Source organism: Callospermophilus lateralis, unplaced genomic scaffold, assembly GCF_048772815.1.
Source record: "Callospermophilus lateralis isolate mCalLat2 unplaced genomic scaffold, mCalLat2.hap1 Scaffold_262, whole genome shotgun sequence".
NCBI classification, from domain to species: Eukaryota; Metazoa; Chordata; class Mammalia; order Rodentia; family Sciuridae; genus Callospermophilus; species Callospermophilus lateralis.
In genome coordinates, this window is record NW_027513394.1 from 303,097 (window position 1) to 447,275 (window position 144,179).

Below are 144,179 nucleotides of genomic sequence, written 5' to 3' on the forward strand. Positions count from 1 at the left end.
ATCACATGATTTTATTTTGAAAGACATGGCAGCCATAGTTGACAGTCAAAACACACATGAACCTCACATTGTAGACTGCAATAGGCCTGGCTTCATGTGACCTATTGGCCACTTTTTGGGAAGCCTTGCCTGTGAGAGTTCTTCAGAGTTTTCATTGAAGTGAGCTTCCCCACCATTTAATGGTTCCTGAATGAATTGTAACCCACAGTGCCTTCAAAATCCTCCTTGAAAAACGGATAGATGAATTCCATGAAATTTTTGAAATTCCCACGACCAGGTGGCACTGAAGAACCTTTGGATGTCCTGTTGCTGATCATGAGTGTACAAGACAGTGCCTTGATTTACTGGGTTTCATGAAAATGGTGTAGAACATATTTGCCAGTAAGTTGGAGCCTGCTGATTAGTGGGCCTAGAGCAGTGGTGTGCAGGTGTGTGATAATACATCTCTGGTGGGGCCATGTGGTTCTGCCATTAGCTTCCAAATGGCTTGTGACTGACATGGTGTAGCCAACAGATACTTATTTGTAAATGCATCTTGTTATATGGAGAGATTTCAGGGCAATGTTCAGAATCATGTTGCTATGTATAAGGGGGCAAGCTCTGTGGGATATTAGCCTGGTTGATGCATTCCCCTGCAGACCCTGACCCAACACACGTGACAGAACCCCCTCCAGCACTGTGTCCCAGTTGAACTCCTTGTATTTTGTGAAGCAAATATGAAATTCCCAGTGCAGCAGTAAGAAAATCCACGAAAAGTGGAGGATTAAAAAATGGCTTCACTGTCCACACGGGGAGACACTTAGCCCACAGTGGCCACATTTTACCAACAAAGAGCGAATTCAGCACTGCTGCCTCATGTTCATTGGAAAAGAGGAAACCATGTCCTCCAGGTCACACAGATGCAGACGCAGCTCTGATGGTCTCATTAGAAAAGAATCTAAAGCTCCTGACAACAATATATATTTCAAGTGCCAAAACTCAGAGGCAGTTCTTCAAGAAGTATTTAGGCCGAAAAGCTCCATGTTTGTGGAATGTTTACCCTGTCCCTTACTTTTGGAAGCTATTCTACCACATCCAATGTTGTGAAACCCTGAGCATTTTCCATTCCAGATATATATTAACAGAGTTTTTTTACTCTTCTCCTCTATTTGTGTGTTATTTGGGGTAAAAGTAATGTCAAGGAATTATTCTGGATGAGAGTGGGAAGATTGTTGTGTAGCACATATTTGCATACACATTGGATTCATTTTCCTATTTTCCATTCAAAATACTGCATCCCTGACACTAATCCATACCCTACTAGACTCTGACTACTAATCCTAATATGATAAGGAAAACAACAAAACAGAATAGAAATTCAAAATTTCAGAAGAGGCATGGTGTATAGTTGGACTTGCCTTTTGCAGGATAAAGGGCAGCTGTAAAAAATCTAGTAAATTTTTAATTGAAATAGTTCTCCATTTTTTGTAAAGTTAACAAATATGTGAATTTCTGTCTCCCTTTCTCTGTAGCCTCTTCAGCACATGTATTTTTATATGCACATATAGAATCCTACCTGGTATAACACGTACATTTTTGTGAGGTGGCTGACTTGGCAAATACAAATTGTGAGAAGAGATCACTCCCCAGAAACACTGTTGGAAGTGAAAATTCACCCTATGTGTAAGCTTCCTAAGAGATCAAGATTATACATAAATTCATGTTCAGTAAAATAAATATTTTTTCATCTGTGGATGATATATATTTCATGATGAATTTCGATTGGAATATGTATTGCTAATTGTTAATGTCTCTGTGGTTTTTTTTGTATATATATTCACACTCTCCATACTATTCAAAATATGAAATATATGATCTACATATACATTTTATCACAGAAATATTCTGGGCAAAAAATGCAAAAGTCACAATATGATGGTACCAAAGCCTAAATGGAAAGTGAACATGGATTACTAAAAACATCCATGTCCAGGTTGCCTAATGCTCTCAAATATCAATCATATTGGTGACTACATATTTGTTGTTTCCTAAGATTATATATTCAAACTCAACCCTGTTGAAAATGTCTAGTCCTATGATTCACTTTATACTTTGCCTGATTTCCTAATCTCTCTAATGATATCTGCTTTCCTACATATTTTTCCAAGTTCACCATTGTTACTGACACTTCACATGTGCTGACATTGACATTCACTCTCTAAACAAAACCCTATTGTTAAAGAACTTTTATTCCAAATCCTATACACACTCTTCTTACTAAAACTTCCAACTATCTTGCTATTCCTACCTACTATCCCTTTTTGACTAGATGTTCTCTTCGACATTCAATCATCCAAGGTACAAGGTCCTATGCCATTGTATATCGATTTATCTGAGATATCTTAGTAGAATGTAATTCAAAGTAAAGTATCCCAATCAAGGGCCCAATGCCCTTCTGGGCTTCAAATCTTACTTAGATTTCTGTTTTCATACATATATTTCACCTCTATATTCTTATAAATCTTAAAGGTTATCTATATTATAATTCATCCAGCAGAATGACTCTTAACCCAAATCAAAAATGTTATTAACCCTTACCATACACAGTTCCCTCAATCTAACTTTACAGAAGAGCAGGGACAGAGTTGGTCTTAAAATACAGGAATGAAGGTGGTCTTCCTCCAGCTGAGAACCTCAAAGGTCCATGAAGAAATGATCCCCGAAGAAGATGTAGGCAGATATGAAGGACCTGAGTGAGCAAAAGTCATCTTTCATGGCAAAAACCTGGTCAGAATAAAGGGTAGTGTCTGAATAAGCCCCTCTTTTCTTAATGTAGAGAAGATGGACAAAACCAGGCCTGTGTGGAGAGCTGTTCCCGGGTGCCTACGGTTGATATTGCATTCTAACTTGTGAAAGTGTCACAGGAAGTAGGGGCAGCCTCCATCTCATGGGACCATTGGAAGCAGCTATTAGGACAAAGTGGTTTCCAAGGTAGTGGCCTCATTCAGTTTCTGAAGGAAGTGACCTCACCACACTTCCTTGGTGATGGAACTCTCTGAACTTGGGATCCAGGAAGCCAGGCACCCAGAACCAGTCCCAGTCCTAGTCCCAGTCCCAGTGGTCACACTTGTTTGTATTTACCATGGACATATTCACTCTTTCTTGGTACCTACTGATGTGAGGATGGCCAAATGTGAGGAAAGCTCTGAAGAGGGGTCGTTCCTGAGAAAGCAGGTAGTGGCTCATCGCTGACTCTTGACAACTTCACAGAGTTGGACAAGGAGATCAGTTCTGAGACAGAACAGGTCATTTCAGGGGAACATAGTGTGGCCCACAAGTCAGAGGACACTCCAGATTGTCATAGACCTAGTTGCAGGAAGTAGGTGACTTTGAGGGTGTGGGTGTGAGTTTGCGGTTTTGTCTCATGTTCTGAGAATAGGTAGGAATGGTGGTTTGTTGGGTTTGGAGTGAATAACTTCTGTTCATGTATGTGGATTTATAATCAACTTTTAACAAGATTATACTCAGAAATATTCATTCACCTGAAATACATATTTGTTTCCTAGTACTGAAAACTAACTTCAGTGAATGGTGCATATAACTCCTAATATTTCTACAGTAACTGACCCAGTTTAACATCAATGCAAGTAGATTCTTATGAGACATGATATGTGTTTTGGAGTTCGTTTTAATTCAACACTGGTACATTACTATTTCTTAAGTTTATGCACATTACAGTATATATATTTCATCCACAATTTCACAAATTTATAGGCATTTATTTCACTTTCAATCACTTGCTGCTTCAGAAAACATGTATTCCTCCATGTTTCTTGACTGGTCGTTTCATGAGACTTCTTTCCAAACACATTATTTTTGATTTTCATAATCATATTGAAGCAAAACTCACACATTATTCATGAAAAGCCATAACACTAATATTACAATTAGACGTATAACTAGTTGTTATGAATGATTCTATATCAAAATATGATTTCTTATATATTTTCAGTTATCAATTGAATCCATTATTTAAAGTGGAAGCAGTTATATTATTTATTAACTGTATGGTCTATTAATGCATTATATCTCTATTCATAGACAAGGGGTACACCTATTTTACCCTAGATACTAATTTATACATCTTCAAAATATTCCCAAAAGAAATGGTGGAAGAAATACTCATGTCACCAGATCTACATATACATTTTATCACAGTAATATTCTAGACAAAAAAAAGTCACCCTTAAGATTGTACCAAAGCCTAAATGAAAAGTGAGCATGGATTACTAAATACTTCCATGTCCAGGTTGCCTAATGCTCTAAAATATCAATCCTATTGGTGACTACATATTTGTTTCTTCATAAGATTATATATTCAACCTCATGCCTGTTGAAAATGTCTAATCCTATCACTCATTTTATACTTTACCTGATTTAGTAATGTCTCTATTTATATCTGCTTTCCTACATATTTCCCCTGTTCATCATTGTGACTGACACTTCATGTGTGCTGACATTTACATTCACTCTCTAACCGAAACCTTATTGCTTAAGAAGTTTTGGTCTAAATCCTATACTCACTTTTCTTTCTAAACCTACTGACCATCTTTCTAATTCTACCTACTATCCCATTTTGAGTGGATGTTCTCTTCGACATTCAATCATCAAAGGTACAAGGTCCTATGCCATTGTATATCGATTTATCTGAGACATTTGTGCAGAACATAATTCAAAGCTAAGCATACCAATTAAGGGTGCAATTCCCTTCTGGGCTTTATATCTTCCCTGGATTTCTGTTTTTATACTTATATTTCACCTATATATTGTTGTAAATATTATAGTTTCCCAATACCATTATTCGTCGTGCAGAAAGATTCCTAACCCAAATCGAACATGTTATTAACCCTAACCATACACTGTTCCCTCAATCTAACTTTACAGAAGAGCACGGACAGAGTTGGTCTTACAATACATGAATGTACGAGATCTTCCACCTGTTGAGAACGTCAAAGGTCCATGCAGAAAAGATCCCTTGAGAAGATGTAGGCAGGTATGAAAACTTGAGAAAGAAAAGTCATCTTCTATGGCAAACAACCTGGTCAGCATGAAGGGATGTGTATGAATCAGCCTCTCTCTTCTTAATGTAGAGAAGATGGTCCAAACCAGTCCTGGGTGGAGAACTGTTCCCGGGTGCCCATGGTTTATATACCATTCTAACTTGTGAATATGTCACAGGAAGTAGGGGCAGCCTCCATATAATGGGACTCTTGAAAGCAACTGTTAGGACAAAGTGGTTGCCAAGGCAGTGACCTCATTCAGTTCCTGAAGCATTGACCTACCTCACTTCCTTGGTGATGGAACTCTCTGAACTTGGGATCCAGGAAGCCAGGCACCCGGAGCCAGTCAAGTCTCAGTCCCAGGGGTTTAACTTGTTTGGATTTACAAAGGAGAGTGTTAGTCTTTCTTGGTACCTTAAGATATGAGGATGGCCAAATACCAGGAGAGCTCTGAATAGGGGCCTTTCCTGAGAAAGCAGGTAGTGGTTGACCACTGGCTCCTGAATACTTCACAGAGTTGGGAAAGAAGAGCAGATCTGAGACAAGACAGGCCATTTCGGGGGAACATACTGTGGCCCACCAGTCAGAGAACACTCTGGATAGTCACAGAGTTTAATGGGGGAAGGATGTGCCTTCGTGGGTGTGGGTGTGATTTTGTGGTTTTGTCTCATGATCTGAGAATAGGTAGGAAAGGCGTTTTTTTTTTTTTTTTTTTTTTTTTTTTTTTTTATTTGTAGTGGACTGCTTCTAGTAAGATGTTTGACAAGGCGAGTGTTTCTATGTCTGTGTATGCTACTGTGTCCGTGGTTGTAGACATTAGAAAAGAGAATGCAACAATTGATGTGTCCTGTATAGTAGAAAGCTTCCCAGCATTCATCCTGCCCAATTTATGAATGGACTGCCGCTTGCCTTATAAATGGGCAAACCTGCTATCTTCCAAAGTTCCTGTTTTCTTCCTGAATTCTCGCCACTCTCCAGAATAGACTCATGGTTTTTGTCCAAAATATGTACCACCTCCAAGTTCTGTGACATGTCCATGTACTGGATAGCTGAAGGGAATAGCAAACATCTTTGAAAACTCAGATATCAGTGTGACCAGGAAAGTTTCAGTGGAGAAACCCTGCTTTGGACCTTTTTCTTACGTATTGTTCTGTTGCCCTGAATGTCAGGAAGGTCTTTACCTCAGGCCACACCTTTGTGAACCCTGAAGAAAACAGTTTTCAAATGGAAATGAATGGGCATCACCTGTGGCTCTTTGCTTAATTGCTTTCGAAAAGGATGTGTCTGAATCAGCCTCTTGGCCCTGTGTGAGGTTGTGGCTTAAATTCTCAGCACCTGATTAATCCAAAGACAGATCCCATGTGTGCATCCAAAACCAAAATTGCCAAAAGAGCAGTTATTGTGAATGAAGTCTCTTGACTTCATTTCTAAGGTTTCTGACGCCCATCAAGTGAGAATAGGCATCCTTTGGGTAAAATGAGTTCTTCAAAGCCCTGCGGAGGCTAGCCCAGAGGTTTTTGGTTTGTCTCATGACTCCCAATCATATAAAGAATCTATACCTGACATTCAGTAGGCCTCAAATTGGAGATGCAGAGCAGTTTTAACAGCAGGCCTATTTGATCACTCCTGGTTCACAAGAAGGGTTTCCAGGCCACCCGGACTTTAGGCAAATGAGGGGCAAGGGAGCTTATTTTTCACACCGTCTTGGGCTGCACCCCTCATGGAAAACTCCAGCCAGAAGTTATGATGAGTGTCTATATGTAAGAAGATGAGGGCCATGTGGGTGTGTTTTGGTTTTCATTGTGGTCATTTTTGTGGCGGTTGGAAGAGATGACTGGGCCGACCTGGGCTTGAACTCTGGTGTGATTCCTCTTAGAGACTGAGTTCTGGAACTGATCTCAGAGAAGTACTGCCATGAAATGTGTTGGGATTTTAGAAGGCCACGCATCAGAATCGCCCTTGGAAACTGAGATCGAGGTCCAGGGTGGCTTTCCACAGGGCACTGGGAATCTCAGCCAGGATATCACATGATTTTATTCTTAAAGACTTGGCAGCCAAAGTTGAGAGTCTAAACACACATGGACCTCACATTGTAGACCTCAGTGATCCTGGCTTCATGTGAACTTTTGGCCACTATTTGGGAAGCTTGCCTGTGAGTGTTCTCCAGAGATTTCATTGAAATGAGCTTCCTCACCATATAATGTTTCCTGCATGAATTGAAACCCACAGTAACTTCAACTTCATCCTTCAAAAATGGCTAAATAAATACCATCAAATTTCTGAAATTCCCAGACCAGGTGGCACTGGAGAACCTTTGGATATCCTGTTGCTGATCATGAGTGAAAGAATTCCCCACACAAAGACACTTCGCTAGGAGAATTCCAATTTTATTGCAAAAAGCTGTGTGCTTATATAGAACTAAAGGGGTGATGGTAGGGCTTAGATAAATGGCAGGCCACCCGTTTATTGGCAAGTTCTTTCAGATATCAGCTCTGGAGCCAAGGGATTAGTTCTCATTGGCGCTAAGGTTCCCCGCCAGAGAGATTTGAAATTGGCGCCGATGGGAGAGTTCACACGGGCGGGAACTTTTTGCATCACTGCAGAAAAGAGGAAGGTAGGAAGAAGAAGTCTTTAGGCACCATGTTGGGGTTTTTACTCTGGGGAATGGCTGCCGTTTATACTTTTCCAAACATTCCTCCCTTTTTGTTTTCTTAGGAAGTGTGGCATCGTTGGTCAGATCCGGCTGCTTCTTGCTGTTTGGGGGCGTTGTCGGGCCTAGAATGGGAAGTGGAGAAATTCTCGGGGGGCAGGTCTGGGGATATCATGGCAGCCAGAAAGAAAACCCAGTGGCTACAGACAGCTACTTCCATAGGGGTGAAGTCTATGAAAGTTCCCTGAAGCCACAAGTTGTCGATGGCATGGAACCAGTCCTGGATGGAGGAGTTTGTTGGTATCAGTCACTGGTCCTGTTACAGAGACTCTGGGAAATACTGGAAGCGTTGCCTGGACATGGCGTCACCAGCACCTGAAGAAGATCAGAGTGAATAAAAACAGAATTAAGATAAAAATTAAAGCAAAGGTCAATTTTCGGCAGAAGTACCATGTTGGGGGACTGACAGAGAAGAGGCCAAGGGCCATGAGGAGACTTAGAAGGACATAAAGACTCATTAATCCAGGATGGCAGATTAAGCGATTCTCCAAGCTCGTTGTCTCTCGCCGCCTGATGTCTGTTGCATTCCGTCATGCCGGGTAGTGAGCTTCAGCACTGAGTGAACTGTTTTCTTGGAGACGTTGGGGGTTCATCGGTCATCAGAGGATGGTAGTGCCTAAGCAAAAGCTGGTTGAATGTTTGATTAGAAATTTTTTTGCAGTTGGGTTTGAAGGCACTTCATTATGCAGGGCAAGAGAGCACCAAAAAGGAGCATCCCAATAAGGGGCCCCAAGATTGGTAGTAAGTACATGGCAAGAAAGGATTGGAAGAACCCCGTTATCGGATTGGAGGAGGTAGGTTTGAGCAATTGGGTCGATAATTCCTGCAATTTAACAACATTTTTTTTTCTATTAGTCCAGATTCATTAACATAATTGCAACATTCCTCTCTGAGGAACAGGCATGTTCTCCCTTTTTCTGCAATGAGAAGATCAATTGCCCTTCGTTTCTGTTAAGCCAGTTGTGCCAATGAAGTAACCGCCACTGCAAGGAGCCCAGAAACTGAGGAGTGGTATCAAGTGCTTCCTGCAGTTTTTGTTGCAGGTCATTGGATGCCCATAGAGCATGACCTATAGCTTCACCAGAGAGTCCGAGACTCGCCACTGAGGTTGTTAATGTGAGGCCTACCAGAACCGGCAGAAAGACTGCCCTAAGGGTGCAGGAAGGTAGGGCCACCTGTCGGAATTCGGTGGGAGTATACAAAGACAGCTGAGGAACTACAGTAACCAAGAAACAGGTGCCAGAGACATTGATTGTTGAGGTACTTAAAGGCCCGTTACACCAGAGAAAATGTCCAGGTTTCATAAATCAGAGCTCGATGGGGTGCTAAAGCTCAAGGAACAAATGGGTAAAGAATTTATTATTTTCAGGTGGAAACAGATGAAAGGAAATAAAGTATTGGTGGAATAACTTTCCCATAGTGGGATACGTGTCACATGTAGGGGTTTTCCTTTCTTAGAGAAATTGTAGGTTTTTGCTGAAATATTTCCTGCCACTAATGGGACCGCTGCTAGAAGAGGATGACTAAGTGAAGCACAGAGAAAGAACTGAGAAGGAGGCACAGAAAGAGGGGTGGAGTTTAATAATCAAAGAGTTTGGTGTAGCAAATTGAGCCATGTGGGAGGGGGACCTGAGAGGTTTGAAGGCTCTGAATCCTCTTTGAATGAGCTATGGATAAGATCTCGAAGTTTTGATTCTGACTCCTTAATGTGTTCGACTACCTGGATGGTTGCCTTAGGTGGCGTAATCAGGGTGCGGCCAACAGTCATCCACATTGTGGGTCTGGCTGAGGTTGTCCGAGCATAGACAGCAAACTCAACATAGTCCCAACGTTTGGCCTTGGGGTCAGGTATGTCTAAAGTATACCATCCATTGTTATCGGATGAAGAGCCTTTATGCCACTTTAGGTAAATAGAAGTCCACCCTTCATGGTAACCAAGTGAGTGGTAAGAATAGCTACCATGTTCATCATGGAACCTGCATGACTTATAGGGGCACCCATTATATATCTCAGGCCACCAATGACAATAGTCTTTGGTTTGATTAAAAAGGAAGCAAATGAAAGGCCAGTTCCAGCTACCAGGGATGAAGGTTCTTAAGGTGACAATTTTAGGGACATAGATGTGCAGTTGTGGATGAAGCAAGCAGTTGCATCCACTGCGTAGACATTCTGCATGCCATGTTCTGAGTATCATTCCTGAAGAGTGAAAAAATACATGGTAGCAGAGGAGGGTAAATACCAGTCCTGACAGAACACAGAAAATAAGCATAGAACAAAAAACAAGCAGTTAGAGAAGACTAGGGTGTTAGGAGAGCTCATTGTGCCTTCTTTAAGAGGAATTGTTCTGCGGGGAACACCGTGTTAGCCGCAACTTAAATGGGTGAGATGGGTGTGGAGAGCAGGAGTAAAGGGGAGGTTCAGGAGGTGATTCTTGGAGTTCCTCTGGGGTGGTCCTGTCGTCAGCAGGTGGGGCCTCTTGGTGATATGGCTTCAACCTAGATATGTGAATCCAAGGGGTGAGACAGTTGTCTGATAAGGAGAGTTTGGTGGAGTTGGGGGTACAGAGAATGACAGGATAGGGGCCTTCCCATTTTGGGGCAAGAGGCCTGTTCTCCTCTGGGGTATTATAATAGACTAGACTTCCAGCTGTTAAGGGAGGAGTGTTTAGAGCGGAGACTGGGTCCAGAAGAAGCCAGTCCTGATATTTCCAGAGTTCTGAGCGAAGATAAAACAAGAGAGGCAAAGACAAATCTCGGGTGAGAGGTCCTTAGGAAATGACCAACCCAGGGGGGATAAGAGGTCTTGAATACCTTATCTCAAAGGGAGACAGTAAAGATGGTTTCTTAGGTTGAGCTCTGATTCGAAACAAATCCAAGGGAAGGAGTTTGACCCAGTCTAAGTTTAATTCCATTGTCAATTTGGTAAGGACTTCCTTTAGAGTACGATTTACTCTTTCCACTTTCCCTGAAGCCTGAAGGTGATATGGACAGTGAAAATGCCACTTGAAGGAGAGGGCTTGAGAGACCTTTTGTGTGATCCTAGAAATAAACTCAGGGCCATTGTCAGATTGTAGGAAAGTGGGCATTCCAAACCTGGGGATGATGTCTGTCAGAAAGATTGAAGCTACAGTGGAAGCCTTTTTATTGGAAATGGGAAATGCCTGAACTCAACCAGAGAAAGTGTCCACAAAGACAAGGAGGTATTTAGTGTGCCATACTTTGGGCATGTTGGTGAAGTCTACCTGCCAGTCAGCAGTGGGAATGTGTCCCCGGGCTTGGTGGGAAGGGAAAGGTTTGGGCCTTAAAAAAGTATGAGGTTTGGCCCGCTGACAGACCTGACAATTAGAGGCTGTATTCTGTAGCATGGCTTTGTCAGAGGGGGTGAGGGAGAAGAAGCTCTGTAAAAAGAGGGTCAAAGACTGAGAATTGGAATGGAATAGAGTATGAAGGAACTTGAAAAGATCCTTGTTCTTACTGGAATAAGTAGTGACTTCAGATGAGATGTCTAAAGTGGCCATTATATGTTTCCCAGGGGGGGCTATAATTGGAAGTGGTGGCAGCCATTCGTGCCGCCTGGTCGGCTTTGGCATTGCTCTCAGTGATAAGAGAGCCGTCCTTCTGATGGGACCTACAATGGACAACTCCCAACTGGGTGGGTAAGTGGGAGGCCTCTATCAGATTGGTTATAAGAGCCAAATTAGTGATTGCATTACCTTTGGTGGTAAGTAGTCCTCGCTCCTTTCATATTTCAGCATGGGAAAATAAGATATGGAAGACATATTTTGAGTCAGTATAAAGGGTGAGGGATTTGCCTTGTGCTAGAAGGCAGGAACGAGTGGCTGCTATAAGTTCAGTCTGCTGGTTGGTAGTTCCTGAAGGTAGAGCTTTGGCCTCTATAATCTCAGTGGCTGAAACTACAGTGTATCCAGAGTAATGAGTGCCATTCTGACTAAAGAAACTGCTGTCAGTGAACCAGATAAGGTCAGGCTTGGTGAGTGGTCCCTCAGAAATGGAAGAATGACAGGGGAGGAAATCATCTAAGGTTTCCAAGCAATTATGAATTGTTGTGTTAGACGTGGGAGTCATTGGGAGCAGTGAGGCAGGGTTCAGTGCAGAGCAGGGGAGGAAAGTAATATTAGGGTTTTCCAGAAATGAAGTGAGGAGCGACAGAACTCTGGATGGAGGAAGGGTTTGAAGGCCCTTATAAGCTAAAAGATCCTTCAAGTGATGTGGGGAGTGAATAGTTCAAGGGGCTCCAAAAGTCAGCTTAGAGATTTCTTTGTGTAAAATTTGTACAGCAGCCAGAGCTCTTAAGCACGGGGATCACCCACAGATGGTAGGGTCTACTTTATTGAACATATATGCCAGAGGTGCAAATGTAGGCCCATAGTTTTGACCTAAGACCCCAAATGCTTGCTCCCCTTTTTCATGGACATATAGATGAAATGGTCTTGAAAGATCAGGAAGGTGAAAGGCAGGTGCCTTTAAGAGGAGTTGCTGAAGCCTGCAGAAGTGGTAGTTAGGGGAGGAGGCAAGAAATTCACTAGTGGTTCCCTTTGCTAGGTCATACAGGTTTTTGGCTAGAAGAGAATAATTTGGGATCCAGGCCCTAAAATAAATGCTAGTCCTAGGAATGATAGAATTTCGGCTTTCGTATGGGGCACTGGAAGATCAGAGAGGAGTTGCCTCCTATCCAGTGTTATTTCCTTTTTCCTAGGTGTAAGGCAAAAAACAAGATAGATGAGAGAAAACTGGAAAACATGGGCCTTGTGGGGAGACACCCTATATCCCTTGTATGCTAGGAAATTACGAAGCTGGGCAGTGTGGGATTAAGAGTGTTCCCGAGAGGGACTACATAGAAGAAGGTCATCGATATATTGAAGGAGAGTAGAGTCAGGACAGGTCAGGTGAAAGGATGTGAGGTCCTGGGCAAGAACTTGGCCAAAGAGATGGGGCCTATCCCTGAATCCCTGTGGGAGGACAGTCCAGGTAAGCTGACGAGAATGGCGGGTGTGAGGGTCAGTCCACGTAAAAGCAAATATATCCTGATATTCTGATGACAAGGGAATAGAAAAGAATGCATCTTTTAAATCTAGGACCGAGAAGTGGGTAATAGTGGCATGGATCTGAGAGAGGCAGGTGTAAGGGTTGGGCACTAGTGGGTGGATAAGGACCACAGAGGAGTTGACAAGGTGAAGGTCTTGAACCAGCCTGTAGGACCCGTTAGGTTTCTTAACTGCCAGAATGGGGGTGTTGAAAGGAGATTGTGTAGGCCTAAGATACCCCTTTCGTAATAAATCCTGGATGATGGGTTCTAATCCGAGGAGGGCTGTGGTTGTGAGTAGATATTGTGGATGACTAATACATCTTGAAGGGTCATGTAAGACAATATGAATAGGACTGCATTTAGCCATAGAGGGTGTAGTTGTGTCTCAAACCTCAGGGTTAACTGGTTTAGATAGTCGTGGGAGACTGCATGAAGGAGGTGTATCTGCCCCTAGGAACATCATGAGGAAATGAGAGGTAGGAGAATGTGGGGTGATATGTGAATGGTGACTTTTAATAGTGAGAGTATGTCATTAAGACATGACGGCCATCTGGGGTTTCTGGGTCGAGTTTTGTGTACTGTTGAAGGGCCTTGGTTAGTCTATCCAGGAAATCTGAAGGTGTTTCCTCCTTCCTTTGAATGACCTCCTGCACCTTTTGAAAGTTAACAGCGTTGCGGGTGGCCTTTTTCAGCCCCGCCAAGAGACAGGATGTAAAAAGGTCATGAAACTGTAAGCCTTCATGGGTGTTGTAATCCCATAGGCGATCCTGCTCTGGGACAGCATGAGGGCCTGTGGGGTGGGTAGGATTGGTCCTATGATTTTCATCAGCATGGGCTTGGGCTAGCTCCCAGACCCATTGCCTTTCCTTGGGGAGAAGTGTATTGGCCAAGAGCATTTAGATGTCATGATGAGTGAGGCTACATACTTGCAGGACCCATTGAAACTCCCGAATGTAAGTGGTGGGGTCAGTGGTGAAAGAGCCTAACTTCCTCTCTAGCTGAGTAATGTCCGACATGGAAAAGGGAATGTGGACTCTGATGACACCCTCGGGACCAGCTACCTCACGAAGGGGTGCGATTGTCTTGGGGGTGGGAAGGAGTCCCTTAGACCTGGTAACAGGAGGACTGAAAGAGGCAGACGGCGGACAGGAAGGAGAGGAAGAGGAAGGGAGTGTCTCTGTGGAGGAGGAGGAGGTGGAGCAGGCAGAAGAGGGAGGAGAGGAGGGGGATGAAACGGAAGGCAGAGGATCCATGGAATTAGGCAGAGGAAGAGGAAGGTATAGCGGGAGAGAAGGGGCAGATGGGGCTGGGGGATAAGATGGGGGTTCATCTGCTTGGTCGAATGAGGAAGAATCTGTGAAGTCAGGAATAGAAGTAGGGGAAGAGAGGGGATTTCAAGCAAAGAGGACCTGAGAGGGAGGGCAAAAGGAGCAGAGAGCAGGGTGCTGTGTGTGGAGGCTAAAACCCTCAATGCAGGGAATCTCCCACCACTTTTTCAGATGCTGGCAGTAGTTAAAAAGTTCCAGAAGAGGTTTGGATCTAAGGAGCCTTCTGGTGGCCAATGATTGCCATTATCCAGTGGATATGTAGGCCAATCATGGGTACAGAATTTGATTAAAAGTTTGGGCTTGATGTCTGGTGTGAGGGAGAGTGTGGCCAGATTTTTTTATTAAACATTTGAGAGGTGAGTCTTCAGGTGCAGATGAAGAGGTGCCCATAGTCACAGGGAGAGATGGAAGAGAGAGAGACAGAGAGAGAGAGAGAGAGAGAGAGAGAGAGAGAGAGAGAGAGAGAGAGAGAGAATAGGAGTAAGCGAGAAACACAAAGAGAAAACCCGGGCTGGAACGGCTTCCAGGAAGCTCAGGGCAAACGGGGGTCAGGTGGGCGTCTCCAAAATGACCAGCCATCACGAGGAAATACAGAGGGCACTACCTGGTCATCAACAATGAAGTGCGATCTGTGAAACCAAAAGGAATTGGAGCCAAGGGCAACCTGACGTCAGGAAAGTTTTCGACTGCAGCAGAAGAAGTCAGTAATGAAAACAAAACTCTGGCTCTGGCAGAATGCAGTTCCAGGCCGGGAGTTCAGTTTTCCCAGAGCAGAGAGGCAGCTTCAGCCAGACACAGCAGCCCCACAAGATACAGCAACTCTAGCTGGTGGCAGTAGCGGCAGTGGAGCAGGAAAATCCATAGAGCCTCTCGTGTAAACTCAGAAGCCTCATGCCCCAAAAAGAAACGGAACACCAGAGGGTCCACTGCAACTAGTAAAGGTCTTAGTGGGAGGAATTCCCTCTCCCCTACCAGGCGTCTGGAGTGTGCCTGACGATCACGATCACAAAACCAGTGGCAGCCTGAAGGAAGTTGGCGAGCCGGAGTCAGGGAGGGATTACCTACATCAGATCAGTGGTGAGTGCAGAAAGCTGGTGTCTGAAAAGAGCGAACTGGGGCAGAGTGTCTCGGTGGAGCGGGGGACGGGGCTCTTGTTGGAAAGAGCTCACCCGTATCCTCTCATGGGGCACCAGAATGAAAGAACTCCCCAAGCAAAGACACTTCACCAGAAAATTCCAATTTTATTGCAAAAAGCTGTGTGCTTATATATAACTAAGGGGGAGATGGAAGGGCTTAGATAAATGGCAGGCAACCCATTTATTGGCAAGTTTTTTCAGATATCACCTCCGGAGCCCAGGAATTTGTTCTCATTGGGGCTAAGGTTCTCCGCCAGCGAGATTTGAAATTGGAGGAGGCGGGAGAGTTCACACGGGTGGGAACTTTTGCGCCACTGTAGAAAAGAAGAAGGTAGGAAGAAAAAGTCCTTAGGCGCCATGTTGGGAATTTTCTCTGGGTTATGGCTGTTTATACTTTTCCCAACAATGAGTATACCAGACAGTGCCTTGATTGACTGGTTTTCATAAAAATGGTGTTTAACAGAGATGCCAGAAAGTTGCATCCTGCTGAGTAGTGGGCCTAGAGCAATGGTGGGCAGGTGTGTGATAAAACATCTGTGGGGTGGCCATGTGAATCTGCCATTGGCTTCCAAATGGCTTGTGACTGACATGGTGAAGCCAGCAGACCCTTAAATGTAAAGGCATCTTGATATATGGAGAAGTTTCAGGACATTGTTCAGAATCAGGTTGCTATAGTCAAGGAGGCAAACTATGTGGGATAGAAGTCTTGTTCTTTTATTCTCCTGCAGACCCTTACCCACCACACGTGACAGAACTCCCTCCCACACTGTGTCCCAGTTGAAAACCTTGCATATCGTGAAGCAAATACAAAACTCCCAGGGCAACAGCAAGAAACACCACGAAAATGGAGGATGACCAAATGGTTTCACAGTCCACATGGGGAGACATTTAGCCCCCAGTGGCCACACTTTACCTAAAAAGAGAGAATTCAGCACTGCTGACTCATGTTCATTGAAAAAGAAGAAACCATGTCCTCCAGGTCTCATAGATTCAGACACAGCTTTGATGGTCTCACTAGAAAGGAAGCTAAAGCTCCTGACAACAACATATGTTTCAAGTGCCCAAGCTCACAGGCAGATTCTCAAGAAGTCTCTAGGCCAGTAGACCTCCATGTTTGTGGAGTGTTTACCCTGTCCTTTACTTTTGGAAACTCCTCTACCACTTCCAAGTTTTTGAACTCCTGAACATATTCCATTCCAGATATGTATTCACAGATTTTCGAACTCTTCTCTTCTAATTGTGTCTTACTTAGGGCAAAGGTATTCTCAAGGCATTGTTCTGGACGAGAGTGGGAAGATTTTTGTGTAGCACATATTTACATACACATTGGATTCATTTTCAAATTTTCCATTTGAAATACTGAATCCCTGATACTAACCCATACCATACTAGACTCTGTCTACAAATCCTAATATGATGGAGAAAAATAACCCAAATAGAATAGAAATACAAGCAGTTCAGAGGAGGCACGGTGTATATTCGGTCTTGCCTTTTGTATGATATAGGGTAGGAGTTATAAATCTTGTCAATTTTTTGTTGAAATAGTTCTCCATGTGATTGGAAAGTTAACAAATATGTGAATTTCTGTTTCCCTTTCTCTGTAGGCTATTTAGCACATGTATTTTCAAATGCACATATAGAATCTTACCTGGTATCACACGCACATTCCTGTGAGGTGGCTAACTTGGCAGATACAAAGTGTGAGAAGAGAACACTCCTCCTAAACGCTTTTGGAACTGAAAATTCGAACTGTGAGTGAGCTTCCTAGTTGAACAACATTATACATAAATCCATGTTCATTAAGATTAATATTTTTGGATCTGTAGATGATATATATTGCACGATGAATTTTGATTGGCATATATATTGCTACTTTTTAATGTCTTTGTCATATATATATATATATATATATATATATATATATATATATATATACACTCTCCAGATTTTTCAAAATATGAAATATATGCATCTTATTATTCACTCCCTCATTCATTCATGTTCATGTATGTGGATTTATAGTAAACTTTTCACAAGATTATTCTCAGAAATATTCATTCACCTGAAATACATATTTTTTTTCCTAGTTCTGAAAACTAACTTCAGTGAATGTTGCATACGAATCCTAATATTTCTCCAGTAACTGACCCAGTTTAACATTAATGCAAGTAGATTCCTATGGGACATGATGTATATTTTGATGTTAGTTTTTATTCAACACTGGTTCATTACTATTTCTTCAATTTATGCACATCATAGTATATATATTTCACCCAGAAGTTAGTAAATTTATACGCATTTGTTTCGCTTTCAATCACTTCCTGCTTCAGAGCACATGTATTCCTCCATGTTTCTTGACTGGTCTTTTCATGAGACTTCTTCCCAAACACATTAGTTTTGATTTCCATAATCACTTTTGAAGCAAAACTCACACACTCTTCATGATAAACCATAACCCTAATATTAGTATTAGATGTATAACTCGTTGGAATGAATGTATGTATATCAATATAAGATTTCCTGTATTTTTTCAGATATCAATTCGATCCATTATTTAAAGTTGGAACTAGTTATATTATTTATTCACAGTATGGTCTACTCATGCATTATCTCTATATTCATAGACACAGAGTACACCTATTTGTACACCCAATACTAATTTTATGTCTTCAAAACATTGCTGCAAGAAATGGTGGAAGAAATACTCATGTCTCCTGATCTATATATTCATTTTATCAAAGTAATATTTTGGACACAAAAAGCAAAGGTCACACTTATGATTGTATCAATGTAAAAGTCGTTCTAGCTTTGGAGGAAGAGACAACCAAGAGACTGTCTCATGCAACAGCAAAGGGTTTATTGGGGGTCCAGCATGCTGGGGCTCAGAGCTCATTTGAATAGAGCCTAGAGCCCTTAGAACATCTTAAGCAGAGCTTACATACTTAACTTGGAGAGGGAAGGGAGGGAAGTTTATTGGTGGTTCAGGGCGAATGGACGGTTTGTGTGCAACTGAGTGAGGGATTACATTCTGCAGTTTGGCATTTGGGGACAGCACATTCTGGGAACAAGATTACCAAACAGTTCTCAAGATTTCAATAGTGTTTTGTTAAGAATACAGAAAAACAGGAAGTGACAAATACCTATTTTATTAATCTTTCATTCCCCACTTCTTCTTCTAGTTACGTTTAATCATAAAAGTGATCATTGAGGGGTGTCACATAATATGTCTGCTAGTGGGGTATATTGTTGTCTGATTACCAAAATTTAACTTGTCCATTTTGAGCTTGACGAAATGAAACTACACGGTGGAGCAAACAGGGTCTACAGTTAGCAATAATATGATGATTATTAATGGACCTGCCAGAGCTGATAAAATCATAGTTTACCAGGGGGACTGTGTGAACGAAGACTGTAACCACCCTTTTTGGGCCTCTCTCTTTCGTTGATGCGCTTTAAGGAGTCTTCTCAATTTACTCATAGATAATTTTACAACCAGTATGATCGGAATAAAAACAACATTCTTCCCTCAATACAGCACAATGGCCCCCTTTTCTCATGAAGAGGAGGTCCAACCCTCACCTTTTCTGTAAAACAACTTCAGAGAGAGATGTTAAAGATTCCTTTAAGGCTGTGATGAAGGTTGAATATCTTTAAGCTTTGGTCTACTGCTGCTTCTAATTGGGTCATTTGTTGTGTTCCATGGACTACGGCAGTGGTTCCTGTGCCCAGCCCTGCAGCAACTTCTATTCCTAATAGGATGGCTAAAGTGAGGAATACAGATTCCCGGCAGAACCGGGTTGTATGCCCCCCGCTATTTGATCTTAATGAACCTGCATCATGATAGAGCACTCTGGGAAACATCTGCACCATTACATAATTAATTGCACCAGTTGACAATTTTATGAAAACATAAACAATGTTTAAGTATATAGAATTATACTCTTGTAGGTATGGACAGGGCGAGGCACCTAAGATAGCACCGAAAACAGAGAAACAGTCCTATTTGGTTGCAACCGGATATAGAGGGCATTGCTTCTGTTGTAATCAATTAATCCCTTTTACCCCAAGTTTAGGAAGTTTTAGAATTTTGTACCCAACATGTAATGGAAGGGGCTCAGAAGTTCACAGTCTGCAGAAGTCCACAAAAAGCAGTTTTTGTTTCTGTTTTTTTTCCTCTGTTCTGGGCAAGTTAACTTTTTAAGGACCCCTAGGAGAGGGAGAGCTTTTTTCTCCTCTTTTTTTGTTTTCTCCCTGCCAGCTGTTACCATGGGGTCCAGTTGGTAACTTCTTTATCTTACAAATGTAGCCATCCCTGTGAAGCCCCAGCTCAAGGCCAGAGGCCTTGCTCACATATTTTGTGAAAAATTAGTAAGGGGGTGTCTAGCTTAGGAGTGCTGATTTTTCCAAGTAGAACAGGCAACACGAAAGAGGAAGTTTGTCTACACTGAACTCTTTTATAGGGACTCTTTTGCTGAAAGTCCTAAAGTCAGCCTTGGTGAAGAATTTTGGAGAAGGTCAGTTAAGACTTTTTTGTGGGCCATTTACAGAGGGGAAAGACGGGGAAGGTGGGGGGTGAGAGCAGCTACGTGGATCTGTGTATGAGAAAGGAGAGATGTAAAAGAATAATTAGAAAGGGGTTTGGGATATTCCTAGCAACAAAATCGTGAGCAGTAGAACAGGTAGAGCAGAGGGGAAGACGGGAGTGAGTATCCCATAAAGTCTCTGAGGGACATTAAATTCTTAGTAACCTGTTTTCAGTGATGACAAAGCAACTTTAAAAGCCATTTTTATTACATCTTGGATAGGGGTCTGAGGGCTCTCCTCAGCTGGTTTGAGCTTTGGTATAGCTGGTAAGAGGACCTGGTGGGACCCGGTGTGGGCACTGACAGAAGAAGAGAGGAGTGAGTTGGTGGAGGGGTGCCTCACTACCTGCTACCTCAGCAAGGGGGCAATTGTCTGAGAACCGAGGTTTGGGTTTTGATCTAGTAATTGGAGGGGAGAAATCAGGTTGCTGGTGTGGGAGTGACAGCAGAGATTCTGTAGCAGAAGGCAGAGGGTGAGGATCCATTGGAGAAGCATAGTTCAGGATGTGAGAGAAGGAGGGAATTGGCCTCCACATAGGGGAATCTCCTTTCACCCTTTTGAGCACTTGCAGAAGTTAAAAAGGTCACACAGAATTTGAGGATCTAGAGACCCATCTGGGGGCCATCAGTTTTGATTGTCTAATTGGTAATATGGCCAATGCTGTGTACTGAATTTGATGAGGAGTTTGGATTCCACCAGGCAGCCCCTGTATGCTCACATCCCCATGACTTACAGAAGAAGTCAGCTTTTGCCCCACACAGCCATGGCTGTTTGTGGTTTTGATAGTCCGCCGGGAAAACATAGTAATCTAGGCTAGCCAACCTGCATCTGGCTCGTGTGTCCCTACATCCATAATGTTTGTTTCCATTATCTATGGTACAGAAGGCATTTAATGGAATTTTAGTGGGATCCTCTTCTTCAGGGATATCCCAATAGGAACGACCTATAGCCAGCTGACAAATGTCTGGGTGGAGAGATGGCCACCAGGTCCCTAAGGGGGCTGTATGCGAGATAGACCATACTTCTTGTCTACTAGGATTTGTGATTAGCCATCGCTGCTGTACGGGCTGATGAGCATTAGGACTACTCGTGGCCAAGGGGAGAATCTATAGCCTTATCTACCTGGTGAATACACCATTTTAAAGGGTTACCACTCTTTTCCAGTATCCAGCCAGAGTCTAGACAGGGTGCAGGCTTGAGATGAGAGTCTTAGATCCAGGAAGTGATTCCATCTACATATACCACTGTAGGTGTTATAAGTAGCACCTGGTATGGTCCTTTTCAGCCGGGTTCCAGGGATGACACCTGATGTCGTCTTATGTAGACGAAGTCTCTTACTTGATATCCATGTGGAGTCCCCTCGTCCCCAGGGTGGTAGGCAGTGGCCAGCTGTTTCCACAGGTATCGCTGAGATTTTTCAAGAGCTTTTAGTCTGTCAAGCAAGTATTTCTTGCATGAAACAGTGCATAAGGCAGGAACATACTCTAATCTTTTATGCCAGTCTCTAAGCTTAATTTTGTTTAGGTCTCTTTAATGGTTCTATTTATTTTTTTTCCTGTCCTGAACTCTGGGGTCTATATTCACAATGTAACTTCCAATTAATCCCCAGGGTCCTGGCTAAGCTCTGACTTACCTGGGCCATGAACATTGTTCAATTAACAGACCCTATTATCTTAGGCAGGCCATGTCTTGGAAAAATATCTTTCAGGATCTACTTGACCACCGTTGCAGCCATTGTTTTTTTTTTTTTTCTTTTTTTTGTGTGAGAAAGGATTCAATCCATCCTGAAATTGTATCTACAAAGACTAAGAGATATTTAAGTCCATACCTTGCTGGCTTAATTTCAGTGAAGTCCACTTTCCAGAATTGTCCTGGTCTGGTTCCTCGTAGATGCTTTCCTGCAGGAAGCTTGGAAGCGTAAGCATTAATCAATTGACAGAACCGACAGGCTTTTGTTACCCGTTCAGTTATTTCCTTTCACTGTGAGTTAGTCGAAATCTCTGTTCCTGATCCTTCAGGAATGCCTGCAGTTTCTTGGAACCAAGGTGAGTAAGTTGATGTACATTTTTAACGTAGTGTAGAGCTTTCTGAAATTGCAGGCTGGGCTCAGTGAAGTTGAGGAGTTCAGTGACAGTGTTTTAAATGTTATAAAAAACTTGCTGGTGCTCAAGGGTCCATTGGAATTGGGCATCCTCATTTAACAGAGATTATAAAGGAGCAGCAAAGAACACAAACCCAGGTATCCATAACCTGCAAAAGTCAGCAGTCCCAAGAAACTCTCTGTGTTGTCCCCTCTTAGATGGGGGTGGTATCTGCACAACAGATTGTCTTCTGGGCTCAGTGAGCCATCATTTACCGCCTCTAAGGGAATACCCCAGGAAGATTACTTCTTGCTGGAAAATTTGGGCCTTTTTGGCCGAATCTCTATACCCGAGTTCAGCAATTTCAGATAATTGTGCTTGGGTCCCAGACTCACAGTTTTACTTGGTGTTGGCAGCCAGTAGCAAGACATCCACATATTGAAGCAGAGTGACTTCGGGGTGCGTAGTTCTGAAGTTGTTGAGATTTCTGTGGAGGGCTCCATCGAAGAGAGTGGGGGAATTTTTGATCCCCTGTGGGTGTCTAGTCCAAGTTAGTTGACCAGACGTTCCAGTTTCTGGGTCTACCCAGTCCAAAACAAACGGAAACTGACTATCTTTATGCAGAGTCAAGCAAAAGAAGGCATCTTTTAATTCCAGAAGAGTATACCATTTTCACTCAGCTACAGCAAACGGTTTATTGGGGGTCCAGCATGCTGGGGCTAAGAGCTCACATGAATAGAGTAGAGAGCCCTGAGAACAGCTTAAAGAGAGCTTATATACTTTCCTTGGAGAGGGCATGGAAGGAAATTTTTGATGGGTCAGGGCGAGTGGGCGGTTTGCATGCAACCAGGTGAGGGAGTACATTCTGCAGTTTGGCAGTTGGGGAACGCACATTCTGGGAACAAAATTAGCAAACAGCTCTCAAGATTTCAATAGTGTTTTGTTAAGCATACAGAAAAACAGGTAGTGACAAGGACCTATTGTATTAACCTTTCACCAAAGCAAAATGCAAAGGGAGCATGGACTACGAAAATCAACCATGTCTAGATTGCCTAATGCTCTGAAATGTAAATCCTATTGGTGTCTACATATTTGTTTCTTCCTAAGATTATACATTCAACTTCAACCATGTTGAAAATGTCTAATCCTATCACTCACCTTATACTTTGCCTGATTTCCTAATGTCTCTATTGATATCTGCTTTCCTACATATTTTCTCCAGTTCATCATTGTGAATGACTTTTCACATGTACTAATATTTACGTTCACTCACTAAACAAAAAAATATTGCTAATGAACTTTTGGTCCAAATCCTATACTCACTCTTTTTAATAAACCTACCGACTATCTTTCTAATCCTACAGACTATTCATTTTTGACTGGATGTTCTCTTCTACATTCAATCATCCAAGGTACAAGGTCCTATGCCATTGCATATCAATTTATCTGAGACATCTGTGCAGAACATAATTCAAAGCTAAGTATCCCACTAAAGGGCCCAATGCCCTTCAGGGCTTCAAATCGTACCTAGATTTTCTGGTTTCATACTAATATTTCACTGATATATTCTTGTGAATATCGCAGGTTCCCAATACCATTATTCATTCCACAGAATGATGCCTAACCCAAATAGAATATGTTATTAACCCTAACCATACACTGTTCTCTCAATATAAATTTACAGAAGAGCATAGACAGAGTTGGTCTTACAATACAGGCATGTAGGTGATCTTTCAATTGCTGAGAACCTCAAAGGTTGATGCAGAAATGATCCCAGGAGAAGATGTAGGCAGATATAAAGGACCTGAGAGAGCAAAAGTCATCTTCCATGGCAAACAACCTGGTCAGGATGAAATGATGTGTCTGAATCAGCCTCTCTCCTCTTAATATAAAGAAGATGGACCAAACCAGCCCTGTGTGGAGAGCTTCTCCTCGGTCCCTATGGTGGATATACCATTCTAACTTGTGAAAGTGTCACAGGAAGTCGGGGCAGCCTCCATCTCAAGGAACCCTTGGAAGCCACTGTTAGGACAAAGTGGTTGCCAAGGCAGTGACCTCATTCCGTTCCTGAAGGAATTGACCTAAGTCACATCTTTGGTGATGGAACACTCTGAACTTGTTATCCAGGAAGCCAGGCACACAGAGCCAGTCCCAGTCCCAGTCCCAGTTTGCTCACTTGTTTGGATTTACCAAGGACAGAGTCTGTCTTTCTTGATACCTAATGATTTGAGGATGGCCAAATGCAAGTAGAGCTCTGAAGACGGGCCTTTCCGGAGAAAGCAGGTAGTGGTCCGCCCAGGCTCCTGACAACTTCACAGAGTTGGACAAGGAGACCAGATCTGAGACAGGACAGGCCATTTTGGGGGAACATAGTATGGTCCACCAGTCAGAGGACACTCTGGAAAGTCACAGACTTACTTGGGGGAAGGAGGGGCCTTTGTGAATGTGGGTGTGAGTTTGTGGATTTGTCTCATGTTCTCAGAATAGGTAGGAAAGTCAGTATGTTTGGATTGGAGTGGACTGTTTCTAGAAAGTCGTTTGACAAGGTGAGTGTTTCTATGTCTGTGTATCTCACTGTGTCCGTGGTTGAAAACATTAGAAATAAGAATGCATCAATGGATGTGTCTTGTCTAGTTGAAAGCTTCCCAGCATTCATCCTGCCCATTTTAGGAATGGATTGCAGGTTTCATTATTGATGGGAAACACCTACTATCTTCCCAAGTTCCTGTTTTCTTCCTGAATTCTGGCCACTCTCCAGAATAGGCTCATGGTTTTGTGTCCACGATATGTACGACCTCCAAGCTCTGTGACATGGCCATGTACTGGATAGCTGAAGGGAATGCAAGCATCTCAGAAAACTCAGATATCAGTGTGACCAGGAAAGTTTCAGTGGAGAAACCCTGCTTTGGGCCTTTTGCTAACCTATTTGCCTGTTGCCATCAATGTCAGGAAGGTCTTTGCCTCAGGACAGCCCTTTGTGAATCCTGAAGAAAACTGTTTTCAAATGGTAATGAATGGGCATCACCTGTGGCTCTTTGCTTAAATGCTTTGGAAAGGGATGTGTCTGAATCTGCCTCTTTTCCCTGTGTGAGGTAGTGGCTAAGATTCTCAGCACCAGTTGGATCTAAAGAAAAATCCAATGTGTGCATCCAAAACCAAAATGCAAAAAAGATCAGTCATGGTGTATGAAGTCTCTCACCTTCCTCTTTTAGGTTCCTGACCTCCATCAAGTGAGAATAGGGATCCTTTGGGACAAATGAGTTCTTTCAAGCCCTGCAGAGATGATTGGGTTTTCTCATGACTCCAAATCACATGAAGAAACTATACCTGAAAGTCAGTAGGCCTCAAATTGGAGAAGCAGAGAAGTATTAACGGCAGACCTATGTGATCAATCCTGGTTCACAGAAAGGGTGTCCAGGCTACCCTGAGGTTAGGCAAATGAAGGGAAAGAGACCTTATTTTGGAAACTCTCTTAGGCTGTGCCATTCATGGAAACATCCAGTCAGAGGTTATGATGAATGTATATATGTAAGAAGATGAGGGCCTTGGGGGAGTGTTTTGGTTTTAATTGTGGTCATTTGTCTGGAGTTTGGAAGAGATGACTGGGTCCACCTGGGCTTGAACTCTGGTGTGATTCCCCTCAGAGACTGAGTTCTGTAACTGACCTCAGAGAAGTAATTGCTTTGGAAAGGGATGTGTCTTAATCAGCCTCTTGGCCCTGTGTGAGGCTGTGGCTTTGATTACCAGCACTGTATGGATCTAAAAAAAGATCCCATGTCTGCTTCCAAAACCAAAATGGCCAAAATTCCAGTCATTGTTGATGAAGTCTCTCGCCTTCCTTTGTAAGGTTCTGAAAGAATAAAAGAAATTGAAATTGAAACGTAAAGAACCAGGTTCTGTAAAGTTTCCAGGCTGCACTCAGAACCTGAAATTCCTGTGGCAGTTAAGACAATTCCTGGAACTGCCCATTAGATGTGTGTTGAAATCTTCCCTGACCACCTAGTTACTTAACAACCTCTTCCCAAAAATCGTGCAGCTCAGCACATATACATCTCAGGGCTTCAACCAATCAGTTTAAATGTATACCCCTTCTCAGGGCTGACCAATCACCCCCTGCCTGAACTGTTCCCACCAATGATTGTGCAAATCATGTTTTAGAGTTGTTATTTGATTTTCCCACGGTATACGGTGATTTGCTAAAGAAAGCAATGATGTATGTTAAGTCCCTGCCCTCTCTAAAGAATGTATATAAAATCTGCTCATGTTGTTCTCGGGGCTCTTTGTTCTTTGCTCCTCTGAAGTGAGCTCTGAGCCCCAGCATGCTGGACCCCCAATAAACCCTTTGCTGTTTCATGAGAAATTCTCTTGGTGGTCTTTTCCTCCAACGTTCGGCCCACCTTTTCATCTGGAGGCCCTAGCAGAGAAATCCAGCAGTGACGAACAAAAGACCCCAACGGACTCCTTTCAGAGTAAGTAAGGTGCCTCTTTCTGGTTTTGGGTTTCAGGTTAGGGCTTGGCAAAATGGCTGTCGGTGAAGAACATTAGCTCTCTGCGTCGGTGGCTGAAAGATGTGTCACAGAGCCACAGGCCACGTCCCTGGGGGACACTCCAGAGGACTCAGGAAATTGAGGATTAGTAGTTTCCTCAACTCGGTTATTCTTTGCTTCAGGATTCGGTTTTCCAGCCCATCAGGTTTTGCTGGCTACTCAGTTTTGTTCATTGTCAGGAACTCATGTTTAGTTTACTGCCTGTCTTTATTGTCTAACCCATCAGGTTTTGCCAGTTACTTAGTTCTAATCTTTGTCTTGGACTCATGTTAAACGTTTACTGTTTGTCTTTGTCTGTGTCACGTTTGTGTATTCACTGTCCCTGTTTGAGTAACTCCCATTATGGGACATTATGGGACAAAGCACTTCCATGCCTCTGTCCCTTAACCTTGATCATTGAACTGATGTCTGCTCAAGTACCAAGAATCTTTCTTTTTCAGTAAAATGCCGGACCTGGCAGACTCTCTGTGCTTCAGAATGGCCTATCCTAGGAGTCCGATGGCCCCCAGAAGAATCCTTCCACTTCCCTCTAATCCGAAAAGTCAGAGATATTGTCTTTCACCGGGGCCACGTGGCCACCCAGATCAACAGCCATATACCCCTTCCCCCACGATCCTATCATTCCAACATTCTGCTCCTGCCCCTCTTCCCTCCATTCTGAGTCACAAGACTGGACACTCTCCTCTCTCCTTATCCTCTACCCACGCTCCCCAACCCACAACATGTTCCAGATGATCCTCCCGCCGCTGACTCAGCCTCTCCGCTGCTAGAGGCAATTGGTCCAGACCCAAGCCCTCCAGGGGACTTCCCCGCAGCAGCAGCAGCCCCTGCTCCCCTGAAGGAAGCTGGGCCACCTAAAGGAACCCGCAGGAGATGGATAATAGAAAACTCGGAAGCCCCTGTGATGCTCCCTCTTCGTCCCTACGGGCACATGAACCGACCCAACTGGGACCCCAACACCTTTGAATGTAGGTAGCATCTGTCCACTTATCGCCATTCTCTAATAGTGGGTCTCTGAGCGGCCGCCAGAGGGACGACTAATTTGGCCAAGGTAAGAAAGATTATCCAAGGGCCTAATGAGTCTCCTTCTATGTTTCTGGAGAGAATTATGGAAGCCTAGAGAAAATATACTCCTTTTGATCCTCAGGCAGAAGACCAAAAGGCATCTGTTGCAATGGCCTTTATCGAGCAGACTGCCCTAGATATTAAGAGAAAGTTACAACGTCTAGATGGATTATAAGATATGACCTTAAGAGATTTAGTCAGAGAAGCTGAGAAAGGATATTATAAGAGAGAAACTGAGGAGGAAAGGGAATAGAGGAGAGAGAATGAAAGGGAACAAAAGACGGAGGAAAGAAGCAAATGGCAGAGTAAAGCATTGCCTAAGGTTCTGGTCACAGCAGCAAATAGGCCAGAAGTTAAAAAGCAGGGATACATAAAGGGATACCTGGGCCCACGCCAAAGGCTGCCCCTGGCCTCAAATCAATGTGCCCACTGTAATAAAAAAGAACACTGGGCCAAAGAGTGCCCCCAAAAGAAGCAGCCACGCCAGCCCACCGTGCTGACTCTAGAAGAGGACTAGGAAATTCGGGGCTCAGATCCCCTCCCCCAGCTCAGAGTAACATTTGAAGTTGAGGGGAACACAGTGAACTTTGAAGTGATTACAGGAGCAGTATACTCAGTCCTTAAGACTTCACTGGCCCCCCTATCAATTAAATGGTCCCTAGTTCAAGGGGCTAATGGCAGTAGATATGAGGCTTGGACAACTAATATGAATATGGACCTCGGAAAGGGAAAAGTCCACCACTCTTTTCTAATAATCCCAGAATGCCCGGCCCCATTGATGGGCAGGAATCTGCTTACCAAACTCCGGACTAGAATAACCTTTAACCCTAATGGTCCCCAAGTGGAGGTTCTAAAGACTTCAGTATAAACTCCCATAGTCACATCTTTGACTATGTCCGTAGAAGATGAACATCAACTCTTCGCGTCCCGTAGGACTGATCAAACAGGCAAACTACCCCATAAATGGATAAAAGATTATCCTAATGCCTGGACAGAAACTGCTGGGTTAGGTCTAGCCATCAACAACCTCCAATAGTAGTAGAATTAAAAGCCTCTGCGTCTCCAATTAGTGTTAAACAATATCCTCTAAGCAAAGAAGCTAAGGATGGGATAAGGCCCCATATTCATAAATACCTGGCTCTTGGGGTCCTAAGGCCCTGTCAATCAGCCTGGAACACCCCCTGGTACCAGTAAGAAAGCCAGGAACTGGGGACTACCATCCTGTTCAAGACCTAAGAGAGATCAACAACAGAGTGCAGGACATTCACCCCACAGTACCCAATCCATATAATTTGCTTAGCACTCTGAATCCGGAGCGGAAATGGTACACTGTGCTGGACTTAAAAGATGCTTACTTCTGCTCGCCTCTACATAAGGACTGTCAGTTGCTGTTAGCTTTATAGTGGATAGACCCAGAACCTGGAACATCTGGCCAACTAACCTAGACTAGACTCCCACAGGGGTTCAAAAAATCCCCCACTCTCTTTGATGAAGCCATCCACAGAGACATCAATGACTTCAAAACTGCACACCCTGAAGTCACCCTACTCCAAGAGTGGATGATCTTCTACTGGAAGCCGACACCAAGGAGACCTATGAGTCTGGGACCCAAGCACTATTAGTCGAGCTTGCTCGGCTTGTATATAGGGCTTCTGCCAAAAGGCCCAAATTTGTCAACAAGAAGTAATCTTCCTGGGTTATTCTCTTACGGGTGGCAAATGATGGCTCACTGAGAACAAAAAAAAAAAAAAAAAACCATTGTGCAGATACTGCCCCCATCTAATAAGAGAAAACTCAGAGAGTTTCTTGGGACTGCCAGCTTTTGCAGGTTTTGGATTCCTGGGTTCGCATCTCTGGCTGCCCCTTTATACCCGCTGATAAAGGGGGATGCCCACTTCCAATGGACCCCTGAGCACCAACAAGCTTTTGATAATGTCAAAAAAAGATGCTGCTATCTGCTCCGGCCTTAGCACTCCCAGATGTAGAAAACCCTTCACTCTCTACATCGAGGAAAAGAAAGGAATAGCACGGGGAGTGCTCACTCAGTCTTTGGGACCTTGGAAAAAGCTGGTAGCGTATTTATCCAAAAAACTGGACCCGGTGGCTAGCGGGTGGCCCCATTGCTTAAGTGCTATAGTAGCGGCAGCCCTTCTAATAAAAGATGCTCATTAATTAACGTTGGGACAGAAAGTAACCATTATAGCCCCCCATGCCCTGGAGAGCATCATCTGTTAGCCTCCAGAGAGGTGGCTATCAAACTCCAGAATAAACCACTACCAGAGCCTCTTGCTTGACAAAGACAGAATAACGCTGGGACCCCCTGCTCCACTCAACCCAGCTACACTGCTGGCAGAAGAATCATCAGGACCCGTAACTCATGAGTGTCAACACATACTGGCAAGGAAACCAGTATACCACAAGACTTGAAGGATCAGCCACTGCCTCACCCTGAAGTCGTATGGTTTACAGATGGCAGCAGCTTCTTCCAAGATGGTAAGCGGCGGGCTGGAGCAGCAGCAGTTAGCAAAACTAATTTCATCTGATACTCTGGTCTCCCAGAAGGGACATCAGTCCAAAAAGCAGAACTTATTGCCCTTATGAAAGCATTGGAACTAGCAACAGGCAAAAGGGCCACCATATAAACTGATAGCCACTATGCATTTGCCACTGTTCATATGCACGGGACTATTTACCAACAATGGGGGCTATTAACCTCTGCTGGGAAAGAAATAAAGAATAAAGATGAGATCCTCCACCTTCGCTCAGCAGTGCAGGGCCATTAGGAACTAGCTATAGTGCACTGTCCAGGGCACCAGAAGAGAAACAACCCCGTGGCAGTTGGAAACAGAAGGGCAGATGAGGAAGCTTAATTGACAGCCCTAAACGGAGTGACTCTGTTAACTTTTTCCACACCGAGGGGAACAAAAATCAGGAGACTTGGCCATCCCGGAACATTCAGGCAACTTATCATCTGAGGAGACAGATACAGAACTCTGGGACCCTACAGAGCCAAGTTTACAATTTCAAAAAGCCCACCTTTATGTCAAAGATGTACACCAGCTCAACCACTTAGGCTCAAAGAAGTTATAGGCACTCTTAAAGGACAGAAGAAAGGACTTATTATTGACTGACAGAGGAAAAAAATAGCTGAGCAGGTGACTAGAGCTTTTCAAGTCTTCCAATTAGTTAATACTTTCCCATCCAAGATTCCTGCAGGGAAGCGCATACTAGGAACCAGACTAAGACAATTCTGGGAATTTCCTAGTCTTTGTAGATACTTTTTCAGGATGGGTCGAAGCCTTCCTCATGAAGAAAGAAACAGCTCAGATGGTGGTCAAAAAGATCCTAGAAGACAGTTTTCCAAGGTTCGGCCTGCCTAAGGTAATAGGGTCTGATAGCTGACCGGCATCCGTGGCCCAGGTAAGTCAAGGGTTTTCCAGGACCCTGGGGATTAATTGGAAGTTATATTGTGCTTATAGACCCCAGAGCTCAGGACAGGTAGAAACGATGAATAGAACCATCAAAGAGACTTAAAGAAATTAATCTTGGAGACCGGCATAAAAAATTGGACTATGCTCCTACCTCATGCACTTTTTTGTGCAAGAAATACCCCCTCCGCCTCTTTGTGTAACCTCACCCCTTATGAAATTCTCTATGGTGCCCCTCCTCCATTAATCTCCAACTCTGAGATTAATGATTCCTTTCACACCGCATTGCTAGACAGACTTAAAGCCCTTGAACAAACCCAGCACCCAGCAATACCTGTGAAAACAGTTGGCCACTGCTTATCATCCTGGAGACGAGGGAACTCCACATCGATATCAAGTGGGAGACTTCGTCTACATGAGACAGCGTCAGGTGTCATCCCTGGAACCCTGCTGGAAAGGACCATACCAGGTACTGCTTATAACACCTACAGTGGTGAAAGTGGAAGGGATCACTTCCTGGATCCATGCCTCCCATCTCAATCCTGCACCCTGTCCAGACTCTGGCTGGAAACTGGAACAGACTGGTAACCCTCTCAAGTTGCATGTCCGTGGTGTGGGTAGGGCTATGGATTCATCCCCTGACCACCAGCAGTCCTAATCCCCATCAGCCTGTTCAGCAACAATGGCAAGTTATAAATCCTACTGGGCATGTAGTGTGGTCTATTTCACATACAGCCCCCTTATGGACTTGGTGGCCATCTCTCCACCCGGACATTTGTCAGCTTGCCATAGGCCTCTCTCACTGGGATCTCCCTGACATAGTGGACCCCACACAGATCCCACTCAAACCCAAACCAGGGCAACATAGACCAACTTACCCCATGAATTATTGATGTCATCTCCCCCAGCTCAGGTGTAAACTAGCCAGTCTTGTTTATTAAGTGTGCCCAGCTGATTTCTGAAGTCACAAACAGGCCCAAACCTGTGGAGGACCCAGTGACTTTTATTGTAGATCTTGGGGTTGTGAACACACGGGAGCTACATTGTAAAACCCAAACTCCCCAGACAGTATGATTCGGGTAGGATGAAATGACATCTTGATTGATCCCAATAAATGTGCCGCTGTCCAAGTGGTGTCAAAAACTTGCTGTGGAAAATATAGTCTATGTTACCCCCTCAATATAACTTTCACTTCAAAAGGAAGGGGCTACCTCAGAACAACATGGCCTATGGGAAATACTTGGGGAATGCGATTCTATATTAATGGCCCTGGTTATGACTTTGGTCTCTAGTTCACCATCCCGCTTAAAAAGGAAGAAAATCCCACAAAAATAGGGCCCAATCCCCTCAAGTCAGGAATTAAGCCTCCTAAACCTCCCATGCCTAGATCTACCAAAACCCCTCTACCATCTCATACTTCGCAGTTTCCGTCTTTGCCTACTTCCCCAGTCCAGAGTACACATGACTCCTTCCCCTGGGAACTAATTAAAGGAACCTTTATGGTACTGAACTCCACACAGTCAGAACTCCTTGCATTTCAGCCCAGGTATTTGACAGCTCTGTAAATTATTGTGTAATGGTGCAGATACTCCCCAGGGTGCTCTATCATGATGCAGAATCCTTTGAAGGTCTACTAGGGGCAGAAAAAACCCGATTTTGCCGGGAGCCAGTGTCCCTTACTCTAGCCATCCTATTGGGGCTAGGAGCTGCTGCAGGAGTGGGTACAGGAACAGCTGATATGATCCATGGGTCACAACAAATGGCCTGATTAGAAACAGCAATAAATCAAGACCTGAAGACGTTAGAGACCTCCATCACAGTTTTTCAGGAATCCTTAACCTCTCTCTCTAAAGTTGTTTTACAGAACAGGCGAGGATTAGACCTCCATTTCATGAGGGAGGGGGGCCTCTGTGCTGTACTGAGAGAAAAATGCTGTTTTTATGCTGACCATACTGGAGTTGTAAAATAATCCATGAGTAAATTGAGAAAATGCCTTGAAGAGCACCAGAGAGAAAGGGAGATTCAACAAGTGTGGTTTGAGTCATGGTTTACCCAGTCCCCCTGGTTGACTACACTCCTATCAGCCTTAGCTGGACCCCTGATCATGCTTATGGTGTTGATAACTGTGGGACCTTGTTTGCTTAACCGCATAGTTTCCTTTCTCCAGGCTCAGATTGGTCAGGTAAAACTCATGGTAATCAGACAGAAATACACTTCACTGGCAGAAATAGAATGTGAGACCCCACAATAATTATGATTCGTTACTTTTAAGATTAAAAGTAGGCAGAAAAAGGAGTGAGAAATGAAAGAGTTAAAGAAATTGAAATTGAAACGTAAAGAAACAGGTTTTGTTAAGTTTACTAGCTGTGCTCAGAACCTGAAATTCCTGTGTCAGTGAAGACAATTTTCGGAACTGCCCATTAGATGTGTTGAAATCTTCCCTGACCACCTAGTTACTTAACAACCCCTTTCCAGAAACCGTGCATCTCAGCACGTATACAGCTCAGGGCTTCAACCAATCAGTTTAAATGTATACCCCTTCTCAGGGCTGACCAATCACCCCCTGGCCGAACTGATCCCGCCAATGAATGTGCTAATCATGTTTTAGAGTTGTTATTTGATTTTCCCACAGTATATGATGATTTGCTAAAGGAGGCTATGATGTATATAAAGTCCCTGCACTCTCTAAAGTTTGTATATAATCTCTTCTCAAGTTGTTCTCGGGGCTCTTTGTTCTTTGCTCCTCTGAAGTGAGCTTTGAGCCCCATCATGCTGAACCCCCAATAAACCATTTGCTGTGGCATGAGAGATTAGGTGCTTGGGTTTTCTTATGTCTCCAAATCACATAAATAATCTATACCTGACAGTCAGTAAGCCTCAAATTGGAGAAGCAGTGCAGTATTAGCGGCAGGGATATTTGATCACTCCTGAATCAAAGGAAGGGTGTTCAGGCCACCCAATGCCCTTCTGGACTTCAAATATTACCTAGATTTCTGTTTTCATACTTATATTTCACCAGTATATTCTTGTAAATATCGCAGGTTCCCAATACCATTATTCATCCCGCAGAATGATTCCTAAACCAAATCGAACCTGTTATTACCCTTAACCATGCAATATTTCCTCAATCTAACTTAACAGAAGAACAAGGATATTGTTGGTCCTACAATACGGGAATGTAGGGGATCTTCCACCTGCTGAGAAAGTTCCATGCAGAAATGATCCCTGAAGAAGATGTAGACACCTATGAAAAACCTGAGAGAGCAAAAGTCAACTTCCATGTAAAACAACCTGGTCAAAATGAAGGGATGTGTCTGAAAGCCTCTCTCTTCTTAATGTAGATTAAATCGACCAAACCAGGCCTTTGTGGAGAGCTGTTCCCGGGTGCTTATGGTTGATATACCATTCTATCTTGTGAAAGAGTCACAGGAAGTATGGGCAGCCTCCATCTCATGGGACCCTTGGAAGCAACTGTTAGGACAAAGTGGTTGCCAATGCAGTGACCTCATTCAGTTCGTGAAGGAAGTGACCTATCACACTTCCTTGGTGATGGAACTCTCTGAACTCGGGATCCAGGAAGCCAGGCACCCAGAGCCAGTCCCAGTCCCAGTCCCAGTGGTCTCACTTGTTTGGATTTACCAAGGACAGAGTCAGTCTTTCTTAGTACCTACTGAAGTGAGAATGGCCAAATGCCAGGAGAGCTCTGAAGAGGGGCCTTTTCTGAGAAAGCAGGTAGTGGCTCAACCATGGCTCCTGACAACTTCACAGAGTTGGCAAAGAAGACCAGGTCTGAGATAGGACAGGCCATTTTGGTGGAACATAGTATGGCCCACCAGTCAGAGGACACTCAGAATACTCACAGACATACTTGGGGGAAGGAGGTTCCGTTGTGGGTGTCGGTGTGAGTTTGAGGTTTTGTCTCATGTTCTGAGAATAGGTAGGAAAGGCGTTTTGTTTGTTTGGACTGGAATGTTTCTAGAAAGTCGTTTGACAACGCGAGTGTTTCTATGTCTGTGTATCCCACTGAATCCGTTTTTGAAGACATTTGAAAAGCGAATTCATCAATGGTTGTGTCCTGTCTAATAGAAAGCTTCCCAGCATTCATCTTGCCAAATTAAAGAATAAAGAGCTGCTTGCCTTATGGATGGGCAACACCTATTATCTTCCTAAGTTCCTCTTTTCTTCCTGAATACTGGCCACTCTCCAGAATAGCCTCATGGTATTATTTCCAAGATATGTACCACCTCCAAGCTCTGTGACATGATCATGTACTGGATAGCTGAAGGGAATGAGAGCATCTAAGAAAACTCAGATATCAGTGCAACCAGTAAAGTCTCAGTGGAGAAACACTACTTTGGACTTTTGCTTACCTATTGTTCTGTTGTCCTGAATGTCAGGAACGTGTTTGCCTCAGGCCACCCCTGTGTGAAACCTGAAGAAATCAGTTTTCAAATGGAAAAGGATGGGCATCACCTGTGGCTCTTTGCTTAATTGCTTTGGAAATGGATGTGGCTGAATCAGCCTCTTTGCCCTGTGTGAGGCAGTGGCTTAGATTCTCAGCACCTGATGGATCTAAAGAAAGTTTCCAAGTGTGCATCCAAAACCAAAATGGCCAAAAGAGCAGTCATTGTGGATGAAGTCTCTTGCCTTCCTCTGTAAGCTTCCTGACCTCCATCAAGTGAGAATAGGGATCCGTTGGGTCAAATAAGTTCTTCAAAGCTCTGCAGAGGCTAGCCAATAGGTGCTTGGGTTTTCTCAGGACACCAATTTACATAAAGAATCTATACCAGACAGTCAGTTGGCCTCCAACTGGAGAAGCAGAGCAATATTAAAGAAGGGCTATTTGATCACTATTGGTTCATAGGAAGGGTGTCCAGGCCACCCTGACTTTAGGCAAATGAGGGGCAAGGGAGCTTATTTTGGACACTGTCTTGGGCTGTGCCTGTCATGGAAACCTCTAGGTAGAGGTTATTCAGAGTGTCTATGTTGAAGAAGATGAGGGCCATGTGGGAGGGTTTTGGTTTTAATTGTGGTAATTTGTTGGTGGTTGGAAGAGAATCCTGGGCCCACCTGGGCTGGAATTCTGGTGTGATTCCCCTTAAAGACTGAGTTCTGCAACTGAACTCAGAGAAGTATTGCCATTAATTGTGTTGGGATTTTAGGCGGCCATGCATGAGAGTCGCCATTGGAAACTGAGATCTAAGCCTGGGGTGGCTATTCACCAAGCACTGTCAATCTCAGCCAGGACATCACATGATTTTATTCTGAAAGACTTGGCAGCCATTGTTGACAGTCAAAACACAAATGGACCTCACATTGTAGACCTCAATGGGCCTGGCTTCATGTGGCCTTTTGGCCACACTTTGGGAAGCCTTGCCTTTCAGAATTCTCCAGAGGTTTCCTTGAAAGGTGCTTCCTAAAAATTTAATGGTTCCTGAATGAATTGAAACCCACAGTTTCTCCAACTTCATCCTTGAAGAATGTCTAGATAAATACCGTGGAATTTTTGAAATTTCCATGACCAGGTGGCACTGGAGAACCTTTGGATGTCCTGTTGCTGATCAAGAGTGTACCAGACAGTGCCTTCCTTGACTGGGTTTCATGAAAATGGTGTAGAACAGAGCTGCCAGTATGGTGGAGCCTGCTGAGTAGTGGGCCCAGAGCTGTGGTGTGCAGTTGTGTGATAAAACATCTGTGGTGGGGTCATGTGGATCTTACTTTGGCTTCTAAATGCTTGTGACTGACATGGTGCAGCCAGCAGACCTTTGTATATTAAGCCATCTTGTTAGATGGAGAGTTTTCAGGGCAATGTTCAGAATCAAATTGCTACAGTCAAGGGGGCAAGCAATGTGGCGTAGAAGCCTGGTTGGTGCATTCTCCTGCAGACCCTTACCCACCACACGTGACAGAACTTCCTCAAGCACTGTGTCCCAGTTGAACTCCTTGTATTTTGTGAAGCAAATACCAAACTCCCAGTGCAGCAACAAGAAACACAACAAAATTGGAGAATGACCAAATGGCTTTACAGTCTACACAGAAAGATTCTTAGACCTCAGTGGCCACAGTTTACCCACAAAAAGAGAATTCAGCACTGCTGCCTCATATTCACTGGAAAATAAGAAACCATGTCCTCCATGTAACATAGATGCATACACAGCTTTGATGGTCTCACTACAAAGGAAGCTAAAGCTCCTGAAATCAACATATATTTCAAGTGTACAACCTCAAAGACAGTTTCCCAGATGTCTTGAAGCCTGCACACTTTCATGTTTGTGGAGTGTTTACAGTCTCCTTTACTTTTGGAAACTCCTCTACCACCTCCAGTGTTGTGAACTCCAGAGCTTTTTCCATTCCAGATATGTATTCATAGATTTTCTAACTCTTCTCCTCTAATTGTATCTTACTTGGGGAGAAGGTAATGTCAAGGCATTGTTCTGGATGAGAGTGGGAAGATTTTTTTGTACCACATATTTGCATACACATTGGATTCATTTTCCAATTATTCATTCAAAATACTGAATCCCTCATAGTAACCCACTCCCTACTAGACTCTGACTACAAATCCTAATATGATGGATAAAAATAGACCAAACCAAATTGAAATACAAGCAGTTCAGAGGATGCAAGGTGTACATTTGGACGTTCCTTTTGCATTATATATGGTATGAGTTTTAAATCTAGTCAATTTTTTGTTGAACCACTTCTCCATGTGTTTTTAAAGTTAACAAATATGTGAATTCATGTCTCCATTTCTCTGTAGCCTATTCAGCACATATATTTTTATATGCACATATAGAATCCTACCTGGTACCACACGTACATTCTTGTGAGGTGACTGACTTGGCAGATACAAATTGTAAGAAGAGATCACATCTGTTAAACACTGTTGGAACTGAAAATTCAACCTATGAGTGAGTATCCTAGCTGAACAACATTATACATAAATTCATGTTCAGTAAAATGAATATTTTTAGATCTGTGGATGATATATATTTCATGATGAATTTCATTTGGCTTGTATATTAATACTTTTTAATTTCTGTGTGTGTATTTTAATATATATATATATATATATATATATATATATATATATATATATATATATATATATTCTCCAGAGTTTTCAAAATATGAAATAAATGTATCTTATTATGTACTCCCTAAATTCATTAATATTTAAGTGCATATATATAATGAACTTTTCATAAGATTATTCTAAGACATATTCATCCTCCTGAAATACGTATTTGTTTCCTAGTACTAAAAACTAAGTTCAGTGAATTGTGCATACATATCCTAATATTTTTACACTAATTGACCCAGGTTAATATAAATGCAAGTAGATTCCTATGAGACATGATGCGTATTTTGACGTTCATTTTTTTCAACACTTGTACATTACTATTTCCTCAGTTTATGCACATCATAAGATATATATTTCATCCACAAGTTCACAAATTTAAAGGCTTTTGTTTCACTTTCAATCACTTCCTGCTTCAGAACACATGTATTCCTCCAGGTTACATGACTGGTCTTTTCATGAGACTTCTTTCCAAACACATTATTTTCGATTTCCACAATTATTTTTGAAGCAAAACTCACACATTCTTCATGATAAACCATAACCCTAATATTACCATTAGATGTATAACTGGTTTGAATGAATGGATATATATCAATATAAGGTTTCCTGTATATTTTCAGATATCAATTCAAACCATTATTTAAGTTGGAACCAGTTATATTATTTATTCACAGTATGGTCTATTCATGCATTATTTCAATATTCATAGACACAGTGTACACCTATTTGTATTCAAAATACTAATTTACACGTCTTCAAAATACTGTTCCTAGAAATGGTGAAAGAAATACTGTTGTCACCTGATCTACATATACATTTTATCACAGTAATATTCTGAAAACAAAAAGCAAATGTCACACTTATGATTGTACTAAAGCCTAAATGGAAATTGAACATGGATTACTAAAATCATCCATGTCCAGGTTGCCTATTGCTCTCAAATGTCAATCCTATTGGTGACTACATATTTGTTTCTTCCTAAGATTATATATTCAACCTCAAACCTGTTGAAAATGTCTAATCCTATTACTCACCTTCTACTTTGCCTGATTTCCTAATGTCTCTATTGATATATATTTTCCCCAATTCATCATTGTGACTGCCTCTTAACATGTGCAGACATTTACATTCACTCTCTACATGAAACCCTATTGCTAAAGACCATTTTGTCCAAATGGTCTTTATACTCACTCATCTTTCTAAAACTACCGACTATCTTTCTAATCCTACCGACTATCCCTTTTTGACTGCATGTTCTCTTCGACATTCAATCATCCAAGGTACAATGTCCTATACCATTGTATATTGATTTATCTGAGACATCTGTGCAGAAATTAATTCAAAGCTAAGTATCCCAATCAAGGGCCCAATGCCCTTCTGGGCATCAAATCTTACCTCGATTTCTGTTTTCATACTTATATTTCAACTGTATATTTTGTAAATATCGCATGTTCTCATAACCATTATTCATCCTGCAGAATTATTCCTAACCCAATCGAACATGTTGTTAACCCTAACCATACACTGTTCCCTCAATCTAACTTTACAGAAGAGCAGGGAGAGAGTTGGTCTTCCAATACTGGATTGTAGGGTATCTTCCACCTGATGAGAACCTCAAAGGTCCATGCAGAAATGATACGTGGAGAAGAAGAAGGCAGCTATAAAGGACCTGAGAGAGCAAAAGTCATTTTCAATGTTAAACAACCGGGTCAGGATGAAGAGATGTATCTGAATCAGCCTTTCTCTTCTTAATGTAGAGAAGATGGACCAAACCAGGCCTGTGAGAAGAGCTGTTCCCGGGTGCCTATTGTTGATATACCATTCTAACTTGTGAAACTGTCACAGGAAGTAGGGGCAGTCTCCATCTAATGGGACCCTTAGAAGCAAATATCAGTACACACTTCCTTGGTAATGGAAAACTCTGAACTTGGGATCCAGGAAACCAGGCACCCAGATTCAGTCCCAGTCCCAGTCCCAGTGGTCTCAATTGTTTGGATTTACCAAGGACAGAGTCAGTCTTTGTTGGTACCTACTGAAGTGAGAATGACCAAATGCCAGGAGACCTCTGAAGAGGAGCCTTTTCTGAGAAAGCAGGTAGTGGCTCAACCATGGCTTCTGCAACTTCACAGAGTTGGTGAAGGAGACCAGATCTGAGAGAGAACAGGCCATTTTGGGGGAACATAGTATGGACCACCAGTCAGAGGACACTCAAGATATTCACCAACATACTTGGGGGAAGGAGGTGCCGTTGTGGGTGTTGGTGTGAGTTTGTGGTTTTGTCTCTTTTCTGAGAATAGGTAGGAAAGACGGTTTGTTTGTTTGAACTGGAATGTTTCTAGGAAGTCGTTTGACAATGCGAGTGTATCTATGTCTGTGCATTCCACTGTATCTGTGGTTGTAGACATTTGAAAAGCAAATGCATCAATGGTTGTGTCTTGTCTAGTAGAAAGCTTCCCAGCATTCATCCTGCACAATTTAAGAATGGAGAGAGGCTTGCCTTATGGATGGGCAACACCTACTATCTTCCTAAGTTCTTGTTTTCTTCCTGAATACTGGCCACTCTCCAGAATAGCCTCATGGTTTGGTTTCCAAGATATGTACCACCTCCAAGCTCTGTGACATGGCCATGTACTGGATAGCTGAAGAGAATAGAAGCATCTCAGAAAACTCACATATCAGTGTGACCATTAAAGTCTCAGTGGAAAAACACTGCATTGGGCCTTTTGCTTACCTATTGTTCTGTTGTCCTGAATGTCAGGAAGATCTTTGCCTCAGGCCACCCCTTTGTGAAGCAAGAAGAAAAGAGTTTTCAAATGGAAATGAATGGGCATCACCTGTGGCTCTTTGCTTAATTGCTTTGGAAATGGATGTGGCTGAATCAGCCTCTTTGCCCTGTGTGAGGCAGTGGCTTAGATTCTCAGCACCTGATGGATCTAAAGAAAGTTTCCAAGTGTGCATGCAAAACGAAAATGGACAAAAGAGCAGTCATTGTGGATGAAGTCTCTCGCCTTCCTCTGTAAGCTTCCTGACCTCCATCAAGTGAGAATAGGGATCCTTTGTGTCAAATCAGTTCTTCAAAGCCCTACAGAGGCTAGTACATAAGGGCTTGGGTTTTCTCATGACACCAATTCACATAAAGAATCTATACCAGACAGTCAGTAGGCCTCAAATTAGAGAAGCAGAGCAGTATTAAGAGCAGGACTATTTGATCACTATTGGTTCACAGGAAGGGAGTCCAGGCCACCCTGACTTTAGGCAAATGAGGGGCAAGTGAATTTATTTGGAAAACTGTCTTGGGCTGTGCCCCTCATGGAAACCTCCAGACAGAGGTTATGAGGAATGTCTATGTGGAAGAAGATGAGGGCCATTTTGAGTGTTTTGGTTTTAATTGTGGTCATTTGTGTGGTGGTTGGAAGAGATGCCTAGGTCCACCTGGGCTTGAACTCTAGTGTGATTCCCCTTACAGACTGAGTTCAGGAACTGACCTCAGAGAAGTATTGCCATGAATTGTGTTGGGATTTTAGGAGATCATGCATGAGAGTTGCCTTTGGAAACTGAGATCAATGCCCAGGGTGGCTTTCCACAGAGCATTGTCAATCTCTGCCAGGGCATCACATGATTTTATTCTGAAAGACTTGGCAGCCATTGTTGACAGTCAAAACACACATGGGCCTCATATTGTAGACCTCAATGGGACTGGCTTCATGTGCCTTTTGGCCACTCTTTGGGAAGCCTTGCCTCTGAGAGTTCTCCAGAGTTTCCTTGAAATGTGCTTTCTCAAACATTAATGGTTCCTGAATGAATTGAAACCCACAATTACTCCAACTTCATCTTTGAAAAATGTCTAGATAAATACCATGAAATTTTTGAAATTTTCATGACCAGGTGGCACTGGAGAACCTTTCAATGTCCTCTTGCTGATGAAGTGTGAACCAAACAGTGCCTTGATTGACTGGGTTTCATGAAAATGATGTAGAACAGAGATGCCAGTATGTTGGAGCCTGCAGAGTAGTGGGCCCAGAGCTGTGGTGTGCAGGTGTGTGATAAAACATCTGTGGTCGGGCCATGTGTATCTGCCATTGACTTCCAAATGGCTTGTGGCTGACATTGTGCAGCCAGGAATCACTTATATGTCTGATAACTCTCCATATAAGGCATGTTGATATATGGAGATGTTTCAGGACAATGTTCAGAATCAGGTGATATGGTCAAGGGGACAAGCTATGTGGGATAGAAGCCTGGTTGATGCATTCTCCTGCAGACTCTGACCTATCTCATGTGACAGAACTCCCTCCAGCACTGTGTCCCAGCTGAATTCCTTGTATTTTGTGAAGCAAATAACAAACTCCCAGTGCAGCAGCAAGAAACACCATGAAAAGTGGAGGATGACCAAATGGCTTCACAGTCCACATGGGGAGTCACTTAGCCTTCAGTGGCCACAGTTTACCTACAAAGAGTGAATTCAGCACTGCTGCCTCATGTCCTTTGGAAAATAAGAAACCATGTCCTCCAGGTCACATAGATGCAGATCCAGCTTTAATGGTCTCATTAGAAAGAAAGCTAAAGCTCCTGAAAACAACATATATGTCAAGTGCCCATCCTCAGAGGCAGTTTATAAGGAAGTCTTTAGGCCGGCAGAGCTCCATGTTTGATAGCGTTTACCGATTAGACCAGGATGCAACAAAAGACCACTGACTCCAATTAAAATCAAGTTAAAGCAAGCTTATAATTTCCACTGCCCAGGTGGCCTCTCCCTCCCAAAACAGTGGGAACAAGACAGCCACCCAAATTTCCTACAGCCCAGGTTTATAACCCAGAATTTTACACTAGAGGGGGGTTACAGATATCAGAACTCTGACAAGCATCACACTAATCATAGTATATATATATTTTTTTTTTTTTTTTTTGCTGGCCCCAACATCAGAATTAACGAGGACCATTAGAGCCTCAGAGAGGGTCATTTTCTGGCCAGGGAAGGCCAATATTTATGAGGTGTCAATAAAGTTTCATAGAGGGCTGTTCCTGGTCAAAGAGCCAGGCATGGGTGAGTTCAAGGCCACGGGCAGGCATTCCAAGCAGGTTCAGAATTTGGTGTAATTTATAGTTAAGCCAAAATTTTCTTTTCATGGCTTTGTGGCAAGATAGATCAAAATTTTAATAAAAGATCAGGTTGGGTCTATCATTTCCCCCTTTTCTAATGTGTCCCTTTCAAATCTTTGATAGGGTAGGGGAAGAGCACTGAGGGAATTTTTTAATACCTCAGGTAACAGTCTCCATATTTTTTGAACTCACACAAAACCAGTCTCCCTGATTTTACCTGACTTAATTAATTATTTAAAATAAAAGACTATTTATTTTTGGCTCCATTGTTGTAAGAAGAGAGGCATCACTCATTTTGGCTTCTTCTGAGCTGAGAGAGGGTGACATGAGGGGGCACAGCATGAGGGACATGAGTTGCCTTTTAGAAGTCAGTTCGGTTTGAAGTCTGGTTGTGATAGAACAGTTTGTAAAGTCATCTGGGGATGGGTTCTTCTATGAGAGAAACAAAAAACATGAGTAGTGAATAAATGTTGCAGCAGCTGAAACATGTCACTGTATAGATGTCCCCTCATCTGTGTTCAATATCCCCAGTTATCAGGACTTTCAACTTAATATTTAACTTTTAGTGTCACAGTTGTCCCGCCCCATAGATACAGTTTAATAATTTAATGTCATCTGATCTTCCAAATTGTTTTTACTAGTATGACCTCTGTGTGTAATAGAGAAACCTTTAATTCTGTTAGTCAGGGCTGGATAATCGTACTAGCAAACACCAATACTACCTGTGTAGCTTAGGAATATCTGTAGGCCTTAAACAAAAAACTTCTGCCTCTGGTAGCTCCTCTTGATAGTCTCTTTTTGTACTCATCAGGCATTCCTGTCTGGGAATCCTTCTTTGTAGCCTCCAGTCTTACTTATTTTGGGAGGCTACCATAAAGTGTATACGTTAAAATATTATTATAACTATTATTATTTAAAATGCCCAGGAATGGCTGTATTTTGGGTTTATCTGTCTTTGCTAAGAGTTTAAGATGAAGCAGTAAAACTGACTTTTGTTTCTATCTATTGTTAACAGTCAGCTGAGATTTTTTGGGAGTCATTCCTGGGGAAACTTGAGAGCAGCTTCTCAGTTCTTCTAGTGCCATTTGCGCTAGGTGAGTCCAGGTCTTGCTTGACCATGCGGCTTCTCTCGGAAGCATCAGGAATATCTCCCTTCTCTGATGACTCTCTTCTTCGTAGAAAATGCACTGATTGGCTTTCTGTTCTCCAGTGGTCTCATTAATCTTCCTGATCAGGAGGTTTTGTGGCTCAGAGTTGCAAAGATCTTTAGAGAAGTCTCCTGTTCCCTGGATACAGACTGACTCAGAGGGCAAGAGCCAAATATTTGTTTTATTGTCCATTTTCATTTAAATTAAATTTTAAATCCTAATCTTAAACATCCAGCAAATAAATTTTAATAGCCTTATATTAAGAGTACTGTGCATTAATGTGTATAATTTAAAATTTTTTATCTTTTTATTATTTGAGATCTGTATTTTTCTGTCTGTCTTGTAGGTGATGACTTATTATCTTAAATTAACCAATGTTGTGTTCTAAAAGCAACTCTTTTGTAAAACACTAACAGGGAATCTTTAGTTAACTTTTAAGGAAATTACAAAATAAAATTAACAAGAGTAAAAATACTTAGTTCGTGTAATAGCTACCCTGAATTTTTGGCTGAGTTATACATTATATCCCCTTTTTGAGATCCTAGTAATCTTGACAGAAAAAAAAAAAACTTCTGAACATAACTTTAAATTAAATAACATCTGACCTACTGCTTTCGTAGTTATTCTCACATGTTGTAAGATGAGACACAGAGCCTTATCTCAGGTAAGGCAGGGCTCTATATAAATCTTAAGTGTTTTAGTTCTAAAGCTGATCTTTGTTTTTTAAATATCATTTTACACAGTTTACATAAATTGTTTTAGGTCACATGAATATTAGCTAACACCATATGATATCACATTTAAAACATGAATTAAAGAAAGGCTGAAAGTTTTTAACCTTTACACAGATTTGGCGCTCATTAACCTAAAAATATGTTTAAATTTTCCCCCAATGTAAAAAGTAACATAAAACTTTACATATCTTTTTGATAACAAGTAAATGAATCCCCAATATATATATATATATTTACCATACAACTTCAGAACACCAGCTTGATGTAATGCTCTTTTAAAGTTTCTATCTTACATACTTGTATACCTGGAAGATATGAGCACATTAATAGCATCACAATGACATTGATGTTTTTACATTAACCAAGTTTAGCTTTTAAAGAAATGGCAGTACAGTGCTCTAAAATAACAGTTCTTATTTAATCAGTTGTTTAATTTTTATGGTTGCTTCCTCTAGAAAAATAAAACTTAATAAACACAATGTTATGGGTAAACTTTTGTTTTAAGAAATTTGTGTCGCTTTATCACATGACTGATTTTTACAATCTTATACAGACTTTAGAACAAACTTATACAGACCTTACTAAATCAATCAGATATCTAACAAAAGTCCTCATGAATGAGTAATCCCATATCAAATTTACTTCACTTATTTATCAAAATATTAGAGAAATGTATTGAACAGTGTAAACCATTTTTTTTTGTTAAAGGAAAAGTCCTAGAACCAAGGCATATTAGACATTTTATGGACATTAATATTTTATTAGATTTTTGAGCAGCTACAAAAACTTGTAAGCTTAAATTTAAAGACATTTATTGTTATTTGTTTATCCAAATTTGAAGTGAACCATTTAAATCACGTGAAATAAAGATCTTTGAATCCACTTTTTAAAATTTGTTTTTATGAGTGCTTTTTTTTTTAATGATCGCTCCTTATATATGTTAATTTGTATATCATATATATGATATACGAACATATGGATATATAGACATACAACACATAACAAAAGTGTGCACAAATAATAATAGTAAGGCCTTGTAGCTTTTCGCAGGTGAAATCTCCATTGCAATGTTTCAAAACTCCACTGTTGGTCAAAGATAGAACTTATCAGAAAAATATTAACCTAGTTTTGTAGGATCAAAATAATGAGCTCAAAAAAAATACAGAAACTAAGGAAAAAAATGAGAGTCCTAGAAAAAATGACTGGCCAGTAATTAGTAAATACCGTACGATTTACCTTTTTTTTTTCCCCACTTAGACATCAGATCAGTCTTCTACTGAGCTTGCAGGCTTCTTTCATTTACATTTCAACATAAGTCCTGCCTGAGTTCTGGAAGGAGGTGGACAAAACTGCTATTCTGAGCAGACACCTCAGGCCTAAGGCACTTTAACCATAATTTTCAGGTTCGGATGTTGAAAATTATGATACAATTTTAAGATACAATTCACAAAATTTTATACCTTAACATCTTGTTTTGTCAACAGATACCATACTATGATTTACTATCCTTGTCCAAATTAATGCACTGATACACACTGTGACATTTTCCCAGGCTACCCAATTAAAAATTGGTAAAAAAAAGACTGAATGATTGGGAAGTTACTTGCCAACTTGGAAGTAGAATTCTTTAGTTTTCCATTTTAAGTATTTAAGTTCTCTGGCATGAATTATCTGAAATCATAAACTAAAAAATTACCTAAACCCGACTTTTAACTGCAAGATTGTGCAATGCTTCACAAACCCATTCAGATACCATATTGTTACAATAAAACATCATCATTTAGACACACATTCAGCTAATATCATTCCCAAGAAACAATTTATAATATCAATACATTATTGCACATGTCTGAAATGGCCAGAAACAAAGACAAAAGACAGACAGAAAGGAGCTCCAGACTATGGCTGACAGGACAGAAGCCTTTAAAACAGCAGATAAGAGAAAAATCTCCTACACCAGTGGCACGATAGATGTCCCCACAAGGGCATCAGATGTTTTCACAGAGGGGCAACCTGAAATGTAATATCAAAGGTCTCCATGGTGACTTTACTGCATTTAGTTTCTCCTTTTTCTTTTTCTCTTTTTTAAGAAGACAGAGGTGGCATAATACTTACAGTGCAGGGAAGGAAGGAGGGAATTCACTGAAGCAACAGGACTTCGGCAGCTGCTGGGAGTCCCTCAGTCCCGTCTTTTACTTACAGGATTAGCTCCTCTGGTTCGGTTCCACCCCAAGCTCGCTGAATCTGCTAACATTTTAGTAGTCAGCTCTCAAAAATTCCGGGGTCAGGGGGGGTATCAAAATTCGTAACTTAAATTTTGGTTCTGGACCTTGAAGCCAATTAATACCAATTTAATATAAGGACAGGGTTTGAGAAAAAGTAAAAGGGAGGTTTACTGCTTTGCTAAGAAAGGAGAAAAACAGGGGACTCTGTCCAAAGTTGTGACTCTCTTGATCTGGAGGGACAAGGGGTTTTAAAGGAGTTTCACTTGTTAACCTGGGAGATACTCAGTTATTAGGTCCCCAGCAGGCATTGCCCTCTGCAGTGGGTGTGCTCCAGACAGCCAGCTAGGGGCTTCTCTCATCCTGCTTAACAAAGGGGGGTATAGTGCATCACATTTCTTTAAAACACAGTCCAAAGGGGTGTCAGGCTTACATGCTTTTTTACCCATTTTTACGTCCAATATCCTTAAGTTTTTACCACAGAAATCACACAACAAAACGCACAAAAACAAACAAATAAAAAACATTTAGAACACAGAACAAAACACACACACACACAAAAAAAAAACAGAAACTCGGCGAATAAACAGAAAACCAGAGGAGCAATGCAGCGTCTTGCTAAAGCTTCGGGGTAGGAGCTCCTGCGTGCCAGTTGGCACCTCTCTACACGTTCAGAGGTATTCCCTACAGAACAGAACAGAGGAAAGAAGGATTCCTATTACTGTCCAGGACAGGAGTATATGTGAGCCTTCCCACGCCACCTCTCTGTCATCAGAAGAGTACTCCCTTAACCGAATATCAGATGTTACAAAGGCTCCTCTTACCTATTAAGGCCTCCTCCACCAGGTGCTTGATAATAGTTTTAGTGCGATGGTTCACTGCAGTGATCCACGGACTGAAGGCTCATTTCAAGGCTTGGAACTTGGCTCTCCAGCCTGGAGTCCTGGAGGATAGGCCAGCTTCAGAATTTCCAGCAGTCTGGCTTTGTGATCTGGTCGGGTCATGTTGCTGGGGAACTCCAAAATATTAGTCTTGGACACAAGAAAGGACCACTGATTCCAATTAAAATCAAATTAAGGCAAGCTTAATATTTCAACCAGCCAGGCTGCCTCTCCCTCTCAAAATGGCGGGAACAAGACAGCAACCCCACCTTTCCTACAGCCCAGCATTATAGCCCAGAAAGTTACACAAAAGGGGGGTTACAGAAAACAGAATTTTGATAAGCATCACACTAATTGTAGTTTACATTTTTTTTCTGGCCCCAGGATCAGAAATTATGAGGACCATTAAAGCCTCAGAGAGGGTCGTTCTCTCGCCAGGGAAGGCGAATATTTATGAGGTGTCATTAAAGTTTCAGAGAGGGCTGTTATCTGGTCAGAGAGCCAGGCATGGGTGAGTTCAAAACATGGTCAGGCATTCTAAGCAGGTTCAGAATTTGCAGTAATTTATAGTAAAGCAAAAATTATTTTTTCATGGCTTTGTGGCAAGATGGCTCACAATTTTAATGAAAGATCATGTTGGGTGATCAACCCTGTCCCTTACTTTTGGAAAATCCTCTACCACCTCCAAGGTTGTGAACTCCTGAGCATTTTCCATTCCAGATATGTATTCACAGAATTTCTAACTCTTCTTCTCTAATTGTGTCTTAATTGGGGCGAAGGTAATTTCAAGCCATTGTTCTGGATGAGAGTGGGAAGAATATTGTGCAGCACATAATTGCATACACATTGGATTCACTTTCCAATTTTCCAATTTAAATACTGAATTCCTGACAATAACCCATACCTTTCTAGACGCTAACTACAAATACTAATATGATGGAGAAAAATAACCCAAACGGAATTGAAATACAAGCAGTTCAGAGGAGGCATGGTGTATATTGGACTTGCCTTTTGCAAGATAAACGGTAGGTGTTATAAATCTAGTCATTTTTTAATTGAAATAGTTTTATATGTGTATTAAAGTTAACAAATATGTGAATTCCTATCTCCCTTTCGCTGTAACCTATTCAGCACATTAATTTTTATATGCACATATAGAATCCTACCTGATATCACACGTACATTTTTGTGAGGTGCCTGACATTGCAGATACAAATTGTGAGAAGAGATCACTCCACCTAAACGCTGTTGGAACTGAAAATTCAAGCTAATGGTGAGCTTCCTAGTTGAATAACATTATACATAAATCCATGTTCAGTAAAATGAATATTTTTGGATCTGTGGATGATGTATATTTCATCGTGAAATTCGATTGGCATATATAATTCTACTTTTGAATGTCTTTGTTTGTGTGTGTGTTTGTGTGTGTGTGTGTGTGTGTGTGTATATATATATATATATATATATATATATATATATATGAAATAAATCTCCAGATTTTTCAAAATATGAAATATATGTGTCTTATATACACTCCCTAAATTCATTCATGTTCATGTATGTGGATTAATAGTCAACTTTTCACAAGATTATTCTCACAAATATTCATCCACCTGAAATATATATATTTGTTTCCTAGTACTGAAAACTAACTTCAGTGAAAGGTGCAAACAAATCCTAGTATTTCTACATTAACTGACCTAGTTTAACATCAATGCAAGTAGATTCCTGTGGGACATGATGTGTATTTTCACATTAATTATTATTCAACACTGGTACATTAGTATTTCTTCAGTTTATGCACATCATAGGATATATATTTCATCCACTACTTAGCAAATTTATAGGCATTTGTTTCACTTTCAATCACTTCTTGCTCCAGAACACATGTATTTTCCTATGTTTCTTGACTGGTCTTTTCATGAGACTTTTTTTCAAATATATTATTTTCGATTTCCATGATCAATTTTTAAGCAAAACTCACACACCCTTTATGACAAAACATAACCCTAAGATGACCATTAGATATATAACTGGTTGGAATGATTGATTGTGTATCATTATAAAATTTCTCATATATTTTCAGATATCCATTCAATCCATTATTTAAAGTGGATCCAGTTATATTATTTATTCCCAGTATGGTCTATTCATGTGTTATTGCTATATTCATAGACAGAGGGTATACCTATTTGTACCCCAATACAAATTTATATGTCTTCAAAATATTGCTCCTGGAAATGGTGGAAGAAATACTCATGTCACATGATATACATATACATTTTATCACAGAAATATTCTGGACACAAAAAGCAAAGTTCACACTTTCAATTGTACCAAAGCCTAAATGGAAAGTGAGCATGGATTACTAAAAACATCCATGTCCAAGTTGCCTAATGCTCTCAAATGTCAATCCTATTGGTGACTACATATTTGTTTCTTCCTAAGATTATATATTCAACCTCAAGCCTGTTGAAAATGTCTAATCCTATCACTCACTTTGTACTTTGCTTGATTTCCTACTGTCTTTATTGAAATCTGCTTTCCATCATATTTTCCCCAGTTCATCATTGTGACTGACTCTTCACATGTGCTGACATTTACACTCACTCTCTAACCGAAACCATATTGCTAAAGATCTTTTTGTGCAAATCCTATACTCACTCTTCATTCTAAACCTAACGACTACCTTCCTCATCGTACTGAATATCACTTTTTGACTGGATGTTCTCTTCAACATTCAATCATCCAAGGTACAAGGTACTATGCCATTGTATATTGATTTATCTGAGACAACTGTGCAGCATATAACTCAAAGCTAAGTATACCACTTAAGGGTCCAATTCCCTTCTGGGCTTCAAATCTTTCCTAATTTTCTGCTTTCATACTTATATTTCACCTATATTCTCTTGTAAATATCGAAGGTTGCCAATACCATTATTCATCTCGCAAAATGATTCGTAACCCAAATCAAACATGTTATTAACCCTAAACATACACTGTTCCCTCAATATAACTTACAGAAGAGCAGGGACAGAGTTGGTCTTACAATATAGGAATGTAGGTGATCTTCCACCTTCTGAGAACCTCAAAGATCCATGGAGAAATGATCCCTGGAGAAGATTTATGCAGCTATGTAGGACCTGAGAGAGCAATAGAAATCTTCCATGGCAAACAACCTGGTCAGGATGAATTGATGGGTCTAAATCAGCCTCTCTCTTCTTATTGTAGAGAAGTTGGAAGAAACCAGGCCTCTGTGGAGAGCTGTTCCAGGGTGCCTAAGGTTGATATTCCATTCTAACTTCTGAATGTGTCACAGGATGTTGGGGCAGCCTCCATCTCATGGGAACATTGCAAGCAACTGTTAGGACAATGTGGTTTTCAAGGCAGTGACCTCATTCAGTTCTTGAAGGAAGTGACCTCTCCTCACTTCCTTGGTGATGGAATTCTCTGAACTTGGGATCCAGGAAGCCAGGCACGCAGAGCCAGTCCCAGTCCTAGTCCCATTGGGCTAACTTGTTTGCTTTTCCCAAGGACAGAGTCAGTCTTTCTTGGTACCTACTGATGTGAGGATGGCGAACTGCCAGCAGAGCTCTGAAGAGGCACCTTCCCTGAGAAAGCAGGTAGTGGCTCACCGCTGTCTCCTGACAACTTCACAGAGTTGGCCAAGGAGACCAGATCTGAGACAGGACAGGTCATTTCGGGGGAACATAATATGACCCACCAGTCAGAAGACACTCTGGATAGTCACAGACCTACTTGGGGGAAGGAGGTGGCTTTGCCATTGTGGGTGTGAGTTTGTGGTTTTTTTCTCATGTTCTGAGAATAGGTAGGAAAGGCGTTTTTTTTTTTTTTTTGGTGTGGAGTGTACTGTTTCTAGTAAGTCCTTTGACATTGTGAGGGTTTCAATGTCTGTGTATCCCACTCTATCCGTGGTTGTAGACATTAGAAAAGAGAATGCATCAATGGATTTGTTTTCTCTAGTAGAAAGCTTCCCCACATAAATACTGCTCAATTGATTAATGGACTTCACTTTGCCTTATGGATGGGCAACACCTACTGTCTTCTTAAGTTACTGTTTTTTTTCGTGAATTCTGGCCACTCTACAGAATACGCTCATGGTTTTGTGTCCCAGATATGTAACACCACAAGGCTCTGTGACATGGCCATGTACTGGATAGCTGAAGAGAATGAGAGCATCTCAGAAAACTCAGATATCAGTGTGACCAGTAAAGTCTCAGTAAAGAAACCCTTCTTGGGCCATTTGCTTACTTCCGTTTCAATTACCCTGAATGTCAGGAAGGTCTTTGCCTCATGCCAACCCTTTGTGAAGCCCGAAGAAAACTGTTTTCATATGGAAATGAATGGGCTTAACCTGTGGCTCTTTGCTTAATTGCTTTGGAATGGGATGTGTCTGAATCAGTCTCTGGTCCTTGTGTGAGGCTGTGACTTAGATTCTCAGCACCCAATGGATCTAAAGAAAAATCCCATGTGCTTCCCAAACCGAAATGGCCAAAAGAGAAGTCATTGTGGATGAATTTTTTTGCATTCTTGTTTTTGATTCCTGACCACCATCAAGTGAGAATAGGGATCCTTTGGATTAAATGAGTTCTTCAAATCCCTGCAGAGGCTAGCCCATATGTGCTTGGGTTTTCTCATGACTCCAAATCACATACAGAATCTATGCCTCACAGCCAGTAGGCCTCAAATTAGAGAAGTGGAACACTTTAACAGCAGGAATATTTGATCACTCCTGGTTCACAGGAGGAGTGTCCAGGCCACCATGATTTTAGGCAAATGAGGGGCAAGTGAGCTTATTTTGGACACTTTCTTAGGCTGTGCCCCTCATAGAAATCTCTAGCCAGAGGTTATGATGAGTGTCTATATGGAAGAAGATGAGGGCCCTGTGGGAGTGTTTTGATTTTAATTGTGGTCATTTTTGTGGTGGTTGGAAGGAATGGCTGGGTCCACCTGGGCTTGAACTCTGGTGTGATTCCCCTTAGAGACTGAGTTCTGGAACTGAACTCAGAGAAGTATTGCCATGAATTGTGTTGGGATTTTAGAAGGCCATGCATGAGACTCACCCATGGAAACTGAGATCTAGGAGCAGGGTGTCTTTCCACAAAACAATGGGAATCTCAGCCAGGATATCACATGATTTTATTCTGAAAGATTGGCAGGTATAGTTGAGAGTCAAAACACACACGGACCTCACATTGTAGACCTCAATTTGCCTGGCTTCATGTGACCTTTTGGCAACTCTTTGAGAAGCCTTGCCTGTGAGTGTTCTCCAGAGCTTTCATTGAAATGAGGTTTCTCAACACTTAATGGTTCCTGAATGATTTGAAACCCACAGTGCCTCCAACTTAATCTTTGAATAATGGCTAGATAAATACCATGAAATTTTTGAAATTCCCATGACCAGGTGGCACTGGAGAAACTTTGGAAGTCCTGTGGTTGATCATGTGTATACCAGAGAATGCCTTGTTTTACTGGGTTTTATGAAAATAGTGTAGAACAGAGATGCCAGTAATTTGTATCCTGCTGAGTAGTGGGCCTAGAGCAGTGGTGGGCAGGTGTGTGATAAAACACCATGGTGGGGCCATGTGGATCGGCCATTGGCTTCCAAATGGATTATGACTGACATAGTGCAGAAATCAGACACTTATATGTAAAGGCATTTTTTATATGGAGAGGTTTCAGGGCAATGTTCAGAATCAGTTTACTATGGTTATTGGGGCAAGCTATGTGGGATAGAAGCCTGGTTGGTGCATTCTCCTGCAGACCCTGACCCACCACACGTGACAGAACTCCCTCCAGCACTGTATCCTAGTAGAACTCCTTGTATTTGGTGAAGCAAATACCAAATTCCCAGTGCAGCAGCAAGAAACACCACGAAAAGTGGAGGATGACCAAATGTCTTCACAGTCCACACGAGGAGACACTTAGCCTCCATGGCCACAGTTTACCTACAAAGAGAGAATTCAGCACTGCTGCCTCATGGTTATTGGAATATAAGAAACCATGTCTTCCAGGTCACATAGATGCAGACCCATCTTTGATGGTCTCACTACAAAGGAAGTTAAAGCTCACGACAACAACATATATTTCAAGTGCCCAACCTCAGAGGCAGTTTCCCAAGAAGTCTTAGGCCAGCAGAGCTCCATGTTTGTGGAGTGTTCACCCTGTTCTTTACTTTTGGAAACTCCTCTACCACCTCCAAGGTTGTGAACTCCCGAGGATATTCCATTCCAGATATGTATTCACAGATTTTCACACTTTTCTAATCTAATTGTGTCTTACTTGGGGCCAAGCTAATATCAAGGCATTGTTCTGAATGTGAGTGGGAAGATTTTTGTGTAGCACATATTTACATACACATTCGATTCATTTTTCAATTTTCTATTTGAAATACTGAAGCCCTGAAACTAACACATACCCTACTATACTCTGACTAATAATTCTAATATGATGGTGAAAAATAACCCAAACAGAATAGAAATACAAGCAGTTCAGAGGAGGCATGGTGTATTGTTACAATTGACTTCTGCATTATATAGTGTAGGAGTTATAAATCTAGTCAATTTTTTGTTGAAATAGTTCTACATGTGTTTTTAAAATTAACAAATATGTGAATTCCTGTCTCCCTTTCTCGGTAGCCTATTCAGCACATGTATTTTTATATGCACATATAGAATTCTACCTGGTACCACACGTACATACTTGTGAGGTAACTGAATTGGCAGATGCAAATTGTGAGAAAGGATCACTCCTCCTAAATGCTGTTGGAACTGAAAATTCAACCTATGGGTGAGCTTCCTAGTTGAATAACATTATACATTAATCCATGTTCAGTAAAATGAATATTTTTCGATCTGTGGATGATATATATTTCATGGTGAATTTCGATTGGCATATATATTGCTACTTTTTTTTTTCTTTTATTGGTTGCTCAAAACATTACAAATCTCTTGACATATAATATTTCATACATTAGATTCAAGTGGCTTATGAACTCCCATTTTTAGCCCAAATAGAGATTACAGAATCACATCAGTTAAACATCCACATTTTTACATAATGCCCTATTAGTTACTGTTGTATTCTGCTACCTTTCCTATACTCTACTATCTCCCCTCCCCTCCCTTCCTATCTTCTCTTTTCCCCCATCTACTGTAATTCATTTCACTCCATGTTTATTTTCCCGTTCCACTCACAACAATATTTAATTTTGTGTAACAATGAGGGTCTCCCTCCAATACCATGCAGTTTCTCTTTTCTCTCACTTACCCTCCCACCTCATGTCTCTGTTTAAAGTTAATCTTTTCTTCCGGCTATTGCTCCCTGCTCTGTTCTTAGTTGCTCTCATTATATCAAAGAAGACATTTGGTATTTATTTTTTAGGGATTGGCGATCTTCACTAAGCATAATCTGCTCCAGTGCCATTCATTTTTCTGCAAATTTTATGATTTTGTCATTTGTTAGTGCTGCGTAATACTCCATAGTGTATAAATGCCACATTTTTTTTAATCCATTCATCTATTGAAGGGCATCTGGGTTGGATCCACAGTGTATCAATTGTGAATTGTACTGCTATGAAAATCGATGTGGTAGTATCCCTGTATTACTCTTTTTTAAGGTCTTCAGGGAATAGTCCGAGAAGGGCAATAGCTGAGTCAAATTGTGGTTCCATTCACAGCTTTCCCAGGAATCTCCATACTGCTTTCCAAATTGGCCACACCAGTTTATAGTCCCACCAGCAATGTACAAGAGTATCTTTTACCCCACATCCTTGCCAGCACTTGTTGTTGTTTGACTTCATAATGGCCGCCAATTTACTGGAGTGAGATGGTATCTTAGGGTGATTTTGATTTTAATTTCTCTGACTGCTAGAAATTGTGAGCATTTTTTATGTACTTGTTGATTGATTGTATGTCCTCCTCTGAGAAGTGTCTGTTCAAGTCCTTGACCCATTTGTTTATTGGGTTATTTGTTATCTTATTGTCTATTTTTTTGAGTTCTTTGTATATTCTGGATATTAGGGCTCTATCTGAAGTGTGAGGAGTAAAAATTTGTTCCCATGATGTATGCTCCTTATTTACCTCTCTTATTCTTTCTCTTGCTGAGAAAAAACTTTTCAGTTTAAGTAGTCCCATTTGTTGATTCTTGTTATTAACTCTTGTGCTATGTGTGTCCTATAAAGGAATTTGGAGCCCGGCCCCATAATATGTAGATCAGAGCCAACTTTTCCTTCTATCAGACACAGAGTCTCTGATTTGATATCTAGCACCTTGATCCACTATGAGTTAACTTTTGTGCATGGCGAGAGAAAGGAATTCAGTTTCATTTTGTTGCATATGGATTTCCATTTTTCCCAACACCATTTGTTGAAGATACCATATTTCCTCCATTGCATGCTTTTAGCTCCTTTATCAAATATAAGATACTTGTAGCTTTTTGGATTAGTCTCTGTGTGCTCCATTCTGTACCATTGGTCGACCCGCCTGTTTTGGTACTAGTACCATGCTGTTTTTTTTTTTAATTAATTTTATTGTAGGTTGTTCAAAACATTACATAGTTCTTGATATATCATATTTCACACTTTGATTCAAGTGGGATATGAGCTCCCATTTTTACCCCATATACAGATTGCAGAATCACATCAATTGCACAACCATTGATTTACATATTGCCATTCTGGTGACTGTTGTATTCTGCTGCCTTTCCTATCCTCTACTATCCCACTCTCCCCCCTCCCCCCCTCTTCTCTCTCTACCCCCTCTACTGTAATTCATTTCTCCCCCTTATATTTTTTTCTCCTTTCCCCTCACTTCCTCTTGTATGTAATTTTCTATACCCCTGAGGGTCTCCTTCCATTTACATGCAATTTCCCTTCTCTCTCGCTTTCCGTCCCACCTCTCATCCCTGTTTAATGTTAATCTTCTTCTCATGCTCTTCGTCCCTACTCTGTTCATAGTTACTCTCCTTATATCAAAGAAGACATTTGGCATTCGTTTTTAAGGGATTGGCTAGCTTCACTTAGCATAACCTGCTCTAATGCCATTCATTTCCCTCCAAATTCTATGATTTTGTCATTTCTTAATGCAGAGTAATACTCCATTGTGTATAAATGCCACATTTTTTTATCCATTCTTCTATTGAAGGGCATCTAGGTTGGTTCCACAGTCTTGCTATTGTGAATTGTGCTGCTATGAACATGGAAGTAGCAGTGTCCCTATAGTGTGCTCTTTTTAGGTCTTTAGGGAATAGACCGATTAGGGGAATAGCTGGATCAAATGGTGGTTCCATTTCGAGCATTCCAAAAAATCTCCATACTGCTTTCCAAATGGGGCACACCAATTTGCAGTCCCACCAGTAATGTACAAGAGTAACCTTTTCCCGACATCCTCGCCAGCACTTGTTGTTGTTTGACTTCCTAATGGCTGCCAATCTTACTGGAGTGAGATGGTATCTTAGGGTGGTTTTTATTTGCATTTCTCTGACTGCTAGAGATGGTGAGCATTTTTTCATATACTTGATGATTGATTGTATGTCCTCCTCTGAGAAATTTCTGTTCAGGTCCTTGGCCCATTTGTTGATTGGGTTATTTGTTATCTCATTGTCTAATTTTTTTAGTTCTTTGTATATTCTGGATATTAGGGCTCTGTCTGAAGTGTGAGGAGTAAAGATTTGTTCCCAGGACGTAGGCTCCCTATTTACCTATATTATTGTTTCTTTTGCTGAGAAAAAAAAAAACTTTTTAGTTTGAGTAAGTCCCATTTGTTGATTCTAGCTATTAACTGTTGTGCTATGGGTGTCCTATTGAGGAATTTGGATCCCGACCCCACAGTATGTAGATCATAGCCAACATTTTCTTCTATCAGAAGCCATGTCTCTGATTTGATATCAAGTTCCTTGATCAACTTTGAGTTAACTTTAGTGCATGTCTAGAGAAAGGGATTCAGTTTCATTTTGTTGCATATGGATTTCCAGTTTTCCAAACACAATTTGTTGAAGATGCTAGCCTTCTTCCATTGCATGCTTTTAGCCCCTTTTTCGAATATAAGATAGTTGTAGTTTTGTGGATTGGTTTCTGTGTCCTCTATTCTGTACCATTGGTCCACCCTCCTGTTTTGGTACCAGTACCATGCTGTTTTTGTTACTATTGCTCTGTAGTATAGTTTGAAGTCTGGTATAGCTATACCGCCTGATTCACACTTCCTGCTTAGCAATGTTTTTGCTATTCTGGGTCTTTTATTTTTCCATATGAATTTCATGATTGCTTTCTCTATTTCTACAAGAAATGCCATTGGGATTTTGATTGGCATTGCATTAAACCTATTGAGAACTTTTGGTAATATCGCCAATTTGATGATGTTAGTTCTACCTATCCATGAACAGAGTATATTTTTCCATCTTCTAAGATCTTCTTCAATTCTCTCTTTAGGGTTCTGTAGTTTTCATTGTATAAGTCTTTCACCTCTTTTGTTAGGTTGATTCCCAAGTATTTTATTTTTTCTGAGGATATTGTGAATGGGGTGGTGGTCCTCATTTCCATTTCAGAGGATTTGTCGCTGATATACAGGAATGCCTTTGATTAATGCGTGTTGATTTTATATCCTGCCACTTTGCTGAATTCATTTTTTAGCTGTAATATTTTCTTTGTAGAGCCTTTTGGGTCTGCTAGGTATAGAATCATGTCATCTGTAAATAGTGATAATTTGAGTTCTTCTTTTCCTATTTTTATGCCTTTAATTTCTTTCATCTGTCTAATTGCTCTGGCCAGTGATTCGAGAACTATGTTGAACAGAAGTGGTGACAGAGGGCATCCCTGTCTTGTTTCAGATTTTAGAGGGAATGCCTTCAGTTTTTCTCCATTCAGAATGATGCTAGACTGAGGCTTAGCATAGATTGCTTTTACAATATTGAGGTATGTTCCTGTTATTCCTAGTTTTTCTAGAGTTTTGAACATAAATTGATGCTGTACTTTGTCGAATGCTTTTTCCGCATCTATCGAGATGATCATATGGTTCTTATTTTTAAGACTATTGATGTGGTGAATAACATTTATTGATTTCCGTATATTGAACCAACCTTGCATCCCAGGGATAAATCCTACCTGATCATGGTGCACAATTTTTTTGATATGTTTTTGTATCCAGTTCACCAGAAGTTTATTGAGGATATTTGCATCTAGGTTCATTAGAGATATTGGTCTGTAGATTTCTTTCTTTGGAGTGTCTTTGTCTGGTTTAGGAATCAGGGTGATGTTGGCCTCATAGAATGAATTTGGAAGTTCTCCCTCTTTTTCATTTTCCTGAAATAGCTTGAAAAATATTGGTATTAGTTCCTCTTTAAAGGTTTTGTAAAACTCTGCTATATACCCATCCGGTCCTGGGCTTTATTAGCTGATAATCTTTTGATGGTTTCTTCTATTTCCTCAATTGATATTGGTCTGTTTAGGTTCTCTATATCCTCCTGACTCAATCTGGGGAAATCATATGACTTAAGAAATTTATCGATGCCTTCACTATCTTCTATTTTATTGGAGTATAAGGATTCAAAATAATTTCTGATAATCTTCTGTATTTCTGAATTGTCTGTTGTGATATTGCCTTTTTCATCCCATATGCTGGTAATTTGAGTTCTCTCTCTTCTTCTCTTTGTTAGCGTGGCTAAGGGTCTGTCGATTTTATTTATTTTTTCAAAGAACCAACTTTTAGTTTTGTCAATTTTTTCAATTGTTTCTTTTGTTTCAATTTCATTAATTTCAGCTCTGATTTTAATTATTTATTGTCTTCTACTTTTTTGCTGTTGTTTTGCTCTTCTTTTTCTAGGACTTTGAGTTGAAGTATTAGATCATTTATTGGTTGGTTTTTTCTTTTTTTAAGGAATGAACTCCAAGCAATAAATTTTCCTCTTAGAACTGCTTTCAATGTGTCCCATAGATTCCGATATGTTGTGTCTGTGTTTTTATTTATCTCTAAGAATTTTTTAATTTCCTCCATGATGTCTTCTATAACCCATTGATCAATCAGTAACCTATTTTTCATTCTCCAAGTGATGCATGATTTTTCCTTACTTCTTTTATTGTTGATTTTCAATTTCATTCCATTATGTTCAGATAAGATGCATGGTATTATCTTTACTCCTTTATATTGTCTAAGAGTTGCCCAGTGACATAATATATGATCTATTTTTGAGAAGGATCCATGCACTGCTGAGAAAAAAAGTGTAACTGCTTGATCTTGGGTGGTATATTCTATATATGTCAATTAAGTCTAGGTTATTAATTATGTTATTGAGTTCTATAGTTTCCTTATTCAACTTTTCTTTGGAAGATCTATCCAGTGGTGAGAGAGCTGTGTTGAAGTCTCCCACAATTATTGTATGGTGGTCTATTAGACTCTTGAACTTGAGAAGAGTTTGTTTGATGAACATAGCTGCACCATTGTTTGGGGCATATATATTTATGATTGTGATGTCTTGTTGGTGTATGGTTCCCTTGAGCTGTATGTAGTGTCCCTCTTGATCCCTTTTGATTAACTTTGGCTTGAAATCTATTTTATTTGATATGAGTATGGACACTCCTGCTTGTTTCCAAAGTCCATATGAGTGATATGATTTTTCCCAACCTTTCACCTTCAGTCTATGTATGTCTTTTCCTATCAAATACGTCTCCTGAAGGCAGCATATTGTTGGGTCTTGTTTTGTGATCCATTCTACTAGCCTGTGTCTCTTAATTGGTGAGTTTAAGCCATTAACATTTAGGGTTATTATTGAGATATGGTTTATTCTTCCAGCCATATTTGTTTATTTATGTTACTAAACATGGTTTGTTTTCCTCTTTGATTATCCCCCCCCCTTTACTGTACTTCCTCCCACTGTTGGTTTTATTTGATATTTTCCATTTCCTCTTCCTGTAATATTTTGCCGAGGATGTTTTGAAGAGATGGTTTTCTAGCTGCAAATTCTTTTAACTTTTGTTTATTCTGGAAGGTTTTAATTTCATCTTCCATACTGAAGCTTAATTTTGCTGGATACACAATTCTTGGTTGGAACCCATTTTCTTCCAGTGTTTGAAATATGTTATTCCAGGATCTTCTGGCTTTCAGAGTCTGTGTTGAAAGATCAGCTGTTATCCTGATTGGTTTACCCCTAAATGTAATCTGCTTCCTTTCTCTTGTAGCTTTTAAAATTCTCTCCTTATTCTGTATGTTGGGCATCTTCATTATAATGTGTCTAGGTGTGGATCTCTTATGATTTTGAACATTCGGCGTCCTGTAGGCTTCTAGAATTTTGGATTCTGTCTCATTCTTCAAGTCTGGGAAGTTTTCTCATATTATTTCATTGAATAGATTGCTCATTCCTTTTGTTTGGACCTCTATACCTTCCTGTATCCCAATGACACTTAAGTTTGGTCTCTTTATGTTATCCCATATTTCTTGAATGTTCTGCTCATGGTTTCTTAACAGCTTTGCTGAGCTGTCTATGTTCTTCTCCAGTTGAAATACTTTGTCTTCATTGTCTGATGTTCTATCTTCTAAGTGTTCTACTCTGCTGTTAGTATTCTCAATTGAGTTTTTAAGTTGGTTTATTGTTTCCTGCATTTCCAGGATTTCTGTTTGTTTGTTGTTTATAACCTCGATCTCCCTGTATAATTGATCTTTTGTTTCTTGGATTTGTTTATGTAATTCATTTTCGAAGTGGTCGAAGTGGTCTTTCATTTTCTGGTTTTGCTGTCTAATGTCTTCCTTGAGACTCCAGATCATCTGAAGCATGTATATCCTGAATTCTTTATCTGACATTCCATCTGCTGCAGATATTACCTCTTGTATAGTTGCAAAGTCTCCCTCGCAGGCTTTGGCGGTGGTTCTGCCCCTCCTCCAAATGGGGCAATGTGACTACCACGCCTGCAGGCCGCTGTGCCTGTACTTTCGGTGGGCCTGTTCTTTTGGTGGTCACAGGTCCGCCTACCTTGCAGGCGTGAGCAGCGGCTCTGCTCCTCCGCTGGCCGCTAGGCCTGTTCTGTCTGTTGTTTGCAGGTCTGTCTACCTAACAGGTGCTGGTGGCAGCTCTGCCCCTCGCCCAACAGGGGTGATGTGTCAGAGGGGCCTCTGGGCCGGTTTTGTCAGTGGTCACGGTACCGCCTACCTTGCAGGTGCGTGGGGCAGTTGTGCCCCTCCGCAGGTTGCTGGGCCTGACCTGCCAGTGGTTCGCAGGTCATTCATTTTTTAGTTCTAGTAGTTTTTGTAGACCCTTTTGTGCCTTCTATGAATAGAATAATATCACCCGAAAATAGTGATAAATTACGTTCTTATTTTCCTATTTTTATGCCTTTTATTTCTTTAGTCTGTCTAATTCCTCTGGCCAGAGTTTCGAGATCTATATGGAATAGAAGTGGTGAGAGAGGGCATCCCTGTCTTGTTCCAGATTTTAGAGGAAATGCCTTCAATTTTTCTTCAATTTAACTTCCTGTTATCCCTAGTTTTTCTAATGTTTTGAACATAAAGGGATGCTGTACTTTGTCAAATGCTTTTTTTGCTTCTATCGAAGTCTATTGATGTGGTGAATAACATTTATTGATTTCCGTATATTGAACCATCGTTGCATCCCAGGTATGAATCCTACTTGATCATGGTGCATAATTTTTTTGATGTGCCTTTGTATTCGATTCGCCAGAATTTTATTGAGGATTTTTGCATGTAGGTTCATCAGATATATTGGTCTGTAGTTTTCTTTCTTTGAGGTGTCTTTTTCTGATTTCGGAATCAGCGTGATGTTGGCCTCATAGAATGAATTTGCCAGAGCTCCCTCTTTTTTTCTATCCTGAAATAACTTGAAAAGTATTGGTATTAAAACTTCTTTAAAGGTTTTGTAAAACTCCGCTGAATAGCCATCCGTTCCTGGGCTTTTCTTGGTTTGTAGTCTTTTGATTGCTTCTTCTGTTTCATCCATTGTCATTGGTCTGTTTAAATTGTGTGTATCCTCCTGACTCAGTCTGGGCAAATCATATGACTTAAGAAATTTATCGATGTCTTCACTATATTCTATTTTATTGGAATATAGGTTTTCCAAATAATTTCTAATTGTCTTCTGTATTTCGGAAGCATCTGTTGTAATATTGCCTTTTTCATCCCATATGTTAGTAATTTGAGTTCTCTCTCTTCTTGTCTTCATTAGCATGGCTAAGGGTCTGTTGATCTTATTTATTTTTTCGAAGAACCAACTTTTAATTTTGTTATTTTTTTCAATAGTTTCTTTTGTTTCAATTTCGTTGATTTCCACTCTGATTTTAATTATTTCTTGCCTTCTGCTGCATTTTCTGTTGTTTTGCTCTTCCTTTTCTAGGGCTTTGAGTTGAAGTGTGAGCTCATTTAATTGTTCGTTTTTACTTTTTTTCAGGAATGACCTCCAGGCGATGAATTTCACTCTTAAACCTGCTTTCATTGTGTCCCATAGATTCCGATATGTTGCGTCTGTATTTTCATGTATCTCTAAGAATTTTTTGATTTCCTCCTTTATATCTTCTGTAATCCACTGATCATTCAGTAACATATTGTTCATTTTCCATGTGATGTAGGATTTTTCCTTCTTTTTTTATCATTGGTTTCCAGTTTCATTCCATTATGATCCGAAAAAATTTATGGTGTTATCTCCACCCCTTTATATTTACTGAGGGTTGCCCTATGGCATAATATATGGTCTATTTTTGAGAAGGATCCACGTGCTACTGAGAAAAAAGTATATCCACTTGATGATGGTTGATATATTCTATATACGTCAGTTAAGTATAGGTTATTGATTGTGATATTGAGTTCTATAGTTGCTTTATTCAACTTTTGTTTGGAGGATCTGTCCAATGGTGAGAGAGGTCTGTTGAAGTCACCCATAATTATTGTGTTGTGGTCTATTTCATTCTGGAACTTGAGGAGAATTTGTTTTTTGAATGTTGCAGCACCATTATTTGGTGCATAAATATTGATAATTTTTATGTCTTGTTGGTGAATGGTTCCTTTTAACAGTATATAATGTCCTTTCTTATCCCTTTTGATTAAATTAGTCTTGAAGTCGATTTTATTCGATATGAGGATGGCCACCCCTGCTTGCTTACGAGGACCGTTGCATGGTATATTTTTTCCAAAACTTGCACCTTCAGCCTGTGTATGTCTTTTCCATTCAGATGTGTCTCCTGGAGGCAACATATTGTTGGATTCGTTTTTAATCCAAGTTACCAGCCTATGTCACGTTATTGGAGAGTTTAAGCCATTAACATTTAGAGTCACTATTGATATATGGTTTGTACTGCCACCCATGATTGATGATTCATCTTTTCTTTTTTTTAATTTAGTTTGTTTCTCCATGATTAGCTTTCCCCCCACCCTCTGTCATTACTGAGGCACTTTCCACTGATGGTTTTGGTTGTTGATTTTCATTTCTTCTTCGTGTATTGTTTTGCTCAAGATGCTTTGCAATGCTGCTTTTCTGGCTACAAATTCTTTTAGCTTTTGTTTATCATGAAATATTTTTATTTCATTGTCCTACCTGCAGCTTAATTTTGCTGGATACAGAATTCTTGGTTGGCATTCATTGTCTTTCAGTGTTTGAAATACATTGTTCCAGAATCTTCTCGCTTTCAGCGACTGTGATGAAAAATCCGTTCTCAATCTTATTGGTTTACCCCTTAATGTAATCTGCCTCCTTTCTCTTAGAGCTTTTAATATTTTCTCTTTGTTTTGAATATTGGATATCTTCATTACAATGTGTCTTGGTGTTGGTTTACTGTGATTTTGTGTGTTCGGTGTCCTGTAAGCATGTCCAATTTGTATATCCGTTTACTTTATATTTCTGGAAATATTTCTGTAATTATTTTATTCAATAGATTACTCATTTCCTTTTTTTGAATCTGTGTACCTATCCAGATGACTCATAAATTTGTTTTATTATGTTATCCCATATCTCTTGGATGTTTTACTCATGATTTTTTACCAGCCTTTCTGTGTTGGCTAGATTCATTTCAAGATGATATATTTTGTCTTCATTATCTGACATTCTGTCTTCTAATTGCTCCACAGTGTTAGTGATATTCTCAATTGACTTTTTAATTTGGTTTATCGTTTCCTTCATTTCTAGAATTATTGTTTGATTTTTTTGTATTCTCTATCTCCTGATAAAGATGCATAACTTCTTCTTTTATCTGTTTATGTAATTCATTTTCAATGTGTTCTTTCACTTCTTAGATTTGCTGTCTCATATCCTCTTTAAGTTTTCATTCAATCTATCTAAGGTATTACTTGAGTTCTTTATATGACCATTTTTCTGATGACTATAGGTCCTCCTGAATATTTAGGCTGTCCTTCATTGTTTGTACTTATTTTCTTCCTTGATTTTTTGTGCTGCTCATGTTACTTCTTGCTCTGTTTGACTGCTGAGTTACTGCTTACTCTTATAAATTTATTTGATGCTTGGGAGGAAAGATATTAGAAGAAAAGGGAAGAAGTCACTAAAGAGAATGAGAGTAGGCAGGTAGAATTCAAGGAAGGGGAAATAAGAAAATTGAAAAGAAATGATAAGACAAAAGAAAAAAATAGAAAATAAAGAAAGAAAGAAAAAAATTTAAAAATAATGATCATTTAAAAATGAAAATTAAAATTTAAAATAATAATAATAATAATAAAATAAAAATATTTAAAAAATGAAAACATTTTAAAAAGTAAAAGTACAACAACAAAAAAATTAATTCACATAAAGAATCTAAACCCCACACTCACTAGGCCTCAAGTTGGAGAAGCAGAGCAGTATTAAAGGCAGGCCTATTTTTTCACTTCTGTTTCACAGGAAGGGAGTCCAGGCCACCCTGATTTTAGGCAAATGAGGGGCAAGGGAGCTTATTTTGGACACAGACGTGGGCTGTGTACCTCATGGAAACCTCCAGCCGGAGGTTATGATGAGTGTCTACATGGAAGAAGATGAGGGCCATGTTGGGGTGTTTTGGTTTTAACTGTGAATATTTGTATGGCGGTAGGAAGAGATGACTGGGTCCACCTGGGCTTGAACTCTTGTGTGATTCAACATAGAGACTGAGTTCTGGAATTGACCTCAGAGAAGTATTGCCATAAATTGTGTTGGGATTTTAGAAGGCCATGCATGAGAGTCGCCCTTGGAAAGTGAGATCTAGGCCCAAGGTGGCTTTCCACAGAGCAAAGGGAATCTCAGCCAGGATATCACATTATTTTATTCTGAAAGACTTGGCAGCCATAGGTGAGAGTCAAAGGCACATGGACCTCACATTGTAGACCTCAATGGGCCTGGCTTCATGTGACCTTTTGGCCACCCTTTGGGAAGCCTTGCCTCTGAGACTTCTCCAGAGCTCTCATTGAAATGAGCTTACTCAACATTTAATGGTTAATGAATGAATTGAAACCCAGAGTGCCTCCAACTTCATCCTTGAAAATTGGCCAAATAAAAACCATGAAATTTTTGAAATTCCCAAGACTAGGTGTCACAGGAGAACCTTTGGATGTCCTCTAGCTGATCATGAGAATACAAGACATTGCCTTTATTGACTGGATTTCATGAAAATGGTGTATAACAGAGATGCAAGTAAGTTGGAGCCTGCTGAGTAGTGTTCCTAGAGCCGTGGTGGGCAGGTGTGTGATAAAATATCTCTGGTGTGGCCATGTTTATCTGCCATTGGTGTCCAAATAGCTTGTGACTGACATTTTGCAGTCAGTAGACCCTTATATGTAAAAGCATATAGTTATATGGAGAGATTTCAGGGCAATGTTCAGAATCAGGTTGCTATGGTCAATGGGGCAAGCTATGTGGGATAGAAGCCTGGTTGGTGCATTCTCCAACAGAACCCGACCCACCACAACTGACAGAACTCCCTACAGCACTGTGTCCCAGTTGAACTCTTTTTATTTCATGAAGCAAATACCACATTCCTAGTGCAACAGCAAAAAACACCATGAAGAGTGGAGGTTGACCAAATGGCTTCACAGTCCACATGAGGAGACACTTGCCCTCAGTGGCCCCAGTTTACCTTCAAAGAGAAAATTCAGCACTGCTGCCTCATGTTCATTGGAAAATAAGAAACCATGTCATCCATGTCACATAGATGCAGACCCAGCTTTGATGGTCTCACTACAAAGGAAGCTAATGCTCCTGACAACAAATTATATTTCAAGTGCCCAACCTCAGAGGTACTTTCTCCAGATATTAGGCCATCAGAGCTTCATGTTTGTGGAGTGTTTACCCTGTCCCTTACTTTTGGAAACTCCTCTACCACCTCCAAATTTGTGAACTCCTGAGCATTTTCTATTCCAGATATGTATTCACAGATTTTCTAACTCTTCTCCTCTAATTGTGTCTTACATGGGGCGAAGGTAATGCCAAGGCATTGTTCTGAATGAGAGTGGGAAGATTTTTGTGTAGCACATATTTGCATACACATTGGATACATTTTCCAATTTTCCATTCGAAATACTGTATCCCTGACACTAACAAATTCCCTTCTAGACTTTTACTTCTAATCTTAATATGATGGAGAAAAATAACCCAAACAAAATAGAAATACAAGAGGTTCACCGGAGGCATGGCGTATAGTTGGACTTGCCTTTCGTATGATAAATGGTAGGTGTTATAAATCTAGCCAATTTTAATTGAAATAGTTCTCCATGTGTTTTAAATGTTAACAAATATGTGAATAACTGTCTCCTTTTCTCTGTAGCCTATTCAGCACATGTATTTTTTTATGCACATATTGAATTCTACCTGGTATCACACGTACATTTTGTGAGTTGGCTGACTTGGCAGATACAAATTGTAAGAAAAGATCACTCATACTAAACGCTGTTGGAACTGAAAATTCAACATATGGGTCAGCTTTCTAGTTGAACAACATAAATTGATGTTCAGGAAAATGAATATTTTTGGATCTGTGGATGATATATATTTCATGGTGAATTTCAATTGGCATACATAATGCTACTTTTTAATGTCTGTGTGTGTGTGTTATATATATATATATATATATATATATATATATATATATATATATGTATTCACTCTCCAGATTTTTCACAATATGAAATGTATTTGTTTTATTATACACCCCCTAAATTCATTCATATTTATGTATGTGGATTTATAATCAACTTTTCACAAGTTTATTCTCAGAAATATTCATCCATCTGAAATACATATTCGTTTCCTAGTACTGAAATCTAACTTCAGGGGATCATATGATGGCAGCGATGGAGTGCATCAACCCCATGTACAGCGTCACTGTGCAGGAGAATGACGAATTTCCAGCAAAATTTGGGTGCTCCAAAACCTAGTGGAAGTATTTCCATCTCACGAGGATCAGCTACGGGGCTCAAACGTAAGTGATTTGTCCGCATGGAGCATCATGCTGCTTATTCAGCAAATCGCCCTGCGGCTAGAGTCTGTGGCGCATGATAGGATACAATGAGATAGCAACACAAATATTCAGTGGTGTGGATTCTGTGGGCTCCTGCCAGCTGTACAAGCACTGTGCTCATTGCTGAATTCTGAGTTTGAGACCGGGGAAGGACGCGGTACAATTGGGTTTTCCACACCAGTCAGACCACAGAGGAAGCCAGGAGCCACCATCTTGGAGAGCTGACGTCACCATTCCTGTTTTCAACTGATAGCAGCTCATTCAGCTATAGAACAGGTAATCTCAGGCTGCCATTCGCCTGCGTCTCGGAGACAAATTACTCAGGCCTGCTCCTATCAGAACATACACCAAGCCCAGAGCGGTCGAATTCTGGCTCCTGGAACTGATCAGGCCCAGGGCTAAAGAACCCGCGGAAACTGCTTCTCGGTCTAGGTCTTGCTGAATACTGTGGAGGTAAATACCTACCGAGCCTTCATAGGCAGTGGCAACAGGATTGAGACGGAGCTTGTGAGGGCCGGTCAGGACTCACCCATTGCTTTGGTCATCCGGCAAAGGGAACGGAATGCTGCCATTCGCAAGGGATACCAACATGTTAGAGATCTGATGTCATCACAAAGTGGCGGAGGAGATAACTTCATCGATACCAGCGGTGACAGAAACAGTTGGTGTCCTGGTAAAAAAAGTGAGTCACAAACACCCGAGTCTCTCTCACTTTGTCTTCAAGCCAGAGGGGGAGAGCAGAGCCGCCGCCCACGCCCGGCACAGGCCCAGCGACCCGCAGGCGTGGTAATCACGTCATCCCAATTGGAGTAGGGACAGAGCAGAGCCGCCGCCCGTGCCGAGAACAGGCCCATCGACCAGCAGGCGTGGTAGTCACGTCACCCCAATTGGAGTAGGGACAGAGCAGAGACTTCTCCCGCGCCCAGTACAAGCCAAGCGGCCCACCAGCGTGGTTGTTAGGTCACCCCAATAGGAATAGGGCAGAGCAGAGCCAACGCCCATGCCCAGAACAGGCCCAGCGACCCGCCGGCGAGGTAGTCACATCACCCCAATTGGAGTAGGGGCAGAGCAGAGCCTTCGCCCATGCCCGAAACCGGCCCAGCGACCTGCCAGCATGCTAGTCATGACACCCCAATTGGAGTAGGGGCAGAGCAGAGTGACCAACCTCGCCCACAACGTAGGCAACCGAACAGCGAAACAGGCCCAGCGGCCTGCCGGCACGGCAGACACATCACACCATTTGGAGTAGGAGCAGAGCAGATCCACTGCCCGTGCCCACAAAATAGACAGACTTGCGACTGACCAGTGAACAGGCCCAGCGTCCTGCCGGCATTGTAGACACGCCATCCCAATTGGAGTAAGGGCAGAGTAGAGCTGCCGCCCACGCCTGCAAGGTAGGCAGACCTGCAATGGATCAGCAGAACAGGCCGAGGGATCCGCGGGCGTTGTAGACACGTCACACCAAATGGAGGAGGGGCAGAGCAGAGCCATCGCCCGCGCCCGCATTGTAGACAGACCTGCAACCAACCAGCAGAACAGGCCCAGCAGCCCGTCAGCGTGGTAGATAGATCACCCCAATTGGAGGAGCAGCACAGCCGCCCCCCGCTCATGCAAGGGCGACTTTTCAACTATACAAGAGCAATATAAATATATAGGGGGAAAACTTCAAAAACACAACAGCTTCAACAAGCAGAGAGAAACGCGAGCAGTATGAAAAGACAAGGAAAGAAAGGACCACAAGCAATGCAGGACAACACAACTTTAGAAGAGGTAATAGCTGCATCAGATCGAATGTCAGATAAAGAATTCAGGAAACTCATGCTTTAGATCATCTGGAGTCTCAAGGAAGACATTAGACAACAAAATCAGACAATTAAAGATCACTTCAACAATGAATTACATAAACAAATCCAAGAAGCAAAAGATCAACTATATAGAGTGATAGAGGTTGTAAAAACAAACAAACAGAAATCCTAGAATTGCAGGAAGCAATAAACCAACTTAAAAACTCAATTGAGACTACTACGAGCAGAGTAGAAAACTTAGAACATAGAACATCAGACAATGAAGACAAAGTATTTCAACTTGAAAAGAACATAGACAGCTCAGCAAGACTGTTAAGAAACCACGAGCAGAACATCCAAGAAATATGGGATAACATAAAGAGGCCAAACTTAAGAGTCATTGGGATACAGGAAGGTATAGAGGTCCAAACCAAAGGAATAAGCAATCGTTTCAATGAAATAATACGAGAAAACTTCCTAGACTTGATAAATAAAACAGAATCCCAAGTCCTAGAAGCCTACAGAACGCCGAATGTGCAAAATCATAAGAGAGCCACAACTAGACACATTATAATGAAGATGCCCAACAAACAGAAAAAGGAGAGAATTTTAAAAGCTACAAGAGAAAGGAAGCAGATTACATTTAGGGTTAAACCAATCAGGATAACAGCTGATCTTTCAAAACAGACTCTGAAAGCTAGAAGATCCAGGAATAACATATTTCAAACACTGAAAGAAAATGGGTTCCAACCAAGAATTGTGTATCCAGCGAAATTAAGCTTCAGGATGGAAGATGAAATTAAAACCTTCCACGATAAACAAAAGTGAAAAGAATTTGCAGCTAGAAAACCATCTCTTCAAAACATCCTCGGCAAAACATTGCAGGAAGAGGAAATGGAAAATAACAATGAAAACCAACAGTGGGAGTTAGGACATTAAAGAGGGGAAAATAATCAAAGAGGAAAACAAACCATGTTTAGTAACATAAATAAACAAATATGGCTGGAAGAACAACCCATATCTCAATAATCACCCTAAATGCTAATGGCTTAAACTCACCAATGAAGACACACTGGCTAGTAGAATTGAACAAAAAACAAGACCCAACAATATGCTGCCTACAGGAGACGCATTTGATAGGAAAATGCATACATAGACTGACGGTGAAAGTTTGGGAAAAATCATATCACTCATATGGACTTCGGAAACAAGCAGGAGAGTCCATACTCATATCAAATAAAATAGATTTTAAGCCAAAGTTAATCAAAAGGGATAAAGAGAGACACTACATACTGCTCAAGGGAACCATACACCAACAAGACACAGCAATCATTAATATAAATGCCCCAAACAATGGTGCAGCTATGTTCATCAAACAAACTTTTCTCAATTTCAAGAGTCTAATAGACCACAATACAGTAATCATGGGAGACATGAACACACCTCTCTCACCACTGGACAGATCTTCAAAACAAAAGTTGAATAAGGAAACTATAGAACTCAATAACACAATTAATAGCCTAGACTTATTTGAGATATTTAGAATATAACACCCAACATCAAGCAGTTACCTTTTTTCTCAGCAGCACATGTATCCTTCTAAAAAATAGATCATATATTATGTCACAGGGTAACTCTTAGACAATATAAAGGAGTACAGATAATACCATGCATATTATCTGATCATAATGGAATGAAACTAAAAATCAATGATAAAAGAAGGAAGGAAAAATCATGCATCACTTGGAGAATGAACAATGGGTTACTGAGTGATCAATGGGTTATAGAAGACATCAAGGAGGAAATTTAAAAATTCTTAGAGATAAATGAAAATGCAGACACAACACATCAGAATCTATGGGACACATTGAAAGCAGTTCTAAGAGGAAAATTCATTGCTTGGATTTCATTCCTTAAAAAAAGAAACAACCAACAAATAAATGATCTCATACTTCATCTCAAAATCCTAGAAAAAGAAGACGAAAGCAACAGCAAAAGACGTAGAAGGCAAGAAATAATTAAAATCAAAGCTGAAATTAATGAAATTGAAACAAAAAAAAAACAATTGAAAAAACTTGACAAAAGTAGAAGTTGGTTCTTTGAAAAAATAAATAAAATTGACAGATCCTTAGCCATGCTAACAAAGAGAAGAAGAGAGAGAACTCAAATTACTAGCATAAGGGATTAAAAAAGGAAATATCACAACAGATATTTCAGAAATACAGAAGATAATCAGAAATTATTTTGAATCCTTATACTCCAATCAAATAGAAGACAGTGAAGGCATCGATAAATTTCTTAAGTCATATGATTTCCCCAGATTGAGTCAGGAGGAATTAGACAACCTAAACAGACCAATATCAATTGAGGAAATAGAAGAAACCATCAAAACACTACCAACTTAGAAAAGCCCAGGACCGTATGGGTATATAGCAGAGTTTAACAAAACCTTTAAAGAGGAATGAATACCAATATTTTTCAAGCTATTTCAGGAAATTGAAAAAGAGGGAGATCTTCCAAATTCATTCTACGAGGCCAACATCACCCTGATTCTTCCACCAGACAAAGACACTTCAAAGAAAGAAAACTACAGACCAATATCTCTGATTAACCTACATGAAAAAAATCCTCAATAAAATTTTGGCGAATTGGATACAAAACATATCCAAAAAATTGTGAATCCTGATCAAGTAGGATTCATCCGTGTGATGCAAGGCTGGTTCAATATACGGAAATCAATAAATGTTATTCACCACATCAATAGACTTAAAAATAAGAACCATATGATCATCTCAATAGATGCAAAAAAAAAGCATTCAATAAAGTACAGCATTCTGTTACTTCAACACTCTAGAAAAACTAGTGATAAGAGGAACATACCTCAATATTGTAAAAGCAATCTATGCTAAGCCTCAGGCTAGCATCATTCTGAATGGAGAAAAATTGAAGGCATTCTCTCTAAAATCTGGAACAAGACAGGGATGCCCTCTCTCACCACTTCTGTTCAACATAGTTCTCGAAAAAACTGGCCAGAGCAATTAGACAGATGAAAGAAATAAAAGGCATATAAATTGGAAAAGAAGAACTTAAATTATCACTATTGCAGATCACATGATTCTATATCTAGCAGTCCCAAAAGCGTCCACAAAGAAACTAATGGAGCTAATAAATGAATTCAGCAATGTGGCAGGATATAAAATCAACATGCATAAATCAAAGGCATTCCTGCATATCAGCGACAAATCCTCTGAAATGGAAATGAGGACAACCACTCAATACACAATATCCTAAAAAAAAAATAATAATTAGGAATAAACCTAACAAAAGATGTGAAAGTCTTATACAATGAAAACTACAGAACCCTAAGGAGAGAAATAGAAGAAAATCTTAGAAGATGTAAAAATATATCCTGTTCATGGATAGGCAGAACTAACATCATCAAAATGGTGATATTACCAAAAGTTCTCAATAGGTTTAATGCAATGCCAATCAAAATCCAAACGGCATTTCTTCTAGAAATAGAGAAAGCAATCATGAAATTCATATGGAAAAATAAAAGACACAGAATAACAAAAACAATACTAAGCAGGAAGTGTGAATCAGGCGGCAAAGCGATACCAGACTTAAAACTATACTACAAAGCAATAGTAACAAAAATAGCATGGTACTGGTACCAAAACAGGACTGTGGACCAATGGTTCAGAATAGAGGACACAGAAACCAAGCCAGGAAACTACAACTATCTTATATTTGATGGAGGGGCTAAAAGCATGCAATGGAGGAAAATAGCATCTGCAAAAAATGGTGGTGGGAAAACTTGGAATCCATATGTAACAAAATGAAACTGAATCCCTTTCTCTCGCCATGCACAAAAGTTAACTCAAAATGGATCAAGGAGCTTTATATCAAATCAGAGACATGGCGTCTGACAGAAGAAAAAGTTGGCTACGATCTACATACTGTGGGGTCGGGCTCCAAATTCCTCAATAGGACACCCATAGCACAAGAGTTAATAACTAGAATCAACAAATGGGACTTACTCAAACTAAAAAGTTTTTTTCTCAGCAAAAGAAACAGTAAGAGAGGTAAATAGGGAGCCTACAACCTGGGAACAAATCTTTACTCCTCACACTTCAGATAGAGCCCTAATATTCAGAGTATACAAAGAACTCAAAAAAATAGACAATAAGATAACAAATAACCCAATAAACAAATGGGCCAAGAACCAAAACAGACACTTCTTAGAGAAGGACATACAATCAAAAAACAAGTACATGAAAAAATGCTCACCATCCCCAGCAGTCAGAGAAATGTAAATCAAAACTACCCTAAGATATCATCTCACTCCAGTAAGATTGGCAGCCATTATGAAGTCAAACAACAACAAGTGCTGGTGAGGATGTGGAGAAACAGGTACACTTGTACATTATTGGAGGCACTGCTAATTGGTGCAGCCAATTTGTAAAGCATTATGGAGATTTCTTGGAAAGCTGGGAATGGAACTACCATTTGACCCAGCTATTCCTCTTCTCGGTCTATTCCCTAAAGACCTTAAAAGAGCATGCTACAGGGACACTGCTACATTGATGTTCATAGCAGCACAATTCACAATAGCAAGACTGTGGAACCAACCTAGATGCCGTTCAATAGAAGAATGGATAAAAAAATGTGGCATTGATACACAATGGAGTATTACTCTGCTTTAAAAAATGACAAAATCATAGAATTTTAAGGAAAATAGATGGCATTAGAGCAGATTATGCTAAGTGAAGCTAGCCAATCCCTAAAAAACAAATGCCAAATGCCTTCTTTGATAAAAGGAGAGTAACTATGAACAGAGTAGGGATGAAGAGCATGAGATGAAGATTAATATTAAATAGGGATGAGAGGTGGGAGAGAAATTGAGAGAGAAGGGAAATTTCATGGAAATGGAAGGAGACCCTCAGGGTTATACAAAATTACATAAAAGAGGATGTGAGGGGAAAGGGAAAAATAATACAAAAAGGGAGAAATTTATTACAGTAGAGGGGGTAGAGAGATAAGAGGGGAATAGAGGGGAGGGGAGGAGGGATAGTAGAGGATAGGAAAGGCAGCAGAATACAATAGACACTAGTATGGCAATGTGTAAATCAATTGATGTGTATCTGATGTGATTCTGCAATCTGTATACGGGGTAAAAATGGGAGTTCATAACCCACTTGAATCAATGTGTGAAATATGATATATCAAGAAATATGTAATGTTTAGAACAACCATAAAAAATTAAAAAAATAAAGAAAACTAACTTCGGTGAATGAGGCACGCGAATCCTAATATTTCTACAGTAACTGACCAAGTTTAACATCAACGCAAGTAGATTCCAATGGGACATGATGTGTATTTTTACGTTAATTTTTATTCAAAACTTCTACATTACAATTTCATCAGTTTATGTACATCATAGGATATATATTTCATAAACAATTTAGCAAATTTATATCCATTTGTTACACTTTCAATCACTTCCTGCTTCAAAACACATGTATTCCTCCATATTTCTTGACTGGTCTTTGCATGAGAATTCTTTCCGAACACATTATTTTCGATTTCCATAATCACTTTTGAAGCAAGCTTCACACACTCTTCATGATAATCCAAAACACTATTATTACCATTAGATGTATAACTGGTTGGAATGAATGAATGTATATCAATATAAGATTTATTGTATATTTTCAGATATCAATTCAATCCATTATTTAAAGTTGGAACCAGTTATATTATTTATTCACAGTATGGTGTATTCATGCTTAATCTCTATATTCATGGACACAGGGTACACCTCTTTGTACCCCCAATACTAATTTTACGTCTTCAATATATTGCTCCCAGAAATGGTGGCAGAAATACTGATGTCACCTGATCTACATATACATTTTATCACAGTAATATTCTGGACAAAAAATGTAAAGGTCACACTTATGATTGGACCAAAGACTAAATGGAAAGAGATCAAGGATTACTAAAAACATCCATGTCCAGGTTGCCTAATGCTCTCAAATGTCAATCCTATTGGTTACTACATATTTGTTTCTTCCTAAGTTTAAATATTCAAACTCAACCCTGGTGAAAATGTCTACTCTTATCACTCACTTAATACTTTGCCTGAGTTCATAATGTCTCTATTGATATCTGCTTTTCTACATATTTTCCCAATTTCATCATAGTGACTGACTCTTCATATGTGCTGACATTTACATTCACTCTCTAACCGAAACCCTATAGCTAAAGAATTTTTAGTCCCAATCCTACACTCACTCTTCTTCCTAAACCTACCAACTATCTTCCTAATCCTACCGACTATCCCTTTGGATTGGATGTTCTCTTCTACATTCAAACATCCAAGGTACAAGGTATTATGCCATTGTATATCAAATTGTCTAAGACATCTTTGCAGAATATAATTCAAAACTAAATATCCCAATTAAGGGTCCAATGCCCTTCTGGGCTTCAAATCATACCTACATTTTTGTTTTCATACTTATATTTCACCTCGATATTCTTGTAAATATTGCAGGTACCCAATACCATTATTAATCGCACAGAATGATTGCTAACCCAAATCGAACCTGTTATTAACCCTAAACATACACTGTTCCCTCAATCTCATTTTACAGAAGAGCAGGGATAGAGTCGTTCTTACAATACAGGAAAGTAGGGGACATTCCACCTGCTGAGAACCTCAAAGGTCCATTCTGAAATGATACCTGGAGAAGATGTAGGCAGCTCTGAAGGACCAGAGAGAGCAAAAGTCATCTTCCATGGCAAACAACCTGGTCAGGATGAAGCGATGTTTCTGAATCAGCATCTCTCTTTTTATTGTAGAGAAGATGGACCAAACCAGGCCTGTGTGGAGAGCTGCTGCTGCGTGCCTATGGTTGACATACCATTCTACCTTGTGAAAGTGTCACAGGAAGTAGGGGCAGCCTCCATCTCATGGGACACTTGGAAGCAACTGTTACGACAAAGTGGTTGCCAAGGCAGTTACCTCATTCAGTTCCAAAGAAAGTGACATACCTCATTTCCTTGGTGATGGAACTCTCTGAACTTTGTATCAAAGAATCCAGGCACCCCGAGGCAGCCCCAGTCCCAGTGGGCTCACTTGTTTGGATTTACCAGGAACAGATTCAGTCTTTCTTGGTACCTACTGATGTGAGGATGGCCAAATGCCAGGAGAGCTCTGAAGAGGGACCTTTCCAGAAGAAGCAGCTAGTGGCTCACCCCTTTTTCTTGACAACTTCACAGAGTTGGCCAAGGAAACCAGATCTGAGAGAGGTCAGGCCATGTTCTGAGAATAGGTAGGAAAGTTGGTTTGTTTGGTTTGGAGTGGATTGCTTTTAGTACGTCGTTTGACCAGGAGAGTGTTTCTATGTCTGTGTATCCCACTGTGTCCGTTGTTGTAGACATTAGAAAAGAGAATGCATTAATGGATGCGTCCAGTCTACTATAAATCTTCCCATAATTCATCCTGCCCTTTTTATGAATGGACTGCAGCTTGTCTTATCGAGAGGCAACACCTTCTATCTTCCTAAGTTCCTGTTTTCTTCCTCAATTCTGGCCACTCTCCAGAATAGGCTCATGGTTTTGTGTCCAAGATATGTACCACTCCAAGCACTGTGACATGGCCATGTGCTGGATAGCTGAAGAGAATGGCCAGCCTTTCAGAAAACTCAGATATCAGTGTGAACACTAACGTCTCAGTAGAAAAACCCTGCTTTGGGGCTTTTGCTTACCTATTGTTCTGTTGCACTGAATGTCAGGAAAGACTTTGTCTCAGGTCACCCCTTTGTGAAGCCTGAAGAAAAGAGTTTTCAAATGGAAATGAATGGGCATCACCTGTGTCTCTTTGCTTAATTGCTTTGGAAAGGGATGTGGCTGAATTAGCCTCTTGGCCTTGCGTGTGGCTGTGACTTACATTCTCAGCACCTGATGGATCTAAAGAATGATCCCATGTGTGCATCAAAAACCATAATGGCAAAAAGATCAGTCATTGTGGATGAAGTCTCTTGCCTTCCTCTCTTAGGTTCCTGACCTCTGTCAAGTGAGAAAATGGATTCTTTGGGTCAAATGAGTTCCTCAAAGCCCTGCAGAGGTGCTTGGGGTTTCGCATGACTCCAAATCACAAAGAATCTATACCTGAAAATCAGTAGGCCTCAAATTGGAGAAACAGAGCAGTATTAATGACAGGCTTATTTGATCACTCCTGGTTCACAGGAAGGGTGTCCAGGCCACCCTGACTTTAGGCAAATTAGGGGCAAGTGAGCTTATTTTGGACACTTTCTTGGGCTTCGCCCCTCATGAAAATCTTCAGCCAGACATTACGATGAATGACAATATGTAAGAAGATGATGGCCATGTGGGAGTGTTTTCGTTTTAATTTTGGTCATTTGTGTGGCGGTTGGAAGAAATGACTGGGTCCACCTGGGCTTGAACTCTGGTGTGATTCCCCTTAGAGACTGAGTTGTGAAACTGACCTTAGAGAAGTATTGCATTGAATTTTGTTGGGATTTTAGGAGGCCACGCAGAGAGTCACCCTTGGAACTGAGATCTAGGCCCAGGGTTGCTTTCCACAGATTTTTCAGTTCCTGAAGGAAGTGACCTCACCTCAATTCCTTGGTGATGGAACTCTCTGATCTTGGGATCCAGGAATTCAGGCAAAAAAGCCAGGGCAGTTCCAGTCCGAGTTGTCTCATTTGTTTGGATTTACCAAGGACAGAGTCAGTCTTTCTTGGTACCTACTCATGTGAGGATGGCCAAATGGCAGGAAATCTCTGAAGAGGGGCCTTTCCTGAGAAAGCAGGTAGTGGCTCACAGCTGGCTCCTGACAATTTCATAGAGTTGGCCATGGAGTCCAAATCTGAGACAGGAGTGTCCATTTTGGGAGAACATAGTATGGCCCATAAGTCAGAGGACACTCCAGATAGTCAAAGACCTACTTGGCGGAAGGAGGTGCCTTTGTAGGTTTGGTTGTTGGTTTGTGGTTTTGTCTCATGTTCTGAGAATAGGCAGGGAAGGTGGTTTGTTTCGTTTGGAGTGAACTGTTTCTAGTAAGTCATTTGGCAAGGCGAGTGTTTCTATGTCTGTGTATCCCACTGTTATCCATGGTTGTAGACATTAGAAAAGATATTGGATCAATGGATGTGTCTGTCTAGTAGAAAGCTTCCCAGAATTCATCCTGCACAATTTATGAATGCACTGCGGCTTGCCTTATCAATTGGCTACACCTGCTATCTTTCTAAGTTCCACTTTTCTTCCTGAATTCTTGCCACTCTCCAGAATAGGCTCATGGTTTTTTGTGCAAGATATATACCACCTCCAAGCTCTGTGACATGGCCATGTACTGGATAGCTGAAGGGAATGGCGAGCATCCCAGAAAACTCAGAAATCACTGTGACCATTAAAGTCTCAGTGGAGAAACCCTGCTTTGGGCCTTTTGGTTACCTAATGTTCTGTTGCCCTGAATGTCAGGAAGGTCTTTGCCTTAGGCCACCCCTTTGTGAAGACTGAAGAAAACAGTTTTCAAATGGAAATGAATGGGCATCACCTGTGGATCTTTGCTTAATTGCTTTGAAAAAGATGTGTCTCATTCAGACCATTGGCCCTGTGTGAGGCTGTTGCTTAGTTTCTCATCACCTGATGGATCTAAAGAAAGATTCGATGTGTATATCCAAAACCAAAGTGGCAAAAAGAGCAGTCATTGTGGATGAAGTCTCTCGTCTTCCTCTGTAAGGTTCGTGACCTCCATCAAGTGAGAATAGGGATCCTTTGTGTCAAATGAGTTCCTCAAAGCCCTGCAGATTCTATCCCATAGGTGCTTGGGTCTTATCATGACTCCAGTTCACATAAAGAATCTAAAACCCACAGTCAGTAGTCCTCAAATTTGAGAAGCGGAGCAGTATTAATGCAGGCCTATTTGATCACATCTGGTTCACAGGAAGGGTGTACAGGCCACCCTGAGTTTAGTCAAATTAAGGGGCAAGGGAGCTTATTTTTGACACTGGCTTGGGTGGAGCCCCTAATGGAAACCTCCAGTCAGAAGTTATGATGAGTGTCTATATGGAAGAAGATGTGGGTCATGTGGGAGTGTTTTGGTTTTAATTGTGGTCATTTGGGTGGCAGTTGGAAGTGACGACTGGGTCCACCTGGGCTTGAACTCTGGTGTGATTCCCCTTAGATACTGAGTTGTGGTACTGACCTCAGAGAAGTATTGCCATGAATTGTCTTGGGATTTTAGGAGGCCACGCATGAGATTTGCCCTTGGAAACTGAGATCTAGGCCCAGGTTGGCTTTGCACAGAGCACTGGGAATCTCAGCCAGGGTATCACATAATTTCATTCTGAAAGACTTGGCAGCCATAGTTGAGAGTCAAAACACACATGGACCTCACATTGTAGACCTCAATGCGCCTAGCTTCATGTGATCATTGGCCACTCTTTGGGAAGCCTTGCTTATGAGAGTTCTCCAGAGCTTTCATTGAAATGAGCATCCTCACCATTTAATGGTTCCTGAATGCAGTGAAACCCACAGTGCCTTCAACTTCATCCTTGAAAAATGGCTAGATAAATACCGTGAAATTTTTTTAAATTTCCATGACCAGGTGGCACTGGAGAACCTTTGGATATCCTGTTGCTGACTATGAGTATACCAGACAGTGCCTGATGGACTGGGTTTCAAGAAAATGGTATAGAGCAGAGATGCCAGTAATTTGGAGCCTGCTGAGTAGTGGGCATAGAGCTGCAGTCGGCAGGTGTGTGATAAATCATCTGTGGTGGGGCCATGTGGATCTTCCATTGGCTTCCAAATTGCTTGTGACTGACATGGTGCAGCGAGCAGAGCCTTATATGTAAAGGCGTATTTTTATTTGGAGAGGTTTCAGGGCAATGTTCAGAATCACGTTGCTATGGTCAAGAGGCAAGCTATTTGGGATAGAACATTGGTGGGTGCATTCTCCTGCAGACCCTGACCCACCACACGTGAGAAACTCCCTCCAACACTTTGTCCCACTTGGACTCCTTGTATTTTGTGAAGCAAATACCAAACTACCAGTGAAGCAGCAAGAAACACCACAAAATGTGGAGGATGACCAAATGGCTTCACAGTCCGCACGGGGAGACACTTAGCCCCCAGTGACCACAGGTTACCTACAAAGATTGAATTCAGCACTGCTGACTCATGTTCATTGGAACATAAGAAACCATGTCCTCCAGGTCACATAGATGCAGACCCAACTTTGATGCTCTCATTACAAAGGAATCTAAAGCTCCTGACAACAACATATATTTCAAGTGCCCAACCTCAGAGGCAGTTTCTGAAGAAGTCTTTAGGCCAGCAGAGCTCCATATTTTTGGAGTGTTTACCCTGTCCCTTACTTTAGTAAACTACTCTACCACCTCCAAGGTTGTGAAATTTTGAGCATTTTAAATTCCAGCTATGTATTCCCAGATTTTCTAACTCTTCTCCTCTAATGATGTATTACTTGGGGCGAGGGTAATGTCAAGGCATTGTTCTGGATGAGAGTGAAATATTTCTCCATGTGTTTTTTTTTCAATTATTTTATTTCATATTATTATTTTACTTTTTTAATTGGGTGTTCAAAACATTACAAAGCTCTTGACATATTATATTTCATACATTAGATTCAAGTGGGTTATGAACTCCCATTTTTATCCCAAATACGGATTGCAGAATCATATCTGTTACAGATCCGCCTTTTTATAATGCCCTATTAGTAACTGTTGTATTCTGCTACATTTTCTATCCTCTACTATCCCCGCTCCCCTCCCATCTTCTCTCTCTACCCCATCTACTGTAATACATTTATATCTTTGTTTATTTTCCCATTCCACTCACAACCTCTTATATGTAATTTTGTGTAACAATGAGGGTCTCCCTCCATTACCATGCAATTTCCTTTATCGCTCTCTTTCCGCCCGCGACCTCATGTCTCTGTTTAATGTTGATCTTTTCTTCCTGCTCTTCCTCCCTGCTCTGTTGTTAGTTGCTCTCATTATATCAAAGAAGACATTTTTATTTGTTTTTTAGGGTTTGGCTAGCTTCACTAAGCATAATCTGCTCTAGTGCCATCCATTTCCCTGCAAATTCAATGATTTTGTCATTTTTTAATTCTGCATAATACTCAATGGTGTATAAATGCCACATTTTTTTTTATCCATTCATCTACTGAAGGGCATCTGGGTTGGTTCCACAGTCTAGCAATTTTGAATTGTTCTGCTATGAACATAGATGTGGCAGTATCCCTGTAATATGCTCTTTTAAGGTCTTCAGGGAATAGTCTGAGAAGGGCAATATCTGGGTCAAATGGTGGTTCCATTCCCAGCTTTCCCAGGAATCTCCATACTGCTTTTCAAATTTGCCACAACATTTTGCAGTCCCACCAGCAATGTACAAGAGTACCCTTTTCCCCACATCCTCAGCAGCACTTCTTATTGTTTGACTTCATTATGGCTGCCAATCTTACTAGAGTAGGATGGTATCTTAGGGTGGTTTTAATTTGCATTTCTCTGACTGCTAGAGATGGTGAGCATTTTTTCATGTACTTACTGATTGATTGTATGTCTTCCTCTGAGAAGTGTCGGTTCAGGTCCATGGCCCATTTTTTGATTGGGTTATTTATCATCTTATTATCTAATTTTTTGAGTTCTTGGTATACTCTGGATATTAGGGCTCTATCTGAAGTGTGAGGAGTAAAAATTTGTTCCCATGATTTAGGCTCCCTATTTACCTCTCTCATTTTTTATCCTGCTGAGAAAAAACTTTTCAGTTTAAGTAAGTCCCATTTGATGATTCTTGTTATTAACTCTTCTGCTATAGGTGTCCTGTTAAGGAATTTGGAGCCCGACCCCACATTATGTAGATCGGAGCCAACTTTTTCTTCTATCAGATGCAGAGTCTCTTATTTGATATCTAGCTCCTTGATCCACTTTGAGTTAACTTTTGTGCATGGCAAGAGGAGGGGATTCGGTTTCATTTTGTTGCATATGGATTCCCATTTTTTACAACACCATTTGTTCAAGATGCTATATTTCCTCCATTGCATGTTTTTAGCTCCTTTATCAAATATAGCATAGTTGTAGCTTTGTGAATTAGTCTTTGTGTCCTCTATTCTGTACCATTGGTCAACCCGCCTGTTTTGGTACCAGTGCCATGCTGTTTTTGTTACTATTGCTCTGTAGTATAGTTTTAAGTCTGGTATCGCTATACCGCCTGATTCACACTTCCTGCTAGAATTGCTTTTGCTATTCTGAGTCTTATATTTTTCCATATGAATTCCATGATTGCTTTATCTATTTCTACAAGAAATGCCTTTGGGATTTTGATTGGCATTGCATTAAACCTATAGAAAAGGTAATTTCGCCATTTTGATGATGTTAGTTCTGCCTATCCAGGAACAGGGTATATTTTTCCATCTTCTAAGATCTTCTTCTACTTCTCTTTTTAGGGTTCTGTAGTTTTCATTGTATAAGTCTTTCACCTTTTTTGTTAGGTTGATTTTCAAGTATTTAATTTTTTTTGAGGATATTGTGAATGGAGTGTTTTTCCTCATTTCTGTTTCAGAAGTTTTGTCGCTGATATACAGAAATGCCTTTGATTTATGCATTTTGATTGTATATCCTGCCACTTTGCTGAATTCATTTATTAGTTCTAGTAGTTTTTTTGTAGACCCTTTTGGGTCTTCTATATATAGAATCATGTCACCAGGAAATAGTGATAATTTACGTTCTTATTTTCCTATTTTTATGCCTTTGATTTCTTTTGTCTGTCTAATTGCTCTGGCCAGTGTTTCGAGAACTATATTGAATAGAATTGGTGACAGAGGTCATCCCTGTCTTTTCCCAGATTTTAGAGGGAGTGCCTTCAATTTTTTTCCATTCAAAACTATGCTAGCCTGAGACTTAGCATAGATAGCTTTTACAATGTCGAGGTTAGTTCCTGTTATCCCTATTTTTCTAATGTTTTGAACATAAAGGGATGCTCTACTTTTTCGAATGCTTTTTCTGCGTCTATCGAGATGATCATATGGTTCTTATCTTTAAGTCTATTGATGTGATGAATAACATTTATTGATTTTCGTATATTGAACCATCTTTGCATCCCAGGGATGAATCCTACTTGATCCTGGTGAACAATTTTTTTGATGTCCCTTTGTATTCAATTAGGCAGATTTTTATTGAGGATTTTTGCATCTAGGTTAATCAGATATATTGGTCTGTAGTTCTCTTTCTTTGAGGTGTCTTTTTCTGGTTTTGGAATTAGGGTGATGTTGGCCTCATAAAATGAATTTGGCAGAGCTCCCTCTTTTTATATTTCCTGAAATAACTTGAAAAGTAAAGGTATTAATTCTTCTTGAAAGGTTTTGTAAAACTCCGCTGTATAGCCATCCGTTCCTGGGCTTTTCTTGGTTGGTAGTCTTTTGATTGCTTCTTCTATTTCATCCATTGATATTGGTCGGTTTAAATTGTGTGTATCCTCCTGACTCAGTTTGGGCAAATCATATGACTTAAGAAATTTATCGATGTCTTCACTATTTTCTATTTTATTGGAATAATGGTTTTCAAAATAATTTCTAATTGTCTTCTGTATTTCTGTAGCATCTGTTGTGATATTGCCTTTTTCATCCCATATGTTACTAATTTGAGTTCTTTCTCTTCTTTTCATCTTTAGCATGGCTAAGGGTCTGTTGATCTTATTTATTTTTTCGAAGAACCAACTTTTAGTTTTGTTAATTTTTTCAATAGTTCCTTTTGTTTCAATTTCATTGATTTCCACTCTGATTTTAATAATTCCTTGCCTTCTGCTAAATTTGCTCTTGTTTTGCTCTTCCTTTTCTAGGGCTTTGAGATGAAATGTGAGCTCACTGATTTGTTGGTTTTTCCTTTTTTTCAGGAATGACCTCCAGGCGATGAATTTCCCTCTTAAAACTGCTTTCATTGTGTCTCATAGATTCCGATATGTTGTGTCTGTAATTTCATTTATGTCTAAGAATTTTTTGATTTCCTCCTTTATGTCTTCTGTAACCCATTGATCATTCAGTAACATATTGTTCATTTTCCATGGGATGTAGAATTTTTTCTTTCTTCTTTTATCATTGATTTCCAGTTTCATTCCATTATGATCAGATAAAATGCATGGTATTATCTCCACACCTTATATTTACTGAGGGTTGCCCTATGGCATCATATATGGTCTATTTTTGAGAAGGATCCACGTGCTGCTGAGAAAAAAGTATATCCACTTGATGATGGTTGATATATTATATATGTCAGTTAAGTCTAGGGTATTGATTGTGATATTGAGTTCTATAGTTTCTTTATTCAACTTTTGTTTGGAGGATCTGTCCAATGGTGATAGATGTGTGTTGAAGTCACCCATAATTATTGTGTTGTGGTCTATTTCATTCTGGAGCTTGAGGAGAATTTGTTTCATGAACATCGTAGCACCATTATTTAGTGCATAAATATTGATAATTGTTATGTCTTGTTGGTGAATCGTTCCTTTTAACAGTATATAATGTCCTTCCTTATCCCTTTTGATTAACTTAGTCTTGAAGTCGATTTTATTCGATGTGAGGATGTCCACCCCTGCTTGCTTATGAGGATAAGTGTTCATGGTGTATTTTTTCCCAACCTTTCACCTTCAGCCTGTGTTTCTTTGCATTTCAGATGTGTCTCCTGGAGGCAACATATTGTTGGATTTGTTTATTTAATCCAAGTTACCAGCCTATGTCGCTTTATTGGAGAGTTTCAGCCAATTACATTCAGAGTTACTATTGATGTATGGTTTGTACTGCCAGCCATGTTTGATTCTTTATCTTTTTTTTAATTTAGTTTGTTTCTCCATGATAAGCTTTCACCCTGCCTCTGTCATTACCAAGGTACTTCCCACTGATGGTTTTGGTTGTTGTTTTTCATTTCTTTCCTGTGTAGTGTTTTGCTCAAGACGTTTTGCAATGCTTGTTTTCTGGCTTCAAATTTTTTTAGCTTTTGTTTATCATGAAAGATTCTTATTTAGTTGTCGGACCTGATGGTTAATTATGCTGGATACATAATTCTTGGTTGGCATCCATTGTCTTTCAGTGTTTGAAATATACGTTTTTCAGGATCTTCTCGCTTTCAGTGTCTGTGATTAAATATCTGTTGTTAACCTTATTGGTTTACCACTGAATGTATTCTGCCTTCATTCTCTTGTAGATTTATTATTTTCTCTTTGTTCTGTATATTAGATATCTTCATAACAATGTGTCTTGGCATTGGTCTACTGTGATTTTGTGTGCTCTTGTCCTGTATGCGTCTACAATTTGTATATCCATTTCCTTTTTTTATTTCTGGAAAGTTTTCTGTAATTATTTCATTCAGCAGTTTTCTCATTCCCTTGGTTTGAGTCTCTGTACCTTCCTATATCCTGATGACTCGTAAGTGTGTTTTTTTTTATGTTATCCCAAATCGCTTAGAAGTTTTTCTTGTGATTTTTTTGCCAGCCTTTCTGAGTTGGCTGGACTCGTTTCAAGATGATATATTTTGTCTTCATTATCTGACGTTCTGGCTTCTACTTGCTCCACTCTGTTAGTGATACTCTCAATGGAGTTCTTAATTTGGTTTATCATTTCCTTCATTTCTAGAATTATTGATTGGTTTTTTTATAATCTCTATCCAATGATAAAGATGCTTAACTTTTTCTTTTATCTGTTTATGTAATTCATTTTCAATGTTTTCTTTTACTGTTTGGATTTTCTGTCTCGTATCATCTTTAAGTTTCCATTCCATCTGTCTAAGGTATTCCTTGAGTTCTTTATATGACCATTTTTCTGATGACTCTAGGTCCTCCTGAATATTTAGGGTGTCCTTCATTGTTTGTACTCTTTTTCTTCCTTGCTTGTTTATGCTGCTCATGTTACTTTTTGTTCTGTTTGACTGCTGAGTTACTGTTTACTCTTATAAATTTATTTGATGCTTGGGAGGAAAGATTTTAGAAGGGAAGGGAAATAGTCACTAAAGAGAATGAGAGTAGGAAGGTAGAATGCAAGGAATGGGAAATAAGAAAATTGAAAAGAAATGAAAAAAGAATAAAAAAAATAGAAAATAAAGAAAGAAAATGATTTTTTAAAAAAATGATAATGATAATATAAAATTAAAATTAAAATTTTAAAAAATAATAATAACAAAATAAAAAATTAAAAAAATTAAAGACATTTTTAAAAAGTTAAAGAACAGCAACAAAAAATTAAAATAAAAAAAACAAAAAACAAAACAAAACCAAAACAAAAAAAAAAACAAATTAAAATAATAATAATAATAATAATAATAATAATAATAATAATAATAAATGCAGTCATAGATTGCCATAAACTTCTTTTTCCAGTAGGTAGAGCTGTGCCCACTGGGCCAAGCTTCTCCTTTCAATAGGTGGGAACCAATCACTGTGCAGCAGCTCTTCCTCCCAGACTGGGTGGGTGTCCAATCCTGAGTGCCTAGGGCCTTCTTTTGTGATTCCTCAAGCCAGGTCCCGCTCACCTGTGACACTCACCACAATACTGGCTACATGCCAGGTCTGCTGCTCCTAGGAGCCCTGTTTTCATGAACGCCTGGGCACACTCTCCCTGTTTGTCTCCCTCAGACCCTAAGTTTGTAGAGCTTAGGCCTGAGAACCCCCAGCGAATTTGCTTGCACTCCGGAAGCCATGCCCCCGGAAGCTGGAGCAAGAGACTTCAGTTTTCAGCACTGGTGGGAGCGGTGGCCTGGAGGTCTGCACCACGAGTCCCGTGCCACTCCTAATTCCCTCGGTCTGGCTATCGCGCTCAAGGGAGAGCTGGGACGGGCTCTTAAGATTTTCCCACAAGTTTGCAAATTTATAGGAATTTGTTTCACTTTCAATCACTTTCTGCTTCAGGACACATGTATTCTTCCATGTTTCTTGACAGGTCTTTTCATGAGACTTCTTTCAAAACACATTACTTTAAATTTCCATAATCACTTTTGAAGCAAAACTCACATAAACTTCATGATAAATTATAACTCTGATATTACCATTAGATGTATAACTGGTTGGAATTAATGATTGCATACCAATATAGGATTTCTTATATATTATCAGATAAAAATTCAATCCATTATTTAAAGTGGAAAGAGATATATTATTTATTCACAGTATGGTCTATTCATGCATTATCTCTATATTCATAGACGCAGTGTACACTTCTTTATACCCCCAATACTAATTTATACGTCTTCAAAATATTGCTCCCTGAAATGGTGGAAGAAATACTCATGTCACCTGATCTACTTATACATTTAATTTAATTACAGAAATATTCGGAACACAAAATGCAAAGGTCACACTTATGTTTGTACCAAAGCCTAAATGGAAAGTAAACATGGATTACTAAAAACATTCATGTCCAGGTTGCCTAATGCTCTCAAATGTCAATCCTATTGGTGACTACATATTTGTTTCTTCTTAAGATTATATATTCAAACTCAACCCTACTGAAAATGTCTAATCCTATCCCTCACTTTATACATTGCCTGATTTCATTATGGCTCTATTTCTATCTGTTTCCTACATATTTTCCCCAGTTCATCATTGTGACTGACTCTTCACATGTGCTGACATTTACATTCACACTCTAATCGATAACCTATTGCTAATAAACTTTTGTTCCTAATCCTATACTCATTCTTTTTGTAAACCTACCGGCTATCTTCCTAATCCTACCGACTATCCTTTTTTGACTGGATGTTCTCTTCTACATTCAATCAAGCAAGGTTCATGGTCTTATGCCATTGTATATTGATCTATCTGAGACCTCTGTGCAGACTGTAATTCAATGCTAAGTATCACAATCAAGGGTCCCATGCCCTTCTGGGCTTCATGTGTTACCTAGATTTCTGGTTTCACACTTATATTTCACATATATATTCTGGTAAATATCGCAGTTTCAAATACCATTATTCATTCTGCAGGAAGATTCCTAAACCAAATCCAACATGTTATTGACCCTAAACATAGACTGTTCCCTCAATCTAACTTTACAGAAGAGCAGGGACAGAGTTGGTCTTACAATACAGGAATGTAGGGGATCTTCCACCTGCTGAGAACCTCAAAGGTCCATGCAGACATGATCCCTGGAAAAGTGGTAGGCAGCTATGAAGGACCTGAGAGAGCAAAAGTCATCTTCCATGGCAAACAACCTTGTCAGGATGAAGGGGTGTGTCTGAATCAGCCACTTTCTTCTTAATGTAGAGAAGATGGACCAAACAAGGTCTGTGTGGAGAGCTGTTCCCGTGTGCCTATGGTTGATATACCATTCTAACTTGTGACAGTGTCACAGGAAGTAGGGGCAGCCTCCATCTCATGGGACTCTTGGAAGCAACTATTAGGACAAAGTGTTTGCCAAGGCATTGACCTCATTCAGTTCCTGAAGGAACTGACCTACCTTACTTCTTTGGTGATGGAACTCTCTGAACTTGGGATCCAGGAAGCCAGGCATCCAGAGCCAGTCCCAGTCCCAGTCCCAGTGGGCTCACTTGTTTAGTTTTACCAATGACAGATTCTGTCTTTCTTGGTACCTACTGATGTGAGGATGGCCAAATGCCAGGAGAGCTCTGAAGAGGGGCCTTTCCTTAGTAAGTAGGTAGTGGCTCACCGCTGGCTCCTAACAACTTCACAGAGTTGGCCAAGGAGACCAGATCTGACACAGTACAGGCCATTTTGGGGGAACATAGAAGGGCCCGCCAGTCAGAGGACACTCTGGATATTCACAGACTTACTTGGGGGAAGGAGGTGCCTTTGTGTTTGTGGGTGTGAGTTTGTGGTTTTGTCTCATTTTCTTAGAATAGGTAGGAAAGCTGGTATGTCTGGTTTGCAGTGGACTGTTTCTAGATAGTCGTTTGACAAGGCAAGTGTTTCTATGTCTGTGTATAACACTCTGTCCGTGGTTGTAGACATTAGAAAAGAGAATGCATCAATGAATGTGTCCTGTCTAGTAGAAAGCTTCCCAGCATTCATCCTGCCCAATTTATGACTGCACTGCAGGTTGCCTTATCGATGGGCAACACCTACTATCTTCCTAAGTTTCAGATTTCTTCCTGAATTCTGACCAATCTGCAGAATAGTCTCATGGTTTTGTGTCCAAGATAGGTACCACCCCAAGCTCTGGCACATGGCCATGTACTGAATAGCTGAAGGTAATGGCGAGCATCTTAGAAAACTCAGATATCAGTGTGACCAGGTAAGTCTCAGTGGAGAAACCCTGCTTTGTGCCTTTTGCATACCTATTTTTCTGTTTCACTGAATGACAGGAAGGTCTTTGCCTCAGGCCACCCCTTTGTAAAGCATGAAAAAAACAGTTTTCATATGGAAATGATTGGGCATCACCTGTGGCTCTTTGCTTAATTGCTTTGAATGGGATGTGTCTGAATCAGCCTCTTGGCCCTGTGTGAGGCTGTGGTTTAGATTCTCAGCACCTGATGGATCTAAAGAAAGATCCCATGTGTGGATCCAAAACCAAAATGGCAAAATTCAGTCATTGTGGATGATGTCTCTCTCCTTCCTCTATTAGGTTGCAGACAATCATCAAGTGAGTATAGGTATCCTTTGGTTCAAATGTGTTTTTCAAAGCCATGCAGAGGTGCTTGTGTTTTCTCATGATTCCACTTCACATAAAGAATCTAAACCCCACAGTCAGTAGGCCTCAAATTGGAGAAGCAGAGCAGTTGTAATGGCAGGCCTATTTGATCACTCCTGGTTCACAGGAATGGTGTCCAGGCCACCCTGACTTTAGGCAAATGAGGGCCAAGGGAGCTTATTTTGGACACTCTCTTGCGCTGCACCCCTCATGGAAATCTCCAGCCAGAGGTTATAATGAGGGTCTATGTGGAAGAAGATGAGGGCCATGTGGGAATGTTTTGGTTTTAATTTTGGTCATTTGTGTGGCAGTTGGAAGGGATGACTGGGTCCACATCAGCTTGTACTCTGGTGTAATACTCCTTAGAGACTGAGTTGTAGAACTGACCTCAGAGAAGTATTGCCATGAATTGTGTGGGGATGTTAGGAGGCCACGCATGAGAGTCGCCTTTGGAAACTGAGATCTAGGCCAAGGGTGGCTTTCCACAGAACACTGAGAACCTCAGCCAGGATATCACATGATTTTATTCTGAAAAACTTGGCAGCCATAGTTGAGAGTCAAAACACACATGGACCTCACATTGTAGACCTCAATGGTCCTGGCTTCATGTGACCTTTTGGCCACTATTTGGGATGCCTTGCCTGTGATTGTTCTCCAGACCTTTAATTGAAATGAGCTTCCTTAACATTTAATGGTTCCTGAATGAATTGAAACCCACAGTGACTACAACTTCTTCCTTGAATAATGGCTAGATAAATACCATGAAATTTTTGAAATTTCCATGACCAGGTGGCACTGGAAAACCTTTGGATATCCTGATTCTGATCATGAGTATACCAGACAGTGCCTGGATTGACAGGGTTTCATGAAAATGGTGAAGAACAGAGATGCCATTTTTTTGGTGCCTGCTGATTAGTGGGCCTAGAGCAGTGATGGGCAGATGTGTGACAAAACATCTGTGGTGGGGCCACGGGGATCTGCCATTGGCTTCCAAATGGCTTGTGACTGATATGGTTACAGCCAACAAACCCAATAGGTAAAGGCATCTTGTTATATGGAGAGGTTTCAGGGAAATGTTCAGAATCAGGTTGCTATAGTCAAGCGGGCAAGCTATGTGGGATAGAAGCCTGGTTATTGTGTTCTCCTGCAAACCCTCACCCACCACACGTGACAGAACTCCCTCCAGCAATGTGTCCCATTTGAACTCCTTTATTTCCTGAAGCAAATACCAAACTCCCAGTGCAGCAGCAAAAAACACCACTAAAAGTGGAGGATGAACAAATGTCTTCCTAGTTAACACAGGGAGAAACTTAGCCCCAGTGTCCACAGTTTAGCTATAAAAAAAGAATTCAGCACTGCTGCCACATGCTCAATGAAAAATAAGAAACCATGTCTTACAGGTCACATATATGCAGAACCAGCTTTGATGGTCTCACTACAAAAGAACTAAATCTCCTGAAAACAACATATATTTCAAGTGCCCAACCTCAGAGGCAGTTTCTCAAGAATATTTTAGGCCAGCAGAGCTCCATGTTTGAGGAGTGTTTACCTTTTTCCTTACTTTTTTGAACTCTGCTACCACCTCCAAGGTTGTGAACTCCTGAGCATATTCCATTCCAGATATGTATTCACAGATTTTCTAACTCTTCTCCTCTGTGTCTTACTTTGGTAAAAGATAATGTCAAGGCATTGTTCTGGATGAGAGTGGGAAGATTTTTGGGTAGCACATATTTGCATAGACATTGGATTCATTTTTCAATTTCCCTTCAAAACACTGAATCTCTGACCCTAACCAATTCCCAACTAGACTCTGACTACTAATCCTAATATGATGGAGAAAAATAACAAAAAACAGAAAAGAAGTACAAGCAGTTCAGAGGAGGCAAGGTGTATACTTGGACTTGCCTTTTGCATAATATAGGGTAGGAGTTATAAATCTTGCTAATTTTTTTTTGAAATAGTTCTCCTTGTGTTTTTAAAGTTAACAAATATGTGAATTCCTTTCTCCCTTTCTCTGTAGCCTATTAAGCACGTGTATTTTTATATGCACATATAGATTTCTACCTGGTACCACACGTACATTCTTGTGAGGTGGTTGACTTGGCAGATACAAATTGTGAGAAGAGATCACTCCTAGTAAATGCCGTTGGAACTGAAATTTCAAACTATGGGTGAACTTTCTAGTTGAACAACATTATACATAAATCCATGTTCAGTATAATGAATATTTTTGGATCTGTGGATGATATATATTTCATTATGAATTTTGATTGGCATATATATTGCTAGTTTTTAATGTCTCTCTCTCTCTCTCTCTCTCTCTCTCTCTCTCTATATATATATATATATATATATATATATATATATATATATACTCTCCAGATTTTTCAAAATATGTAATATATGTGACTTATTATACACTCCCTAAGTTCATTCATATTCATTTATGTGGATTTATAATCAACTTTTCACAAGATTATTTTCCAAAATATTCATCCACCTGAAATTCATATTTGTTTCCTAGTACTGACAACTAACTTCAGTGAATGGTGTATACAAATCCTAATATTTCTACAGTAACTGACCCAGTTTAACATCAATGCAAGTAGATTCCTATGGGACATGATATGTATTTTGACGTTCATATTTATTCAACAGTGCGACATTATTATTTCTTCAGTTTATGCACATCATAGTATATATATTTCATCCAAAAGTTCAAAAATATATAGGAATTTGTTTCACTTTCAATCACTTCTTACTTCTGAACACATGTATTCCTCCATATTTCTTTACTGGTCTTTTCATGAGACTTCTTTCCAAACACATTATTTTCGATTTCCATAATCAATTTTGAAGCAAAACTCACACACTCTTCATGAAAATCCTAATACTAATATTATCATTGATGTATAACTGGTTGTAATGAATGTCTGTATATCAATATTTGATTTCCTGTATATTTTCATATATCAATTCAATCCATTATTTATAGTGGAATGAGTATATGTTTTATTCAGAGTATGTTCTATTCATGCATTATCTGTATATTCATAGAAACAGGGTACACCTCTTTGTACCCCCAATACTAATTTATACGTCTTCAAAATATTGCTCCCAGAAATGGTGGAAGATATACTCATGTCACCTGATCTACATATATATTTTATCACAGTAATATTATGGACACAAAATGCAAAGGTCACACTTATGATTGTACCAAAGCCTAAATGGAAAGTTAGCATGGATTTGTAATAACATCCATGTCCAGGTGGCCTAATGCTCTCAAATGTCAATCCAATTGGTGACTACATATTTGTTTCTTGCTAAGATTATGTATTCAACCTCAACCCTGTTGAAAATGTCTAATCCTATAACTCACATTATACTTTGCCTGATTTCCTTTTGTCTCAATTGATATTTACTTTCCTACATATTTTCCCCAGTTCATCATTGTGAATGACTCTTCACATGTGCTGACATTTACATTCACTCTCTACCCGAAACCCAATTGCTAAAAAACTTTTGGTCCAAATCCTATACTCACTCTTCTTTCTAAACCTAATAACTATCTTCCTAATCCTACCGACTATCCCTTTTTGACTGCATGTTCTCTTCGACATTCAATCATCCAAGGTAAAGGTCCTATGCCATTGTATAGTGATTAATCAGAGACATCTGTGCAGAACATAATTCAAAGCTAAGTATCCTACCCAAGGGCCCAATACACTTCTGGGCTTCAAAACTTACATAGATTTGGGTTTTCAAACATATATTTCACCTATATATTCTTTTAAATATCGCAGGTTTCCAATAACATTATTCATCCTGCAGAATGATTCCTAACCGAAATCGAACCTGTTATTAACCCTAACCATACGCTGTTCCCTCAATCTAACTTTACAGAGGAGCAGGGACAGAGTTGGTCTTACAATACAGGAATGTAGGGGATCTTCCACCTGCTGAGAACCTCAAAGGTCAATGCAGAAATGATCCTTGGAGAAGTTGTAGGCAGCTATGTAGTACCAAAGAGAGAAAAAGCCTTCTGACATGGTAAAGAACCTGGACAGGATGAAAGGATGTGTCTTAATCAGCCTCTCTCTTCTTAATGTAAAGAAGATGGACCAAAGCAGGCCTGTATGGAGAGAAGTTCCCTGGTGCATATGGTTGATATACCATTCTAACTTGTGACAGTGTCACAGAAAGTAGGAACAGCCTCCATCTCATGGGACCCTTGGCAGCAACTGTTAGGACAAAGTGGTTGCCAAGGCAGTGACCTAATTCATTTCATGAAGAAAGTGACTTCACCTAACTCACTTGGTGATCGAACTCTCTGAACTTGGGATCCAGGAAGCCAGGCATCCAGAGCCAGTCCCAGTCCCAGTCCCAGTGGGATCACATGTTTGGTTTTACCAAGGGCAGAGAGAGTCTTTTTTGGTACCTACTGATGTGAGGATGGCCAAATGCCAGGACATCTCTGAATAGGGTTCTTTCCTAAGAAAGCAGGTAGTTGGTCATCGCTGGCTCCTGACAACTTCACAGATTTGGCCACGGAGACCAGATCTGAGACAGGGCAGGCCAGTTCGGGGTAACAATATGGTCCACAGTCAGAGGACACTCCGGATAGTCACAGACATATTGGGGGAAGGAAGTGCCTTTGTGGGTGTGGGTGTGAGTTTGTGGTTTTGTCTCATGTTCTGAGAATAGGTAGGAAAGGTGGTTTGTTTGGTTTGGAGTGGACTGTTTCTAAAAAGTCGTTTGACAAGGTGAGTGTTTCTATATCTGTGTATCTCACTGTGTCCGTGATTGTAGACATGAGAAAAGAGAATGCATCAATGGATATGTCCTGTCTGTAAGAGTTTTCCAGCATTCATCCTACCCAATTTATGACTGGACTGCAGGTTGCCTTATGGATGGGCAACCCCTACTATCTTCCTAAGTTCCTGTTTTCTTCCTAAATTTTCGCCACTACCCAGAATAGGCTCATGGTTTTGTGTCCAAGATATGTAACACCTCCAAGCTCTGTGACATGGCCATGTACTGGATAGCTGAATGGAATGGCGAGTATCTCAGGAAACTCAGATATCAGTGTGACCAGGAAAGTCTCAGTGGAGAAACACTGTTTTGGGCCTTCTGCTTACCTATTTTATTGTTGCCCTGAATGTCAGGAAGGTCCTTACCTCAGGCCACTCCTTTTTGAAGCCTGAAGTAAACAGTTTTTAAATGCAAATGAATGGGCATCACCTCTGGTGCTTTGCTTAATTGCTTTCGAAAGGGATGTGTCTGAATCAGCCGCTTGGCTCTGGGTCAGGCTATGGATTAGATTCTCAGCACCTGATGGATATAAAGAAAGTTCCCATGTGTGTATTGAAAACAAAAATGGTAAAAAATATCAGTCATTGTGGATGAAGTTTCTTGCCTTCCTCTTTTAGGTTCCTGACCTCCATCATGTGAGAATAGGATCCTTTGGGTCAAATGAGTTCTTTGAACTCCTGCAGAAGTGCTTGGGTTCTCCCATGATGCCAAATCACATAAAGAATCTATACCTGACAGTCAGTAGGCCTCAAATTGGAGAAGCAGAGCAGTATTAATGGCAGGCCTATTTGATCACTCCTGGTTCACAGGAAGGGTGTCAAGGCCACCCTCACTTTAGGCAAATGACGGGCAAGGGTGCATATTTTGGACATTGTTTTGGGCTGCGCTCCTCATGGAAACCTTCAGCAAGAGTTTATGGTGAGTTTCTATATGGAAGAAGATGAGGATCATGTGGGAATGTTTTGGTTTCAATTGTGGTCATTTGTGTGGTGGTTGGAAGAGATGACTGGGTCCACATGGGCTTGAACTCTGGTGTGATTCTCCTTCGAAACTGAGTTCTGGAACTGACCTCAGAGAAGTATTACCATTAATTGTGTTGGGATTGCAGGAGGCCACACATGAGAGTCACCCTTGAAACCTGACATTGGGCCCTAGGTGGCTTTCCACAGAGCACTGAGAATCTCAGCCAGGATATCACATGATTTTATTCTGAAAGACTTGGCAGCCATAGTTAAGAGTCAAAACACACATGGACCTCACATTTTAGACCTCAATGGGCCTGTCTACATGTGACATTTTGACGACTCTTTGGGAAGCCTTGCCTGTGAGAGTTCTCCAGAGCTTTCATTGAAATGAGCTTCCTCACCATTTAATGGTTCTTGGATGAATGGAAACCCCAAAGTGCCTCCAACTTCATTCTTGAACAATGGATAGATAAATACCATGCAATTTTTGAAATTCCTAATGACCAGGTGGCACTGGAGAACCATTGGATGTCCTATTGCTGCTCATGAGTGTACCAGAAAGTGCCTTGATTGACTGGATTTCTTGAAAATGGTGTAGAACAGAGATGCCAGTAAGTTGGAGCCTGCTGAGTAGTGGGCCTAGAGCAGAGGTGTGCAGTTGTCTGATAATATATTTGTGGTGTGGCCATGTGGGTGTGTCATTGGCTTCCAAATGGCTTGTGACTGACTTGGTGCAGCCAGCAGAAAATTATATGAAAAGGCATCTGGTAATATGGACAGGTTTCAGGGCAATGTTCAGAATCAGGTTGCTATGGTCAAGGGAGCAAGCAATGTGGGATAGAAGCCTTGTTGGTGAATTCTCCTGAAGACCCTGACCCACCACACCTTACAGGACTCCCACCAGCACTGTGACCCATTTGAAATCCTTGTATGTTGTGAAGCAAATACAAAACACCCAGTTCAGCAGCAAGAATCACCACGAAAATTGGAGGATGACCAAATGGCTTCAAAGTCCACACAGGGAGACACTTAGCCCCCAGTCGCCACAGTTTATCTACAAAGAGAGAATTCATCACTGCTTCCTCATGTTCAGTAGAAAATAAGAAACCATATCCTCCAGGTCACATAGATGCAGACCCAGCTTTGATGGTCTCTGTACACAGGAAGCTAAAGCTCCTGACAACAACATATACTTCAAGTGCCCAACCTCAGAGGCAGTTTCTCAAGAAGTCTTAATGCCAGCATAGCTCCATGTTTGTGGAGTGTTTACACTGTCCCTTACTTTTGGAAACTCCTCTACCACCTCCAAGGTTGTGAACTCCTGAACATTTTCCATTCCAGGTATGTATTCACAGATTTTCTAACTCTTCTTCTCTAATTGTGTCTTACTAGGGGCGAAGATATTGTCAAGGTATTGTTCTGGATGAAAGTGGGAATTTTTTGTAGCACATATTTGCATACACATTGGATTCATTTTCCTATTTTCCATTTGAAATACTGAATAACTGACACTAACCCATACCCTAATAGACTCTTACTACTAATCCTAATATGATGGAGTAAAATAACCCAAACAGAATAGAAATGCAAGCATTTCAGAGGAGGCATGGTGTATAGTTAGACTTGGCTTTTGCATGATAAAGTGTAGGTGTTATAAATCTAGTTAATTTTTAATTGAAATAGTTCCATGGGTACTTAAAGTTAACAAATATGTAAATTACTGTCTCCCTTTCTCTGTAGCCTATTCAGGACATGTATTTTTATATGCACATATAGAATTCTACCGGTACCACAGGTACACTCTTGTGAGGTGGCTGACTTGGCAGATAGAAATTGTGAGAATAGATCACTCCGCCTAAACGCTGATGAAACTGAAATTTCAAACTATGGGTGAGCTTCCTAGTTGAACAACATTATACATAAATCCATGTTCAGTAAAATAAATATTTTTGGATCTGTGGATGATATATATTTCATGGTGAATTTCGATTGGCATATGTATTGCTAATTTTTAATGTCTCTGTGTGTGTGTGTGTGTGTGTGTGTGTATATATACACACTCTAAATTTTTTTAAAATATAAAATATATGTGTCTTATTATACACTCCCTAAATTTATTCATATTCATCTATGTGGATTTAGAGTTAACATTTCACAAGATTATTCACGGAAATATTCATCCACCTGAAATACATAATTTTTTCCTAGAAATGAAAACTAACTTCAGTGAATGGTGGATACAAATCCTAATATTTCTACAATAATTGATCCAGTTTCTCATCAATGCAAATAGATTCCTATGGGACATGATGTGTTTTTTGATGTTCATTCTTATTCACCACTGGTATGTTACAATTTCTTCAGTTTATGCACATTATAGGATATATATTTCATCCATATGTTAGCAAAATTATAGGCATTTGTTTCACTTTCAATCATTTTCTGCTTTAGAACACATGTAATCCTCCATGTTTCTTGACTGGTTTTTTCATGAGACTTCATTCCAAACATATTATTTTCGATTTCCATAATCATATTTGAAGCAAAACTCACACACCCTTCATGATAAACTATGACCCTAATATTACTATTAGATGTATAACTGGTTGGAATGAATGATTGTATATCAATATAAGATTTCTTATATATTTTCAGATATCAAATCAATCCATTATTTAAAGTGGAACCAGTTATATTATTTATTCACACTATTGTCTATTCATTCATTGTCTCTATATTCATAGACACAGGGTACACCTCTTTGTAAACATAATACTAATTTATATGTCTTCAAAATTTTGCTCCCAGTAATGGTGGAAGAAATACTCATGTCATCTGATCTACATATACATTTTATCACAGTAATATTCTGGACACAAAAAGAAAAGGTAACACTTATGTTTGCACCAAAGCCTAAATGTAAAGTGAACATGGATTACTAAAACCATCCATGTCAAGTTTGGCTAATGCTCTCAAAAGTCAATCCTATTTGTGAAAACATATTTGTTTCTTTTTTTTTAAGTATTTTTTTATTTATCAATGGATTTTTATTTATATATTGATACGTGTGCTGAGAATCAAACCCAGTGCTTCACACATGCTATGCAAGTGCTCTGCCATTGAGCCACAACCCCAGCCCAAGAGATCACATCTTGAAACAGGAAGCCAGAGAGGGAGAGGGACCACCAGTCTTGCTCCATTGGTAATAATACTTTCAGGAGAACTACCCAAGGGGTTCCATGAGAACTGCCTTAATTCCTTCCAAGGGCAGTATCCTCAGTGACCTAAGAACCTCCCACTATGCTCCACCTTTAAAGTCCACAATATCTAACCTTCACTATCACCTCGCTAAGGTCTAAGTTTCCAACACATTTTGAGGTACACTTCAAATCATATCCAAACCATCACAGTAGGCAAAGGCACAGAACTTTCACAAAGAACACATGGCTAAAAAAAGTGGCAAAAAAAAAAAAGAATAACAACAACTGTTAATGTACCACTACTGTAAAGTAATAATCAGGAAAATCCAAATTAAAAGAACAATGAAAACCACCTAGGGCTATGTGCCTATAGTTCCAGCTACTCAGGAGGCTGAGGTGAGAGAATCACCTGAGTTTGAGTTCAAGTCCAACTCGGGCTACATGGAGAAACTCAGTCTCCAAAAAGCAAAACAACAACAACAACAAAAAAAAAAAAACAAAGAAACATGCAATATCCTTTTATGCCTACCCGACTCTCCAAAATGATAACTGAAAATACGGTGTGCTCATAAAGATCTAAATACTGCTGGAGGAGTACGCATTAATTTAACCACTTTAAATACTAGACTTAATTTTCTTTTTCTTTCTTCCTTCCTTCCTTCTCCTTCTAGTATTGGGTATTAAACACACTGATACTTTGTCACTGAACTACATTCCCAACCCTTTTTCTTTCTTTCTTTTTTTGAGACAGTGTCTCACTAATTTATTAAGGCTGGCCTCAAACTTGCAACCCCCTTGCCTTGGTCCTGAGTCACTGGGATTATAGGTCTTCACCTATTTGTGAAGTTAAAAAACATTCATATAGCCTAGGATCCAGCTGTTCCACTTAAAGCTATGCCAAGCTATATATACAAGAATACTCATAGTTTATACTCACTCATCCCCCACAACCACTGGAAGCAACTCAAATCTGTTGAAGAAAAATGAATAAATTGTGATATAATCACACAATGGAATACTATGTAACAGTGCAAAGAAGAGAACTAAAGACACAGGCAATGACATGGATGATTTTTAGAAATGTTATTTTCAATGAAAAAGGGAAGCTGTACAAAATTCCATTATAAATGCTATATATAAACAAGTAAAACTAAACAATAAGTTGTTTGAGGACCCCAAATGTATATTTTTTTAAATCAAGCAATGAAATATCAGTAAGAATTTAGTTTATCAGTTATCCTCATATATGGGAGAAGGCAGAGAAATGGGGTAGAGGAAATACAACATTGAAGTGTTAATATTTATTGTATTTTTAAAAATATTCCACATAATTTTAAAAATTGCAGTAAAATAAACAAAATTTACCACCTTAAACTTTTTGTTTACAGTTCAGCAGCATGCTGTGCAATGTAAATGCACAAACATCATTTACCCTCTATCTCTAGAACTCCTTCCATCCTTAAAAAACAAAACACAATGGGGCTAGGGTTGTGACTCAGCGGTAGAGCACTCATCTAGCAATTTCAAAGCCCTGAGTTCGATCCTCAGCATCACATAAAAAATAAATAAATAAAAGTATTGTGTCCAACTACAACTAATATATATATATATATATATATATATATATATATATATATATATATATATAAACACAAAACAACAACAACAAAAACAAAAAACTCCTTCCATCTTGCAAAACTATTAACTTCTGGGGTCTGGGGTTGTGGCTCAGTGGTAGAGTGCTTGCCTAGCATGTGCGAGGCACTGGGTTCAATTCTCAGTACCACATATAAATAAATGAATAAAATAAAGATCCATAAACATCTTAAAAAAACAAAACAAACAAACAAATAAAATGACAACTGTTAACTTCTAACTTTAACTAGAAATTCAACAAAACTTTCACCTTTTACCCAGCCCCTGGCAATTACTGATCTACTTTCTTTTTTTTTTTATTTTATTTTATTTTTTTTTATTCAAAACATTACCAAGATTTCAGAATCACATCGGTTATACATCCACATTTTTACATAATACCATAATAGTAACTGTTGTATTCTGCTACCTTTCCTATCCTCTACTATCCCCCCTCCCCTCCCCTCCCATCTTCTCTCTCTACCCCATCTACTATAATTCATTTCTCTTCTTATTTTTTTCCCATTCCCCTCACAAACTCTTGGAAATGGAAGGAGACCCTCATTGTTATACAAAATTACATATTTGTTTCTTGCTAAGATTATATATTCAAACTCAACCCTGTTGAAAATATCTAATCCTATCTCTCACTTCATACTTTTCCTGATTTCATAATGTCTCTATTTATATCAGCTTTCGTACATACTTTCCGCAGTTCATCATTGTGACTGACTCTTCAATTGTGCTGACATTTACATTCACACTGTAATCCAAACCCTATTGCTAAGGAACTTTTGTTCCAAATCCTATACTCACTCTTCTTCTTAAACCTACTGACTATCTTCCTAATCCTACCCATTATTCCTTTTTGACTGGATGTTCTCTTATACATTCAATAATCCAAGGTACAGGGTCTAATGCCATTGTATATCGATCTATCTCAGAAATCTGTGCAGAACATAATTCAACGCTAAGTATCACAATCAAGAGCCCATCCCCATTCTGTGCTTCAAATCTTACTTAGATTTCTGTTTTCATACATATATTTCACCTATATATACTTATAAATGTCGCAGGTTCCCAGTACCATTATTCATCCAGCAGAATGATTCCTAATTCAAATTGAACATATTATTAACCCTAACCATACACTGTTCCCTCAATCTAACTTTACAGAAGAGCAGGGACAGAGTTAGTCTTACAATACAGGAATATAGGGGATCTTCCACCTCCTGAGAACCTCATGGTCCATGAAGAAATGATCCCTGGAGAAGATGTAGACAACTATGAAGGACCTGAGAGAGTAAAAGTCAGCTTCCATTGCAAACAACCTGGTCAGGATGAAGGGTTGTTTATGAATCAGCCTCTCTCTTCTTAATGTAGAGAAGATGTACCAAACCAGGTTGGTGTGGAGAGCTGTTCCTAGGTGCCTATGGTTGATATACCATTCTACCTTGTGAAAGTGTCACAGAAAGTAGTGGCAGCGTCCATCTCATGGTAGTCTTGGAAGCAACTGTTAGGACAAAGTGGTTACCAAGTCACTGATCTGATTCAGTTTCTTAAGTAAGTGACCTCACCTCACTTTTTTGTTGATGGAACTCTCTGAACTTGGTATCTAAGAAGCCAGGCACCAAGAGGCAGTCCCAGTCCCAGTGGTCTCACTTGTTTGGATTTACCAAGGACAGAGACAGTCATTCTTGGTACCTACTGATGTGAGGACGGCCAAAACCAGAAAAGTTCTGAAGAGGGGCTTTTCCTGAGAAAGTAGGTAGTGGCTCACTGCTGGCTCCTGATAACTTCACAGAGTTGGCCAAGGAGACCAGATCTGAGACAGGCCAGGCCATTTCATTGGAACATAGTATGGCCCAGCAGTCAGAGGACACTCCGGATAGTCACAGACCTACTTGGGGGAAGGAGGTGTCTTTGTGGGTGTGGGTGTGGGTTTGTGGTTTTGCCTCATATTCTGAGAATAGGTAGGAATGGCGGTTTGATTGGTTTGGAGGGAACTGTTTCTAGTAAGACATTTGACAAGGCGAGTGATTCTATGTCTGTTTATACCACTGTGTCCCTGCTTGTAGACATTAGAAAAGAAAATTCATCAATGGGTGAGTCCTGTCTAGTAGAAAGCTTCTCAGCTTTCAACCTGCCCAATTCATAAATGGACTGCGGCTTGACTTATCGAAGGGGAACACCTGCTAACTTCTTGAGTTCCTGTTTTCTTCCTGAATTGTGTGCACTCTCCAGAATAGGCTCATGGTTTTTTGTCCAAGATATGTACCACCTCAAATCTCTGTGACATAGCCATGTACTGGATAGCTGAAGGGAATGGCGAGCATCTCAGAAAGCTCAGATATCAGTGTGACCAGGAAAGCCTCAGTGGAAAAACCCTGCTTTGGACATTTTGCTTACCTATTCTTCTGTTGCCCTGAAAGTCAGGAAGGTCTTTGCATCAGGTGAGTCTTGTGGGAGTGTTTTGGTTTTAATTGTCGTCATTTTTGTGGCCGTTGGAAGAGATGACCATGTCCACCTGGGCTTGAACACTTATGTGATTCCCCTTAGAGACTGAGTTCTGGAACTGACCTCAAAGAAGTATTGCCATGTATTGTGTTGGGATTTTAGGAGGCCACGCATGAGAGTCGCCCTTGGAAACTGAGATCTAGGCCCAGGGAGGCTTTCCGAAGAGCACTGGAAATCTCAGGAAGGACATCACATGATTTTATTCTTAAAGACTTGGCAGCCATCGTTGCAAGTCAAAGCACACATGGACCTCACATTGTAGACCTCAAATGCCTGGCTTAATGTGACCTTTTAGCCTGTCTGTGGGAAGTCTTGCCTGTTAGAATTCTCCAGAGCTTTCATTGAAATGAGCTTCTTCTCCATTTAATGGTTCCTGAATGAATTGAAACCCACAGTTCCTTCAACTTCATCCATGAAAAATGCCGAGATAAATATCATTAAAGTTTGGAAATTCCCATCACCTGGTGGCACTGGAGAACCTTTGGGTGTCGTATTGCTGATCATGAGTGTGCCAGACAGTGCCTTGATTGACTGGGTTTCATGAAAATGGTGTAGAACTGAGATGCCAGTAACTTGGAGCCTGATGAGTAGTCTGTCTAGAGCAGTGGTGTGCAGGTGTGTGTTAAAACATCTGTGGTCGGGTGATGTGGATATGCCATTGGCTTCCAAATGCCTTGTGACTGATATGGTGCAGCCCCCATACCCTTGTATGTAAAGGCATCTTTTATATGGAGAGGTTGCAGGGCAATGTTAAGAATCAGATTGCTATTGTCAAGGGGGCAATCTATGTGGGATATAAGCCAGGTTGGTGCATTCTCCTGCAGACCCTTACTCACCACACGTGACAGAACTCCCTCCATCACTATGTCCCAGTTGAACTTCTCGTATTTTGTGAAGCAAATACCAATCTCCCAGTGCAGCTGCAAGAAACACCACGAAAAGTGGAGGATGACCAAATGGCTTCACAATCCACACTGGAAGACACTTAGCCCCCAGTGGCAACAGTTTACCTATAAAGAGAGAATTCAGCCCTGCTGCCTCATGTTCATAGGAAAAAAAGAAACCATGTCCTCCAGGTCATATAGATGCAGACCCAGCTTTGATGGTCTCACTACAAAGGAAGCTAAAGCTCCTGTCATCAACATATATTTCAGGTGCCCAACCTCAGAGGCAGTTTTTCAAGAAGTTTTTAGGCCAGCAGAGCTCCATGTTTTTTGGAGTTTTTACCCTGTCCCTTACTTTTGGAAACTCCTCTACAACCTCGAAGGTTGTGAACTCCTGAGCATTTTCCATTAACGATATGTATTCACAGATTTTCTAACTCTTCTCCTCTAATTGTGTCTTACTTGGGCTGAAGGAAATGTCAAGGCATTGTTCTGAATGAGAGTGGGAAGATTTTTGGTAGCACATATTTGCCTACACATTGGATTCATTTTCCAATTTTCCATTCGAAATACTGAATCCCTGACTGTCAAGGGTAGAAGGAATTCTTCTTCAAAGAACAGCCTGACACTTACAAGAAACAGCCCCCAGGAGACATCCTGTCTGGAAGACATCCTGTAGCCATATGTGTCCCTGAGACATCCTGTGGCCATCTTTCTTCCAGAAACATCCTGAAGTTATCTCACCTTGTGAAGACATCCAGGAACTGCTGATAAGAGAGCTTTCCCAAATCCAGCATACTAATACCCATGTGTGAACAATAAAATTTTGCAGCTTGATCAGAACTCCTGTGTTGCTCTCATCTCTCGTGTCTCTTGTCCCTTCATTCCTCCCCATCTAGGTTCCCTGCCCACGTTGATGTGTCCTGCCGGCCGGGACATCTGGCGCCCACCGACTGGAGCTCAAGCCTTTGACTGAGGGGGAACCCCTTCCTCCTGGAAGACTTGGTCAAGAGGAGCTCGCAATCGCCTCAGCAGACACCACCCGGAGACATATCCAGGAGGAGGGTGGGGATGATGCACGGTGAGTGACCCAATATGTGACAAGCAGTATCGTCACATGATTTGTTTATTTCAGGCCTCAAGGAGTCCTTCAAGACATGGGGGGCACATGTTAATAAAAAGGACTTAAAATTTTTCTTTTCATACATAGGAGAATTGTGTCCATGGTTTCCTCTTGAAGGGACCATTGATGGCAAAAATGGCTTAGAGTAGGACACTGTTTAAAAGAATATTATGAATCCTTTGGCCCAGAAAAAATGCCAGTTCCCACCTTTTCTTACTGGAACTTAATTAATGAAATTCTTAAAAGTTTTCGCTTTGACAATGGTACCTTACAACTTGTCAGGATTGGGGAAGAGATTATGCAAAAGACCTCTCATCCCCCCTCTGCATGCCCATCATTAGTATAGACATAGACCCTTTTCAGTCTTCCCAGGACCCTGAGAACCTTCCTGGTCCCCCTCAAAATACGACCCTAATTAATAAAGCTCCAATGATTAAAAACCACCTTTATCCAGTTTTAAATCCCAGAGACACATTGACTCCTGGGGAGGATGCTATCTTGGAGAAGGAAGCAGCTCTCTACCATTCAGAAGACCCGCGACCTCTCAGGACCCTGCCACAGCCTATAGGATTTACACATCCACCTCCCTCCTATATCCCTCCTGCCTTTTGTGCTCTGGCCCTTCATGGGCCAAGTGCCCCCCCAGATATTTTTTCCCCACTTCTCCTGCCTAACCTCGCTCCCTTGCCAGCGTCCTTCCAACATAGACGGGAACAGATGCAACTTTTAAAAGAATTAAGATCTCTTAACTCTGAGCTCTCTTCATTAGCCTTAGCTATGGAGTCAATGCAAGCTGACCTACAGCGGTCTAATACAAAGGTGAAGCCGCTCCATCAGCCTGTTCTCACCTTCCCAGTCACCACCAGTCAGATAGATAAGCCTGCCCAGACTGAGGTCAAAGACTTCGATGAGGAAAAAGAGGAGGAAGCGGGGAAAATGGATCAAGGAGATCAGGACTCAGAGGACGAGGAGTTCACCGCTGGGCAGGAAGGAACCCAGAGTCTACAAAAAATTAAGCCTATGTTTTCTTGAAAAACTTAATAAGGCTTGTGCTCACTATGGCCCCACTGTGCCCTACACGTTGGCTTTATTAGAAATCCACAGGGCACAATGGCTTACTCCCAATGATTGGAAATTTTTAGACCAAGCTACCTTCAGTGCCGGAGACTTCCTGTTATGGAATGCAAATTTCGAAGAGCAATGTCGGAAAACTGCTCAAATAATTTTAACTAAGGCCTCCTCTGAATCTGGGACTTAAGTTTAGCTAGTGGGCAATGCGCCTTTTGACACTAAAAATAACAGGCACGTTTCCCTCCTGGACTCTTGGCGCAGACTCAGATGGCTGGTTTTCCTGCTTGGTGACACCTCCCTCAAAAGGCCTTGGCTACCAATTCCCTGGCAAAAATTTGACAAGTGCCCGATGAGCCTTATAGGTACTTTGTTCCCCGCCTTAACCTAGCTGCGGAATGCTTGCATGAACCAAGCGAAGGTGAAAGCACCTATGTAAAACATCTTGCCTTTGAAAATGCCAACCCAGCATGTCAGGATGTTCTTCAACCACATAACAATAAAGGGAAACTTTCTGAATTTATTAGACTCTGTGCAGGTGTGGGTGCAGCCCATGCCATGGGTCTTGCTTTAGGAGCCGCCTTTACCAAGGCCTTTCACAATCCTGGCTCACGTACTCGCTTTACTTGTAAACAACCTGGCCATTTTGAACGCAAGTGTCCGACAGGCAAACAAATCCTAGGAATAGCGTCTCCTCAAACTGGGGCTTAACCGCCCCCAGCTACCCTTTTCCATAGAAGTGGTAAAGGTCATCACTGGGCCAGTGAGTGTAGATCTAAGACAAATGCCCTCAGACAGCCTATTTCTTCCTGCTTCTCGGGAAACTCCCTGTGGGGCCAGCCCCTGGCCACAACATCCCCCAGGACAAACACAGGAGCAATAAGGTTTTTTCCCTCCCAAACTCCCAACCTAACACAAAATCCTTCTCCACAATTGCCTCCCTCCAACTAGCTACCCCAGGCAGCGCAAAATTGGACCTCTGTGCTGCCACAGATACATTATTAGACTCAATTCAAGGGCCCCAGATAATACCCACTGGAATGATGGGTCCCCCTCCATCTCATACAAGTGCCCTTATTCTTGGAAGAGCCTCCACTACCATACAAGGTGTTCAGGTCTTCGCTGGCATTAATGATAATGATTTCACTGGAGAAATAAAAATACTGGCCACTGCCATTAATGGAGTTGCCGCCATCCCAGCAGGAAAAAGACTTGCACAATTAATTCTCCTTCCCTTGGATTCAGGAGGCATTTCCACCACCCAAACCTACCTTGGGGGACGGCCTTCTTGGGCTTCTCTGATGTGTATTGGGGTCAGCCCATTTCTCACAATAGACCCAACCTTACCTTACTTACTGAAGGAAAGGAATTCCAAGGAGTTCTAGATATTGGAGCTGATGCCACAATTATTTCTCAAAAATACTAGCCATCAGGTTGTCCCCTCACTCCATCCTTGACTGACCTTAAAGGGATAGGAAAATAAAAAAATCCTCTGGTCAGCTCTAGGTCTATTACTTGCACTGATAAAGATGGTAATAAGTCAACTGTCACTCCTTTCGTTGATTCTGACCTCCCTGTTAACGTATAGGGTGGAGATATTTTGAGTCATTGGGAGTTATTCTCGCCAGTCCCAATTCCATGGTGACTCATCAAATGCTTCCTATGAATTTTGTTCCTGGTACAGGCCTGGGAATACTGAAACAAGGACTGGTGGAGCCTATACAACCCATACAAAAAACAATTACATGTGGACTTGTGTATTCAGATTTTTAGTGTCGGTCCCTGACCCTCCTGTACCCCATACAGATAAAATTATTTGGGAGACTCAGACTCGTGTGTTGGTGGATCAGTGGCCCCTTACCCAAGAAAAATTGGAGGCTGCCTCCACGTTAGTGCAGGAACAGCTGGCAGCCGGCCATGTAAAGCCCTCAACCTCACCATGGATTATTCCTATTTTTATTATCAAGAAAAAATCAGGCAAGTGGCGCCTTTTACAATATTTGTGTGCCATTAATAAAGTTATGCGCCCGATGGGAGCACTACAGCCAGGCATTCCCACACCAGTGGCGATTCCAAAAAACTATTGTAAAATGGTTATTGACTTAAAAGATTGCTTTTTTACCATTCCTTTACATCCTGAGGATGGACCCTATTTTGCCTTTAGTCTCCCGCGCATTAATTTTCAGGGCCCTATGCAGAGATTTCAATGGAAGTTTCTTCCCCAAGGTATGGCCAACAGCCCTAGTCGTTGCCAAAAATACATTGCTCAAGCAGTAGACCCTGTGAGAGAGCGATGACCACAAAATTATATTTTACATTATATGGATGATTTGTTAATTGCTGCACTAATACCCATGACCTTAATAATTGTTACTTGGACTTTTACAAAACCTCAATACCTTGGGACTACAGATAGCTCCAGATAAGTTTCAAACACAGGACCCTTATACCTATTTGGGCCTTAAACTTCAAGATAATCAGATCCAAATTCCTAAAATACAACTATGTGTGGACCATCTTCACACCCTTAATGATTTTCAAATATTACTGGGGGATATTCAATTGCTAGGAACATATTTAAAATTACCCACTTGTGTACTTTTGCCACTTAATGATATTTTGATAGGTGATTCCCACCCCTCCTCCCCTCAAATCTTACTCCCGAGGCATGACATGCATTAAACCAAGCCACAGAAGCCATTGCCCAAAAGTTTGTTACACAAATTCTTATAACCTTTCTCTGATTCTGGTTATTTTCCACACTCCTCATACACCCACAGGAATATATTGGCAGCGAGATCCACATTTTAAAAATAAAGGCTGCCCCTTACTTTTGGTCCTTGTACCCACCACATCCTCCAAGGTTATTATTGTTTATCTTGCTCAGGTAGCTTCTCTTATTTTTAAAGGTCGTTTGCTTTCTTGACAACATTTTGGCAAAGACCCTGATAATATTTTAATTCCATATACTAAGGACCAAACCCTTACTACAATTTTTACTACAGACATGGATGAATGGGGTGTTGCCCTATCAGGCTTTTTGTGAACAATTCATACCCACATCCTCAAAGACCCCCTTTTAAATTTTGTCCAGTTACATCCATTTATTTTTCCAAAATTACTCAAAAGGCTCCCATTCCTCAAGCCCTTACTGTCTTTGCAGATGTTTCCAGTAATTGCCGGGCAGTCTTTGTTGTCAATAACAAGCCTACCACCTTTGATACTGTCTATTAGTCAGCTCAGTTTCTGGAATTGTTCTCCATAACACAAGTTTTCATAAAGTTTTTTGATAATCTTGTTAATATTTATACAGACAGTGCCTACATTGCTCATTCAGTGCCCCTGCTGGAGATTTCACCCACCATTAATGCTTATTCCAATTCCCCCTTTCTGTTTCACCAGCTTCAGGAGCTAATTCAGGCCAGAAAACATCCCTTTCCCTTAGGACACATCATGACACACTCTGACCTTCTGAGCCCTCTAACACAAGGTAATGCCCAAGCTGATGCAGCAGCACGTTCCATCTTTCCAATTTTTGTTGGCTCCATTCAAAAAGCCATGGAGTTACACAATCTTCACCATCTAAATTGCCAGAGCAATCGATTACTTTGGAAAATTACCAGGCAACATGCATGAGAAATAGTGAAAGCATGCCCTGGTTGCACTGTCTCCCTCTCCATTCAACACTTGGAAGTTAACCCCCGAGGATTACTGCCCAATCAGGTTTAGCAAATGGATGTTATTCATTTTCCTGAATTTTGAAAAAACAAATATATATACGTTTCTATAGATACCTTCAGCGGCTTTATTTTTGCATCACCACATTCTGGAGAGGCTACCAAAAATGTCCTTTCTCATCTTGTTTCAGCCTTTTTCGTAGTGGGTAAACCAATACATATTAAAACAGATAAATGTCCTGCATATACCAGTGCCAAGTTTAAACAGTTTTGTGCTACCTTGCAATTTTGTCATACTACTGAAATTCCATACAACCCTCAGGGCCAAGGCATGTGGAACTTGCCCAGCTTACCATAAAGACTTGGCTATCCCGTCTTAAGGCTTCCGCCCTTGTATTTACCAGTCCCAGGGATCGCCTTAACCATGCATTATTTGCCCTTATTTTTCTTACCCTAGACAGGGAAAGCCATTTGGCCACAGACAGACACTGGCATCCTTCGTCCAATTCTGTTCGCACACCTGTTATGTGGTGCAATCCCATTACAAATAAATGAAAACGCCCACATACTATCCTCATCAGGGGATGAGGCTGAGCTTGTGTTTTGGACCAAGAGCAAGCATCCCCAAGATGGTTACCAGAATGCCTGGTTAAACAGGTAAATTACTTACCTCAACCCAGGGACGGAGGCCCTCCCCCTGAGGACAAATTTTTCTCCATTTCAGATACAGCCAACAATCTGTGCGAGGATCCTACTTAAGGCATTTTTGCTGAACAGGTTTGAACACGGAGGCCTTGGACCTCCGCCTTCCAACATCATGGAGTACCTTTTTGCCCCCCCCTGTGAATGCAAGGGAGGATTTTGGACTGAGGCTCCCACTAGTTGGACCCAGACTGCTGACTGCATGACTAAGGTGACTTACCTCCATGCCGAGGTTGACCATAATCTCGGAGGAGTTCATCAGCCTAAATGGGTATCTGTTAACAAGAAAAAGATTATTCCCCCTAGTACAAGTAAAGCTCTCCAAAATTGTTCTGCAACTTGTACGCATACCCAGGCGATGCATGTCTCTTGTAATGCGTCGGCTTCAATTTGTGTTAATAAACAGGGAGAACAATTTTTTTGAAGCCTCCCTAACTAAAACTCATGCAGCAGGGGGACCACTATTCATTATACCCCTGTTCTCTATGACCAGGGAGGAGATGGCAAATACACCAAGCTACAGTCAGCTGGGTGCCAAGGCACTGTCGGAAAACCTTCCTACTGGCCCATTAAGGCTCCTACAGGGGTCTCTGATGGTGGAGGACCCACTTATTCTGTCAAGCATCCTCAGATAATCAAACTTTTGAAACCCCAAATTCCTGAGCTCACATATCATCCCTTAATGTAGCCGAAATCCCAGTTCCCAGGTTTAGATACCAATACATTAGATATTTTGCAAACTACATTCTCCTAGCTTAATAATTCGAACCCCACCCTTGCTGGTGATTGCTGGCTCTGCATGACAACAGGGGCAATCATGCCTATGGCAGTTCCTATTAATTCTATCATGGACAATGATAATACATGCCAACCCGGATTTCCCTTTAAAGTACAGCCTATAGGCACTTTTACATTATGTCTTTTAGGCGCAATGCAGAATAATACCTATGATAAGGATTTTGGAATTACTTCCTTTGGAAATTGCTCAACAGTATAAAATTATTCCTCACCCACCCCATCTCTTTGTCCCTCCAATGGCATAGTTTTTATGTGTGGAGGAAACTCAGCCTTCCCAGGCTTCCAGCGAATTGGACCATTGGTTGTGTGCTTGCTTTATTACTCCCTGATATAACTATTGTCCCAGGAGATGAACCTCTACCAATTTCTAGCCTAGACACTTTAGTCAAAAGACATAGGTGGGCAATACAGGCTTCACCACTCATTGCCAGCCTTGGAATAACAGCTGCTGTGGGCACAGGTACAGTGGCTTAGGCACGGCTATTCACTCTTACCATCGCCTGTCTCAACAACTTATAAATTATGTACAAACTTTATCAGGAACCATTAAAGATTTGCAGGACCAAATAGATTCCCTGGCAGAAGTGTTCCTTCAAAACAGACGAGGCTTAGATTTGCTGACAGCTAACCAGGGAGGTATTTGCTTAGCCTTAGGGGAACGATGCTGCTTTTATGCCAATAAATCAGGCATAGTACGCATTAAAATTAAGCAGCTTCAAGAAGATCTAGAAAAGAGACAAAGGGAACTATTTGAAAATCCCCTCTGGACTGGGCATAATGAATTTCTACCCTACCTTCTTCCCCTATTAGTCCCTTTGTTGGGTTTACTTTTAATGGTGTCCATAGGCCCCTGCATTATAAACAGGCTGGTACAATTTATTAAGGAACAGATTAATATTTTGGCCTCTAAGCCCATACAGGTCCACTATCATGGTCTGGAGATGGAAGACAGCACTGCCAAAATTTAAAAGAATGTTCAACCCTTCTCACAGGCTTATTAAGTTTACATCCCCACAGATCTCTCTTTCTTACAAAAAACTATAAGTAACAGCTCTGACCAACCATCTTCTACCCTTGCAATAAGGGTTCGTTCGTCATGGGCCCCTCCGCTTGGGGGAGGACACACCCTTGGAATGAGGACGTTAGGCCATAATAACGGAGGGTCCAGGACGGACTGCTGGAGGATGGATCCACGGATCCCCAAACACAAGACCTCTGAATGACACGCTCTGGTGCATGGCCCTTGGCATGCTATCCCCTCAAAGACGTCTCTTCCAAAAACATACCAAAGCCAACACGAAATCTCCTAGGAAAAATGCTCACTCGAATCAGGAAATATTCTAAGGCATCCTAGAGAAACAGAGCCACTATCACCCCCTAAATCCATGGCCTGTAACGTATGGTCGAATATTTTATATAAGAAAAGGGGAGATGTCAGGGGCTAGAAAGATGTTCTCCTTCAAAAAATAGACTGACACAAGAAACAGCCCCCTGGGACACAACCTGCCTGGGAGACATCCCACAGCTATCTATCTCCTTTTGACATCCGGATACCATCTGTCTTCCTGAAACATCCTGAGGTTATCTCACCCTGTGAAGACATCCAGCAATTGCCGATAAGAGAGCTTTCCCATCCACAGCATATAAATACCCTCTGAGAATAATAAAAGTTTGCAGCATGATCAGAACTCCTGTCTTGGTGTCATCTCTCGTGTCTCTTGTCCCTTCATTCCTCCCCAACTAGGATCAACACCCAAGTTGATGTGTCCTGTCGGCCGGGCCATCTGAAACTAACCCATACCCTCCTAGACTCTGATGACAAATACTAGTATGATGGAGAAAAATAACCCAAACAGAATAGAAATACAAGCAGTTCAGAGGAGGCATGGTGTATAGTTGCACTTGCCTTTTGCATGATATAGGGTAGGTGCTATAAATCTAGTTAATTTTTAATTGAAATAGTTCTCCATGTGTTTTTAAAGTTAACAAATATGTGAATTCCTGTCTCCCTTTCTCTGTAGCCGATTCAGCACATGTATTTTTATATGCACATATAGAATCCTACCTGGTATCAGACGTACATTCTTGTGAGGTGGCTGACTTGGAAGATACAAATTGTGAGAAGAGATCACTCCTCCTAAACGCTGTTGAAACAGAAAATTCAACCTATGGGTGAGCCTCCTAGTAGAACAACATTATACATAAATCCATGTTCAGTAAAATAAATATTTTTGCATCTGTGGATGATATATATTTCATGATGAATTTCGATTGGCATATATATTGCTACATTTTATTGTATGTGTGTGTGTTGTGTATGTGTGTGTGTGTGTGTGTGTATATATATATATATATATATATATATATATATATATATATATATATATATATGTATATATATATACACTCTCCAAATATTTCAAAATATGAAATATATGTGTCTTACATATACTACCTAAATTCATTCATGTTCATGTATGTGGATTTATAATCAACTTTTCACAATATTATTCTCAGAAATATTCATCCACCTGAATTACATATTTGTTTCTTAGTACTGAAAACTATCTTCAGTGAGTGGTGCATACAATCCTAATATTTCTACAGTAATTGACCCAGTTTAACATCAATGCAACTAGATTCCTCTTGGATATGATGTCTATTTTGAAGTTTATTTTATTCAACACTTGTACATTACTATTTGTTCAGTTTATACACATCATAGGATATATATTTCATCAATAACTTCAATAATTTATAGCATTTTGATTCACTTTCAATCATTTCCTGATTCAGAACACATGTATTCCTCTAGGTTACTTGACTGTTTCTTGATGAGACTTCTTTCCAAACGCTTTTTTTTCGATTTCCATAATCATTTTGAAGAAAAACTCACACACTCTTCATGATAAACCATAACCCTAATATTATCATTAGATGTATTTCTGGTTGGAATGAATGATTGCATATAAACATACGATTTCCTGTTTATTTTCAGATATCAATTCAATCCAATATTTAAAGTTGGAACAAGTTATAATATTTAATCATAGTATCGTCTATTCATGAATTATCTCTATATTCATAGACACAGAGTAAATCTATTTGAAACCCCAATACTAATTTTTTCATCTTCAAAATGTTGCTCCCAGAAATGGTGGAAGAAATACTCATGTCACCTAATCTACATATACATTTTATCACAGTAATATTCAGGACACAAAAAGAAGAGGTCACACTTATGATTGTATCAAAGCCTAAAAGGAAAGTGAGCATAGATTACTGAAAACATTCATGTCCAGTGTGCCTAATGCTCTCAAATGTCAATCCTATTGGTGACTACATATTTGTTTCTTTGTAAGACTATATTTTGAACCTCAACCCTGTTGCAAATGTCTAATCCTATCACTAAATTTATACTTTGCCTGATTTCCTAATGTCTCTATTGATGTCTGCTTACCTAAATATTTTCCCCAGTTCACCATTGTGACTGACCCTTCACGTGTGCTGACATTTACATTCACTCTCTACCCGATACACTATTGCTAAAGAACTTTTGTCCAAATCCTGTACTCAGTCTTCTTCTGAAACTTATCGAATATCTTCCTAATCCTACCGACTATCCCTGTTCTAGTGGATGTTCACTTCTACATTCAATCATCCAAGGTACAAGGTCCTTTGCCATTGATTATCAATTTATCTGAAACACCTGTGCAGAACCTATATCAAAGCTAAGTATCCCAATCAATAGCGCAATGTTCTTCTGGGCTTCAAATCTTACCTAGATTTTTGTTTTCATACTTATATTTCACCTATATATTCTTATAAATATCACAGGTTCCCAATACCATTATTCATCAATTAGAATAATTCCTAAACCAAATCGAACCTGTTATTAAGCGAAACCATACACTGTTCCCTCAATCTAACTTTACAGAAGAGCAGGGACCGAGTTGGTCTTACAATACAGGAATGTAGAGAATCTTCCACCTGTTGTAAAACTCAAAAGTCCATGAAGAAGTAATCCCTGGAGAAGATGTAGGCAGCCATGAAGGACCTGAGAGAGCAAACGTCATCTTCCATTGCAAACAACCTGGTCAGGATGAAGGGTTGTGTCTGAATCAGCCTCTCTGTTCATAATGTAGAGAAGATGGACACAAACAGTCCTGTTTGAAGAGCTGTTCCTGGGTGCCTATGGTTGATATACCATTCTAACTTGTGAAAGTGTCACAGGAAGTAGGAGCAGCCTCGATCTCATGGGACCCTTGGAAGCAACTGTTAGGACAAAGTGGTTGCCAAAGCAGTGACCTCATTCAGTTCCTGAAGGAAGTGACCTCACCTCACTTCCTTGGTGATGGAACTCTCGGTACTTGGGATCCAGGAAGCAAGGTACCAAGAGCCTGTCCCAGTCCCAGTCCTAGTGGGCTCACTTGTTTGGATTTACCAAGGACAGAGTCAGTCTTTCATGGTACCTACAGATATGGAGATGGCCAACTGCCAGGAAAACTCAGAAGAGGGGCCTTTCCTGAGAAAGCAGGTAGTGGCTCACCGCTGGCTCCTGACAAGTTCACAGAGTTGGTGATTTCCGGGGAACATAAGTTGGCCCACCAGTCAGAAGACACTCTGGATAGTCACAGACATACTTTGTAGAAGGTGGTGCCCCTGTGGTTGTTGGTGTGGGTTTGTGGTTTTGTCTCATGTTCTGAGAATAGGTAGGAAAGGCGGTTTGTTTGGTTTGGAGTGAACTGTTTATAGTAAGTCGTTTGGCAAGCAAGTGTTTCTATGTCTGTGTATCCCACTGTGACCATGGTTTTAGACATTAGAAAACAGAATGCATCAATTGTTGTGTCCTGTCTAGTAGAAAGCTTCCCAGCATTCATCCTGCCGAATTTATGAATGGATTTCAGCTTGCCTTATCGATGGGCAACATGTGGTATCTTCCAAAATTCCTGCATTCTTCATGAATTCTGGCTACTCTCCAGAATAGCCTCATGGTTTTGTGTCCAAGATATGTAGCAGTTCCAAGCCCTGTGACATGGCCATGTACTGGATAGCTGAAGGGAATGTCGAGCATCTCAGAAAACTCAGATATAAATGTGACCATGATAGTCTCAGTGGAGAAACCTTGCTTTGGGCCTTTTGCTTATCTATTGTTCTGTTGCCCTGAATGTCAGGAGGGTCTTTGCCTCAAGACATCCGTTTGTGAAGCCTGAAGAAAACAGGTTCAAATGGAAATGAATGGGCATCACCTGTGGATCTTTGCTTAATTCCTTTGGAAATGGAAGTGTTTGAATCAGCCTCTTGGCCCTGTGTGAGGCCGTGGCTTAGATTCTCAACCCCTGAAGAATCTAAAGAAACATCACCTGTGTGCATCCAAAACAAAAATGGCCAAAAGTGCAGTTATTGTGGATGAAGTCTCTCCCCATTCTCTGTGAGGTTCCTGACCTCCATCAAGTTAGAGTAGGGATCCTTTGGGCCAAATCATTTCTTCAAAGCCCTAAAGAGGCTTGCCCATAATTGCTTGAGTTTTCCCGTGACTACAATTCACATAAAGAATCCAAAATGCACAGTCAATACGCCTCAAATTGGAGAAGCATAGAAGTATTAACAGCAGGCCTATTTGAACACTCCTGGTTCACAGGAATGGTGTCCAGGCCACCCTGAATTTAGGCAAATTAGGGGCAAGAGAGATTATGTAGGAGACTGTCTTGGGCTTCGCCCCTCGTGGAAACTTCCAGCGATAGGTTATGATGAGTGTCTGTATAAAAGAACATGAGGGCCATGTGGGAGTGTTTTGGTTTTAATTGTGGTTGTTAGTGTGGTGGTTAGAAGAGATGACTGGGCCCACCTTGACATGAACTCTGGTGTTTTTCCCCTTAGAGATTGAGTTCAGGAACTGACCTCAGAAAAGTATTGCCATTAATTGTGTTGGGCTTTTAGCAGGCCATGCATGAGAGTCGCCCTTGGAAACTGAGATCAAGGCCCAGGGTGGCTTTCAACAGAGCACTGGGAATCACAGCCAAGATATCACATAATTTTCTTCTGAAAGACTTGGCAGCCATAGTTGAGAGTCAAAGGACACATGGACCTCACATTGTAGAACTCAATGGGCCTGGCTTCATTTGACCTTTTGGCCATTCTTTGGGAAGCATTGCCTGTGAGATTTCTCCAGAGCTTTCATTGAAATGAGCTTCGTCAACATTAATGGTTCTGGAATAAACTGAAACTCACAGTGCCTCCCCCTTCATTGTTGAAATATGGCTAGAAAAATTAAAATGAAATTTTTGAAATTTCCATGACCAGCTGGCACAGGAGAACCTTTGGATGTCCTGTTGCTGATCATGAGTATAACACACAGTGCCTTGATTGACTGGTTTTAATGAAAATTGTGTAAAACAGAGATGCCAATAAGTTGGAGCCTGATGATTAGTGGTCCTAGAGCAGTTGTAGGCAGGTGTGTGATAAAACATCTGTAGTGGGGCCATGTGGATCTGCCATTGGCTTCCAAATGGCGTGTGACTGACATGATGCAGCCAGCAGTCCCTTGTAAGTAAAGGCATCTTGTTATATGGAGAGGTTTCAGGGCAATGTTCAGAATCGATTTGCTATGGTCAATGGGGTAAGCTATGTGATATAGAAGCATGGTTGGTGCATTCTCCTGCAGAAATTGAAATACCACATGTGACAGAACTCCCTCCTGCACTGTGTCCCAGTTGAACTCCGTGTATTTCATGAAGCAAATACCAAACTCCCATTGTAGCAGCAAGAAACACCATGAAAATTGGAGGATGAACAAATGGCTTCACAGTCCACACAGGGAGACACTTAGAACCCAGTGGCCACAGTTTACCTACAAAGATCAAATTCAGGACTGCTGCCTCATGTTCATTGGAAAATAAGAAACTATGTTTTACAGGTCACATAGGTGCAGACCCAGCTTTGATGATCTCACTACAAAGGAAGCTAAAGCTCCTGATAACAACATATATTTCAAGTGCCCAACCTCAGAGGCAATTTCTCAAGAAGTCTTTAAGCCAGCAGAGCTCCATGTTTGTGGAGTGTTCACCCTGTCCCTTACTTTTGGAAACTCCTCTACCACCTCCAAGGTAGTGAACTCCTTAGCATATTCCATTCCAGATAAGTATTCACTGATTTGCTAACTCTTCTCCTCTAATTATGTCTTACATGGGGCGAAGATAATGTCAAGCCATTGTTCTGGAGGAGTGGGAAGATTTTGTGTAGCACATATTTGCATACACATTGGATTCATTTTTCAATTTTCCATTCGAAATACTGAATCCCTGACTCTAACCCCTACCCTACTAGACTCTGACTACTAATTGTAATATGATAGAGAATAATAACCCAAACAGAATAGAAATACAAGCAGTTCAGGGGAGGCATGGTGTATAGTTGGAATTGCCTTTTGCATTATATAGGGTAGGAGTTATAAATCTAGTCAATTTTTTTGTTGAAATAGTATTCCATGTGTTTTGAAAGTTAACAAATATGTGAATTCCTGTCTCCCTTTCTCTGTAGCCTATTCAGCACATGTAATTTTATATGCACATATAGAATCGTACTTGGTATCACACGTACATTTTTGTGAGGTGACTGACTTGGCAAATACAAATTGTGAGAAGAGATCACTCCTCCTAAATGCTGTTGAAACTGAAAATTCAACCTATGGGTAAGCCTCCTAGTTGAACAACATTACACATAAATCCATGTTCAGTATATGAATATTTTTGGGTCTGTGGATGATATGTATTTCATGATGAATTTCGATTGGCATATATATTGCTAGTTTTTAATGTCTCTGTGTGTGTGTGTGTGTATGTATATATATATATATATATATATATATATATATATATATATATATACTCTCCAGATTTTTCAAAATATGAAATATTTGTGTCTTATTATGCACTCTCTAAATTCATTCATATTCATGTATTGGATTTATAATCCACTTTTTAAAAAATTATTCTCAGAAATATTCATCCACCTGAAATACATATTTTTTCCTAGTACTGAAAGAGTTTTCAGTAAATGGTGCATCCAAATCCTAAAATTTCGGCATTGCAAGATGGCTGTGAAGACAGTGTATCACACCCAGTGTACCCTGCCACTGCGCAGGTGAATAACGAGTTAGAACGATGAAAAACTATCTTGTTAGGATCTTACAGGAAAATGGGTGTTTACCGAAACCTAGAAGAATGATTTCCACCACAGAGGTCTGGTAATTGAGTCTCAAACACAAGCCACTTGTGCAACCGGAGATCCATTCTGATTGATCCGCATGACCTGCCCTGAGTCTACAAATGGTGAGGCACCACCAAGAAGCGACCAGCAAGCAGGGAGAAACGTTGCTGCGGATTCTTTGGAATCCTGCTGGCTGAGCATCCACTGAGCCCCCAGCTGAATTCGGGATTTCAGACGGGGGAGTTAGCAGTACATTTCTATCCCCCAAAGCGGAAACTCCACAAAGGAAACCAACAGCCACCATCTTGGAGAGCTGAAGTAACCACCACCACTCCCTGAAAGATTGCAACAATAAAACAGCTGTGTGTTTCTCAGCTCATCTCACATACAGAGGGGAATTCACATAAAATCTCTCCTAGGCTTTTGGGGGAGGGATAATCAGAGCAAGTCTGCATAAAGACTGGGGGAAAACTAGAGGCACCTGACCTTCATCTCCCCTTCCCATCAGCGGCAAAAATGAAACTTGTCTAGCTAGTGCGGGGCGAGGGGCAAGCGGAAAAAAATAAAAACAATAGAGTTCCAGGGTTCCCAATAGACACCCTCCCCACCCAACAAACGGCAGACCCAGAGAACAGTTTTAGCTGCTGAGAAGCATCACTCAGGAGAAATCTGGTCTAGCAGGAGAAATCAGGACTAGCAGGATAAACCAGGGGACTAGAGGCCAGGCCCTCCTGACTGGGTGGCTGGAGAACGCCGGACCACTGCCAGTGTGACTGGGCAACTGGAGACCACCTTCCTGCCGGCGCCAGCCCACCTGCTGACGGCATGTCTTGACGGCTGGAGAACGCGCGCCTGCCGGCGACCAAACACGCAACTGTGTGGCTAGAGATCACCCACCCGCCGGCGACAGCCCACCCACTGCCCGCGCTACTGGGTGGCTGGAGACTGCCAGCCTTCCAGGGACCGGGAGCTGAAACCAACCAGAGACAATCCAGTCCACCCCCCCAATTCGGACACTCCGGCAAGGAGCCTGGGGCCCACCACAGCAGAGAGGTGACATCACTTGAGCTCGGCCGTCAGAATTCCTTAACAGCGGAATCCACTTAAGCAGGCATAGTCTACCAACACAAAGGAGAGAAAACAGAGATATATAAACCCATAGCAAATCTATAGAAGAGAGCAGAAACACAGCAATCAAATAGAGCTAGAAAATAATGTGAACATCATGAAAAAACAAGGAAAAAAAGGTGTACAAACAATGAAGGACAACTTAATACTACAGGAGAAACTAGAAGCATCAGAAACAGGGATAGGGAAAAAACTTAAGTCATACCTAACTCAGATGGAAAGGAATAATAGAGAAGACATGAGGCAGCAAGTCCAAGCAATAAAAGTATATTTTGAAAATGAATTAAACAAATTCAAATGGCAAAGAACAAGATTTACCAGGAGATAGAGATCTTTTAAAAAATCATACAGTAATTCTAGAAATACAGGAAACTATAAACCAAATTAAAAACTCATACAAGAATATTACAAATAGACTAGATCAAGTAGAAGTCAGAACATCAGATAATGAAGACAAAGTTTTTCAACTTGAAAAGAATATAGTCAACACAGAAAACATGCTTAAATCCCATGAGCAACTATTCAAGAGATATGGGATGTCATAAAAAAAACAAAATTGGGAGTCATCGGGATAGAAGAAGGCAAAGAGATTCAAACCAAATGAATGGACAACATATTAAATGAAATAATTCTAGAAAACTTCCCAGAGATGAAAGATGGAGTGGATTGCCATATCCTGGAAGCCTACAGGACCTCAAACATTCAAAACCATAATAGACAAACTCCAAGACATATAATTATGAAGATAGCCAACATACAGAACAAAAAGAGAATATTAAAAGCTACGAGAGAAAGTAGGCAGATAACATTCAGGGGTAAACCAATTAGGTTAACAATTGATTTTTCATCACAGACTTTGAAAGCGAGATGATCTTTGAACAATGTATTTCAAACACTGAAAAATAATGGATTCCAACCAAAAATACTGTATCCAACAAAATTAAGCTTCAGATTTGACAATGAAATTAAGTCTTTCCCAATAAACAAAAGCTAAAAGAATTCGCAGACAGAACACCAGCACTGCAAAGCATTTTGAGCAAAATACTACAAGAAGAGGAATTGAAAAATAGTGCCCAAAACTAACAGCGGGAGGTATCTCAGTAAAGGGGTAAGAAAATAACCAAAAAGTAAAAACTACCCAAATTAAAATAAATAAATAAATAAACACGACTGGAAGTACAAATCATATTTCAATTGTAACCTTAAATGTTAAAAATCTAAACTCACCAGTCAAGAGACATAGGCTAGTAACCTGGATCAAAAAAATAAGTCAAACAATATGCTGCCTTCAGGAGACACTTATGATAGGTAAAGACATACACAGGCTAAAAGTGAAAGGTTGGGAAAAATCATACCACTCACATGGCCCTCAGAAGCAAGCAGGAGTGGCCATACTCATATCATACAAAATCAACTTCAAACCTACGTTAATCAAAAGGGATAAAGTAGGACACTATATATTGTTAAAAGGAACCATCCACCAACAAGACATAACAATTATCAATTGGTATACACCAAACAATTGAGCTGCAATGCTCATAAAACAAACTCGCCTCAAGTTCAAGAGTCAAATAGACTACAACACAATAATTATGGGTGACTTCAACACACCGCTCTCGCCATTAGACAGATCCTCTATAAAAAAATGAATAAAGAAACTATAGAATTCAACAGCACAATCAATAACCTTGACTTAACCGACATATATAGAATATATCAACCATCATCAAGTGGATACACTTTATTCTCAGAAGCACATGGATCCTATTCCAAGTTAGACCATATATTATGCCATTGGGCAACTCTTAGTAAATATAAAGGCGTGGAGACAATACCATGCACCATATCTGATCATAATGGAATGAAACTGGAAATCAATGAGAAAAGAAGGAAGGAAAAATCCTACATCACATGGAAAATGAACAATATCCTACTGAATGATCAATGGGTTACAGAAGACATAAAGGAGGAGATAAAAAAATTCTTACAATCAAATGACAATACAGACACAACATACTGGAATCTATGGGACACAAAGAAGGCAGTTTTAAGAGGGAAATTCATTTCTTGGAGTCATTCCTCAAAAAAAGAATAAAACAACAAATAAATAAACTCACAGTACACATCAAAAACCTAGAAAAGGAAGAGCAAAACAACAGAAAATGTAGTGGAAGACAAGAAATAATTAAAATTAGAGCAGAAATCAACGAAATTGAAACAAAAAAAAACATTGAAAAAATTGATAAAACTAAAAGTTGGTTCTTTGAAAAAATAAATAAGATTTACAGGCCCTTAGCCATGCTAAGGATGAGAAGAAGAGAGAGAACTCAAATTACTAACATACGGAATGAAAAAGGCAATATCACAACAGACAGTACACAAATGCAGAAGATAATTAGAAAGTATTTTGAAACCCTATATTCCAATAAAATAGAAGATAGTTAAAATATCAATAAATTTCTTAAGTCATACGATCTGCCCAGATTCAGTCAGGAAGACACACACAATTTAAACAGACCAAAAACAAAGGAAGAAATAGAAGAAGCCATCAAAAGACTACCAACCAAAAAAAGCCCTGGACCTGATGGGTATAGAGCGGAGTTCAACAAAACCTTCAAAGAAGAATTAATACCAATACTTTTCAAGCTATATCAAGAAATAGAAAAATAAGAAGCTCTTCCAAATTCATTCTCGGAGTCCAAAATCACCCTGATCCCAAAACCAGACAAAGACACTTCAAAAAAGAAAACTACAGACCAATATCTCTAATGAACTTGGATGCAAAAATTCTCAATAAAATCCGTGTGAATTGAATACAAAAGCATATCAAAATAGTTGTGCACCATGATCAAGTAGGATTCTTCCCTGGAATGCAAGGCTGATTCAATATACAGAAATCAATAAATGCTATTCACCACATCAATAGACTTAAGGACAAGAACCATATGATCATCTCGATAGATGTAGTAAAAACATTCGACAAAGTTCAGCATCCCTTTATGTTCAAAACACTAGTAAAACTAGGGATAACAGGAACTTACCTCAACATTGTAAAAGCTATATATGCTAAACCTCAGGCTAGGATCACCCTAAATGGAGAAAACTGAAGGCATTCCCTCTAAAATCTGGAACAAGACAGGGATGCCCTCTATCACCACTTCTATTCAATTTAGTTCTTGAAATACTAGACAGAGCAATTAGACAGACAAAAGAAATTAAAGGCATAAAAATAGGAAAAGAAGAACTTGAATTATCGCTATTTGTGGATGACATGGTAATATATTTAACAGATCCAAAAGGGCCTACAAAGAAACTGCTAGAGTTAATAAATGAAGGATATAAAACCAACACGCATAAATCAAAGGCATTCCTGAATATCAGTAACAAAACTTCTGAAATGGAAATGAGGAAACCCACTCAATTCACAATATCCTCAAAGAAAATAAGATACTTTGAAATCAACCTAACAAAAGAGGTGAAAACCACAGAACCCTAAAGAGAGAGATAGAAAAAGATCTTAAAAGATGGAAAAATGTACCCTGTTCATGGATAGGCAGAACCAAATTCATCAAAATGGCCAAATTACCCAAAGTTCTCTACAGGTTTAAAGCAATGCCAATCAAAATCCCGACGGCATTTCTTGTAGAAATGATAAAGCAATCATGAAATCCATATGGAAAAACAAAAGACACAGAATAGCAAAAGGAATTCTAAGCAGGAAGTGTGAATCGGGAGGTATAGCGATACCAGAGTTCAAACTTTACTACAAAGCAATAGAAACAAAAACAGTGTGGTACTGGTACCAAAACAGGCAGGTGGACCAATGGTATAGAATAGAGGACAGAGAAACCAATCCACAAAATTACAACTTTCTTATATTTGATAAAGTGGCTATAAACATGCAATGGAAGAAGGATAGCATCTTCAACAAATGGTGCAGGGAAAATTAGAAATCCATATGCAACAAAATGAAACTGAATCCCGTTCTCTCACCATGCACAAAAGTTAACTCAAAATAGATCAAGGAGCTAGATATCAAATCAGAGACACTGCATCTCATAGAAGAAAAAGTTGGCTATGATCTATATACTGTGGGGCCGGGCTCCAAATTCTTTAATAAGACATCAATAGCCCAAAAGTTAATAACAAGAATAAACAAATGGGACTTACTTAAACTAAAAAGTTTTTTCTCAAGAAGAGAAACAATAAGAGAAGTAAATAGAGAGCCTACATCCTGGGAACAAATTTTTACCCCTCACACTTCAGATAGAGCCCTAATATCCAGAATATACAAAGAACTCAAAATATTAAACAATAAGATAACAAATAACCCAATCAACAAATGGGCCAAGGACCTAAACAGACACTTCACAGAGGAGGACATATAATCAATCAACAAGTACATGAAAAAATGCTCACCATCTCTAGCATTCTGAGAAATGCAAATCATAACCACCCTAAGATACCATCTTACTCCAGAAAGATGAGCAGCCATTATGAAGTCAAACAACAATAAGTGTTGGCGAGGATGTCGGGAAAAATACACTTGTACACTGCTGGTGGGACTGCAAATTGGTGAGGCCAATTTTGAAAGAAGTATGGATATTCCTGGGAAAGCTGGAAATGGATCCACCATTTGACCCAGCTATCACCCTTCTTGGACTGTTCCCTGAGGATCTTAAAAGAGAGTACTATAGGGATACTGCCACATCAATGATCATAGCTGCACAATTCACAATAGCTAGACTGTGAAACCAACTTAGATGCCCTTCAATAGATTAATGGATAAAAAAATGTGGCATCTATACACAATGGAGTATTACACAGCACAAAAAATGCCAAAATCAAAGAATTTGCAGGGAAATGGGTGGCATTAGAGCATATTATGCTAAGCGAAGCTAACCAATCCTTAAAAAACAAATGCCAAATGTCTTCTCTGATATAAAGAGAGCAAATAAGAACAGAACAGGGAGGAAGAGCATGAGGAAAAGATTAACATTAAACAAAGAAGAATGGGGGGAGAGAAAGGGAGAGACAAGGGAAAGCTTATGAAAATTGTAGGAGACCCTCAATGTTACACAAAATTGCATATAAGATGTTGTGAGGGGAAGTGGGGGGGAAACAATGGAGAGAATTGAACAATTGCAGATGAGGTAGAGAGGGAAGATGGGAGGGGAGGAGTGGGTGGATAGTAGGGGATAGGAAAGGTAGCAGAATACAACAGTCACTAATATGCCATTATGTAAAAATGTGAATGTGTAACCGATGTGATTCTACAATTCGTATTTGGGGAAAAAATGGGAGTTCATAACCCAATTGAGTCAAATGTATGAAAGATGATATATCTTGAGCTTTGTAATGTTTTGAACAACCAATAAAAATAAATAAATAAATAAAGGTTTAAAATTTAGTGGGAAGAAATCAGCTAAAAATGGGTTCAGATGTATTCATTTTGCTATGCAGAAACTTTGTTTTGTGTAGTTGTAAATATCACAAATTTATTTTACCAGAAAATGCACATAAAGTGAGATTAAAGGATAATTCACGTAACTTCATGAAAAATTCATAGCATTTTCTACACTTTTCATATTTCATTTTTTTCATGAATATTTTGTCATGGACAAGGTCTAGTCTTAGGCTATTCTTCCAGAATACTACCTCATCTGACAAGTTCGTACAATGTGTTGGATTGCTCTTTTCATCTTTTATTTAATAGTTTCTAGCTGATAATGTGTATTTTTTCTTATCTTTATTTGGACATAGAAACCTAACTATATCTTTGCATTTTATGTTTTACTGAGGAAGAGACTCATCAAAAGCTCTTTGTTATATTTATCAACAATCAAACATTTAGAGCATGCAATTATTCTTAATTTTGCATGAAAATAAATTTGTACCATTTTTCTTATAAAGATGTAGTATTATTAATAATGTCCCTACTGTAATAAGTAACTACTTACAAGAAGAATTAAACAATTGACTTTATATCAATTATGAACATGAAAAGTACTAAAATAAGTATTTGGCAATTAATACACATTGTTAGAAATTGAAATCACAAGAAAGCCATTTAAAATGTCAGTGCATATGGTCCTTAAATAATAGGTTGTTCAAATAAAATTTCTCTAATTCATAAGAGTTAATATGCCATATTACAGCTTAATGTGATATAAAACCTTAAATTATCAGTGTTGATAAATAAGAATGATACCTGTTTACTTGAATATGTTTATTTGATTTTCACTGTAAGATGTTAATTATGGAAGAATTGAGAATTAAGAAAGACTTGGTCTATATTATTTCTAACAGGAAAATCAAAGTACTTTATATATATATGTATATATATATATATTATATGTAATGCATAGGCATGAATATAGATACATATGTATAATAAATGTATTGTAATATATCTGTCAGGTGATTATAATTTTTAAATTTTCTCAAGAAAAAGAATGACTATAAAAACAGTCTTAAATTTAAATTTCATAGCATATTACTGTTTGTAATGACATGAGAGCAAAATAGATATGGAGGGGAAACGAAAAAGGAAGGGAGAGAAGGGGGAAAATGAGGAAGAAAGTGAGTAAAGAAGAGGGACATGAGTGTATGATGTTAAAATAAAAGTGGAGGGGCTGGGTTTGTGGCTCAGTGGTAACATGCTTTTCTAGCATGTGTGAGGCACATGGTTCTATTCTCAGCACCACATACAAATAAACAAAATGAAGGTCAATCAACAACTGAAAAAATAAAAAAGAAAAAAGAAGAAATATCACGAAAATTCCAAGCTTTGATGAATGTTAAATAAAAAAAAATTATGTTACATAGCCTTATGTAATTTCTAGACTATCCAAAATAGTCACTAAATGTTAGATTATTAGTGCTATAACTAAAAATCCATTGATCTTTCCTCTACATTCTGTGGCATGCTAGTGCTAAAATAAATTGTATTATTAATCCCCCCCAAAATCCTAATATTTCTACAATAACTGACCCAGTTAAACATCAATGCAAGTAGACTCCTATGAGACATGATGTGCATTTTGACGTTCATTTTTATTCAACACTGGTACATTACTATTTCTTCAGTTTATGCACATCATAGCATATATGTTTCATCAAAATTTCGCAAATTTATAGGCATTTGTTTCACTTTCAATCACTTCCTGCTTGAGAACACATGTATTCCTCCATGTTTTTTGACTGCTCTTTTCAGGAGACTTCTTTCCAAACACATTATTTTCGATTTCCATTATCACATTTGAAGCAAAACTCACAAACCCGTCACAATAAACCATAACACTAATATTACCATTAGATGTATAACTGGTTGGAATGAATGGTTGTATATCAAATTAAGATTTCTTACTTAGTTTCAGATATCAATTCAATCCATTATTTATAGTGGAACCAGTTATATCATTTATTCACAGTACAGTCTATTCACGAATTATCTCTATATTCATAGACCCAGGTACACCTCTTTGTACCCCCAATACTAATTTATACGTCCTCAAAATATAGCTCCCAGAAATGGTGGAAGAAATACCCATGTCACCTGATCTACATATACATTTTATCACAGTAATATTCTGGACACAAAAAGCAAAGGTCACACTTATGATTGTACAAAACCTAAATGGAAAGTGAACATGGATTACTAAAAACATCCATGTCCAGGTTGCCTAATGCTCTCAAATGAAAATCCTAATGGTGACTACATATTTGTTTCTTCCAAAGATTATATATTCAAACTCAACCATGTTGAGAATGTCTAATCCTGTCACTCACTGTATACTTTGCCTGATTTTGTAATGTCTCTATTGATATCTGCTTTCCTACATATTTTTCCCAGTTAATCATTGTGACTTCCTCGTCACATGTGCTGATATTTACATTCACTCTCTTAGCGATACCCTACTTCTAAAGAACTTTTGTTCCAAATCTTACACTCATTTTTCTTCCTAAATCTACCGACTATCTTCCTAATCCTACCGACTATCACTTTTTGACTGGATGTTCTCTTCTACATTCAATCATCCAAGGTGAAAGGTCCTATGCCATTGTATATCGATTTATCTGAAACATCTGTGCAGAATGTAATTCAATGCTAAGTATCCCAATCAAGGGACAAATGACCTTCTGGGCTTCAAATCTTACTTAGATTTCTGTTTTCGTACATATATTTCACCTCAATATTCTTATAAATATCACAGGTTTCCAATACCAATATTCATCCAGCAGAATGGTTCCTAACCCATATCGAACATGTTAATAACACTAATCATACACTCTTCCCTCAATCTAACTTTACTGAAGAGCAGCGACAGTGTTGGTCTTACAATACAGGAATGTATGGGATCTTCCACCTGCTGAGAACATCAAAGGTACATGCAGAAATGATCTCTGGAGAAGATGTAGGCAGCTATGAAGGACCTGAGAGAGCAAAAGACATCTCCAGGCAAACAACCTGGTAGGATGAAGGAATGTGTCTGAATCAGCCTCACTCTTCTTAATGTAGAGTAGACCAAACCAGGCCTGTGTGGAAAGCTCTTCCCACGTGCGTATGGGTGATATACCATTCTAACATATGAAAGTGTCACAGGAAGTAGAGGCAGCCTTCCTCTCATGGGACCCTTGGAAGCAACTGTTAGGACAAAGTGGTTGCCAAGGCAGTGACCTCATTCAGTTCCTGAAAGAAGTGACCACACCTCACTTCCTTGGTGATGAAAGTCTCTGAACTTGGGATCCAGGAAGCCAGGCACCCAGAGCCATTACCAATCCCAGTCCCAGTGGTCTCACTTGTTTGAATTTGCCAAAGACAGAGTCAGTCTTTCTTCTTACCTGTTAAGGTCTGTAAACAAGTCAGATTGGCTCCTGTTATTTTGCCAGAGAAATGTTAGAGTCTGTAAACAAGTCTGGATGGCGCCTGGCAAAATGCCAGAGGGAGTGGTTTGTGAAGTAACAAAAGCGAGCCATTAAGTGTGGAGATTCCTTATTGGTTGACTGCTGTATCTATTTTATGCTAATGAGACAGGCTGTGTAAAATGTATAAATATCGCTCAGATCTTACAATAAACGGCTCTCATTCCTGCTGCATCAACATACACAAGTTATTTGTCACCCCCCAGGTTATTCTGCTGCAGCGGGACTGCAGCAGATGGTGGCCCGTTAAGGGGAGCCCCGGGACACTCGCAGGTAAGTGACGAAAAAAGCTTTCTGTCCATAGATAGGACGGGAGGAATCTGCTCATCCCTAGGCAGATAGGGCGATAGGAAAAATGGCCATTTCGAGAAAATGGAGAAGATTGATGCAGTATGTTTGTGTCTTGTTTTGTCTTGAAATGTTGTATTGTCTTTGTGATGAAAATATGGAAGGCGTGAGAAGTAAATTGATAAGAGAAAAAGGCACCCCAGTGGAACCAAGAATAGTTAGGGCATGTGTTGATAAAAGCCCAGAAACTCTAGTCAGAAAGAAAAAGAAAGTTCAGAAGAAGAAGGATTATCAGGAAAAAAGTTGCAGCAAAAGGCTATTACTGAATACTTTTCGATACTGGAGGGTGCGTGAAATGACAAGGCGGCTGCCACCTGCCCAAGCCGGTCATGGCGCATCAAGAATTTTCCAAGAGGCAGTTGCGTGCTCTTCCCCGCCCCCCTGCCCGGGGAGCGGATCACCACTGTGAGCCCAAATCTAGACCTGACCTGGAGGCACAGTCTCGCAGGCTGTTGCTCCCTGTGCCCGGAAGCAGTTTGAGCCCAGGACTCTCCCTGGGGCCATCTGGGGCTGCCCAGGATGCTACAGCTGGCATAAGATGCTACTGGCATCCCTGAAGTTTGATCATTTCCAAGGCCAGTAACTACAATGGGTCTCCCACACCTGCAGGCTGATGAGTAATGAGTACTATTAAGGCTTATTTCAAATGTAAAAAACCTTGAGATAATGTACTAAAATTGTTCAGAAGGTTGTTTTCTTAGTGAAATGCTACAGGATTTTCTTTAGCCATCCGGAGTTCCTGCCTTCGTCCAAGTGCCGGTGAAAACAAAGTTGGAAGAATTTACAATGTTGCTGAGAACTGGAGAAAACTTCGGCTGAGAACCCGAGGAGACTTCGGAGCTATCGCTGTTTCTGCTACTACAACTTAAGCTAGCTGCCTGCAGAACTTACCTGGACTGTGATTTACCTGAACTCTGAGTTAATCTATTGAGACACTGCTTTATCTGGACTGAGACAACAAACTGTAATCTACAACAACTTGTAACTCGGTATCTTTGCTAACGGTGTCATTGCTGGTATAAGTTTTCCAAGGGCTTCTTGCATGGAGCCATCAATTGGCTTGCTATTGTAACATTTTGTATCCTTTCTTTCTGTTTCTAGCAGGTTATTTATGGTGTTTTGTAAAAAGCACTATGGTCCTTATTTAAATTAAACAAAAGGGGGAAATGTTAAGGTCTGTAAACAAGTCAGATTGGCACCTGTTATTTTGCCAGAGAAATGTTAGAGTCTGTAAACAAGTCTGGATGGCGCCTGGGAAAATGCCAGAGGGAGTGGTTTGTGAAGTAACAAAAGCAAGCCATTAAGTGTGGAGATTCCTTATTGTTTGACTGCTGTATCTATTTCATGCTAATTAGATAGGCTGTGTAAAATGTATAAATACCGCTCTTATTCAACAATAAATGGCTTCCACTCCTGCTGCATCAGTCTACACAAGTTGTTCGTCACCCCCCCGGTAATTTTGCCCAGCCAGCCGGGCTGCGGCACTTACCTACTGATGTGAGGATGCCCAAATGCCAGGGAAGCTCTGAAGATGGTTCTTTCCTGATAAAGCAGGTATTGGCTCACCGCTGACTCCTGACTACTTCACAGAGTTGGCAAAGGAAAGCAGATTTGAGACAGGACAAGCAATTTTGGGGAACATAGTATGGCCCACCAGTCAGAGGACACTCTGGATAGTCACAGACCAACTTGGAGGAAAGAGTTGCCTTTGTGGGTGTGGTTGTGGGTTTGTGTATCCCACTGTGTCTGTGGTTATAGACATTAGAAAAGAGAATGCATCAATGGATGTGTTCTGTCTAGTAGAAAGCTTCTCAGCATTCATCCTGCCAAATTTATGAATGGACTACGGCTTTCCTTATGAATGGGCAACACCTGCTATCTTCCTAAGTTCCTGTTTTCTTCCTGAATTCTGGCCACTCTCAAGAATAGGCTCATGGTTTTGTGTAAAAGATATGTACCACCTCCAAACTCTGTAACATGGCCTTGTACTGGATAGCTGAAGGGAATGGAGAGGAACTCAGAAAACTCAGATATCAGAGTGACCAGTAAAGTGTCAGTGGAGAAACACTGATTTGGGCCTTTTGTTTACCTATTGTTCCGTTGCCCTGAATGTCTGGAAGGTCTTTGCCTCAGTCCACCCCTTTGTGAAGCCTGAAGAAAACAGTTTTCTAATGGAAAATAATGAGCATCACCTGTGGCTCTTTGCTTAATTGCCTTGGAAAAGGATGTGTCTGAATCAGCCTCTTGGCCCTGTGTGAGGCTGTGACTTAGATTCTCACCACCTGATGAATCTAAGGAAAGATCTCATGTGTGCATCCAAAACCAAAATGGAAAAAGAGCAGTCTTGTGGATGAAGTCTCTCGCCTTCCTCTGTAAGGTTCCTGACTTCCATCAAGTGAGAATAGGTATCCTTTGGTTCAAAAAGTTTTTCAAAGCTCTGCAGAGGCAAGCCCATAGGTGCTTGGATTTTCTCATGACTCCAATTCACATAAAGAATCTAAACCTCACAGACATTAGGCTCAAATTGGAGAAGCAGAGCAGTATTAATGGCAGGCCTATTTGATCACTCCTTGTTCACAGATAGGTTGTCAAGCCACCCTGACTTTAGACAAATGAGGGTAGGGAGCATATTTTGGATACTGTCTTCAGCTGCGCCCCTCATGGAAACTTCCAGCCAGAGGTTATGATGAGTGTCTATGTGGAAGTAGTTGAAAGCCATGTGGGAGTGTTTTGGTTTTAATTGTGGTCATTTGTTTGGCTGATGGAAGAGATGACTGGGTCCACCTTGGCTTGAACTCTGGTGTGAGTCTTCTTAGAGACTGAGTTCTGGAAATGACTGCAGAGATGTATTGCCATGAATTGTGTTGGGATTTTTGGAGGCCACGCATGGTAGTGGCCTTTGGAAACTGAGATCTAGGCCCAGGGGGCTTCCCACAGAGCACTGGGAATCTGAGCCAGAATATCACATAATTTTATTCTGAAAGACTTGACAGCCATAGTTGAGAGTAAAAACACACATGGACCTCACATTGTAGACCTCAATGGGCCTGGCTTCATTTGATCTTTTGGCCACTCTATAGGAAGTCTTGCCTGTGAGAGTTCTCCAGATCTTTCATTGAAATGGGCTTTCTCACCATTTAATTTTTCCAGAATGAATTAAATCCCACAGTGCCTCCAACCTCATCCTTGAAAAATGGCTAGATAAACATCATAAAAATTTGAAATTCCCATCACCAGGTGACACTGGATACACTTTGGATTTCCTGTTGCTGATCATGAGTGTACCAGACAGTGCCTTGATTGACTGGGTTTCATGAAAATGGTGTAGAACAGTGATGCAAATAAGTTAAAGTCTGCTGAGTAGTGGACCTAGAGGAGTGTTTTGCAGGTCTGTGATAAAACTTCTGTGGTGGGGTCATGTGGATCTGCCAAAAGGCTTGTAACTGACATGGTGCAGCCAGCAGACCCTTGTATGTAAAGGCATCTTGTTGAATGGAGAGGTTTCAGGGCAATGTTCAGAATCAGGTTGCTATGGTCAAGGGGGCAAGCTATGTGGACTAGAAGCCTGGTTGGTGCATTCTCCTGCAGACCCTGACGCACAACACGTGACAGATCTCCCTCCAGCACTGTGACCCAGTTGAATTCCTTGTATTTTCTGAAGCCAATACAAAACTCCCAGTGCAGCAGCAAGAACACCATGAAAAGTGGAGGATGACCAAATGGCTTCACAGTCCACACGGGGCCACACTTAGCCTTCAGTGGCAAGAGTTTACTTACAAAGAGAGAATTCAGCCTTGCTGCCTCACGTTCTTTGGAAAATAAGAAACCATGTTCTGCAGGTCACATAGATGGAGACCCAGCTTTGGTGGTCTCACTAGAAAGGAAGCCATAGGTCCTGACAACCACATATACTTCAAGTGGCCAACCTCAGAGGCAGGTCCTCCAGAAGTCTTTAGGCTGGCAGATCTCCATATTTGTGCAGTATTTACCCTGTCCCTTACTTTTGGAAACTCCTCTACCACCTCCAGAATTGTGAACTCATAACCATGTTCCATTCCTGATATGTATTCACAGATTTTCTAACTCTTCTTCTTTTATTTTGTCTTACTTGGGGCAAAGATAGTGTTAAGATATTGTTGTGAATGAGAGTAGGAAGATTTTGTGTAGCACATATTTGCATACACATTTGATTCATTTTCCTATTTTACATTCAAAATACTGAATCCCTGACACTAACCCATACTCTACGAGACTCTGACTACTAATCCTAATATGGTGGAGAGAAATAATGCAAACACAATTGAAATACAAACAGTTCAGAGGAGGCATGGTGTATAGTTGGATTTGCCATTTGCATGATAAAGTGTAGGTGTTATAAATCTAGTCAATTTTTAATTAAAATAGTTCACCATGGGTTTTTGTAGTTAACAAATACGTGAATTCCTGTCTCCCTTTCTCTGTAGCCTATTCAGCACATGTATTTTTATATGCACATATAGAATCCTACCTGGTATCACACGTACAATTTTGTGACTTGGCTTACTTGGAGATACAAATTGTGAGAAAAGATCACTCCTCCTAAACGCTGTTGGAACTGAAAATTCAACCTATGTGTGAGATTCCTAGGAGAACAACATTGTACATAAATCCATGCTCAGTACAATAAATAATTTTGCATCTGTGGATGTTATATATTTCATGATGAATATTGATTGGCTTATATATTGGTACTTTTTAATATCTCTCTGTGTGTTTTGGGTGTGTGTGTGTATATTATATATATATATTTATATATATATACACTCTCAAGATTTTTCAAAATATGAAATATATGTGTCTTATATAGACTACTAAATTCTTTCATGTTCATGTATGTGGATTTATAATAAAAATTTCACAAGATTATTCTCAGAAATATTTATTCACCTGAACTACATATTTGTTTCCTAGAACTTAAAACTAACTTCAGTGAATGGTGCATACAAATCCTAATATTTCTACAGTAATTGACCCAGTTTAACATCAATGCAATTAGATTCCTATGGGGCATGGTGTGTATTTTGATGTTCATTTTTATTCAACACTGGTTCGTTAATATTTCTTCAGTTTATGCACATCATAGGATATATATTTCATCCACAAATTTACAAATTTATAGGCATTTGTTTCACTTTCAATCACTTCCTGCTTCAGAACAAATGTATTCCTCCAGATGTCTTGACTGGTCTTTTAATGAGACTTCTTTCCAAACACATTATTTTCGATTTCCGTAATCACTTTTGAAGCAAATCTCACACAATCTTCATAATAAAATATAACGCAATTATACAATTAGATGTGTAACTGGTTGGAATGAATGATTGTGTATCAATATAAGTTTTTGTGTATATTTTCACATATCAATTTAATCCATTATTTAAAGTGGAAACAGATATATTATTTATTCACAGTATTGTCAATTCATGCATTAATTCTATATTCATAGACACAGGGTACAAATCTTTGTACCGCCAATAATAATTTATACATCTTCAAAATATTGCTCCCAGAAATGGTATAAGAAATACTTATGTCACCGATCTACATATACATTTTATCATAGTAATATTTGGGACACAAAATGCAAAGGTCAAACTTATGATTGTACCAAAGCCTAAATTGAAAGTGAGCATGGATTACTAAAAACATCCATGTCCATGTTGCCTAATGTTCTCAAATGTCAATCCTATTTGTGACAACATATTTTTTTCTTCCTAAGATTATATATTCAACTCAACCCTGTTGAAAATATCTAATCCTATCACTCACTTTATACTTTTCCTGATTTCTTAATGTCTCTATTGATATCTGCTTTCCGACATATTTTCCCCAGTTCATCATTGTGACTGACTCTTCACATGTGCTCACATTTAAATTCACTCTCTATCCGAAACCCTATTGCTAGAGAACTATTTGTCAAAAACCTGTACTCACTCTTCTTTCTGAAACTGAATATCTTTCTAATAATTCCAACTATCCCTTTTTGACTAGAAGTTCTCTTCAACATTCCATCATCCAACGTACAAGGTCCTATCCCATTGTACATCGATTTATCTGAGACATCTCTGCAGAAAATAGTTCAAATCTAAGTATCCCAATCAAGGGCCCAATGCCCTTCTGGGCTTCAAATCTTACTTACATTTCTGTTTTCATACTAATATTTCACCTATATTTTCTTGTAAATATTGCAGGTTCCCAATCATTCCTGCAGAATGATTCCTAACTCATATTGAACATGTTATTAATCCTAACCATACACTCTTCCCTCAATCTAACTTTACAGAAGATTAGGGACAGAGTTGGTCTTTCAATACAGGAATGTAGCAGATCTTCCACACGCTAAGATCCTCAACGGTCCATACAGAAATGATCCTTGGAGAAGATGTAGGCAGCTATGAAGGCCCTGAGAGAGAAAAAGTCATCTCCATGGAATGGCTCACCGCTGGCTCCTAATAACCTCACAGAGTTGGCCAAGGAGACCAGATCTGAGACAGGACAGGCCATTTCTGGGAACATTGTATGGCCCACCAGTCAGAGGACACTCCGGATAGTCACAGACCTACTTGGGGGAAGGAGGTGCCTTTGTGGGTTGGGTGTGAGTTTGTGGTCTTGTCTCATTTTCTGAGAATAGGTAGGAAAGGCACTTTGTTCATTTTGGAGTGAATGGTTTCTCGAAAGTCGTTTGACAAGGAGTGTATTTCTATGTCTGGGTATCCCACTGTGTTCGTGGATGAAGACATTAGAAAGAGCATGCATCAATGGATGTGTTCTGTCTAGTAGAAAGCTTCCCAGCATTCATCCTTTCCAATTTATAGATGGACTTGGCTTGCCTTCTGGATGGGCAACACCTACTGTCTTCCTAAGTTTCTGTTTTCTGCCTGAATTCTGGCCACTAACCATAATAGGCTCATGGTTATGTGTCCAAGATATATACCACCTCCAAGCTCTGGGACATGGCCATGTACAGGATAGCTGAAGGGAATTGGAGCATCTCAGAAAACTCAGATATCAATGTGACCAGTAAAGTCTCTGTGGAGAAACCCTGCTTTGGGCCTTTTGCATACCTATTCTTCTGTTGCACTGAATTACAGGAAGGTCTTTGATTAGGCCATGCCTTTGTGTTGCCTGAAGAAAACAGTTTTCAAATGGAAATGAATGGGCATTACCTGGGGCTCTTTGCTTAATTGTTTGGAAAGGGATGTTTCTGAATTGGCCACTTGGCCCTGTGTGAGGCTGTGGCTTAGATACTCAACACCTAATGGACCTAAAGAAAGATCCCATGTGTGCACCCAAATCCAAAATGTCCAAAAAGCATTCATTGTGGACTACGTGTCTCGCCTTCCTCTGTAAGGTTCCTGATCTCCATCAAGTGAGAATAGGGATCCTTTTCATCAAATGAGTACTTCAAAGCCCTGCAGAGTCTAGCCCATTGGTGCTTGTGATTACGCATGACTCCAGTTCACATAAAGAATCTAAATCCCACAGTCAGTAAGCCTCAAATTGAAATTGTGGAGCAGTATTAAAGGCAGGGCTCTATGATCATTCCATGTTCAAAGGAAGGGTGTCCAGGCAACCCTGACTTGTGACAAATGAGGTGCGAGGGTGCTTATTTTGAACACTGTGTTGGTCTGTGCCCCTCATGGAAACCTCCAGCCAGAGGTTATTATTAGTGTCTTTATGGAATAAGATGAGTGCCATGTGGGAGTCTTTTGTTTTTAATTGTGGTCATTTGTGTGGCGGTTGGAAGAGATGTCTGGTTCCACCTGGGCTTGAACTCTGGTGTGATTCCCCTTAGAGCCTGAGTTGTGGAACTGTCCTCAGAGTAGTATTGCCATGAATTGTGTTGGGATTTTAGGAGGCGACACATGAGATTCGCCCTTGGAAACTGAGATCTAGGCCCAGGGTGGCTTTCCACAGAGCACAAGTAATCTCAGCCAGGATATCACACGATTTTATTGTTAAAGACTTGGCAGCCATAGTTGAGGGTCAAAACACACATGGAGCTCACATTGTAGACCTCAATGAGCCTGGCTTCATGTGACCTTTTGGCCACACTTTGGGAATCTTTGCCTGTGATAGTTCTCCATTTCTTTCGCTCAAATGAGTTTCCTTGCCATTTAATGGTTCCTGAATGATTGGAAACCCACAGTGCCTCCAACTTCATCCTTAAAAAATAGCTAGATAAATACCCCCAAATTTTTGAAATTCCCTTCACCAGGTGGCACTGGAGAACCTTTGGATTCCTATTGCTTATCATGAGTATACCAGACAGTGCCTTGATTGACTTGGTTTCATGAAAATGGTGTAGAACAGAGATGCCAGTAAGTTGGAGCCTGCTGAGTAGTTGGCCTAGAGCAGTGGTGGGGAGGTGTCTGATATAACATCTATGGTGAGGCCAAGTTTATCTGCCATTGGCTTCCAAATGGCTTGAGACTGACATTTTGCATCCAGCAGACCCTTGTATGTAAAAGCTTCCTGTTATATGGAGAGGTTTCAGGGCAATGTTCAGAATCAGGTTGCTATGGTCAATGGGGCAAGCTCTGTGGGAAAGAAGCTTGCTTGGTGCATTCTCCTGCAGACCCTGACCCACCACTTGTGACAGAATTCCCTCCAGCACTTTGTCCCAGTGGACCTCTTTGTATTTCAAGAAACAAATACCAAACTCCCAGTGCAGCAGCAAGAAACACCACAAAAAGTGGAGGATGAAAAAATGTCTTTACAGTAAACACGAGGAGACACTTAGCGCGCAGTGGCTACAGTTTACCTACAAAGAGAAAATTCAGCACTGCTGCCTCATGTTCATTGGTAAATAAGAAACAATGTCCTCCAGGTCACATAGATGCAGACCCAGTTATGATGGTCTAACTAGAATGGAAGGTAAATCTCCTGACAACAACATATATTTCAAGTGCCCAAACTCAGAGGCAGTTTCTCAAAAGTCTTTAGGCCAGCAGAGCTCCATGTGGGTGGAGTGTTTACTCTGTCCCTTACTTTTGGAAACTCCTATACCACCTCCAAGGATATGAACTCCTGAGCATATTCCATTCCAGATATGTATTCACAGATTTTTGTAACTCATCTTCTCTAATTGTGTTTTATTTAAGCGAAGGTGATGTCAAGGCATTGTTCTGGAGGAGAGTGGGAAGATTTTTTTGTAGCACATATTTGATAAATATTGAATTTATTTTCCTATTTTCAATTCGAAATACTGAATCCCTGACACTAACCCATAACCTGCTAGACTCTGACTACTAATCCTAATATGATGGAGTAAAATAACCCACACAGAATAGAAATACAACCAGTTCAGAGGAGGCATGGTGTATAGTTGTACTTTCCTTTTGCATGATAAAGGGTTGGTGTTATAAATCTTGTCAATTTGTAGTTAAAATAGTTCTCTATGTGTTTTTAAAGTTAACAAATATGTGAATTTCTCTCTCCCTTTCTCTGTAGCCTATTCAGCACATGCATTTTTATATGCACATATAGAATACTACATGGATTCACACGTACATATTCGTGTGGTAACTGACTTGGCAAATACAAATTGTTAGAAGAAAACACTTCTTCTAAATGCTGTTGGAACTGAAAATTCAACCTATGGGTGAGCTTCCTAGTTGAAAAACATAAATCCATATTTAGTAAAATCAATATTTTTGGATCTGTGGATGATATATATTTCATGGTGAATTTCAATTGGCATACATAATGCTACTTTGTAATGTCTGTATTTAGGTGTGTGTGTGTGTGTGTGTGTATATATATATATATATATATATTTACTCTGCTGATTATTCAAAATATAAAATATATGTGTCTTATTATACACTAACTAAATTCATTCATATTCATGTATTTGGATTTATAATCAACGTTTGAGAAGATTATTCTCAGAAATATTCATCCACCTGAAATAAATATTTCTTTCCTAGTACTGAAAACTAACTTCAGGGGATCATATTATGGTGGCGATGGGAGTTCATTACCCCCGTGTACCGCCTCACTTTGCAGGAGAAGGACGAGTTAGAACAGCTAAAATCTATCTTGTTAGAAATTTCCAGGAAAATTGGTGTGCTCCAAAACCTACAGGAAGGGTTTCCATTGGACAAGGACCAGCTACGGGGGCTCAAATGCCAGTGATTTGTCCTCACGGAGGGTCACGCTGCTTATTCAGCAAATCGCCCCACGGCTAGTGTCTGCAATGCGTGCTGGGAAACCACGAGAGAGCAATGCAAAGATACAGCCCTGTGGATTATGCGGGCTCCTGCCAGCTGTGCAATCACTGTGCTCAGTGCTGAATTCTGGGTTTGAAACGGGGGAAGGAAGCGTTCCAATTCGGTTTTCCACACCTGTGAGACCACAGAGGAAGATAGCGGTCACCATCTTGGAGAGCTGACGTCACCATCCCTGTTTTCGACTGATCACAGCTCATTCAGATACAGAATAGGTAATTTCAGGCTGCCATTTGCCTTCATCTTGCAGACAAATTACTCAGGGTCAGTGCTAAAGAACCCACGAAAATTGCTTCTTGGATCCTGCTCCTATCAGAACATACACTGAGCCAGAAGCGGCTGAATTCTGGGTCCCGGAACTGCTCTGGCCCAGGGCTAAAGAACCTGCGAAAACTGTTTCTTCCTCTGGGTCCTGCTGAATACTGTAGAGGTAAATGCCAACTGAGCCTTTATAGACAGTGGCAACAGGAATGAGACGGGGCTTGTGAGGGCCGGTCAGGACTCACCCGTTCCTTTGGTCACCCGGCAAAGGGAATGAAATGCTGCCATTCACATGGGATACCAACATGGCAGAGATCTGATGTGATCACAAAGCGGTGGAGGAGATAACTTCATCGATACCAGCGGCGAGAGAAATAGTTGGTCTCCTGGTAAAGAAAGTGAGTCACAAACATCCGAGTCTCTCTCACTTAGTCATCAAGCCAGAGGTGCAGAGCAGAGCTGCCACCTGTGCCTGGAACAGGCCCAGCGACCCACCGGCGTGGTAGTCACGTCACCCCAATTGGAGTAGGGGCAGAGCAGAGCCGACACCCATGCCTGCAAGGTAGGCAGACGTACGACTGACGGGCAGAACAGGCCCAGCGGCCAGTCAGCATGTTAGACAGATCACCCCAATTGGAGGAGCAGCACAGCCGCCAACTGCACCTGCAATGGAGACTTTTCCACTATACAAGAGCAATATAAATATATAGGGAAAAAATTTCAAAAACACACAGTTTCACCAAGCAGAAAGAAAAGCAAGCTGTATGAAAAGACAAGAAAAGAGAGGACCACAAGCAATGCAGGTCAACTCAACTTTAGAAGAGGTAATAGATGCAGCATATGGAATGTCAGATAAAGAATTCAGGATATACATGCTTCAGGTGATCTGGAATCTCAGGAAGACATTAGACAGCAAAAATCAGACAATGAAAGATCACTTCGACAATGAATTACATAAAAAAATCCAAGCAGCAAAGATCAACTATACAGGGAGATAGAGGTTATAAAAAACAAACAAACTGAAATCTTAGAAATGCAGGAAGTAATGAGCCATCTTAGAAACTCAATTGAGAATACTACCATCAGAGCAGAATACTTAGAAGATATAACATCAGACAATGAAGACAAAGTATTTCAACTCAAAAAGAACATATACAGCTCAGCAAGACTGTTAAGAAACCATGAGCAAAACTGTAAGAAATATGGGATAACATAAAGAGACTAAACATAAGAGTCATTGGGATACAGGAAAGTATAGAGGTCCAAACCAAAGGAGTGAGCAATCTATTCAATGAAATAATAGGAGAAAAATTCCTAGATTCGAAGAATGAGACAAAATCCCAAATCCAAAAAGTCTACAGGACGCCAAACGTGCAAAATCATAAGTGATCCACACCTAGACACATTATAATGAAGATACCCAACATACAGAATAAGGAGAGAATTTTAAAAGCTACAAGAGAAAGGAAGCAGATTATAGTTAGTGGTAAACCAACCAGGATAACAGCTGATCTTTCAACACAGACTCTGAAAGCTAGAAGATCCAGGAATAACATATTTCAAACACTGAAAGAAAATGGTTTCCAACCAATAATCATGTATCCAGCGAAATTAAGCTTCAGATGGAAGATGAAATTAAAACCTTCCACGATAATCAAAAGTGAAAAGAATTTGCAGCTAGACAACCATCTCTTCAAAACATCCTTGGCAAAACATTACAGGAAGTGGAAATGGAAAATACTAATGAAAACCAACAGTGGGAGGTAGGACATTAAAGGGGGGGAATAATCAAAGAGGAAAACAAACTATGTTTAGTAACATAAATAAACAAATATGGCTGGAAGAACAACCCATATCTCAATAATAACCAAAAATCTTAATGGCTTAAACTCACCAATTAAGAGACACAGGCTAGTAGAATGGATCACAAAACAAGAACCAACAAAATGCTGCCTACAGGAGACGCATTTTATAGGAAAAGAAATACATCGACTGAAGGTGATACTTGGAAAAATCATATCACTCTTATGAACTTCGGACACAAGCAGGAGTGTCCATACTCATATCAAATAAAATAGATTTCAAGCCAAAGTTAATCAAAAGGGATAAAGAAGGACACTACATACTACTCAAGGGAACCATACGCCAACAAGACATAACAATCATAAATATATATGCCCCAAACAATGGTGCAGCTTTGTTCATCAAACAAACTCTTCTCAATTTCAAGAGTCTAATAGACCACAATACAGTAATCATGGGAGACATGAACACAACTCTCTCACCACTGGACAGATCTTCCAAACAAAAGTTGAATAAGGAAACTATAGAACTCAATAACACAATTAATAACCAAGACTTAATTGACATATATAGAATATACAACCCATCATCAAGAAGTTACACTTTTTTCTCAGCAGAACATGGATCCTTCTCAAAAATACATCATATATTATGTCACAGGGCAACTCTTAGACAAAAAAAAGGAGTAGAGATAATACCATGCATTTTATCTGATCATAATGGAATGAAACTAAAAATCAACAATAAAAGAAGGAAGGAAAAATCATTCATCACTTGGAGAATGAACAATAGGTTTCTGAATGATCAATGGGTTATAGAAGACATCAAG